Raw genomic sequence first — 115,142 nt, forward strand, 5'->3', positions numbered from 1 at the left:
GAAACACAAACAAATACACAGACTTCCAGATTACAGAAAGTTACATACCTGGTGATTTTTCTAAAACATTCTGGTAAAGGTTTATTGCTTGTTGATTGCTTCTATTTCCTGAACATGAGATCTGACACTAGCCAAAAAAATGTAAAAAGGGGGTGTACAAACAAACAGTTCTACATATGGACAGGTACTGCATAATATTAGAAGTTTGGTTATTTTAGGCATTATCAGAAACATAACAAAATTACTAATGGTTACTTTACCATGAAGCATGTGGGATATCTCCACTTTTTAGGAAGAGAGAGGGCCAAATCCATCATTAGGTGTCACATTGTAACAGCTGGATCAACATCATCACTTTGTAATACAATTACCCACAAAAAGCAAACTTTTATTCATTATTCATATGTATATATAGAGTGAATATTTCTTCTGTCCTCCAAGGACTGTATTTAGGGGATACAAACCTCTGCTTTTCATCAGGCCTCACTCCTTTTCTATGACTTTTTTTTTGTAAAAGCTTCAGGGATGCCAACTTATCATGACAGCAATTTCATTATTAGTAGTTTTATGTAACAATACGTAAATACAGGCTGGTGTGTAGGCAGGGAAAATAGTTACTGGATCTTGACAGAAATGATTAAATAACATCAGTTTGTACCATTGTTGTAACTTGACTGCACTTGTCGCCTTGAAGAAAGATTCACCGATGCTCACATGATGAAGATCTTCTCCCCCCCGCCCCCCCCAAAAAAGACCCAATTTCATTATTATCTGATAAAATTAGAAGTAGCTAAAATAATATATATAGATAAACATTTTAATATTTATCAAAAGCCTCTTATTTTCTCTCTACTGAGCTCTGCAATACCTCTATGGTAGATAGAGTAGCTCAGTTTTTTCCAAGACAATTCCCATTTACATTTATAATTACACCAAAGACAGATTACCCCACTAGAACAGCCATCTCAATCTCCAAGGAATTATGAATATGCATCAAATTAGATTCTTTACTGATTTTTTCATGTGAATCACTAAATATCTGAAATGGCAGGGCTAAAATTATTTCCTTTAGGAATAAACAACTAGAAGGAACATGGAGGAAATCAAGTACAAAAAATAAGAAGATGGCCAAAAAAACAGTGTAATCTTGGAAAATATTAATAGCAGTTCCATTTATATGAAGTGACTTGTGCTTATTAGACATTAAAGCTTGTAATATGTTCCATATCATTAGCTGCCAGTAAAAGCATAGATGGAATTCATATCTAATTCAGTGCTATTTTCTGCCATTTAGTGGACCTGAGAAGCAAGCATTCCCAAATGTAAATAGGAGTTTTTCCAAGCCCATATTTTATGGGCTTTAAAACTTAAGTTTACTGCTCATAGAAAACTATACCCGAGCAATTTCCTTTGTTTTGTGACCTGATATTTACATTTGAGTTATGCTACTGTCTTCTGGTGATTTACTTTATTACACATAGATTAGAAATATTTCTCAATTTTATGCATTTTATTGTGTGGATAAATAAGCACAAAACTGGCTAACATGACTGTATTTCATTTTCGTACTCATGTTCCTTTCTGGATCATATTCCATTCAAATGCAAGAAATATGATATAAGAATTCACCTATGATGATTCTTTGGTGTCCAAAAATCAATAAATATTTTCTTGTTTACATTTTTATGGACACGACACTAACAACAATTTCACTCACTTTGTGTACAGATATTATGAATAAGATGTTGACTAAGATTTTTAAAAAGACTTTCTTTGCTGGCTGTTGTATATGTTAACGCATTTTTCTAGATCCCAGTAGTTTGTACATAGTTCTTCTGACCCACATAGTGCTCATCAGACTGGATGTTAATCAGTGCTGCCACCTGCTTCTGAGAAGAAGTTGAACCTGGCTGCTCCAGAGACACATTTCAGTGTTCTCTGAAGCAATTCAAAAGCATGCAGAAATGAAAAAGGGTGTAAGAGAGATTCATGAAACTGAAATATTAATTGCAACAATTTCTGGCAATTTTTCAGAGCAGTTCCTTTTGCGTCTATTTTCTGGGCATCCACCTGAGGAGGGGGCACCTGCCTTCACATCACCTTTTCTTGCTCCAAAACAGAGAACTCAATTCAAGTCTCCAACCACCAGATTTATGTACAAACACCAGACTACTGGTATAATAAGATCAATCTCTTTCAGTCATTCCCCACTGAAGCTGTTCCATTTTGCATAAATATTAACCAGAGTAGGGATGCAAACGTGACTTGTGCTCCATGGGGAGAGCATGGCCATTGAACTATAGTGTCTCTGTATTTTTTTTCTTCCCAGTATATTTCTCGTGTTATGAAGTTATGGTACAAATACTCCTTAAAGTCATGAAGGTCAAGAAGGTGACTGAGATCGGCCAGTACGGATTTACCAAGGGCAAATTGCACCTGACCAACCCAATGCCTACCAGAGTGAGATGACTGGCTGGGTCGGAGGATAGCAGTGGATGTTGTTTGTACATCTTGACCATAGCTAAATTGTTGATGTCAGAACTGGATGACTAGATAATAAAGTGGATGGGTGGATTGTCAGGTCCCACTTGTGATGATACTGGTGGCATGCTTCAGGTCACTACAGTTCAATATTCTTATTCATGACCTAAGTGATGGATTAGAGTGCACTCACACTATATTTGCAGGTATTACCCAACTAGGGGGAGTGGTTGATATGCTGGAGGACAAGATTACTCTTCAGAGAGACCTGGACAGGCTGGAAATGGGCTGGTAGAAACTTCACAAAATTCAGCAAAGACAAATGCAAAGTCCTGCCTCAGGAATGGAATAACCATGTGCAACTGTGCAGGCTGGGGGGCACCTTGTACGAAAGGGTCTTGGAGTACCAGTGAACAACAAATTGCACAGTGAACCCTTGCATCAAATAAAGACTAACACATTGGGCTGAATTAGCAAGAGTGTAACCAGCAGGTCAAGGGAAGTAATTTCCTCCTCTATTTGGCAGCTGTTAGACTGCATTCCTGGAGCAGCATGTCCAGTTTTGTTTTCCCCAGTAAAAGAGAGGCACTCACATACCAGAACAAGCCCTGTAAAGGACCACCAGACGAGGGAACCTAGGGTTAATCAGCTCGCCTGGTAGTATAAAGCCACACTGTATCAGGAGAATACTTCTTCAGGCTTAATTGGGAGTTACTTACACACTTAAACACAGGCTTACACAGCCATTTTAAATGCCCCAGAACATCTGACACATCCTCCCTGGGCTGGCATAGGGCCAACGGGAGACCTATTCACCCCTGAAGCTTTGAGGCTTAATCCAAACGCTATCCAAGTTATTTCAATTTGCTCATAACTGCATTACTGCTTGACTGCTACCAACACAGTTAGCCTGCCAGGCTCCTCCATCACCCGGTACAGTGTAAAGGCTGAGGCTGGAACATTTCCAAGACCTCTGTTTGTATGGGACACACCTTTGCCTACCAGTCCGAGCAGTTTTGATAGCACCGGCATGCTGGTACAGTAACTGAGCAAATATATAAATTGCTTAGTCTTTGCAAGTCTCAGTAACATGACAAAAAAAAGTCTGTCAAACATGTGTTATTCTGTACTGCTACACTGAACTGAGCTTCACTCTAGAGTGAAGAAGCTTTGGAAATACCCAAACTTTCTTTAACAGTGAACATCAATGTGTTATTTGTACTGAATACAGTTTCTTTCTTGTGAATACAAGATGCAGCTGGAAAGACACCAGCACAACAAGATCAACAAAACTGGATACAACTGAACAATTATCACTGCCTGGTGATTTTATATGTAGAAATATCCTTATATATGCTTCTCCAAGATTGCAAAATTCAATTTTTTGCAAGTCCTGTCCTTTTATCGAGGTGATAATCATTCAGAGTTTTTACGTGTGTTGTACATACGAAAACTCTGCCTTAACATTGTCATTCACCTTTAGAATTTCTGATAAGTTCTACAGAAAACAGCTCTGAAAGAAGACCAAGATCTTTATTCATACTACACAATACTTCTGTCATATTGAACAATAACTTGTACAATGTGCAGGGAAAATAATTGTAAAGGCTACACCCTTGAAGTGCCTGTTTTCTCCACTGATTCAAAAAAGGAACCTATGACTAACTCAGCTGCAGCTTTGTATACCTATATCGACATATCTAAGCGTGGTTTAGAATGGTCAGCACACATTTCACCAATCAACATTCATTTACATAGGGAACTTTAGAAAAGACCAATCCTGAAAGCAAGTTGTAATTGCTAAACACACAAAGAGCTTTGAAGAATAAGCACTCAATGTTTACAATACTCGGCAGAATCTGTCAGTTACCTCTCACATTGTTTTAGTTCCATTGCCCTGAAAGACAAATTACATTTCTTTTAAAATTCAATTTCTGCAAAAGCGAAGACCTCATATGGATTTCATTGTGTGAAAATGCCATAACTGCATTATTTCAAGTAGCTCAAACCTTTGTAAAAGTCAGAATATATTTCTAATGACTTGCCAATTGTCATGTTTTTAATTTCACATTACCAATTAGCTGTTTCAAATCATGTACTGACTTTATTATAAAAGGATACTCCTCTGTCAACAAAGTATTTTGGAGAACAACTACAATTATACTCTTGGCCGTTTACTGAAGATAATACTATCTTATTTTTAGCATCTAGTAAACAATTAACAAAATAAAATTTAAAGAGTAAGATTTCAAAACATATTTACTAAGAAACTTGACAGCAATTTCCATCTAATAGTTACAGAACAGCCAGTTCTGACTACATCAAAGTGCAGAATGGTAAACTTTGTGTAATGTCATGGATGTGACCAGACAGTCCTCCTCATATATTTTTGGAAAATCTTTTAAATGCAGACTATTTCCTGTTTAACACAATCTATAAATGAAGAGTAATCAGGGAAAGAAATACAGGAAGACGAGGCTTGAAACTCTCCTCAAACTCATTGTATGTTTTCCTCAGTAGGTAAGGATTTGCCTTTTAGTGGAGTTATCTGTAAGATGTGTTCAGAAAGCCTTTTATTCCAGTCTGCTTGCCTCTGGCATGTTACATCAAAGTAACTCCAAAGTTGTAACAAACTGTAAGTAGACTTGATGAAAGTTTTACCACCTGACCACTATGTTATTTTCCCACTGCAGAAAAAACAAACCAAACAAAACCAAAACATAAATATTTTTCCTCATCAGAAAGAGGATGTGGTTTAGATTTATGTAGAAGTATCCACTCAAAATTCAATGAATTTTCTCAGGTTTTATATTAAACACAAAAATGTAAATAATAATAATCTTAAGTACATTTGTTTATGTATTTTTTTTGTATTATGCTAGAAGTCTGATTATTTCATTTTACTTTCTAAATAATGAGAACTTCTGTCTTGTTATGGATGAGATACCATTTATACACTACTTCTCTAGCTGCCGGGGATATTTTCAGCATTCTGTCTAGCGCTTCAACATTTTTACACATCAGCTATAAGAATATTGCTATGCAATATAATTAATTTGTCCCTTCTCCTTCATTTTTTGTTTCTTTTGTTTTCCAGCTCTAAACCAGCCACACAATCTAAAAAAAAAAAAAAAAAAAAAAAAAAAAAAAAAAAAAAAGGTTTAAATGTGTTTTAGTGTTACTGAAATCAAAATTGTTCAGCATTTGCCAGACTGGAAAATAAATTAGTAAACTCTCCTCCTCTAGAAGTCACATTTTTGAAAAATGAACTATTTTTTTGCAGAAAGACAAACTGAAAAATAATATACAATTCTGATATAGAATGTAAATCTCCCATCACCTTAGATGGGACTTGTGCTCCGTCCTAACTGCTGCTGAGCACTGGGTCACTCCCATGGGAGCTGTAAGTGTTCTGTGTCTTCAGGATCTTTGTATTCCTAAAATTTATTACCTCTAGTAGAAGAAATAGCTACTAGTTAGTGTTTTCTTTTGGGTCTGGAATACTCTTGTGTTGATGTTCTAAAAACACCTATGCAACTAGTCAACATAAATCTTTGTTGTAGCACAGAATCTACTTCAAGATATATGCATGATAATAGAACTTGATTTCTTGTTATAAGAATATCATAACATGATCACTACAAATTCTCCTATGTAATGCTGCTGTTCAATAACGTATTGAAGTCTCCAAGCTCTGTATAAGTTGACAAATTGAACATGAAAACACGGCTTAAGTGTTAAATAAACATGAACTAAATTATCTTTCTGAATAAATACAAACATGTTGCAAAAGAGTGGTTCAAGGCAGATTCATTTTTTCGGTAATTTCAGTGACAGCAGTATAATTCTGGTACCTAGCAAATGGGACAAAATTGTACTTAAAATATACCTGCTTTTATCAAATCACCCCTAGATTTCTTCCCTTCTCCAACTCTTAATTTAATATGGATCACTGGATAAAATATTGGACTAATATACTGTCAAACTTCTGAGAAGTAATATGTAAAACACGTGGAAAAACAAACACAAAAGAAAACAAGCAAACACAAAAAAACTTTACCTATGTTTTTACACCTTTTGTGTGCATAAATGAGTGCCAAGAGACAAGAGAATGAAATATCGGAACGGTTCTGTCATTTCCCAGCTGTGAGTTAGCATTTTGTATTTCACCTGCGGAGATGTTGCAGATGGATGGTTGATTCAAACATAATTAGCAATCACTTTAAAAGTGATTTGTATAAATGAACCCTGAGCCACAGTCTAACTAGTAACTCATTTCACTTACAAGCTCTACCACAATAAGCTGTTCTCAGTGCATGTGTGTTTCTCTAATAGCTTTGTAAAGTACATGGAATAGAAAGGGATAAGAAGCACTGACTTACGAACAACTGAGTTAGGTCAAACCAAAGCCACATCTAGCCTGCTCCCAGCCTGCAACAGCAACTCTAAAGCACGTGGTGAACAAACACTATGCCTGGGACAAGTACAAATGATACTTCCCTCAAATGCTTTCCCAGCCTTCAGATGGTTTCAGCTCAGAAAATATCCTTTGCTGTAGTGGTTTCTGTGTACTTATTGGCCCTCCCTTTATTTTTCTATGGTGAATTTGCCAAGTGCTTACTTGGGTCCAAATAAACTCTTGGCATTATGGCCTCCTGGGTTAGGAAGCTGAAGAACTCAGTTAGGTGTTACATGAAAAATCACATCCTTTTGCTTGCTTTGAACCTGTGCCCTCACTGTTTCAACAGTTCCCTTGTTATTAAACTGAAAGAGAGCAAACACTCATCTCCTGACTATGCTCTCTGTACTGCAAATTGTACTTTGTAGTACATCCTTTCTTCAATTGTTTCTCATCCGAATGAAGAAGCCCTGGTTTACCTATCATAATAATACCTATGAGCAACTAGTGATACCTTTAATCATTCTTAAAGCCCATTTTCAATCTTTCCCATTTCTACATTTTTTTTTAAGTGCGAAGACAAGATGCAGGAAAACTATGACTTCATATGGTAATTCAACAATGTCCTCTTTATTATTCTCTATTGTTTTCTATATAGTTCTCAGTGGATTTGCTTTTTTGTTATTTCTGATTTCTGAAATGACACTTCATAAACTCAAGGTCTCAATTCAGGCTGTTTTGAACAGCTCAGAGGCCACCATTTCATACACCAAATTGGTCAGGATTTTTCACCACATGGATGATTTTATGTTTATCTACACTTAATTATACCTGGGATTTTATTTCCTACATAGTCGATATTGCCTATAGTTTAAGATCTTTCTGTAATTCTAGAATTGTTCCTTATTTTTACTGTTCTCAATAATTCCATGATATCAGTATAATTTGTCATTTCCTGCTATTCCCTTTTTCCAAACTTTGGAGAATATGAAGGAAAGTAGGGTCTAGTTCTTGCAGTACCTCGTGGATGATCTTTCCAAGCAGTGATCATTTACTTCTATCTTCTGTTTAGATACTTTATGGTATGGTTGCTTAGTTTCCTTAAAAGCCCTTGATAAGGCATTTATAGGGGACTTTTGGAAATCTAAACAGCCAGATCATTCCTTCCTGTATGTTTGTTAACCCCTTTGGGAAATCCAGTAGATTTGCCAGACAATACATTCCTTTATGAAAGGCATGTTGACCCTTCCCAAGAATGTAACACTCAAGTACCCACTAGACTTGTTTTTTATTATGGTTGGTTAGTAGGTGTGCTACAGACTCTGGCATCCATTTTTGGCATGTTTGAAGAAAGATTTATTACTATTATTTATAGAAATACATTTATGTGGTAACTCCACAGTGTTTCATTGTCCCATCTATTATAAAAAATATTTTGAAGAAAATTTAAGCAAAGATATAGTTGTGTAATAAGGTTCCCAAATATGTGTAGCAGGAAACACAGAAAAATGTTTAAGACAAATTTATTATTTCTAAATATTTGCATGCACTTCTACCACACACTCAGTAAATATAATGCACAGATCTGCAATCCCACGTTGGAAATTACACAGGGAAAAGTGACTTAAAAAAGGCTCCTAAGAATATCCTGGTCAGGATGAGCCAGTATGTATGGCTTTTGAGTGTAAATATCTATTGAAGTGACAGGGAATTTAAGAGCTTCACTTGGAAGAAAAGGCAAAGGATAGAGGAAACAGCTTTTTTATTACTCTGCCTTTATGCGTCGCACTGGAACCACAGGAATTATGTGGATGGATCATTTGGAAAAATGACATCTCAGAGGTTCAAGTAGTAAGTACCAATTAGTTTAACTAAAATGGATGTTTTTATACCAAAATGAAAGTACCCATGGATGAAATATAGCTGGCACTTTAACTGTATTAATATAGTATTGCTTCAAATCACTACTATTACTCTGAAAACTTTCAGAACTCTTCTATTATTGAAGATTAAGACTAAAAGGCAGAATCAGAAGAATTCATCCTTAGTAAAGCAGAGTGGAACAGATGAAATTTCAAGGGGAACGTAAATATCACCACTTCTTAATAATTACCTAAACACAAGGCTCCACAGGCCTTGAAAATCAGCAACACTGGATCATTGATTTGCTTCTTCAGTTCCAAGTCTGCAAATTGGCTCAGCTAGTGGAAATACATTTCTTGAGCATAATAGATAATATATGCCTACAGTTAGAAAAGGCACAGAAACACTTTCTCTTTTGAAATATGCTAAGTGTGTTGGTAAAATACATTATCAGTGTAGTGAAAGAAGAAGGGATAATGGTTTTAAACTGGAAGGGGGGAGATTTATATTTAGTTAGATATAAAGAGGAAATTCGTTACTCAGAGGGTAGTGAAGTCCTGTCACAGGCTTCCCAGTGAAGCTGTGGATGTCCCATCCATGGAAATGTTCAAGGCCAGGCTGGATGGGGCTTTGGGCAGCCTGGGCTGGTGGGAGGGATCCCTGCCCATGGCAGGGGGTTAGAATTAGATGATTTTTAAGGTCCTTTCCAACCCAAACCATCTTGTTATTCTATGAAAAATAATAATGTCATTATGGACCGTAACATTTCTTCTCAGAAAGAGCAGTCAGGCATTGGGACGGGTTGCCCAGGGAGGTGGTGGTGTCACCATCCCTGGGGGTGTTCAAGGAGAGGTTGGATGTGGTGCTTGGGGACATGGCTTAGCGGTGACATTGGTGGTAGGGGGATGGTTGGACCAGGTGATCTTGGAGGGCTTTTCCAACCTTAATGACTCTGTGATTGTGTGAAGAGGAGTATAATTTTTAAAAGGCGGTCAAAATGAGAAGAACAGACAACTATTCGTTTATTTCCCTGAGCTTTACGAGTGTACGTAAAGAAAAAATAAAATAAATAAATAATAATAAAAAAAATCCATCCCTGCCTTCCCTCCTTCCCTCAGGGGGCGCCTCCCTCAGCGGCGGGGAGCCCCAGCCCAGCCCCGTCATGGCGCTGCCCGCCCCCAACAAAATGGCGGCCGGGCGGGAAGCGGCGGCGCTGGCGCAGCGCGGGGCGGCCCCGCCTCACACCGCCCGCCCGCCCGCCTCTCCCCGCCGCCCGCTCGCCGAGGCCTCCGCGGGGCCGGGAGATGCTCCCCGCCGACAACTCTTGAGCCGCCGCCCGTCCTGGTGGGCATGGGGCTGGGCTCGAGCTCCGAGGTCCCCGACGGCGGCGCCGAGGGCTTCCACGTCCACGGGGTGAGGAGGAGGCGGCGGCGGCCGCCGAGGGGATAAGGGGGGATGGCCGGGAGGGAGCGACGTGTCGGCGGCTGCCACGGCGGCAGGGGAGGAGCGGCGGCTGCCGGCAGGTCCTGGGGTCCCCCAGCCCGGCGGCTTCCACCGGAGACCCCCAAAACTTCTTGTCAGGCTCCGGGGCTCCTTCACCGGCACCGTTCCCTCACTCCCTGCCGGGTTCCCTGCACCCGGGGCCGCTCCTCGCAGGCCGCCCGTGTGGCGGCTCGTTTGCCGTAGCCTCTCCCTATGCCGTGTTGTTAAAAGCTGTTCAATAAGCCAAAATAAGCCGTGCTTGCATTTAGCTGCTGGTTTTCTTCCCGAAACGTGCTGCTTCCCGCTCCATCACTAGTTTGTGCTTCCCGGCGTTGTAAAGATGTGTTTGGGGCACAGGTATGCTCGCTTCGTCTGCTTTTGTCAGCCTCCTTCACTGACTTAATTCTGTCAGAAAAGACTATCGGTCATAAAATGTTCCCCCTTTTCTATTAAGTCCACAATAACTGCTTAGTTGTCTGTTGACTGAGTGATGATTGTTGGATTTTGTGACCTATGATGTGCAGGAGGCAGTCTGTCGTGTCCCCCCCCCCCCCTTTTTTTTTTCCCTTCAGGCATTTCATGCAAATTTTGCCAGGGTGTCATTTAGTTTTGAAATCTACTGCAGGCTTTTTTTGCAACTTTCATCTCCATACAATAATCTGTATGGCTCTCAGACATCTGGATAGGTGTTGTGAGCTCTGTAATAACTTTCACCTTCTTCTTCTGTACATTTTAATCCCTGGTATATGATAGTTTATATGTAAGTCTTATATGTAAGTCTGATAGTATATATGTAAGTCTTCTTGCATGTTATTGGAGTGTAGACAGATCTTTTTTTTTTTTTTTTTTTTTAACCTAGCTTTTTAACGTAGCTTGGTTCAGTGTAATGTGGCAGTTTGCTACTGATGCGCTTTATGGTTGTGGTGAAAGTTGATGCTTCCTTCACCCGTGGTGGTTAACGTCGTTTGTCTTGACTGTTTGACAATAAAGCATGAATTTTCACTTTTAAAGTTTCTGCTGAACTATGCTAATATATGTATTAATCCACATAGACAGCCATGAGAGTAGTCCCAATACAGATTCAGCTTTATCTATTGAATAGTGAAAAGGTTTCCGATATAGCATGAGACCAATTACAAAATGTAGCAGTTGTGCCTTTGTACGTGAAACTTCTGAACTTCTTGGTTTAGATGATGTGTGGGTTGTAACTTAGCCACTGAAAGCATGGGATGGCTTTCAGGACTCAAGTATGTTGCAGGTTACAGGCTGTATTGTGGCATTCGCGAACAGTAAAGCAGTGTTAGGATGTTTGCAGTGGTTCCCTTAGCATTAAGTTGCTTTGCTGCTATGTTTCTAAGAGGATATACTCTGCATATATCAAGTTGTTAGCCATGCATTTGTAGCATGCTCTTCTAAATGTTCCTATTCTAATGTACAGTAAGTTGTGGGAAGTTGTGTTTATGTAAAAAGCCGTACTTTAACTGGGGACTCTCCAAGAGCTCAGGTAATTAGTAGCATAGAAGAAAATCCCCAAGCAGCACTTGGAAAACTAAGCCCTTCTCCAGAGTCTTCACTACTAGTTACTCCATGCTTTGCACTCTGTATTGCAATGCTTGTTTCTTATGTGGTGTTCAAAACCTATATTTGGCAGCTTAATTCGGCCACCTGTTGTTCTTAGTTCTGTAAAAAATAAATTCACAATCATGGACTGCTTCCCAAGGTCTGTCACTTGGTATCTCTTTTCTGGTTCTGTCAAAAGTAAATATTGAATCAAGTGTAAAGATTAACACTGTGTCACTTATTGTAACCACAGAGCCATGTATAGTAATAAAAAAAACCTGTATGCTTTGCAGGTTCAGGAAAACTCCCCAGCTCAACAAGGAGGACTGGAACCTTTCTTTGATTTCATCATTGCAATAGGACACACTAGGCTTGTAAGTATTTTCTCTCTTTTTTTTTTTTTTTTTTCTTTTTCTTTCCTGTATAAAGCATGGCTATTGTAATGATGAAAGGTAGAAGCCAAAGCTGTCAGAATAGAGAAAGCATGTTGTATTGGACATGGATACGGTATTAAAAAGGCAAAGTAAAACGTGGTAGTGTTTTAAGTCTTTTCTCTGCTTGGATACGAATTTGATGAAAGAGCCTTTAGTCACCTTAACTTCTTAACAGATTAACACTATCTTTATGATATTACTCATTCATGCGTATTTTCTGCCACAAGGTGATTATTGAACTAGTGAGTCAATGGTAAGAGCTGAACATTTGTTTAAGCAAACCTGTTTCAAGATTTGATAAAAGATGAAAAAGAATCATTAACGGGAAGAAAACCGCCACGTGGCCAGTTAGCTCATACTTTAAGGCTGGTAATGCAGTTCTCTATGGTGCGTTGCCAAAGAAGAGTTGAGTAAACTTGAATGTATGGTTTTGGTTAATAAGGCTCACAGCTCTGGCTTTGTGCTTCATCCTGGCTACATGGAAGCTGAATTCATTGTGTATTTGTGCAGCTATTTTTCTGGACATGCTCAGTATAATGGCAGATTTTGATGGAAGATCAGTCAATCTGATGACATTACAGAAATAATTGTAGTTTGCTAAGATGCTCCCAAAGAGTCTGTCCTTCCACAGCCAATTTGCAGTGATTTTTTTGAAGGGTTATGGAGTAAAGACTGGGATCAGGCACGAAGTGTTGTTGCTTATTGTTTTGATTGCATCGTTAAGATTTAATATTCCTATGTTACTCAGCAGCAGTTAGGAAGAAAAGGAAAGTAAGTGATGAAACTGAATAGTTGTAATTACTTTCATAGAGGAACATGAGCTGACAGTACTGACATCTTTCTATTATTAGAAAATTGAACTGCTGGTTCTGATCTTAAAATGTAGAGTCTAATGACTGTTTTGGTTCTTAGTATTCAAATTCTGCCACAAGTGTGATGTCTGTGTTACGGGTGCAGTTAGAAATGTTAAGCATGTATCTCTCTCTGTGCTCTACAGAATAAAGAAAACAATATGTTGAAGGATCTGCTGAAGGCAAATGTTGAAAAAGCAGTGAAGCTGGAGGTGTATAATATCAAAACAATGAAAATAAGAGAGGTGGAGGTGGTCCCCAGTAACATGTGGGGAGGACAAGGTCTTCTTGGAGCCAGCGTGAGATTCTGCAGTTTCCAGGGAGCCAATGAACACGTGTGGCATGTTTTGGTGAGACACAGTTCTTTGTCCAACAAGTTATCTAACAAGCTAAGAACAGAATGTAAATTGCCATTTGAAAACTTCCTGCAAGATACCAATATAGTGTTGTTGTTGGGACTGTTTTGCATGAAGCACAAACATTGAAAAGGTTTCTTACTATTCAAACCTGAAACTTTTTAATAAGGTTTTTCATTTTCTGTCACATGAAATGTGCCACTTAGTATTTGAAAAAAGTGGTAGTTCATGCTCTGAGATGTTCTAGGAATGTTTTCATAAGGATTTATAGACAAAGCATAAGAATTTCACCTGCATCTTCATGCTGACTACAGTGAACTCAGTTGGTGGCTTGTTAGTTACTGCTCATGCAACTTTGTTTTGAAGTTATTTAAGAGTAGTTTGAGTACAGAAGTGCAATGCTGAAATCACAAGAAGTGAACACGGTCTTGAAAGCTCATCTGAGCCATTTGAACAGGGACACATTGGTAACTGTTAGTACTGCTATGAAGAAAATTAACTACATTCCAATCAGACCACACTGACAGTATGATGGGGAGAGGGTTACTTTGTGTCTTACACTGAAGAATCAGTGGCAAAAGCAAAAAAGGATTTTGGTTCAGTTGGTGCTTCTGTTGGCTCAATTTCATCAAAGTAATATTCATATATAGAAAGTACCAAAAAAACCCCACCAGACTTCAAATTAAGAGGGACAGATGGAAGTGTAGAACAGCTTAGGTAAGACTGACCATTTTGTTATGTTTCTGTTTGTTTAAAAAAAAAAAAGCATGTCAACATCTTTATAGTATTGAATTTTGAATTGGTAGTTTCTTGGTCTTTTTTTATTCAGCTTATCCTACAAGACCTGTATGTAAACTGTTCAAGATTTATTTTTTTATTTTTTTTGTCCCATAAACAAAATGCTCTTTCCTTTTGTTGTTCTTGGAGTTAGCTTTCCATTTTGATCTCTGGGTAACTTATTCTGCTGTGAGCACAGATGACGTGTCATTCTTTCACAGGATGTTGAACCTGCATCTCCTGCAGCTGTAGCTGGATTGCAGCCATACACTGACTACATTGTTGGATCTGATCAGATTCTACAGGAGGTAGGGTGCATGTTCCTTCAAGCAGTGATTGTTTTCATGCCTGCCATGTTTATGTTTTAGGGTTTCTCTTCTATCTGTAACTGCTTACACATCAAATGTATGGGGGAGAGTATTAGGGGATTTTGTGAGGCCGATGTTTAGGAGATGCTTAAAGGCTGAGGTACCTTTTTTTTTTTTACTATTTAAAAAAAACCTCACTATTACAAAATGATGCCCCTAAAGATCAAACAACATTAGTGAATTTTAGTCTGTCTTTGGGTTTTTACTATCTCATGTTGAATTAAATGCCTGAAATGCTAATTTGCATCCAGTTCCTCATCTTACACATTTGGGTTTAATAACTACTATTATTTTCTTCGTAGTCAGAGGACTTCTTCTCACTGATTGAATCCCATGAGGGAAAGCCGCTGAAGCTGATGGTTTATAACACTGAAGCAGACTCCATTCGAGAGGTAGTTGTGACTCCCAATGGAGCTTGGGGTGGAGAAGGAAGGTACTGATCTCCAGACTGTCACTGGCTGATGACAGGTTACACACTCGCTTTAATTGAGCTCCTGTTAAAAATATCGATTACAGCTTGTTGTTTTCAACTTAAGCCTTATTTCCTTATATTTGCCACAGAAAAATGTTCATTCTTCCATTTAAAAAAAAAAAAAAAAGAGAACTAATAATTAGGCGTGTTCTGGATCTAACCCTGTTTGAGTTGACACTGATGGCAAAACCTGTGTTCACTTCCCTGATAGCGGATTCACTAACTGCATTCTTGCAGTCAAGCATTCAGTAAATCAAGAACAAAATCCAAATCAGGTCAGATTACATATTTTGTAAAGATATAGAAAATAGGTAATCAAAAGCTGAGCTACATATCTGTTAAATACCAGTTGCAGACCTTGTGTACTGTAAGTAACTGAAATTATTTTTGCAGGTAGGTATTTCTTGCTATAGTTTAAGGACTCAAACTCTTTTTGCTTTAGAGTCAGAACTCAAAACACTTCCTAGCTTTGTTAAGAACACCTTTTCTTAAATCTTGTTTTGCTTTCCTTGCACAGTTTAGGATGTGGTATTGGTTATGGCTATTTGCACAGAATTCCAACGCAGTCTTTATCAAAGAAAAAGCCAGAAAGCAAACCACCTTCACCCTTACCAGAAACTGCAACTCCTACACCATCTACTAATGGTTACACAGAGGTATGTAAGAAATAAGATTGTGTCTATGGCATGTCCTCTGGGATTTCAAAAACTTCAGCTTGTTTTAATATTCATAACACAGTATATTTGAGTACAGCACACAGTTTTGCTTTAATGAAATGGACTTAGGTGAAGGGAAAGTAATGCCAAGTAGATGACAGGAAGGGTAGCGTGAAAGAGAAATTAAATTCCCTTTGCCAAGCTTTACTGTTTATTTCCTCAAAATTCCCTCTGGTTTTCCCTCCGTATTCTTTATTGTAGTTGGGTATTTGGATGCAATTACAGATATTCCAATTAGTTTTTCATCAGCATTGGCTGAAATACGTTTTTGACAGATACTTGCTGTTTTGATGACATGCATACAACACCTGTGTCAATCAGTGAGAACCACAGTAGAATCCCTTCTCACTCGGAAATAAAATGCACCTTCAAGAATTAAGCATCAACTGCTCTTCTAAGAACACACTGTCTTGGAAAGGGTACATTGGAACCAGTCCTAAACAGCAGTGTGATGACTGGGTTCAGGATCAAGTTATCTGAATTGATGTACTTGGAGACAGAGGCAGAACACTGTCATAGGAAAGTTGATTTCAGGTGAAACATGCAGCATAAAAAGATGCTTTTCCTTTTTATTATGTCATTCCAGACTCCGTTGTTGGCACCTACTTCTCAAAGTGATGCCTCTGAAATAGTTATGAACTTGGACCATTCCACAGGGCAAGAAATGAGTGGGTATTTGCCAGAAAGCTCACTTTCTTCTCCCCCCCCTCTCCAGAGAGTTATGGATCCCGGTATGTTTTCTTGTGTGCTTTTTCCAGCATGCCTTGCCCCTTACCCGAGTCCCCTGAAATTCTTTAGATGGCATTTAAGTAAGGTCTTAAAGAAGTTTGAGACTTAAATGCAGAAGTACGAGCATCGATGTTTTCCGTAAAGTTTTTTTGACTTCATGGGGTTTCAGAGTTGTGTAATTTTGATACTGTGAGCTTTACCAAGGTTAAGATTCTGTAAAAGTTGTTCCACTGACTTGATAGGTTAAATTCATTAGTGTTTATCTAATAAATAATACAGAGTTAAACAATTTCAATCTGCACGTAACGTATCTTTTTGAATCTGGAATTGTGCGTTAATCTAAAACGGTACTGGAACACTTCCTTTTTTCAGGATTTCTAGACATGTCTGGTATTTCACTTCCTGAACTCCCTGACTTAACAAAAGTGTCCAATGTGTCTTCATCTGCCTCCTTCAGCATGCCAACAGTAGACACGTTAGTAGGCACTGAAAAGTTTATGTCAAACAGTGAACCTTCTGCTTATTTTGGTAAGTGTGTTCAAGACTTCCAGGCCTCTGACCTAATCTCTAGAATGGCAGCTACTCATGCCTGATCAACTGTATTATGATCTTGGGAATTAAGCTGTTTTTAAGAAAAATGAGAAAAGAGATTTGGCTAAAATGAGATGATTATAGCAGCAGAAATCAGATACAGAAGTGGGCAAAAAGTAACAGGCTTTTTTTTTTTTTTTTATGAAGTTGTAGAACATCTCTCATTAATTTTAAAACGGTGATGATCCAAATTAACCTGATCTTAAAAGTTGGTATTTCTAAATTCTGTGTAAATAAGTCTTTGTACCACAGGCTTGTATTCACAATTCTAAAAGCAGAAAAACAGGCAGTCTTAATAATGACTTCTCCATCTAAAACAAAACAATTTCATATTAGGGATGCTCTTCCATGCATAAGCATGCAGTAGGCCAGATGGCTAAGTATCTCTGGATTTTTGCAGAACTGAGTAAAAACAGGTCATGTGTTTGGCAGCTGTGAATCTGTGTCATGTTCCTGTAAGAGGTATCTCACTCAAGGTAATGCTCTAGATATGTGGTAACCAGAGGCATTGTTTTTTGTTAGCTGGACAGGTTTTGGTGTTCATTTATTTTTAACTATTTTTTTCATTTTCCAGAGAACGCCACAACTCCAAACCCTGAAGATTTGATGATGTATTCTGAAGCCTCAGCCAAGCAGCCTGAGTTGGACCACCTACTGCCTACAGCTTCCTCTTTGCCTTCTTTTACTCTTCCTAATGAAATTTCTTCAAAAACACTAGGAACTGATTCCAGTAACCAAGAAACAGTACTCTTAAACAGTTTTGAGAGCTCATTATCCACTACTCTGACGAAACCTGATGATGAAGAAACATGTGAACAGAAAGAGGAGGAAGCTGCACAAGGTCATGAGTGAAATGGATGCTTCTTTTGTTTACATATGGCCATATGCTGTAATCCTACAGCTTGGAGTATTTTTCTGATCTTGAAAGAATTACAGCTGTTCTATTTTGTTAGCGTAGACAATAGCATAAAAAACAGAAAATCATATTCAGACATACGTATTCTATTGTCTTCTCTAATCATTGTTTAATAGATGATCTGTGTTCAAACTCCTTTGAAATGCTGTCCAAAATCAAATGAAAGGCAAAACTAGTGCAAAAACCATTTGGAGACCAGAGTCTTCAGTAGAGCTGAATACGTCTTGGTTTTTGTAGTGACAAAGGAATAGCTTTTCTTCTGCTTTTCTATTTATCTAGTTACTATTTTCATACAAATCATTAAGACACTGGAATAGAACATGGTGCAGCAACACTAAGCTTTTTTTGTAGCTTTATTTTGTTTAAACTTGCTTTTGAGTAGCTTCTGAATGTGTGTTACATAGTGAACAGCAAATATGAAATGAACAATGAAAAATATGGTGTTTTTATACGCTGCAAGGCCATGACTTGTCATGGAATTTGAAATCCGGAGTGAAGGTATTCCTAATCAGTAGTTAGTGCACCTAATGTGATGAGAATCCTCAGTAAATTAAGGGAATCGGGTACATTAGGTATAATCTGTGAGCTAATGTATATGTAGTTGGCAGGCCAGTGTCAAATTCCCTTCTTCCCCTTCTCGTGTGTTCCTACACTGCACTCTATAGAGTTCAGGATGCAACATGTCTGACTCATCTGAGATCTAGTAACCATGCAGGATGGGGAGTTGCAGTCAAAAGGGGTTACCTGCAACAGCTCAGCTTCAACAAAACGGTGTAGATGAAGTAGCAACACAAGAGGGGTCTCAGATGAGTATAACACTTAACAAAATTTGTCCTTTATATTCTGTAATCTTTGTGTTAGTCTTAAATACTGTTTTCCCATAAAATAGGTCAGGATGGTCAAAACAGCCTCTTCTTCCTGCTTAAAAGAAAAATACCTAGGCCCTAGGTACAGATAGTAGAATTAAAGGACTTGAAACTTAGTCTGCGTGGTCTGTGAAAGAAGTTTGTTATTTACGTACTGCTAAAATGAAATTTATTTTCTTCCCCTAGTTGACTGATAGAAGAGCAAACAGGTGAACACTAAACATAATTTAGTGGTACGTTTCTGAGACAGCTAGGACATCTATTGAGTTTTTGTTATTGTTTGTTTAGGGCTGGTTCTAGCAGTACGCCTTTATCAACCCTGTTTTTAAGTTTGTAGCAGTACACTTAAGTGATGCTGTACCATAAGCAGCCTGCCGAAGTTTCAGAGCAGGAAATGTCAAAATTAATTTCAAATGTCACAGGAATAAACAGCTTAATGCTTCAGCAGTCTTTGTCTAGCCTGCTTTATGGTTAATTAGATGTGGGGAGGTGGTTTCTGTTTTTGAAGACTTGATTCCTTTTTCATAACATTTAAAGGATAATTGTTTAATATGCCAGTTTGGAAAATCCTGAAGAGTGTTAACCTCCAGCAGTAGTGTGTTAGATGCTTGTAATAGAGAGCACTTAAATGACAGAGCTAAACTAGGTGAACAGTAACCTCCAACCCAATTCCTTCTCCCTTGACAAACTCTGGACAGTACCTGCTCAGTGCTTTGTATCTCCTTGTTGAAATAAAGAGAAATGAAGTATTCTTTTACTTGTGGGTGCAGAAATGAAAGAGCTCAATAATTTAATATAACCTTAAAAAAAAAAAGGAGAAACTCCAGCAAGGCTGGTGCCAAATCTTGTGCTACAGGGGACAGCATCCAATTGTCCTGGAGCCCTAGGCCTGCTGCCTTTCCTTCCTGCTGCAAGCACAGCCACCAGGACAGCCACCCCACCTGACACAGACAATGTGCCACTTGTACATTCACTGCTCCTGATTTTAGGAAGGGAGTATCAGGGGAAGTCCAGTACCATGTTCCACTGCTATAAGAAAAGTACCTCACAAAGCCTGTGAAGAGAGGCCACTTGCAAAAAAAAAAAAAAGTATTTAATCTCCATCTGGAACAAGTAGAATGGAAGACAGAGCTAGTGTTAACATGGCTTGGTCTACTTTTATGTTGCGTATTTAAAAAAAAAGAAAACCTACAATCAATCAGGTGCTGTCCCAAACAGCTACTGCTCCCATTATATATGGCAGCTGTATATTTGGGGGCATCTATTACACCTGACAGTGGTAGTTCTTTTCAGAGACAGAAGGATTAGCTCAGCAGAGCCACGTGGAAGGCAAAACGGAAAAAAGGGGGGTTATTAGCTTAATGTACCTTGTATGAATTTTAGAGCTTGGCTGCAGCACAGCTGGGGCTTGGTATTGCCCCAGACAACAGGATAAGCCTCCAGACCTGATTTGCTCCCTAAATAGTCAAGCCTGAAGCCATGAGTCTGGCAGATGCTAAATCCAAAGAGGCCACCAGGAGCTCAAGTGTTAGAGCAGGATTAGGTAAAGCTCTTGTTTTCATCTCCACTGAGCCCCGCCTCTCACAACCTGAGTGAGCCAGAGCACCTGGATGTGGTTAAGCGGCTGATGGGTGCTTCAAGAAGCTACAGGATCCTCCTTCCACCCAGATACAGCTACTCAAAGGTGTGAGTGATCTCACCAAGCCTTGCTCCAAGTGTGGCTGACTTCAAAGGGCAGTACCAAACCCCTCCCTTCTGAAGTAAATTGATGCATAGGAACTTCAGGCAACATAACCCTGTACTGGAATGATCCTCGCACTCAGAACTCACCATCTGAAAATAAACATCCTAGAGATAAACCTGCAAATTTTCTTAACAACAAAATGGATACACAATTAATTCCAGCTAAATTTGAGAATTAAGGTATTCAGTGACCCGAAGGTGAACAGCTACTGAAAAGGATTGTGGAAATACCAAAACTCTGACAGCAATGACTTAGTTCTCCCCTTAAAACTTTCACAGGAGGTTTGTCCATCTACTCAATCTACATGACTCTTCTGCTAGGATACGTTTAGAAGCATCTGACTCAAGATGCCACACTTGACTGAATTCCTCTGAGTTGACCTGAGTGGAGATCCCAGCACTCCTGTACACACTGATGTACTTGAATTAGGCACTTGCAGTGCTGAGGGGTTCAGAATTTAACTTGGTGTAGCACCAAGGATTACAGTACTAACTGATTAATCACAGTACTCACTGATTAAGGGGGTAAGCAGCTGTTCAGCACCCACTGTGCTCCTGCAGCACTGCTCAATTTCTTCAACAGAACTGGAAAGCATCTGAGGGAACTTCTCAGAGAGCCTTTAATTCAGAATTCTTTCCAAGCCCTTACTATTCCACATCTCTCCTCATTCCTGAGCAAATGTTTTTAACCTCCATTGCCTTCGGCTGTTCTTACATGAGAGCAGGTACAAGTTACTCATTGCACTTAATTGACTGTGGTAATCTGTTATTTCCTGGGCATTGCATAGACATCTACACATTCTTCCTCTTTGCTTTCACCTTAAGGAAGCACTCATTTGCACTGGTTCTGCTGTAAGGGCAATTACCCTGGGTCACCCCTCTCTGTTTGACTATAAACAATTGAAACAACAAATCCTAAATCACTTTTGCACCATTTCTGGCCATGAGGTAGGAACTACATCATCATTTCTGGTCTTAATTTTGAGCACTACTTTTTCAGTGTTTCTAAAGTTATCACTAAATCCTTCAAGTAGTTCTCTTCCTAAAATGATATTCATGCTTCAGCTGCAACTACTGGATCACGTTCTCCTGTTTTCAGTAGTACTCCACAAAAAATGCCACCTGCCACAGTAAATTTCAATGTTCTTCCTCAGGACAGATTATGTTGCTAAATAATCTATAAAATCCCTTCCAGTATGAGCTTGGAAATTATAGAAACTTCTATAAATCAATGGCCTTTTCTATGATTCTGACAAACTGAATCTCTCTCTGTTCATAATGCACCAACAGACTGCAACTCTCAAGATTACTCCTGAATAGCTATGCAGAGCCTCTCACGTTCTTCTCTTCAGAACTCATACAGGCAGAGTTCAGAAAATGAGATGAAAATTAAAAGGGAGTAGCAAAAAAAAAAATCCTTAGTTGACACCGTCCAAGATGGGTGCTAGCAGGTTCTGGGAACACATCTGGTCACTGAATTACTGCTTCCTCTGAGAGCAGCCCAGTTGAGAGTGCCCAGAGCAAACACTTTGAGTATAGTGTACTGTCATTTGCAGCATCGAGCAAACCAATTGTGATTTCCCATTTGTCTCTTACAGCACTAACCTTCCTACATCCAGAAAACTCGGTGTCAAGAGCTACTTGTAGCAGGGCAATCTTTTCTGTTTGGTACACTGGTGTTAGCACACCCTATTTTTGTAGTACAAAAGGAAGCACTGCCCATGCAAACTGCGTTACTTGCGCATTCTGCACCTCAACAGGATCTCAAAGCCTGAATACGAAGGGTTGCATGCCTGCTAAATTCTTACATCCACCCACATTACAAGATCATCTTTAAGGGATTTCATTAAGGCACTGCAATTACTTCAGCCATTCCATTACTTGAAACTTAAAAGTACTTTGAAGTCCTCTGTAGTACAAGGGTTAAGTAGCAATGGTACAAGCTCTAAATTTCTGTAAGTGATCCAATATACAAAACAACTTTAGACTGTTTTAACTAAAGCCTTTTATTCTATACAACTGTGAAAACATCATTTGTCCTTCTGGCATTGCAGACTCCTCTGTCAATCTTTCATGAACTGCAGTTTTGGGATGGTTAGGGGGAAAAAAGTTACAACCTTGGCTGATTTCAAACAGAATTATTGGGAGCAGTTACAATGTATACAACGGGACAGCAAGACAACAAGAAAAAAAGTCTTGAAAGGAAGCACAGACCTTTGCTATTAATAAATACAAGTCAGGACAATTCATCAATAAAAGTTACAGTTCTGTTTAACCATTGAATTCACAACCACCGCTAAAAATGTGCAGATAGCACAACTGCGTTGGACTGAGCATACATAGAACTAGGCCTTAAAAACTGAAACTGACTCTTTCAAAAGATGGATAAAAGACAGGCTAGCTTAGTTCTGAACCACATCTTTTGTTTAAGCAAGGATCTTGTTTAGCTAAGGTTAAGAGTGCAGAAGGTAATGATTTGATTATTTTTCAAATAAAATACAATGCAAAATATTTTTTTTTGTTTAACCAATATAATCCCAGTAATATAATCTATTGGGACTTTCTTTAGGCCTCAACCTAAATCTTGATAGCAAGACACAGGAAAGGCAAGAGCTTATGTCTCCTGAAGAAACTCAAATATTATAACTGCCCTTGGAAGGCACTTGTGCTTCTGCTTCAGAAAGTCATTTTTATATAATTTCTTTATGAGGATTTGTAATTTCTCCTGGCTACAAATGGTTTTCTGGGACAGTTCCATATTTTCCCACCAAAAGCTGAAATGCCTTCCCCTCCCTCCCCCCAATAAGTTAAACTCTATAAAAGACTACTATGAGTCTACGACAGCCACAGATTTTCAGAAATAGCAGTGAAAAAAAGAGATTTGCATACATCTACAACAAAAGAAGAACTGCATATAAAACTTTTGAAAAAAAAAAAAAGAATAAGTATTTTTATATCACAAGTATGAAATCTGCTGTGAATTTTCTGAAGTTTGACATCAAAACACATGGAGTTATTTTCAGAATGGTCTGAAGTTTTAACAAAATGTCACATAGTTTTGGAGCAAAGTTACCAAAAGTTAGACTACTGTGTCCTTAAAACACACATTGCAGGAACTAGTTATATATATATATATTTAAAAAAAAATCTCTTTAGGTTGCTGCAAAGCATGTTCACTATTATGATGCACAGCATCATTGGACTGACCCTGCTACAATATTTATCTAGTGTTCTTATTCTGCATGTCAATAACTCTCTAAAGCAACGCTTGAACCACAGTATTAACACAAGTCTAATGTTAACCCTTCAATTACAATTAAATGGCCCAATTCTTTCAAGTATGCAATACCTATTTTCTGTTCCTTTTCTTTTCCAAATGCCTTTAAGTGATAGAAATGTTTTAGTAACCTGTGAGAGATCACTGTAGGTACTTTATGAACGGAATGTATTAAAATACCTGGTGTGCAGTTCTGAGTTACATTGCGAACACAGCTACTAATATGGCCAAAACGGTTTCATACCAAGCATGAGCAGATGAGAATATAATGTTCTGGAAAAAAAAAAAAAAAAAAAAAAAAAAAGAGCAAAAAGGAGAAAGCCAAAGTCTGCACTGGATTATCATCCATTCTCTGTACACCTCACACAATACGAACCACTCAGGGACTTCCCATTTCACTGGCTGAGACTAGGACAGACTTTAGTTTAAATCATATAGACTTTTTTCCTCTATATTACAGATCTATTAGTCACTTCAATTAAATGTATACTTTCCGTCCATACTGAGTCATTAGAAGTCTCATCTACCTTAGGGGTTCAGTGGGCTTCTATAGTACTACTCTTGGAACCAGCACAGTATGGTCAAGTAAATGAGCAACCATTTGTGTCCACCACTCCCCTCACGTTGATTTCTGGCGATAATGAAGCGTCAGGTCACCGCCACTCTTCCAAATGAAGTGCTTTACAGTTCGAAGGTCCATATTCGGATCCAAAACCTGAATAGAAAGAATTCATCTTTTATTCCACAATTTGTGTTTTAATCCACAATCTGCTACATTGTCAGAAATTCAAGGATAAAACACTCTGGCTGGGCAAAACACTCCTATGGGTGAATGGCATCAAAGATAAACCATGCAAAGGCTCCGATTTTTCAACTACTGAGTAAACCTTTTGCATTATAGAAAGGTTCTACCAACATAACAATTTCATTAACAACCACCTCTTCAATATTTAACCTACTAACAAGCAGCTGACAGTAGAGTCACAGAGCCCAGAGTCACTATTCAGCCTTCCTACACCACTGAAAAAGTAAACCCATCTCAGAAACAGCAAAGTTTGGTTTCACTTTCTGCAACTGCAGCTTTGTGGCATTTTTTCCCCCCAGTTATTATTACACTTACTAAGCAATCAGTGATTCTGGACAAATTTTAAACACTGTTAGAAATGTATAATTAGGAAAATTACAGAAGTGGTATAAATGTCCTAAAAATGATCACTTATTTATTTAACCTGACTTGTACTGCAGAGAGGTACAATGGAGGATAGTCCTTCATGACTATCATGACTATTCTGACTGCAAAAAAGTCTAGAAGAGAGAAGTCCAAATAGGAGGACTCATTTGTTCAGTATGAAGTTTGAAGTGTTATTCAAATAAATATTATATATATACACACACACACACCACAGAGAACTGTAGTATGAGACTTAAGAACCCTATGGAATAGTGTTAAGTACAATTGTTCAGTACGAGTAAGTAATCTTATAAAGTCTGCTTTTATTCACGGGCTAAAATGCTTGGGTAACTTACCTGGTCCTGGCACAGAAGTTCAATTTTCTCCTCTGCTAGCACAGCAATGTCCTCCTCTTTTTCTTGTTCTCCTGCTTTTTCATTATTGGAAGAGCTAGTTGTCTGAGACTCATTATCCAAGTTTATGATTTTCTCATAGACGTGTTCCATCACTTTTCTCACCTGAAGCATATCACTTGCTGACAGTCGGTCTCTATGTAAATTAAACAAAAGTTGGTAGAATAAACTTGAGTAAACTATTTATTATTTGCACAATACCCTACCCGTAGCAAACTATGCAAGTACACAAGATAATTTAATGTTACACCTACTACAATATGAAGAGTTTATCAGGATCATCCAAAATACCATGACGTAACAGCTGAAGATTCCAAAGATTTGCCCAGAGGGACTCAGAAAAGCCGTAAGATATTCAAAAGACTGAATTAAAACCAAACTTTAGATGAAGAGCACTGTACACAATCTTCATTCTTTCAATAGAGAAGGGATTAAGAGGATGACAAAAAGGATATGGAACAATAAAAGAGGTAAAATAGACTATGCTGTTCTCCTTACTACACAGCAAAAGGGAATTTCAAAGCAAAAAGCAGCACTTTTTCCGCAAAGCACTCAAAGCCTATGGAACTGCTCTTTCACAAATTGTCTCTGATATATAGAAATCAGCAAGACTTAAAGAGAACCTGAATATTTATGAAAAATACCCAGAATTATTGCAAACAAACAGTAGGCGTACTGTCCACAACACTGACTTCATATTTGAGGATCTGCACTGATTTCTAACCTACACAATCCCCAGTTGCAGCTAATATGATGGACAGACTTCCTCACATCCCCTGTCAGGTGTTGTATCTCCTTTTAAAAATCTATTATTCATCACTCTTACAAAGAGGACACATAACTAAGTATAAAACTGTGGTTCTGGACATTGTAACAGTCAATATGTTCCTCTGCTTTCTGATGAAATACCACAAACACCACAAAAGACATCAAGTTAAATTACAGTGTTTGGTTTTTGGAGACTTCTTAGCATAAACTTAAGTAACTGTTAATTGAAACCGAACAACCCTTATTTTCTTACAAATATTCTGATACAACTAAATGCTTTAGAGCATTGGTGATTAAGTGACTGGAAACATTTTTCTGCAAGTTCATCAACCATAGTAAGATTCTATACAGCAAACTTTTTTTTGAGCTTCCAATTTTTTATTTTTCCACTTTTGAGAGTCAAATACGCATTATTACTTACTTTTTTAGAGTTTTTGCCCCTGAAGATGAATGAGGCTGGAGGTAGAATGGAATCTTATTGAATTTGGGCATATTTTTCTAGAAGAAAGCAATATGAGAAGTGTTAAATTTAGGATGAACTATTATTGGCTCCTATTTCTACCAGCTGGTATGTAAAGTACATTCAGATCTTAATTATCAAAACCCAAGAGAGTCTTAAACATAACCACCACAGACAACTTCCAAATTACTCATGCTCCTGAGATGCTCCAGTTTAGATGATGTACGTACTATATCTAGCTTTTGAATATGAATTATTGTTCATTTCAAATGAAATTAGATAGTATGAAAAGATTGTAGCAATGTGAAAACTACTTTCTGTTCCTGAGCTCCACACTTGAAAAGGATACCAACTATGCACAGTGCTGTGAGTTCCTTTTCTAAGATTTCTGTCAAAAGGACACAAACAAAAAATCTTAGCTGGATATATCAAAAAATAACATGTATCAGACGATCTTGAATATAGTCCTTGCGACCACTTATTTTAAAATGCAGTATGTAAAGAACAGAGAAAAAAAATAAGATAAAATATCACTTCAGATTGAGTTCTGATAAAAATTTAATAGTTGACCTTAAAGCAAACAAACAAAATCAACAACAACAAAATCAAGACCTATATATGGGATACTTACATCCACAGTGATGTCAATTACCCATTGTGGCACGGTTTCATTAAGAAGCATAGACTCAGTTTCACCACCTGAATCCCGACATAATAACCTAGGACACAGAAAAGAAAGCTTTATGAATGAAAGAGTTAAGCATTAGGAAAAGAGTAACTGTAATGTGCATTAAAAAAAATGTCTCAAAGCCATAACACCATGTAACTTACAACTACCATACAACTTCTAACATTGTAAAACCCACCCCACACCTTGTTGATGTCCACCAACATATGTTGGTAGAACAATGCAAGAAGTATCATTAACAGCTGCCTATTTTGCATGTCTTGAACATCCAGTACAGAATGGATACAAGTATTATATTCTGACAACATTTCTGCTTGCACAAAGGAAATGTCTGGCCACTTTATTTACACTTTTGAGTCTCTATACCTGAACAAAGTGCGTCCTCCAGCCTCACCAAAAATAACTGGTGTATGTGGTGGCACTTGAAAATATCCATTTCCTTTCTGGACTCTGTTCTCCTGCTCACCATTCACTGCTGGAAAAAAAAAAAAAAGTCAACAGTAAGACTGCACTAGGCATCAAAACTGGGTATGCATAGACCAGAAAATGTCTTCTCCACCTACAGTTAATGAATTTAATAAATGAAACAAAAATCACAAGCTTCATAAAAGCAAGAAAGTCCCCATTTCCAATACGCAGCAAGTATATCTAAACAAACTCTAGAGAGTGATGAGATTTTCCCCTACGCTGACAGTACAGAATGCAAAGATGTTAGCTTTGCCTTTATACCTGGATTTGCCAAATGTCAAAATAGTGTAGTAGTAAAGCTCAAACACATACTTCCTTGAAGTTCCTGTATTCTAAATTCAGTTTTTAGCTAGTTCTAGCAGTATGGTCTTCAAACATTGAAGAACCTGATTTCACATCCATACAAGATTCAAAAAAAAAAAAAAAAAAAAAAAAAAAGCATTATTTATTCATTTTCTGAAGAGCAGAGTTTTTTTGTCATTCAGGTGTCTCGAAACACAAGATAGAAGTATTTAGATTTATTCCTTCCACTTGAAAAAAAAAAATCAACTCGATTGCATTTCAGCATGTAATTACTACATTTGAACATTATGTTGAATTCAAGCAACATAGAAATTAAATGGCTTAGGCTCATGAGAGGAATAAATACTCAGCATTCTTACAAGCAACATGTAGTGAAAGACAAAAAATCATCAAGCAAAGAACTCAAAAAAAATCCTATTACATATTAGGATGGGTGAATATAATAAACGACAGTAGGTAACTCTTGGCATAATCTTTGTTACAAAATGGCAAGATATTGCTGATCTTACAGTTTTCTTAATTGCATTATCTGCAGAAAGTAATTTCTTAATTGCCAAAGAAAAGACTTCTAGTCATCTCTGACCTGGGTTGAACGTATTTCAAAATAATTCGCAAACGTAGGACTTACACAGCCCCTCTCATTCTGCTAAACTCAGTCACTATCTTGCATTTTACTTGCCTGATTAGACTTCACATTATTACCTAAAAGACCACTCCTTTTTTTTTTTTTATAGACTTACCCCATGACTGTAATATTCATTGAATGATTTTTTTTTCCAAAAACTATTTCTTTTATTTTATATTGCTCATAATGCCTAAAAGCAAATTGGAGATATAAGAGTACTGACTAATGAATAACTGAATTATTGCTCTTTGCTCTCATTATCTAGATTGCTTCTTTTCCTTTTCCAAGTTGAGCCTTACTTTTGTCACTAATTGTTCTTCATCAAGGCATCATGTTTCTGTAACTTCAGAACCTTTCTTTTTTTTTTTCCTTTCTTAAGATTAGAATTCTTAATATTTTTGCTGACACTTAGACGAGAATAAACTACTCATGATGTTTTGTTGAAAAATAACTTTAAAAGCAGTAAACAGCATTAAATGCTATAATTCATATAGACATAACTGTAAGATAGCAAATCAAGTTGTATCTGTTAAAGAAACATACAAAAATATATGAGTAAATCCTGAAAAAGGAAAGCATTAAAAATTCTAACCATGATTTATTTCATTTTCTTCTTCATCCATTGGGTTGATGTGTGTTCTAGGCCAATACTCCAGAAGTGCTTGTAGTAGAAGCCCTCCAAGGTTTACTGTCAAGACAGTTAGGAAAAACTTCAGTTATGTAAGATGTTATGACACCAGTGTTTTTCACATTTCATAGAATCCTACAATAATTAAGGTTGGAAGAGACATCCAAGATCATCTGGTCCAACCATCCCCCTACCACCAATGTCACCACTGAGCCATGTCCCCAAGCACCATGTCCAATCTCTCCTTGAACACTCCCAGGGATGGTGACTCCACCACCTCCCTGGGCAACCCATCCCAATGCCTGACTGCTCCTTCTGAGCAGAAATGTCTCCTCATTTTCAACCTGAACCTCCCCTGGCACAACTTGAGGCCATTCCCTCTAGTCCTATCACTAGTTACCTGTGAGAAGAGACCAACCCCATTTGATCCACAGACAAGAACCTTCCCAAAAGTTTGAGTAGTTCTATTCCCCCCCAAAAAAACTATTTATAGGCACAGATATCTACTTCTCATGAACTCAAAACTGGATGCTACAATCCTTCAGAAAAAGAAGATTTTTCAAAATGACTAAAGTTTCTGAAATGCTACTGCTGGAACACTCACATGCTATAGCATTCTCTAGTTTCGTTAATAGCTCTAAGTTGCGAAATATTACTTTTTCCCTTTGCTTCCTGGAGGCCTAAAACCAAGTTAAGGAGAAAAAACTGAACAACTGGAACATTTCAGAAAAAAATAACATAACGTTTTTTTTAATTGGAGAATTCTCTGCAAAATTTAGTCTAAAGAAAACATACCTAAAACCCAACCAACAAGTGATCTGACACTGGAATATTTTGTAAGATAAATACTGGAATTCATTTTGTCTTTTTTGTTTCAGTAAAACACTAATAGTAGTAAAAACGTACATTTTGGATCAGAACCATCTGGACTGCTAAATCCAGCATCCTTTGCTGAAACCCAGGCTGCAAAGCAGTCACTTTCATCCAAAGTAATTGTCAGCATCTGTTGGAAGACCACCATCAGCAAGAAGAACACAGTAACTGTTTTGTATAAAACAAGTATACAAATTTACTGAAGGAACAGCTGGGAATACAAAGCTAAAACTTAATTTATAACTCATATTGGAGCATTTAAACTGGTAATAACACAACAAAAAAAAGGTTATAGAGGACTGTTAAGGACTAAGGTGAAATTTGCTGACTTGCTTCAAAATAAGTCAAACCCATCAGATAAACGATTACTGTTCTTCATACACTGAACAAACAGCATACAAAATTATATTAATTATAACATCAGAGCAATAGATTTGGAGCTACAGCTCACCCCAGTTTTCAAGTCTACCGAGAACCAGTTTGGCACATAAACCATTTTAAATCTCTTCTTAATTTCTTCTTCAAAATCTACTTTTCCAAGGTCTTCAACTTTACATGCCTGTACACCAAAAGAAATCCAAGTTCTGTGTTATTGAGCTATATAAACCTTTAAAAACTTTTACTTAACTTTTATATACACTCAAAATGACTATGACAATTACCATTTCTCCTAAGTAATGTAGCGTACGAATACACAAGTTAAAGTGTCAAATTTTTTACATAAATTGAAAAATAGTTCATGTGGTATGTGATTTTTTTCCTGAGGTAATGGCATCAAGCCAGTAGAGAAGGATAAAAAAGGAAAAGTTGCAGGAAGACTGAAGGATGTAGTGAGACGTAAGATAAACTCCCACTTTCCTTCCAGTTTCCTCAATGTCTCAGATTTAGAGTGCAGTGAATACGAAACGTAAGACAACATCTTGACTTCCAGAGTAACCCCATCTCTACGTGAGCATGTATGCAGATATGTCTAAGAGATGCTTCTGAGCACCCTACCAACAAAAGCAGAAAATAACAGAATGATTAACATTAGAATCTGACTTTGGCCCTAATGCTGTTCTCAAATATATACCAACTGAAAATGAAAATTAAGAAACGGTATTCACTTTTCCACAAGTCTTCTAGAACATTTTTAGCACAAATCTATATTCACCAACCTCATTCCCTTCTTTTTCACTTCATTCAGTAAGCAACTCAGTAAGACAGCTGAGTGTGCTTTATTACTAAATCTTGTTTGGAGCACACAGGGTTTTACAAGAGAAGAAACTGCTGACCATCTCACTGATCTGAGGCTCCAGTGCTCTTTGCTCTGCTTTTCCTCTCCCCTGACCAATCGTTGGGTATAATATGATAAAGACAACTAGGGACAGACATCACATCTCTCTCATCCCACAGAAGCAAGTGGCATTAGGAAGGAGTCATGTTTCCTCCTGCTCGCTTTCTGTCCAGTCCTACACTCCTGCCTGCTATCTAGCCAACTAACAGGAGAAGTGGTAAATTGAAGCTCCCAGAATAATCCACAGATTACTAATCAGCACAGTCTCTTGGGATCTGTGGATTCATAGTAGATTTAGGACCTGAAGAACAGGTTTCCCTTTTGCAGACTAAGCTTTCTTATACTATTACATACAGCATTGGGCAGACATGTCCAAGGCCCTCTTTTAACACTCTTCAAAAGAAAATCCAACCAAAACAAACATTACTGAATTAGGTGCCTATGTTCAGGACAGAATTCAAGGGTCTGAATTTGAAGTGAATGAAGATGTTACTACCCAACCTCATACAAAGCAAAGATGCTCCTAAAGTGCAGAAAAGCTCAGAAATGGTGCCTCCCATTAAAAAAAAAAAAAAAAAGGCAACCTTTGCATTATGTCTGTGGATACGAAGATATGAAAATGATTTATTTTCTACCACAGCAATCTCCCACACTAAAAAAAAAATCTTTTTTTTTTTTTTCAGAAACCTCAAATATTTATTCATACAACAGCAGACGTTTAATCCAGAATTATCTACTTACCTTCAAGACATCCCAGTATGCCACATTATTGTTTGTGTCTTTGGTTAATATGTGTCTCTTGTCATTAAGAATGTGGCACTGAATAATACTAGCACCCCCTATCAAACAAACAAGAATTAAGGTCACTACAGTAATTGTTTCTTTATCTAATTTTACATTAAACTGTATAACACAACACGACTGTTCCTCGGTTTCACTATTTTATATAAGCAGCACCAATGTGTAAACGCTATTTTAATCATAACCAACACTACATAAATGTTAACCACATTGTCTATTTCTCGTGGTTTTGGCTGGGGTAAGTTAATTTCCTTCACACAGGCTCATATGATGCTGTGTTTTGGATTTTTGATGAAAATAGTGGTGATAACCCACTGAAGTTTTTAGTTATCGAAGAGCAGTTGCAGAACACTGAAGAGAGAATTGTTGCAGAGCAGTCCTTACATAGAGCTGAGGTCTTTTCAGAAATTATGTACCTAAAAACTCGTGCCAGTCTTAAAGATCTATCATTTCTGCTAACAATACCGGATTTTATAAGCATTCTAGAAAACGGCTGTTTACCTTTTATAACTTGATCAGGCTGTGTGCATAGCGGTGGTATAGGATTGGTACAGTCATTATCATAGTCTCCAGATGCCCTAAAATTATGAATTCCCTTCAATGTCTAAAGAAAGAAATAAAATAATGACACATTCATAATAATCTAAAACTCTGCTCTTATCTGTGACTAACAACTGCCAGTTCATGCTGCTATTTAGATGTTAATCATCTACTGCAGGATAAGATACTTTATTCATAAAAGCAGCATAAACAGATAGCAAAAAAAGTAATTCAAAGCTTGATGTCTTTTGGTCAACTTGAGTATTAACATTTTGTTTTATTATTTTTAAAGAAAACTTACAGATCATAGCAAGTCACAGTCCAATTGCAAGCAACAGACCAATAGATCACAAACCAAGAATGCAAATTCCACACTACTTAATTGAATTCATAGTGTAAAATATATCACTTACCCATTTATTCACAGAAGATTTAGTTGTTGCAACCCAAAGTGCTGGAGGAGGATCAGCTGATCTATCAAGTTCCATCTAAATAATGAAACCATAGATGCTTTCAGCCATACTTAACTTAATTTTGCTCTGGGGACACACACAGCTTATATACTGGCTTTCCTTGTGAATATATTCTATTGGCTTAGAATATATCTACACATATACCCATGGTTTCTGCTTCAATCACACACTTTTTACCCCTACATGTTCCAATGTCATGTCATCTAGAGTTACAGACAATAAAATGTTTCCAATCAGCACTCTCTTCAAAAGCAGTCTTCTCAGAAGACTCAAACTTGTGCATGTAGTTTTCTCCAGTTAAGATAAAAATCTTTCAATGCTCAAAATAATCCCATGATCAATCTTCCTACTGGTTCCCACAATTATGCACAATATTCTAATAGAGTCTTGTCCATATAGCGTACTTCAAAGAAACATCCATTTTTATCTAAAGCCTTGACAATGCTGCCTTTGTTTCTTAAAACTGCGCTAAAGCCTAGTAAAAACAACTTCTCATGTTTGAATTATATTCAATGTCAGGAATATCTGAATTTATATATTTTAGGTTGCAGCTAGACATTTCTTCAGATAATTCAGTTTCATATGTAATTTAGGAGACAAAGCCAATATACTAGAGATGCGATATACTAAACACTTGTTACTCAGGTAAGAATGTGCAACACACATTGTTTTAACAATACATACCTGAAGACACTGTTTCATTAGACAACATGCAATATATAATTCTGTGTTTCTAATTTCTAAATTAATTGTTCACGCTAGTGTTTTAAAGCCGTTCTAGTAGAGGAAATTTCAAGTTGTTACTCAAATGCGTATTAAATGTTTGAAATATATGCTGAAGTTAATCCACGAGACTTCAAACTGTTGCAAAAAAATTCTACCACATGCATCAAGACACAGCTAAAGATTTTATTTCGTTTGATGATAATCAACATTTGATGATTTAACTTTTTTTTTTTTAAATCACAACTTCCGATCAAAATATTCTCTTTATAAGAACTTGCTTGCTTTGTAACGGAAAGAACACTAGCAACATTTAAAAATCTGCAGGCTTTTCATATAATCCAAAATTCCAAGACTTCCGATTCTAGCCAACAATTAGAAATGGTTACACATTCTGGACTGGTCAGCCTTAAGAAAACTCAGGGAGGATCTCAATGTGTATAAATACCTCAAGAAAGAGCACAAAGAGACCAGAGTCAGGCTCTCCTCAGTGGTACCCAGTGCCATGACAAGCAGCAATGGGCAAAAAAACAAAAAACAAGAGATTCGCTCTGAACAAAAGGATTTATTCATTTATTATTTTACTGCGAGGGTGACCAATTACTGGAACAGGTTGCCCAGGGAGGTTGTGGAATCTCCCTCTTTGGAGATTGCAAAAGCTGTCTGGAATTGGTCCTGGGCAACTGGCGGTCCTGCTTGAGCTGGGGGGTTGGACAAGATGATTTCCCAGAGGTACCTTCTAAGCTCAACCAGTCTGTTATTCTGTGAAGCAAAATCAGTTACCTTAAGAACTGGTGCCTTTTCTTCACAGATAAGTACACGAATATCAGGATTTCGTAAATCTGTACAATAAATCTTCCTGTCTCTTCCTCCTGAATAAACATGAGTGAAGGCTTCATTGACCTGCAGAGCCCAAACACCTTCATCATGGACTCGATATGTGGCTATACATCTCTGCTGGCCAAGGGACCACAGACGGATAGTCCCATCGGAACTGCCTGAAAGACACTGAGCAACAATTATTGTACTTAAATCAAGCAAGTATTTCGGTATTTTTTTTCTCTTCCATAAAGATCTTTTATAATTCTAACTTTTTTTTTTTTTCTTCCAGCAAGACAATGCTAAATGAAGACTGGCAGTTAGCAACTCTAGTCACAATTTCCAGACATTTTGTATCAACCACCACCCCATACCTAGATGGACCTCATCCACTGACAACCCTTAATCACTCAATATCTTTCAAATTCTTGTTAGGCTATCTCCTGTAGCCTACAATATAAATCAGCTACTGAAAAGGCTAATGACATATCTGTGTTCTGTGAGATGCCTTTGCCTCAAACAAAAGCACATACCTGGGTGCCATCTCTGTTCAACAACAAAGCTTTTACGTTGTCCGTGTGCCCTTTGAGTTTCATTAGTTTAGCACAAGTTCTTGGATCCCACACCCTTAGAACCTACATAGACACAGGATAACTGCATTAACATTCTTTCCACCAATGCATTTCCTCTACAGAAAATTAAGTCTTCCTGAACAAAGTGACCCTTATTCTCAACATGCACACATCCATCACCAAAAGCACATTTCATTAGAACAGGTTATACATGACTAGATCTTGTGCACCTCTTATAATCAGATGGGATTTTCTTCCCTCGATCGTAATTGCATTTGTTCTGGCTTTTTCTGTCATCTTCTTGAGACATTAAGGAATGGAAATGACTGGAAGCAAGATAGCATGATGTGGGGAAAGCAGAAAAAGATTCTGAGAATCCTCTCAGATGCCTGACTGGCATTTTCATTTCCGTATTGACTTGGAAATAAAATTCTCTCAAGATCAGATTAGGAAAAAAAATATTAGGGAGAACTTTAGGGTATTTTACCTTTCATTAAAACAAAAAGCATGGTCTCTCTCTTGGAAACGTTTAACTTCATTATCCCATTTCATTTCCCAACACTGCAGGGCCTTACATGTTGCTGTACCGTTTCCTTCTTACATGTGGCACATGCTTCAGTTTGTATAATCATCTGAGTATAATTATCTAATACGCCCCCAAAATCAGAGCTGTTATGGTGAAATTTAATGATCCTTGATATAGAGAGGTCTAGAGTTAGATGATGTATTAAAGCTATGCAGATAACTTATATATTTTTATACTGAGGTGGGTATTTGTATCCTACACTTCAACTTTTGCTTAAAAAAACAAACAAACAAAAAAGTGTCTACTTTCACTATTTAATACATTAAAGCTCCTACAGATGTGAAACTGAAAATGAATAAAATTGTCTCTTTTCTTTACATTAAAACATGAACTGATGCAGAACATGCCTTAATAGATTTTTGCTTACCTTTTCAGTGGACCCTGATACAATAACTGTTCCCATCTGATTCATTGCAAGGCTGTAGATAGAGTCTTTGTTCCCACTCAGGGAAGAAGCTATTTCAAAATAAAAAGTTAACATTTTCAATTTTAATGCTGTCATTTAAAAACATTCAGTCAAAAATGCTACCTGTTTCAGACCCAAAAGCAATTTGGCCTACGAAAATACTGCCACCATACCCCATATATGGGGATCCTTCAAAAAAAGGGAAGACTGTAGACAGCATAATCCTACAAAAGCACCACTATGATTATCAATCTAGCACTATATAAAAACAGAGTAACCCCTTGGATTTACGGCAACTACAATCCTGCTGTCTTTTTGGCACAACAATTCAGTGCAGGGTGCTATTGCTGTTTCCAACTACTTCATTAGAGAATGGTACTTCTAAGTGATCACATGACAACTTAGTGTTTGGATTAATGTGCAGAAATTTTTCCAAGCCAAGCAGCAGTAAAATTCTACATTATAAATTAAAGACTGTTCTCTGAGTTCAGTGGAGATGCATTAGTAAACTTTCACTGCAGTATTGAAACATGTTACTCAGGCATGGATACTACCTTTTTATTTGAGAAAACCAAATGGAAACTCTTTAGCATCACAACTACCTGTAAAGGACTGTGGTGATCATCAGAGCTCAGGAATTCTGTACCATCTAGCATAGTCTAGTTTTGGATTAAAGCACCAATCCCTCAACTGAGAAAAGCACAGTCACAGCAGATGAAAATCTATTCAGGGAGCAGCAAGAGGCATTTCAGCAAGCTTCAAAGATTCAAAACCATACCATTGGTATGCCAAAAAAACTAAGACAGCACCAAACTATACCATCAGCAAAAACGTGAAATTTTATATAGTGATTTACACTATCCATGACCTGTATCATAAATATTTTGTCAGGGAAAGAATTGTGCAGCTTTACTTCAGAGTCCTCTTAACCATTAGCTGTAGCTATCTAAATTTGAGCTGTCAAATGAAATCGAATACACGTGGCCAAAATTGGTAATAGTCTTCAATTGTTCCCAGATAATAGCTGAACGTAAAAAGCAGTACTAAAAACGTTTGAAGGTTAGCACACTGTCCAACAACCATACAATTTATACAAGGCTTTAAATCTACCTCTACAGAGTTATCACAGGCAGGAGAACATCAGGAACAAAAGAAAGAATCTAAACGCTCAAAAACAATCTCTGTGGGACAAAGAGCAAAGCTTACTCCTTGCTGTTCTGGAAAGGACTAACTCTCAAGAGCAAAATTTCTCCACCTAATTTAAACTGTCATTCTCCTGATTTGAGACACTCTTTAAAATTAAGTTTCCTTTTTATGTTGGCTTGTGTACATTGCTTCCCTGTAATCAGACAGAAAATTAAACCACAAATAAAATCTTCACTTAGACTCTGTGGAAATCACTTGTGTTTGAAAGGACTGAGGAAAACCAGCTTGTCTAGGACATATACTGTGTTCTTCCCAACAGAAGCACTCTTAGTTGGCAGCACTGTACTTACAAAGAAAAACCACCCCCTGCCTCCTTCTCTTCCCTCTCCCTAATGAAGCACTACTGCTCTAGCTCCAGAAATGCCAATTTATTCCTGCTATCTCAGAAGTACTGTCTCCACTTCGTTTTCATCTTGTGCTCAAAACAGTACTCCCTGTCTCCCAATTATGATTCACTTGGATCATTTGGGCTCTGTATCACCATAGCAACGTTTAAGACACCTATTTTTTCTCCACAACTAAGTTTTCCCATGAACAAGCAAATAAATTCTTTCTTCCTATACTCCCTGTCCAACCAGAAAATAGTACGTTTTAAAGTTATCAGCAAAGTTCGGTGATAAAACACTTTCAGTAATAGCAGACTTCTGGGGAATAATACATATATCTGTTTGGTTATGTGCAGTCATGTGTCATCCTACTACTACTTAGCAGTCCAAAACACCTCACTAGAAGCCCTCTCTCTCCTGAAGGCTACACAAACATGTCAGCATAAGTTTATACCTGAATTAAAGTCCTGTAGACAGGAAAAAAAAAAAAGCAAAACTGACAGTTCTGCCCACCATCTTTCATTTTCAAAGCTAACAAACCCTGAAATATAGCCTACCTTTCAGAATCAGATAAAACCATAATTCGAAAGAAAACCACACCAAAGCAATGAGATGCCTGCTTTTTATTTACATGACCACATACTTTTCCTGAGAATTCTTCATTTGCCTGTTGTGCCAATTCCAAATTTTAGCTTTGCAGACTTTTTTTTTTTTTTCCTTTGAGTTATTCCTAACCTATGAATGACTAGGCAAATGGTCTTGTTTAGGAAATTTAAGTGAGGTAGTGTGGCAAGATAAGGTCTTTGCCAATGCATTCAGCTGAAACTTGACTACTGTTTAAACATGTATCAAACATTAAACATAAAACAAGAGAGATCACTCACTTGGAACTGCATTTTTCCAAACTTCCTACAGACAACAAAGCACATCATTGTCAAACTAGATGCCTTACCACAAAACTCAAGTTCTGTAAGAGCCAATGCAAAGCAGGATGCTGACGACCCAGATTTGTGTTACTCATTCAAGCAACTTACTATATCTGAACTTGAAGACTGGTGTTATGCTTCCCAGAAGAGAAACTTAACCAGCTCTATGCTAACTATTCCAAAGAAGTGATATTGAAACTGCTGTCTGGGGAAAAAAAATCTCATATTTTACTGCCATGTCTTTACTGGGACAGAGAAGAAGGACCAGAGCATTCTTAAAAGATAATGATGAAATTAAGGATTAACCCTGATGGAAAATCTACCAACATTTTCCCCTTGCCTTCTAATATTTAACTAGTGATTAGATCTCACTACTACACTATCCCTGCACGCAACCAGTGCTTCAACACCACCCACAACTGCAGGAATTTATATCTAAATGTATCTAGTAACTTTATTCTTCAGACAGATGCATTTGATAAATTTATCAAGTTCTGCTTTAGGGTATGTGCTGCATTTGTTGCAGCACCTAAATAAATACACAAAATACATCACAGAAATTTTCCCTCAAGCTATTTCTTGGTATGTTTTCTGTATATCATATTTTGTTTTACTCAAGGAGCAAAAAGCTTGTCAGGCTAAAGCTCTATTAAATTTCAATGAACAGCAGCTCGTTACATTTCAGGAGAAAATGTTCAAAGAGACCTGTCCTCTATTCCGAATACCATGACTGGTGGCTGCTCTAGATTTTCAGCTATTACATAATGCAACAAATGGGCTGAGTACGTATTAAAAAAAAAACACTAAAGATTCTTGCCTTTTTTTTGGTACGCACAGAAACTGGTATATATAGTCTTAAAATGATCACACAGATTATGCTACTCAAAGTACATTGCATTTGCCTCCCCTCCCTAGGTACCTACTTGTGACAGTGTTATTTGAGGCAGTCAGTGCTGTTAGAGTATTTACATCCCAGAGGAATATCTGTCTGTCCAGCCCAGCAGATGCTACCAGTTCTTTATCTTTTGCATATGCTAAGGCTTTCACATAATCCTACAACAAAGTATAACAACATGAGTCAACAATGTTATCCATTTGAAGTCTACATCATAATATTTAAAAGACTGTCAGTAAAATAGAGTAGTTGCAGATAATGTTTTTCACCTTATGCGTCCTTAGTGTTGACATGCAAAATCCCTTATGTGCATTCCACACTTTAACAGTAGTATCTGAAGAAGCAGATATCACTAGATTGGAAAAAATAAAAAGAGTAAACTTCAAAGGCTTATTACATTAGAAAATGCCTGCACTATTCTTTAATTTTCTTTTCAAATGATTAAATGAAAATTGAAATATATATATGTGATTTATTTAAACATGTGCTTATATTATTTTTAGTACACTTACAACACATCACAGAAATTTTACATGCTAAGACAAGACGTAAAACCACAGAAGCAGTGGATAATAAAGTTTTATACATAATTTCTGAGTATTTAGTTTTTAAATATTTTAATACTCACATGTTTTACCATTGCAGCACAGTACAATATCATTTACCCAATCTGTGTGATGTTCCATAGATGCTATATATGGGTCTTGCTGGAAATTTAAAAAAAAAGTTTGTAAGATCTCTTCATGAATGGAAAAGCTGACACAACTATCAGATCCTGTTGTGACATTTTCAACCTTCAAATGGATTGAAAGTTCCCTGATTGAAGTTGCTTGAAGTTACTGTTCCAGGTTTTGTTTTGTTTTTCAATGCAAGATATCAAAGTGGTTTTCAGTGGAATTCCTAAACATTTTAAACTCTCAGTCCTACCTCATATATCATTTCACCTTAAAGTGTCTGGTTTTGTATCTTGTATGTACAGGAAAACTTACAACCAAAACAGCAGGGCCTGCCAAGCTAATTATTTCTGCATTTACGGGATCAGACTTGTTCTGCTGTAAAAAGTAACAGAACAACCAAAACACAATACAAGATCTCTCAGGATCTCTCCAAGTCATGAACTTTCTGAAGCTTTACTTCCTGCGTCTTTCAGATGGAAGCTCTGATTTCAGGTTTGTAACACTCACCTTTTGTTCAGTTGGACCCATATGAGGGGACCAACCAACTGGAGAGCAGCTTGGCAGAAAAAAAAAATAAACAGTGGGTCCTTGTGGACACCTCTCTGAACATGAAAGTGTGACCTTCTGCAAAGAAAGCTAATGGTATCTTTGGCTGCATTAGGCAAAGCACTGCCAGCAGATGGAGGGCAGTAATCCTTCCCCTCTGCTCAGCACTGGTGAGGCCATACCAAGAGAACTGGGTCCAGTTTGGGGCTCCCCAGTGCAAGAGAAACACAGATGTAGCCAAGAGAGTCCAGCAAAAGACTACCAAGATGAGTAAGGGACTGGAACATCTCACCTTTGAGGAAAGGCTGAGAGAGCCAGGACTGTTTAGCATAAAATTTTAATAAATTTACTTTAGTTAGAAGATCAAATGCAATGGTGAAAGAAAGCGGAACCAATAGGATCTGATCAATGGTTCCTCTTCTACTTGCAAGTAAAGATAATAGTAAAGGGGAGGTGATGACTGAAGGTCATCTCAAAATAAAAGAATATACCAAACAATCCATTGAAAAGTTCACTCAAAATTAACATGATATGCATAGTCCTAGTGATTGTTCTTCTGTCATCTTTATCACTGAAAATGACAGCATTCTGTATTTATCTCAGCTCTAACTAATTCTTTGGCCCACGTATTGGTTTGTAACATCCCACATATTTTGTTACAATATGAATAATATCAAAAGGACTGACAGCTGTTAATTAAACAATATTGTTAATAAACAGTAACAGGTGTATACATGTAGGCAGCTTACTAGCACAATAAGTCAAAAAAAAGGGGAGATTTAAGACTGACAAATTCTTTTGGCTTACCTTGTGCTGATTGACACTCCATATCCTTATAATAGAGTCTCGGCCTGCTGTGAAGAGTCTATTTAATGCTGGATCCAGCTGAAGTGCATTTACCCCATTTCGGTTATATTTCTCCACCTCATCTCTAATCACATAGGAGACCTAAAAGACATTCACACAAATCTGATTATGGTATTAGGATATTGACTTGGCCACAAAATGCTACCATCTAATTTCATTCTTGTAAGGTTCTCAGGTAGAAAATATGAAGAGCTTTAAAAGCATTTAATGAGACTGTCAGTTCAAGAGTTACCATCACTCTTGGTCATTTTTTCCCCCCACGGAAAATGGGGAAGAATCATAAAGAATACGTTAGCAGTCCTAGATACGGAGTCCAAAGGACTGTTTAAGCATTTTAACTCAAGCTTATACTACAAGAATCCTTAGTTCAGTTCCCTGCTCTGCATGGATACGCTGGGTGATCCCAGACAACACAATGAGTTCATGTCTCATTTTCTAAGCTGGTTTCATAGCTTCCAAAGCTGGGATGATTGTGTTTTCCAGACTCACAGGGGAGAGGATACAACCACTGAGGATTACATAGCACTGAAAAAAATGCAGGTACAAATCCTATGTATCCCAGATATCGCTATTAGTAGTGTGATACTTTAAGGACAGTATTCTGACCTTTTTTTTTTAAAAACAAAACAAAACAAAACAAAACAAAAAAAAAACTACCTCCTTTCTAACCTAGTAAGAAGCATAAATATTTACTGTTCATTTACTGTTCTTTCCATCAGAGAAATTATTCTTTCAGTTTCATTCTTTCTGCACTTCACAGCATGGAGTGCATAGGTCATTTCTTTGTTTTGTTTAGAAACATCAAATGGCAATCTGAGGAGATAAACTGCAAGGGCTACAGCTCTCTCCACTATTACTGTGAAGTAAATGCAATTACGAGGCATTGTAGACTCTTCAGAGCTCTCCCATTCACATCACGCTGCCTCTTTTCTCAGCACTTACACAGGATTTGCGTAGTACTAGGAGGAAAGCCCTCACACTTGGAGAAAAGGAGGGGAAACCGACATCTATGCTTCTTCCCAGATTCTATACAACAGTCACATCAGTGTAAAATTTTAAGGTTACCAGAATCCAACCTGCCAGCAACAGGAATCATTTGGATACATAACTATCAGTGTTTTGAAAACACTTTGAAGGAGTAGTCTTCAACCAGAGTGGTTATTAGCTCTAGAAGTCCAATAACTGCATTATAGCAGTACAAAGAAAATGTTTTCCAAATCGTTCTCAATTATGCAAAATATAACTAAGAAATTGAACAAAATTTTCAGTGATCCACATCACTGAAGAAACATTGTACACCATCTCAGACTCTATACCACAAGGACTGACAGGTCAATTAGGTGAATACATCCTCAGCTGAGTTCTGTTACTCCGTGCAGCACAGGGAGAAACCTGCTGTTTCTGACAACCACGCATCCAGTCCTATTTTCTCTGTGTTAGAAGCAGCTGCCAACAGCTCTGTTGATCAACTGGAGAATCAGAATTAGGGCCTCATGAGTCCTTGTGCTGCAATACTCTCCATCACTATTCCACCAGTCCATTTACTACACTTAATCTGTTTTGTCCCAATACTCTTAAAAGCGCTTCTGGCTCAGTGCTTGGTAGCCACTCACAGTCCTTGCAGAGTCACAGCTCTTCCTCTCAGTTTCAGATTGCATCCTGACTTCCAACACCCTCAGATTCTCCTGCCCATTCCAGACTCATCCACAATGTTCTTGCCATCCATACTTAAGTCTCCACCTACACTGCTTAGGGAGAGGACAGTAAAGCACACCTAATAGAGTCATGGTAAAACACATCAAATACTTGAAGTGGTTCTTACTGATGGATCTTAGGAAGAACTTCTTTACCAAAAGGGTTGTTAGACATTGGAACAGGCTGCCCAGGGAAGTGGTGGAGTCACCATCCCTGGAAGTCTTTAAAAGACGTTTAGATGTAGAGCTTAGGGATATGGTTTAGTGGGGACTGTTAGTGTTAGGTCAGAGGTTGGACTCGATGATCTTGAGGTCTCTTCCAACCTAGAAATTCTGTGATTCTGTATAAAGCAAGATGTTTATGCTACTCCTCACCTGGCCTTAATAACATGACAGCTATGTTGTTAAAAGTCTGCTTGAATAAAAGAATGTTAGGAACAAAGTCAAGGTCTAACTCCATACAAAACTCAAACCAAAGAGATGGTTATCAAATTCACGCTACTTTCAAACTATTTGGATAAATGCAATGAAAACATTCAGTTAAAAACACTAAGCACAAGCAGATAAACACAACTTAGTGACAGCTAGAAAGAATACAGAACCTAAAGATCAGTAGATCAGATTTGTTGTTCACTACTAGTGTGAAAATCTTTTTGAAATGCACTGACGGAGTGAAGAGCAGCAGAGGTTCTTCAGCTGTTGCTCCTCCAAACAGCTAGCAGGACAGCTTTTTTTGACAGATCCCATTTTTGGATTTGTTCCTCTTCTGTCAATTATCCCCGGGATTTGTTATATTTTCAGGTATGAATCAAGATTTCTCTCTTTATTCCATTCATAAAGAAGACTGTCAAACCAGATTGGTCACCTGTATTGGGTTTACACAGCACGGGTTTGGTTGCTGCAGGCTCAGTTCAGGAAGGACAGCATCCCGTGGGAGGGACCCCGCATGGAGCAGGGGCAGAGAGGGGCCATGAGGGAGCGGTGGGGACAAAGCCTCAGGGACTGACTGCAGCCCCCAGTCCCTGTGCTGCTCATGGGGAAGAAGGAAAAGAGGGTGGTTTTAGTTTGCCTTCAGTTTCTCACTGCTCTAGTCTGTTAGCAATAGGCGATAAATTACATTAATCTCCCTACTTTGCGTCTGTTTTGCCCATCATGGTAATTGGTAGATGCTCTCCCTGTCCTTATCCCAACCCTTGCGCTCTTTCCATTGTGTTTTCTCCCCCTTTTCCTTTGAGGAGAGAAAATGAGAGCAGCTGTGGTGGACTTGGCTGCACAGCAGAGTTAAACCACCACATCACCCAAACTTTTTAAGGAGCTTTTTGCTCATAATAATGTTACTTTCTTGATCTTCACTAACAGTGAAGAACGGTCATATGGATTAGATGTAGTAAAATAATTTTCACTTTCATCAGTAACGGAGTTTGTGTAACTATTAAACTTCCATCCAAATGACCTTGAAACTGGCTGTTGGGTTAATTGGGTGTTTTCTTCCTGATGTTTTGGCCATGATGAGAAGACTGACTATGGTTTTTAGCCACCAGCTGTAATGAAACACTCAACAGAATTTATTTAGTCTTTTTAATCACTTCCACATGCCAACAAAACACACAGTATACACACTGCTCAACAAAAAATAACCTCACAGGACATTTGCATGCCTGAAGCATCCAGACCTGTATTCAAACAGTTAATTAGATAATAACAAAATATATAATAGAAATAAGGCTTCCATAAAAACCGCTGAAAGGGTGCTGAAATGCTTCTCAAAACAGGGAAAATAAAATGGATCAATAAAAATGACAACATGATTTAAAACACCCAACAGTTGTTTAAGACTGGTGGACAGCAGGCAAGTTAACTAAGATGAACAGAGGAAGATTGCTGGTAATCCACACAGTTCTCCTTATAACCTAATTTTTGAGAAGGTCTGCTTTTTTTTTTTTTTAATTGGACTGCCATTAAATATAGAAATAGAACAACTATTAGTAAATACAGTAAATACAATAAATATGAAGTAAATATTCAAGTATATATTTCTGTGCACGTGCACATAAATGCAACAGGTTTCTGCTACGGTAAACTTCACCCCAACCCACACAATACACATCTTTTTCCGCCCCCGATGAAGTCCTGTATTGTGTCTGTAGAGTTGTGAAGGTCACCAGGAAGTTACGACCAACATCACCTGGGAGAGGCTTCAAACAGAGCCGACCGCGAGCACATTATTGCCTGGTTCACTGCGCTGATTCACAAAGGAGGCTTCAAACCACAAAGATAATGATTATGATACAGATTTAGTTGTGTTAACTGCCATGATGTTCCAGAAGGGGCAAGATGGGATACGAAATACTGTACCACTGACCAAGGCTTCTTGCATTTGTACTGCCATAGTATTTATAAGCTGCCATCATGAATAACAAGCTTTCACTGCAGTAGACACTGAAAAAAACATTACAAGGTGATGGACCTTCGTTGTAAACAATTTATGGGATCCAGTAGCCTAAACGGATCAGGACTAGGCATTTTAACAACTAAGAGCTCCAGAGATAAAACTAGTGTCCACAGATACGTTTCAGGACACAAGGCCACGTGAAGTTCTTACAGGACCTGTGATGGATCTCCTTCATGCGTGAGTATCAACTAATTTGAAATCTTACTACCCTAGTTAAATTACATGTTTTATAACATATTTTCTTAATGGGTGGGTAAAATGTGCTTTTAAACATACCAGTACTCCATCATGGTGGAATAAGAAGCAAACAGGCAACGTCTGATAGCATGTGTTCCCCACGTGTAAGTAGAGGGAAAATCTCAGACACAGATGCTAACGTAGACAATTAAAAAAAATGGTATTTTTCTAAATCCCTGGAAGGATTCCACAACTACCATCAACTGCATTAGAAAGTGAGAGAAGAAGTAGTCACCCACCAAGAAAAATATATATTTCTTTAGCATCTTGGTAGAGCAGATGATATTCCTTAAAATAAGTTTTTAAAACTAAGAACATATTGATATTTGAATTTTCAGAGGTTCCAGCCCCTAGAATAGAAGTCACGTATTAAGAAGTTCATCTTATCCTTCTGCAATGATTCAACCTACTGGGTATACTTTTGCTTAAGAACTAGATATAACATATACACGTATATAATCTAATAAATCACAGCATACAAAATCTATGGTGCTTTTAGTAAATTCTACCAGTCCAAAGAAAAATAAGTAGCTGAAATATTTAGAAATACTTCTTTTTTTTTTTCCTTTCACTACTTTCCACTGGCTGCCATGTAGTATAAGCACATAGATATGACAAAATCAGTGCAAAAATCTTCTCTGTGCAGGACTTAGTGATAAAATACTTAAAAGTGAGTCAATTTCATAACCAAGATACTGATCCGAGTCACTCACATCTAAATTCAACTGTTGTGTCATGGGGTTTTGAGCACATGGGCAAATTCATCCTGCCCAGGCAGCAGGATTGGGAGAGCAGTCACAAAGCAGCCCCTCAAGGGCAGCTGCTTTAAGCCACCTGCTGAGAAGTGGCTTCATCTTGAATTAATTCACAGCAACACACCTGAAAGCCACAGCACACCGCCAACTGCTTCTCACAGAGCGTTGGCTGCTGCTCCCACACCCCTGCGCCCTCATTCCCTCCTGAACTAAGGTGACCTTACCACTGCAACCCTCATACACGCATAACCAAGCTCAAGCAGCACAAACAGCCTTCCACAGCCCATTTCCAATGCCCGACTTACATTTAAATAATTACACTTCTTACCTTTATTTATGCATGGAATTTATTTTGAGGCCTGCAACACTTAGTCTGATTGAGCCCTTCTAAACATAAAATTACACACAGAAGCGTCCTAAACTGATGTTTTGGATGGTTCTGCTGACCAGCAGAACAGGTGCATCAAAGATAATAGTTCAGATTTCCATAAACTTCAACCAGTTCTCATGTCACGTAAAGAATCAGGTTCCTCCATGCCCAAGAGGTGTTTTTCTAAAAAGCATCTTCCCCTAGCCTCGTTGATTTGGAAGAAATCGCTCTCCCCCTGTCTCGCTTGATGTAGCAGCACCCTAAACACTCAGCCATTGGGAAGCAAAATAAATTGTTAATGGTTTTAACTTTTCATCAGGAGCCAATGGATACATGAGCCACTTAGAAATCCATTACGTGGCCAAAATTCTCTATCTAACCGAGTAAGTGAAATAATATGAGTGCAATAAAATACCTAGCTTTGACTCAAGGCTTTAGTTACATTATATGCATATGTAAAGTTATTCTCTGCTGATTTAGACTTAATATGTGCTGTCTGAAGCCCAGATCAGCAGAGCAGTACGTGAAGTAAAAATCATCAAGTAACACAATGACAGCAGAAAAGGGGACATCATGGATCAGCACAGAAACACCTTTAAATACACATTTTTGAGCTAAACACTGTTTGGAAGAGTGTAGCAGTCAACATAGAAACAACATACTCTTTGATACATGCTGCTCTCAGGGAAATAATGTTTCAGAAAGAAGTAGGGATACATCAAATACATAACTAGTTATAATAAACCCCCCACCTTAGGAGGTTCATCTGGAAGAACTTGTATATGGCACAGACAAGATCAATAAAAGGGATATTATATTTTGGATTCTTTGTATTTTAAACAATGCCAGCAAGCTTTTTTTAAAAAAAAAATTTGGAAGGGCAAGGGAATTTTTTATATGTTTTTTATATATCGTCTGCTTTTCTTAACCACAAAAACCACTAAAAGCTAGAAAAGGTAACGCTTTTCCTCCTTGAGACAAAACAGGAATGATGCCTTCGACCACTGAACTGACCTCTGGAAGGATGCTATTTCAGGCTTAATCAGTATTTTCTTTTGATAGATAGAATGGATCGGAAGAGTTGAAACTTGCACTTGCCGTTAGAGGCAGGCAGCTTTACATATCAATAAAACCGTAAACCCTTCCCATATTGAGAAGCGTAAAACTATCTAAAGTGTTGGTAGCATGCCAGACAACAAAAAAATGAAGTTAAGGACCGTAATAAACACACTTTCACGGTTTTTACTGTTAAAAAATGCTTACGGGGGAGCTGACAAGGGGCAGCTGAGCGCCTCCCTCACTTGCCTCTCCCACCCCAAAGCAGCCACCCCAAACCCCGGCACCGAGCCTCCCCTTTCCCCTCAGCATTTCGGACAGCCACCAGGAGCCTCGTTTGCGGGGCAGAGCCCCCAAAGAGCCCCTTTCCCCTCTCCCCACGGCGCTCAGCCGTCTCTACACCCCCGGGGGGGCCCACCCGGGCCCACCCGGGCCCACCCCGGCCGCCCCGTCCCGCCGCGGGCCCCACCTGCACTTTCCGCCGCCCCGCCGTGTTCTGCCGGTGATGCGCCGCCATCTTGCATGTTGACACTCTGACGTCACTTCCGAGGAGGGCGAGCCGGACCGGAAGCCGCTTTCCTTCCCCCCCCCTCCTCTCCTCTCCTCTCCCCGAGCCCGCGCGCTGAGGCGAGGAGGGGCGGGGCTTGCGGCGGAGGCGTTGCTAAGGAGACCGGAGGGGGCGGGGTCAGGGGGGAGGGGGCGGGGCAAAATCTCCCGCTTCGTCCCTGCCCTCCTTGCGCCATTTTGTGCCTGCAGTGGGCGATGTCCCGCCCTTCCTAAAATCACACAGTCACACAGTCCTACAATCATATAATCACAGAATTATAATCATTAAGGTTGGAAAAGCCCTCCAGGATCATCTGGTCCAACCACCCCCTTCCACCAATGTCACCACTAAGCCATGTCCCCAAGCACCACGTCCAACCTCTCCTTGAACACCCCCAGGCACGGTGATTCCACCACCTCCCTGGGCAACCTGTGCCAATGCCTGACTGCGCTTTCTGAGCAGAAATGTCTCCTCATTTCCAACCTGAACCTTCCCTGGCGCAACTTGAGGCCATTCCCTTAGTCCTATCCCTGGTTATCTCCCCACCCCTTCCTTTCAGGCAGTTGCAGAGAGCAATGAGGTCTCCCCTGAGCCTTCTCTTCTCCAGACCAAACACTCCCAGTTCCCTTAGAAGCTCCTCACAGGACTTGTGTTCCTGGCCCTTCATCAGCTTCATAGCCTTTCTATGGACACACTCCAGGGCCTCAGTGTCCTTCTTGTACTGAGGGGCCCAAAACCAAACACAGCACTTGAGGTGCAGCCTTAGCAGAGCAGAGTACAAGGGGACAATCACCTCCCTGCTCCTGTGGGTTGCACCATTCCTGCTACCAGCCAGGATGCCCTTGGTCTTCTTGTCCACCTGTGCACACTGCTGGCTCATGTTGAGGCGACCATCAATCAGCACCCCCAGATCCTTTTCCTCTGCACAGCTTTCCAGCAACTCTACACCAAGCCTGTAGCACTGCATGGGGCTGTTGCAGCCAAAGTGCAGGACCCGGCACTTAGCCATGTGGGACCTCATCCTACTGGCCTCTGCACATTGACCCAACATGTTCAGATCCCTGTACAGGGTCTTCCTACACTCTGGCAGATCAACACTTCCACCAGCTTGGTGTCATCTGCAAACTTACTGCGGGTATACTCAATTCCCTCATCCAAGTCTTCAAAATATTAAAGAAGATGGGCTCCAACATTAATCCCTGGGGAACACCACTGGTGACTGGTCACCAGCTGGATTTCACTCCGTTCACCACTACTCTCTGGGCTTGGCCGTCCAGCTAGTTTTTAACCCAGCAAAGAGTGTACCTGTCCAAGCCATGGCTGCCAACTTCTCCAGGAGAATACTGCAGGAGACTATGTCAAAGAGTCTCCAAGGACCGTGTCAAGGACTGTTTCCTTGACCATAGGGCCACCTCCTCACCTGCGTTGCTGCTCCCTGCTTATTTTATTTATTTATTTATTTATTTAATTTCCATGCAGTGTGGTAGCCTAAGAGCCATGTTTTTATCCCTGGGAAAGCCCCAGAGGCCATGGCTGCGGGTTGAGTTCTTTTTCCCAGTCTGGAGGTCTCTGCTTGGGGCTGAGGTGCTCACCCAAGGCTGGTGCCATGTCCCAGCCCTGAGGGGCTCCAGCTCCAGCTCACCGGCAGCACTTCTGAGGTGCTGGAGGCTTTTCGCACACCCTTCATGGTTCTCAGATCCAAAGCCAAGGTCCAAAGTAAGAGTCTGTGGTGGGGGACAAGTGTTTAGCCCCCGTTTAAGTCTTTCCCAATGATGGGAAAGACTCGTCTGTCTTCCCTAGAGAGACGTGGAAGATCATATTGTTTTTTCTAAGGTGAAAATAGTTCCTGAAGTTGTGAGATTATGGCTGTATGAAGTTCTACACTGACTTTGAGAGATACGCCTCCCAGTTTTAAAGCATCTCTTTGGCACTTAAACCATTAGTGCATCAAGTGTTGGGTTGCAGCAGTAACTATATTCTGGTTAAAGATCTGTACAGAATTGTGTATAGGGCTGTGTTCTTGGAAGGCATTTTTTTACACTGATTGCTTCATTATGGTAGAACTGTAAACAGTAAAGGAACTGGTGAATTGGATGGAGGATTGGTAATAGGTAATGACAAAAATTTACCATGAAAAAAGATGGGTAAAGGGGTAAGTGGAAAATATATATTTTCATATATTCACGTTCATTTATTGTTGATTATAGCCATAACCAGAAAATTCAATGGCCATTCACTGATGGTAATATAAACTTGCTTATCTTGATATAGATCACATTTTCTAGCATTGCTGAGTGCACTGTGTCACCATCACAACTGCAAGTGGAGGCTAAGGTTCTGAAATGAGATCTGCCTTGACCAAAGCCCTTCCTTAACTGCAGTATTTCTACTATTTTGTGCTATTACAGCAGTGCAAAGTATATGATTCAAAGCATTTAAGACAAATATGGAAAAGTTTTATTGTTGAACACAATTTTCTCTTAGATAAAATTAAGGCTTTATTTTATTACTTATTTATTTTGAAACAAGAATTTAGTTGTGTACTAGCTTCAGACTAACGGTAATTATCAGAGCATTTCAGATGCTGATATGCATCGCCTATGTAATCTTAATGGACTGTGGACTAAACAAAGAAGTTTTCAGCTTAAATAAATTCTGAGCCAAGTGCCTTACTACCTTTCAGTATGCATTAGTCCATTATGAGGTTTGAGATTCTTTTCACAGAACAATAATTTTCACACATACTTCAATTTCTCTCTTTACGTTTCTCTTAAAGATATTTACGTTTGTTTATGATTTTTCTGTTACTCTGAAAAAATAAATGGAATAATTTAATTCATAAACCCTACTAATCATAATCGCAAGTAGATTATTCACTTGCTAGAGTTAATCTTCATATTATGTCTTCAAGGGCAATCTTCTTGCTTTGTATATTTACTTTAAAATTAGATTTGTTTATAGACTGAGGACCTTTGCTATTTACATTGTTGTGCAGTTTTAAAATTGCTTTTCCTCTCTGTGTGACTATTTGTGGATAGTCCCTGCTATTAGTATATATACTACAGTGTTTCAAAAACCTTTCATGTCAAGAATTACTCAAAGGAGAAAAAAAAAAGCACAGTGATCACTGTATCAGAATCATCGAAGTTGGAAGTGACCTCTGGAGACTGTATAGTCCAACAAAGGTCATATTTGCTGAGGGCTGCTAAAACAAAAGAATTATTATAGTGATAAGTGATAAGTTTCAGGCTTCTGTATATATGTTTAGCAAGTCTGAATTGTTACAGAGTCCTAAAGACAATATTACACTAAAATGTGGTAGGTAATTTTATTTTTATTTATTTATTTATTTATTTATTTATTTATTGCAGTAAATCTTTGAGCCTTCCATGATTTTTGTGTCATTTTAGAAAAGTGATGAGATCATCTCATTTATAACGTTAGCTCTGGGTTTTGGCAGAGGAGCAACATGATGGATATGTGAGTCCAGGGATTGTTTTTCAATTTCCCTTAAAATCTTTGGCTAAACTGTGAATTTCTGAAAACACTAGTGCAAGCAAACAGAAGTTGGGCCAAAAAAGGACGTGTAAGAGAACAGAGCAGGGTTCACAGGTAAAGCCAGGACATGGAGATGAGGAGAAAACTAAATGGATGTTTATTGGATAAGTAACCACTGTAAAAAAATAAAAATATAAAGATATTTCCTCAATAATAATAGGGTGAAGAATGCTATAGCATTTGCCAGCTGTTTCTCTCTGTTGTTCCAGCCCCTCTTTGTGAGGTTTGGCTGCTACAGCATTAAAGAAAAAAAAATCTGAAAAGAATTTAGAAATAAGCTGTAAGAATGATTTGGAGCCTGAGAAGCAGGAATTAGAGTGAAAAATTCATATGGTTTTTGCCTATAGAAGAGAAGATTAAATGAAACATTATAGCAGTTTTCAAATAATTAAGAAGAAATATGGAATAAATTTGTTTACATGTCCATGATGAAGACAAGAAGTAATGGACTGAAATTGCAGTTCAGAAAAAAATATATGAAGCACAAAAAAAAACAAGTTTGTTGGCAGTGAGCATAGTGAAGCACTAGAGTATGTTGCATATGGAGGTTTTGGAATCAGCATCTGTTGTAACAAGAAAGTAGCGAAATATCTCCAGGAATTACATCAGGATAATTGATGCTGGTTTGGGCTAACGCATGAGCAACGTGGCTTTAGGATATCACTTCCAACTCTGTTTTTAAATATAAAAGTAGAGAATGTTTTTCATAAGCAAAAAGCTCTTTAATCTAGGAAATGCTGTAATAGGCTATGTAGCTTGGAGAAGAGCTACATAAATTCAAGCTATGAAGAAGACATGCTTTTTAAGGCCAGCTAATCGCTGAAGAAATCCCCCAAAGGACGTGAGAGATTCTACGTAGCTTGAAGCCAAAAATATTGCAGCCAATACATAATTTATGGGCATGACTCAGTGGTAACTGTTTGAGATTGCTGTATTTTTTCTGTATTTTACAGGGTGCGAAAGTTGGTGATTTTAAGTCCTATTTAATTTTATTGTGCAACTGATTTTTCCTGGGATATCATGTTCTACAAGTCTATTTTTTTGAAGTAACATAATCTTTAAGACTCCTTCATTTCCAAAATCTGCTGTAAAAGTCACAAAAATGTATTCACAGAACAATGTACAGTAGTTACAGTCTTTGCTGTGTTTCTCTGGTGTGTCTGTAACTGCAAGTCCTGATGCTGGTTTAAAGTTGCAGAGTTCATCTGAAATAAATTTACGATTTTAGATGAAAGTCTAAAGACACACAATTTTCTTGTATTATGTTTCTTGCATGGTTCATAATGAGGGAATGTTTGTAGAAATTCAATGAAAAATACTTCAAATCAGTTTACGATCCTTCTGTTTTTGACTGCTGGATGAGAAGAGCCAGTTTCCTCATGGCACAGAGGGACAAGAGTTGGTGGAGTCACTCAGGCAGGTGATTGAGCACGTATCACAGCGGGGCCACTGAGCAAAGGCTCTGTGGATACAACAGCAAAACAGTGACCACACATATATTTTTAATGATTGGCATTTAATGTAAGTAGAAGATATGGTGCCAGTATGATGGCAACTGGAAGCAAAGACATAAAATAAATTCTCAAGCCATTTTGATAAATGAGATGCCCAAGCTAGCTGGAGAGGAGGGACAGACAGAACTGAAGTCCAGTTAGTTCGTTTTCAGATTGTAAAGCTGCTTGGTATTGTTGCATTCTTGACAAAAAGTTGAAATTTAGACTTTAATCTTATAGGGAGCTATGGTAAGAAGTATGTTTAAAACCAAATGCTCAGTCTTTGGTAGAGCTCTTCCATTTGTCGTTTCATAACTATGTTTGCAGGCATGCAATATAAGGTGAGACTTCAAGAGTAAGCTGTGTAAGCAAGAGTGCATCAGAAATACTGGAAATCTTTCAGAAATGGTATTAGCAATGTTTGCGTGCTTATATGCAAACAATGTTTGCATGTTACTTTTGAGAAATACAAAATGCTTCAAAAATACCTAACTGTTTTTCAGAATACTGAGAAGAAACATGGAGTGGCTTGAACTTTAGGCACTGAGCTAATTTTCAGACTTACTCAGTGTACATTAGGTCATTAGGCAGAAAGCTACTTTGTGTAACAACGCATTTAATGTGTACTTACCCTAAAAGCTATTTCCTGTTATTCTGTAAAACCAATTAGCTATTTACCAAATACCAAATTGCATATCCGTGTGATTTCTTATTTCATTGTGCACAATGAAGAAAGGAAGATGGGAATCAGATGAATTATTACCTTGAGAAATTCATCACATCCTTTACACTATTATTTCTTTTTTTTCTAATAGGGATTGGAGCACACCTTCAGTGTATCTCAGACATGACCGTTGACCTGAGCCCCTGAATTTTTCTCACTGACAAACTCTGGCCTTTACCTAATCTGTATAATATAAATCTATATTCTGTATAATATATAAATATTATATATTATGCTGTATATAAATATATATAATGTAACATAATAAATGTATATAAATATATTATTCTGTATATAAATAATACATATTATATATTCTGTATTATATATAAATCTATATTCTGTATAATATAAATCTACGTATTCTGTATAATACAAATCTGTATATGCATGTTTTTTGTTTGTCTGCTTTTGCTTTATTCTACATATAACATTTATTTATTATGCATTCCAGGTATAGCAAAGAAGGTGTATTTCTTTTTGTCTGCTGTTCCATATCGCTCGGTTCAGGGGTTATGGTATTTTATGCAGGGCATTCCTGGCATCTCTTGCTCATTTCGGTCTTGAAATTAATCCTGAAGCTTCTGTCCAGCAGCTGAATTAATTTGGTCCGCAATGGATGCATTTGAGTTTGCATTGTAATAGGGGTGTGTGCATTATTTAGAGAGAGCTCTTAATGTGATATGTTGGCTGTTTTGTAGTATTCCCCAATTGCGGGCATGCCTCTCTCTATCTGCAGATTTTAGATACACACAGGAGGGAGGATCATAAGTTCTCTGGAGTTGGAGCTTTAGTAGACAGAAATCCCTGCAAATAATAATTTTATTGCAAGTATATCTGATGCAAAAATGTCTGCTTGCATTTACCAAGGAGTGTGAAATTTTATTGCTGAGTAGTGGGCTGCCACCATTACACAGCTTCTAAGAAATATCATTTATGAGCTAGAAGCATCAGGGTTAATAACTTACACTACTCCAAGTGTTATAAAGAAGTATTATACTATGAAAATCTATCACCAATTCTCAAACTGTGTTTGTAAGTAGGGCTAGGTAAGAATTACCTAGGATTAGAAAATGAAGGCCTACTCTAATTAATGCTAATGATATTGAGTATTTGAGAAGGCCACAAGTGTTCACCAGTTGTTTGGGTGCTTAATTGTCCTTTTTGTCAAATTACATGTGCTTGTATTGGTCTGCATTGGACTAGTTTCAGCTTTCAGCTTTTATGTGTTGGATTGAAGAGTTATTTACTAGTCAGCTGAGTTTAAGTTAGGAGCTTACATAACACAGTATCATCCCTATAAATGAGGAAAATAACAGAAACCAAGTGTTAAACGCTTCTCTAAGATAGAGGCAAGCATTGCGGCTCTGTGATTCCACTGAATATAGGAGACAACTTTTTCTAGGATTACACCACAGAGTATTTCTCAGAAGAAAGAAATGAGCAGATGAGAATGCTGGATAGAACTGGAGGTTAAGAGGGTCATGCAATGTGCATGAATCGTCAAATGCCTTGAGATTTTTAATAAGTGTATTTATCTGAATAGTAATTTAAAGCAGCATCTCACATTTAGAGTTGTGGCACAGTCACAAGATACATTTAACTATCCAAAAATCTGTTTTTATTTTTTTTTTCAGCACTTGACATCTATGTGCTCACAGTAATTAGACTAATGGTGATGTACTAATGCCACCAAGAAAAAAATATTTTTTCTTGTTCTCTAGCTATAAAAAAAAAAAAAAATAGAAAAAAAGAAAAAGCAAAGTACGCTTTGCAGTTAATGGAAGAGACAGATCTATGGCAAGAACAAGGAGACTAAGTCAACAGTTAGTTGGTTCTATAATGAACATTATCTTTTTGTTAAACGAGCTTTTTTCTCTTTTTTCTTTCTGAGATTTTGATGATTAATGAAAGAATCTGAGAAGAAAACAGGTATTACAGGGTGCAAAAAAAAAAAAAAGGGAGAGGTGCAACTCTTTGCCCTCCTTTGAGATCTGTCTTTAGTCCCTGTGCCCCATTTTTCAGAGGGTCAGGTTGATGAAGAGGATGCAGCTGAATTATGTTCAGGTAAGGATGGGTTTTGTATTTAGCGATGCTGGAGGATGGAGTTTTATAAATTGTGGCTGATTTTGACCAGAGCAGTTATAGAGCCATTACAGAATGACCTTTTACTGATATTTAAAATTCTGCTCTCTTAATTGAATTTGAGAACATGCTATTGCTTTCAGGAAAAATAACTTACACTTGAACTTAAAATGCCTTGTTGTTGCTTGCATCACCGAACACTTAGCATCTTTATTTCTTTAAAACCATCTTTAGTTGTTTCCTTTGCTGATGGTATCTATCAGGCAAAGTGTTTGATCACAATTGTTTTTCTGTTCGCACGCATTAGGGCTGCCTGGCTTTTAAGGACAGCATAGTTTTTTCAGTGCAATTCTTCCAGCAAAACCCATGACAGCTCTTTATCATTTGTCACAAAGATTTAGGATCAATCCAATAAACAGTAAAATAGTCGTTGGACAGTAATTGGTGCTGTTGATGTAAGAAAAATAATTGTACTTAGCAATAAGGCTTGTCAGTAATTTGTACCTGTTGCTACCAATACCTGTTGCTAGCAGATTTTTTACATGAACTTTAATTTCAGGATATTCAGGATATGAGGAAAAACATGGTGGTTTTATTTTGCTCAAACAAAGCATGTATGTTTTTATAGAAGTTATGGGATAATGTAATATTGAATGTATTTCGAGCTCAGGTTTTGTATATATAAGATACATATATAGCTATTTGAGTTTGAGATTTTGTCTCAGCAAGGGAATAATAATAAATAGAATTTAAAGAATGAAACCCAGTAATTTGTAAATGCAATTTCTACCAAAAGTTTTAATGAAGTACAAAATTTGGCCCAATATGTAATATATGCTGGAAGTTTCAGCTGGTTAAAAGATCAGCTTCAGGAGGAAATAGGAAGCAAACAGCTTTTGTTTTCATATGTTTTTACATATATTTTTCCCATTGAACATGAGCAATCTGTGCTTTTAGTAAGTGCAGCTGTGATTTCAAAATAAATAATCGAGTAATATTTAGGTTATTATTCTTCAAACGAATCACCCTCTCACTTTTTTCCCTTTTTTACAATATTCCCAGTGAGATCACAAAATTTCATTTATTGCTCCCAGAACAGCCAAGCTCCTCCTTCCAGCCCTCCCCCAAGCATCCCAATACAAAAGAAAAACTTTCTGGATGGGAGCTGGGTAGGTAGGCAGGATATTCTTTAGAATAGAATGGTGACAGTGAGAGAATGAAAACTTTCTATCTCGTAGAAGAAACAAGCTAAATGAAATTAGCTTAAGAAACCAGTGTGAAGGCTTTTTATTTCAATGGGGATGCTGTAAGTGTTTTGTTTTTGCTAAATATTTGTATACTATGAGAAATACCAATTGCAATTTTTTTAATTTTAATTTACATGTATTGGGTTAAAATATTCAGGGGGTTCTCTGTGGATATATATACATATGTGCGCCTATGCTTTTAGGTCTTAGATGTGGTTTTATTTTAGATACAGGTAGAATGTACATAAGAAAGTGTGCCTTTGATGTAGAACTGTTATATTGCTGAAAATACGCAACTATTCCTTTAGCTTACATGTAGCAGTATAACATTTAACTGAATGTTAATATAATTCTTATTAATTTCAGACTGCTTTTTGTACTCCTGGTTTGGTAGGCTGGCTGATGCACAGTAGCCCTCAAATTGGCTTTCATATTTTCTAATCTTAGCTTTAATTATCTTCAAATAGTGCAATTTATTTTCCTGCAGAAATTTGGAATGTTTATCTCAAGAAAATGCTGGTGAGTCATTTTTTCAAGACATTAAAGTAATTCACCATCTAGCCTGTTGCACCTGTTTCTGATTTTGGAAGTGATAGTGTGAACAGATTTTGTTATATTGATAGTGTGAATAGCTTGTGTTTCAAAAACAAAGAAAGATAGCTATCAACACAAAAAACACAAAGTTTGGTAGGGGGGAAGCAGGTTGAGGAGAGTGGGGAGCAAAGTGCTCGGTGGAGGAAATAACCGTGTATTTTAGAAACAGCAGTAATGTAATAAAGTTTGTTCTATTTCCCAGACTGTTTTTAGAAAGGAATAAAATAAATCTGTTAAATGTGTTGATAATTATTGGTAGTTACATAAACAAAACAAAACAACAAACAAACAAACAAACAACAACAAAAAACAACAGTAATCTGAGAGCAGATGTGTTTTTTTTCTGTATTGGATCTGAGTAGGTGATGGTAGTAGCTTTTTGCAGGGTGTTGTACCGTACAGAAAAGAGAGAAATCTTAGCCTATTCCCTAGTGTTGCTGCATTTTTTCTTTTTCCTTGCAGTTTCTTGTTTCAAAAACATTTGAGCTGCACATAAAAGTGCTTTGATTCCTTTTAAATTATGTTTGTTTGTTTGTTTGTTTTGTTTGCTTGTTTTTAATATTAGTGGTTATTCATAATAATGAGTATTCATTATGGTATATACGTCCAGTGCATCCACATATCCACATGTAAGGTAAATGGTGAATTTGAAGGTGTTTATAACATTGAGAATTTTCAGATCAGTGTTTCCTGTGGGTGGTGAACTGGTTAAAAACAAAGTTTGAAATCTGAAATAACTAATGCAGATCACTGATTTTGCTGACATCCAGTTTTGTTCCTGTAGATTATATGGAAAGGTGACTCCAAAGTGTTTGAGGTGTCTGTTTAACAGCAGGGAAAGTTTGGGCAGCTATGGACTGTTTCAGCATAAGATCGCATTTAAGGGTCTAAATAGACTGTCTGTCCATGATCTAGGAGTTTAAAATCCCATTACAGACAGTGGAGATATATCGTCACTAGAGTTTTTGGTCATTCTAAAGTAGTTATCTCCCTTTGTTCATTTGAATATCTCTGCAGCCTGGATTTACTGTGCTTACTACTAGATATCCACCGACTGTAGTGACAGTTAAGATGCCTCTTTCACATGCAGGACCTCAGTGAAGGTGTCTTTATCTACAGACTCCATCCATCCACAGCATCTTGGTGTTTCTGAATACGTGTTAATTTGCAATTCTATGTTGTCAAGGTACTAAAAAGGCTACTGATTTTATTGATACAGCTGGAAGGCTAATTTTGCTATGTGATCCAGAGCTATATATGATGTATGTGGTGCCAGTGTCATTAAGTACTCTTTCATAAACTACTTGGAAGTATTAGGTTCTGGATATTTTGTTATAATGATTGTCTGAACAGATATAAGATTTATTTAAACTTGATTTTGCACATCACGACTTGAAATGAGTTTTGAAAAATACAGAGCTTTTAACAAGCTAAAATGCAGAGCTAAAACAAGCTTTCTGGAAATGCTGTTGGTGAGTACTGATAAGGGAATGGGACTCTGATGAGAGCACAGATTTTAATCGTTGTGGTCTTATGATGGTGGTTCTCATAGTAAATATTGCTATATGTTATATTATTGTTTTATTCGTTTATTTTAAGGTACTTTTTGACCCATGTTAAACATACAGTTATCGGATTTTGTGCAAACAAAATCCTACCACAGGGAATCATTTTTATTCTTTGTGTGAATATGTCTGTGTGAAAGAGTCTATTAAATGCATATTAAAAAAATAAAAAATTAAGCAGATAATTGCAGTTTATTCTTTATTTTTTTCAACTCCAGATGCTTACAGAAAATGTTCAATTGGTGGCTATAAATGAGGGAGCAGATAGAAATAACTCAAGGGTCAGGATTAAATATTATATATGCTAGAATTAAGTGAAACCCCCCAAAAAGACATTTTTCTATTTATGTTCCTGTTTGTTTTCCTATCAAATTCCAAGAACACCTTCCCATCAAAAACACCATTTACAGATTTTGATGGTGTTTTACTGAGCAGTTTTGTTAAATACCCCTCTTATGAACCTTTGAATATCTTATTGGTCAATTTTTTGAATGCTACCACCTATAAACATACATTTAGGAAGTTGAAAGAAATTCTGAAATTCACATAAATAGAAGAAAATTAAGGAGCTGCATTTAAAGCTTGAATTTATATTTTGTTGTTCGTTTTAAAAGTCTAATACTGTTAGTTATTATCTGTAGTAATTAGCCATTATACCAGTGAGCAATTTTTAATTAGTGTCTGCGAAACATTGTATTAATGGACTCATTTTTTGGCAGTACTTTGCTGTTCTAGATAATGTTGTCCTGAAAGGATAGTTTTTGTCTTAAGAAACTTTACAGATAATTGTACTATAATAGTGCCCATGTGTCCACTTTTTATTTTAATGACAAGTTCATCTCTTTGCAGTATACTTTTCATTGGTATATCTAGAATTCCTTGTGGGTTCTTTTTGGACATAAAAAGATTCTGTGTCATTTTCACAGTACCCTAAGTCAGCCTTAACCCAGTTAGCCCAACCTAAAACCACAACCAGCTTATTTACACTCAATTCCGTTCCTTTTCTCAATATGAGAAAAATAAGGACTTTCCAAAGTCCTTTTTAATTACAAAAATTGTGAATTTGGTGCCATATTTTTATATTCCGGATTCTGTAGAGAATAGTCCTTTAGCAGTGAAAGCAAATTTATACCTGTTACTGGTGGACCAATCTCTTTAGGACCAGATATATCAGAACGTGTTGTACGATTTGCAATTGTTAATTTAATTTAAATGGGAATTTCACACATACAAATTAATAGATTTGCATTCTGGCCTTCAGCAGCATGTTCTGGCAAGTGTGTGGTTAGGATTTCCCCATGGTAACTTGTATGTACACACCGCAGTCTGATCTCCAAGGTTCTAGAAGAAATCCCATCTACTGGTGCTGTGTCATTGCCTCTAGGCACAAGTGTTTTCTAGCTTCTACCTCAGATCTGTCTGCTAAGGAGATTTTTCTGCCCAATGCAGACTGAAATCAATTCTGAGGGTAACATTTGATTTATCTCAGTATCTTGACTTAAAAATTCTCAGTGTCTTGACTTAAAAATTCAGCTAGATCAGCATCATCTCTTGAAGTAGCTGAGTTAATAACTGAATTCAGGAAATTTCCAGTAGTTACTCTCTCTTTTCGAATTTGTAGCCGTCTGAGTCACAAAGATTTTTTTTCAGTCACAGGTGTTCGTAACTTCCTTTTTCCCAACCTAAGCCACAACGTACAAATGCTTGGTAGGCGATGAAGGGGCCGAATGTGTTGTTCCATGTGAGCACAATGACAGCACTTGTCTATCTCTTCTGAAGAAATCCTCTCACGTTGTACATGAATATTTTTCCAATTACAACTTCCAGTTACTGCTGCTGAAGGCGATGTACCTTTTTTTTTGCTCTTCATCACCACTTTTGACAGGTTCAGCCTTCATTTTTTTTGCAAATTCAGCTTCTGAATCCTTGGTAGTAAAACCATGTTCGTATTAACTGAAAACATTTCCTTCACTTCCTTTATTACAGTCAGTGCAGTTATCTAAAAACCCAGTCCCTCTGTTGTCCTTAAAATCTCTTTGAAAATAAAATTAATCTTCTTAGTATTATTAAAAATTGAAGAAGAGAGCATGTTGAGTTTTCACTTTATCTGTTGATCTTTTGATTGGAAATGGCTCTATGTGGTTTTGCAAAATAATGGTTGTTTGATTATACCCTTTCAATTTGTTACCATGGTACATTTTGATTTCTGAATTTTGGTCCCTGGTCAGATCTGAACTTCTTTGTAAAGTCCCAGAGGAGGAGGAAAAATCCAAAACCAAAAAAAAATTATTGCACAATCTGTCAATCACTGGTATATTCTTTTTAAAGAAAATATAAGGTCCCTTCCAATTAGACTATTTTGTGAACCGAGAGAGCAGGAGGGGTGGCAGATATGGAAGTGCTGTTAGCAAAGCCCAGTAACTAAGGTGCAAGGCTGCTAATACCTTAAGTTGTTACAAAGAGAAATTCAGTGATTGTCAGAGTTCTGATAGAGCTGGGATTTTGTCACTTCCCAGGTGAAAAGGGGAAGGAAAAAAGCATCAGTTCTGCAACCTGAATTATACAGGATGTCTTCAGAATCAACTGCTAGTCTTTGCGGGTTTTGTTTTACATCACCTTTCTTCTAAATGAATGTTTCTAGTTGCTTTTGCTCTATTTTCACATAGGGTTTCACAGAACGAAGAACTAATTTATCTAATTAGTATTAATTTCAGTTATGTATTATTTCTATTAATTTCTAATTATCAATAACTTTCTCTTTTAAGCTATTTCTAGCATGGGAAACAAATATATAGAAGGAAAGATGGATCCCTTGTTTTGGCCACCAGAACCCAACTGCTTCCAGCGTTTCACTCCTGAGTCCTTGGCAGCAATTGAGAACAGAATTGCTGAGAAAAAAAAGAAGAAAGCCGAAGCTAAGAAGGAGAGTAGTGACCAAGAAGTTGAAGAAGATAAACCTACTCCTCAGCTTGATCTGAAAACCTACAAAAAACTGCCATCTTTCTATGGGGATGTTCCTGCAGAGCTTGTTGGGGAACCCCTGGAAGATTTGGATCCATACTATAGTGATCACAAGGTTAAAACCTTCAAAAGCATTTCTTGGTTTAATTTGGTCTGCTAATCTCTTACAAGATAGTAAAGGCTGTGTTCAGAAGTTGCCCTTTGTTCTGTAGACAGAACATTACTAGCATTTATTGGGGTAGAAGTGTTGAGTTATGCTCCATATAACCTAATTACAAGGTATTTTAAGGCCCAGTCAGCAATCAGAATTAATTATGAAAATAGAATACATATAGGATAGATAGGATACATACTTTTTGATCAAAAATAGTTTCTGAAATAACCGATATTTTGTTAGAGCAGTTTCTATGAAGTCTGAGGAGCTGGACTTACTGTAGTATAATCAGTAGCTGTTAAATGGTAGGTCACCATGGTCTTACTGCAAATGCTTTTGTTTAATTACAAATATACTAATTAGAAGAGACAGATCTGAAATATTTCCAGTAGTCTATGTAACAAAAAGAAAAAAAAAATCAGACTACATTAATTTTCTATTTTGTAACATCCTATCAGCTTTGTTTATTGTACCATATTTATATTGCATATATTCCATGCCATTGCAAAGTATTTTCTCTTTTTTGCCTGTAGGAATATGTAAATTACTTCCTGTAGTATTTCCTTCTAAATTAAATGTCTATTGTGTGATTGCTTATTATTGAGAGGGACTTGACCTGAAGAGCAGAACATTGCATTCTTTAATATATACCAATAAGTTTCTGGAATGTAATCATTTAATCAGAGAACGTGCAGAAGGCTTTGTAATTATTAGTGAAAAGATTCTTCCGGAGACTTTTTTTCTCAAAGTAATCAGAGTGACATTCTTGATGAAGAAAAGAGAAACTAAAGCTGATTCAGCTGAAGGCATTTACATAATGTTAGTTTGCTGTGGTTTCGATTTAAGGGATTTCATTTTAACTTCATCTGGCAATAGTACTGAGCCACGATGGGCCTTAGGGTAGTTTACAGGGAATTACAAAGTTATTTGATAACTTAAGGATATTTCAAAATTAAAATTCCTGGCATTGTTTTGTTACACAAAACAATGTGTGCTTTGTGAATGATCTCTTGTAGCCTATAAAACTGTCTAAGGGTAAGGTACTTCTGAGCAAGATTAACAACAATATTGCAGTCCAGAATGGTATCCTTTAATTACTTTGACCAAATGAATATCAGCAGTCACTCTTCTAATTAATTTTCATTCTTACTTCTTTATCACAGTAAATACAAACTTTCATATAGTTGCTCTTTCTTCAACATGTAGTATCATCATGTCACAGCTCCAAGTAAGAAGGCAAGAAATTTTTACTCATAACTGCAGTTAGATATAGTGCAGATTTAAAAACCAAAACATTATTTTTTTGGAGGAAATTTGTGTTTCTTTAAAATATTTCATATACAATTATTATTATTTTTTAATAGACTTTCATGGTGATAAATAAAAAGAGGAATATTTTCCGGTTTACTGCCACGCCTGCCTTGTGTATACTTAGTCCTTTCAATCCAGTCAGAAAAGCAGCAATTCACATTCTGATCCATTCATATCCTTTCATTGATTTCTGTAATTTTAATTTTAGAATATGCTGTGCCATTTTCTGTGATTCTTTTCCTCTCTATATATTAATCTAATTGTAGGCTCATGTGGTTTTGATACTGAGAGTTTTGAACCTTGTATTACAACAGCAAAGCTGTTTACATGAGGTTGCTACAAGTAAAATTGTTTAAAAAGCTCATGTTTAACAGTCAGATCTACAAATATTGTTATGAAACAACATTTAGAGGCTACTGTATGATATTTTAGCCCTTTTCTAGAACTTTTTCTAAATCTGTGCTGTGGTGACAAGCTTCAAATTTTAATTAAAAAACAAAACAAAATAGAGACTGTCGAGTTATTAAAGCATGAAGAGTGGGAATTACAGCAATGCTTTGCTGAAAGTATCTGGTGTTACCCTAAGAAAGGTATTTCACACTTAAGTTTATAGACAGCTCTGAGCACCCATTTTTCATGTATTTGCAAAAAGATAAGCGTAGTTTGAAGAAAGTAAAAATATGAAGGATTGCAAGTACAAAACTGTAGGCTTTCTGCTTTTTCTGCCAAACATCTGATTTCATTTAGGTTTATTCATTTGTAGAAATAGATCCTTTTACAGTGACCTTTGGCTGATTTTGAATGTATATTAGTGCTATTAGAAATAGCTAAATTGGCTGTTCGGTTCCAAGTTAATCCTAAATTTTGTTTAAAAACAGAAAACAAAACCAACATTTTTTTAGACGATGACTGAACTTTCATGAAAGGACATCTTTTCTTATGTATGTTTTAATTGTCTGCCACATAGAATGACAAAACTTTCTGAACTTGTGGTAGGCTGTAACTGTCCCATCATAAAAAATGTATACATGGGCCCCCAGCTTCAAAGAACACTAGTTATTGATAATTAACATTTTTCATCTTCTTTTATTTTTTTTTTTCCCTAGGATTTATTAAAAACCATGGTTAATATGGGGTTGTGACCCCTTTCTCTTTATTTCATGTTCCTGCTGCAAAAGAATGGAGGTTTCTAAAATTTCAGGTAATACTAGACAGCAGAGGATTCTCAGATTTCCTTCTTTAAATGTACTTCATTTATTTATGATCCTCATGTCTTCTGACAGCTCTGTCTGACCTCTTATGTCCAATTGGAATTTCAGTCTAATGTCCTATCTTCCAAAACTGTCCCCACGTGCTGTTATTTTTACATGATGAGGTTTACCCAGCTGAGCAGAAATTTAATCATCAGCTTCTTTGGAAAAAAGCAAGAAAAGTCGTGCATATTCAAAACCAAAGTAGTTATTTGAATAAGTTAATGGGTTTTGTTTGTAAATTGGCAACTTTTTTGAACTTCATTGTTTTATAATACAGCAGTTTTTCCTTGACTTATTATTCACAATATTTGTTGGCTTTATTACATGTACTGTGATACTCAATTGTGCTTCCATGGCAGTAAATAGCCTTCCACCACAGCTCAACTGGACTGAGTAAGTTACCTCAATTGCCTTTTCTTCACTCTAAGGAAACTAACCTGCTGGACTGAAGGAGATTGAACAATGTGGTGATCTAATTCTGGGGTTTGAAAATCCTCTGAGAGACTTCTGAGGAAGATTTGGGATTTTTGTAATAGCAGCCAGTCCTTGTGGAGCCTGTTTTCTCAGAGGAATACACAAGGAATATGCCCTTTACTCTGTGTTGGGTAATTTTGCCATTTGGTATAATATAGAATGTCGGCCCATTTTACCTTTAAAGGATTAAGCTGTTTGGAGAGGTTGTGTAGCATGATTCTAACATCTAAAATTTGGTAGGGACCTTCAAAGATCATGATTCAAGGTGAGGCCACACCAATGGTAAATATAGCAGGAGAATCACCTCATCCTAGGGTAATAACCTGAGTGTCTGCTATGCCCAGCTCATGCAAAAAGTATAGAGGAATAAATATTAATTCCATTCTCTCTTGCTATTTTCTGGGGACACCCCCAGTTCAGTTTTTCACATTAGGAACCTTTTTGTACCATCTCATTACCTTTTGTAACTGTGCTCTGTATCCAGTTTAACTTAAGTTGAGGTTCTGGAATTAAAATTTGTTAAAATCTGCTTGTGGCATCAGAGGTTCCATAATTTTAATCTCTCTCTCTCTTTTTTTTTTTTTTTTCTAAGCAAAGTGATACTGTTAGCTTAGTTTTACAGTTTTACGTAGAGTTTCAGTTTTAGAGTACTTGCTAGAATAACTGTGTTATTCTAGCAAGTACTCTAAAGTTTAGAGTTTCAGTTTTAGAGTACTTGCTAGAATAACTGTGTAATATATGCAATCTTATCAAGCTATGCTGAAAAAAAGCTTTAATCTTACTGTTCTGTCAAAATGCTGAGACTTTGATATTTTCTAGTCTGCTTTAGACCATAAACATGGGCTTTCATAATTCTTCATAAGGAAGTTTTTTCATCAGAAATAATATGGTATACTTACATATACACTTATGGTTATAGATTTACATTAAAATCTTACTGAAAGTCAGAAATGCATGTTCTTATACCTACAATGTGTTTCTAAGAGTAATCTATCCTGCCCTATCAGATTTCACATTTTCGACCTTCATTTCCATCCTGTGCCTAAACATGGAAAAGTTACAATGTGCCTAAATGTCTCTTAATCTCTTTCGTGTTTTTATTTCTATAGCTTTAATATATTCTTTCCTTCTCAGACATCTTTTTACAGGTATATATACTGGTGAAATATTGATAAAATTAGTAGCAAGAGGATTTGTTTGGAATGAATTTACTTTTCTTCGAGATCCGTGGAACTGTTTGGATTTTGTTGTTATCATTGTGACGTAAGTAAAACTCTGTTGTTCTCTTACACTCAAGGGACAAACATGCAAATACATGTAATATGATACTTGATGGTCTGAAGTTCTTTACAGTAGTTGACATTCTACCCACTGAAGAGTTCCTGTGTTTGAATCACTCTTTGCATACCTGCTGTCTGAAGACAGAAAAATTGTCTTAGACTTTAAAGAGAGAAAAACTGTCTTAGACTTTAAAGCAAGACCTAAATACAAAGCTCATCTGTTTGAGTTAGCATTCATTTGCTCATTTACTACATGTATTTTCACAATTAATAGACCTGTTTTATTGTTCTCAGTGCAGTACTTTTTTTTTTTTTTTTTAAACGAAGTGTCCCCACAGACAGCCAAAACCAAGCATGCTTCCTTGCTTCCTTATGTTGTCTTATTTGCTGTGGTCTGGGTGAGATGAAGTTTTTCTGAGAAGGATTCAAAGTGCATCACAAGATGTTGAAAGACATAGTGATAAACAGCAGATGAAATATAAAGAATGTAAAATGATGCTCAAGCAAAAGCAGACCTAACTTTACATATACAGTTAGGAGCTCTGAAATAGATTTCACATGTTGGAAAAAAAAAAAAAAAAGAAAATGGTGAAAACACCACTCCAGTGTGCAATAATGGTCAGTGAATGAAATAGTAAAAGAGGGCATCATGGGTAAGAAATAATAGAGCAGAACACAGAGTTATTTCACTGTAGAAGTCTGTTTTTTTTTTTCTTTCTTTCTTTCCAAGGCCATATGTAGTCTTGCTTCTGACATCTCAAAAGATGACAATTAAAATACATCACACAGAAGAGTGGCAAAGATGGCTACATCTTGTGCTCAATCTAATGAGAGACTACCTAGAGTAGGGCTCTCATGAAAAACAAACAAACAAACAAACAAACAAACAAAAAAAAGCACGCTCTTTGAAGAAGTCTCTAGTATAGAGTCAAAAAGAGAATAAATTTGTTATTTTTTTTCTCCTAAAATGAGAGCTAAAGACAGCAACTAAAGTTCTCAAATAACAGAATGAAAAAGAAGGGTTGAGTTTTTCACACTATGTGTAGGCACATTTTCTTTCAGAGGAGGTTGTGGATGCAGAAAGCTTATTTGCATTCTGGACAGAATTATTTGGTTTCTGGACAGAATCCAGAATGAGAAGATGCTAAGTGTTATATTTAAAACAGAGACACTATGTCTTCTACAGGAAGTCCCTGAGCTATACATTTTCTGGAAGAATGAAATCTGTTAAGCATTGAATGATTGCCTTGATGCTAAACTCTTCTCTAAGCCTTTGTTATGGGCCATTCTTGAAGGGGTAATTGGCCAGATGGATCATTGGCCAACGTGGTCACATTCAAGTTCATATCAAAACCAGGTAGCTAAGTGGACAAAAAAATAAGAAGAAAGAAAGTCAGAATTTGTATCTCAAATACAGAATGTTAATCTTGAAAGCAAAATAGTCTTACAGCAGTGAGCAGATTCACTCAAAACCAAGTCTCAAGAGTTTTTAAAGCTTTCTCTGACATTTAGCATCTCTGAGTGTTTTTCAGTTGTCATGTTCTAATTTGTTAAAGAGGAATGTAGGTTGGAATGGAAATTATGTGGTCCAACTCCTTGCTAAAAGCAGAGCTAATTTAAATTGGGTTGTTCAGGATCTTGTCCAATAAAGTACTGAGTTTCTCTAAGGATGGAGATTCAGTAAGTTCCCCAGGCAACCCATTCCAACCACATTGTGATTTATTTTTTTCTCCCAAATACCTATGTGGAATCATGTAGCAACTTAAGTCTGCTGCCTCTCGTTGTTTCATGGTAAGCTTCCAATGATAGTGCAACTCCATCTTCTCTAACCCCTTGTATTGGGCAGCTAGTAACAACAGTAACATTGTAAGGCTCGTCACCCCATTAGCCTTTTCTTCTATGGACTCAAACCCAACCCAGGCTAAGATTCTAACCATCTAATTGTTTTACTGGCCATCCCCAGAGACCTGGCTGCATGTGTTCCAGTATGTCAAATGTCTGTCTTGCCCTGGAGAGCCCAAGGCTGGTCACAGGACTCCAGATTCAATCAGATTCAATCTCAGAAGTGATGACTACTCTCAGGGATCTGGGAGGCCTGACAGTAGACTTCACAAATAAAGATCTAAGCAGTGTTGAGCAGCCTCAACTTTTGCATGTCCTTAGTCACTGCCTTCTTGAACATCAGTGTAAGTGATGAACATAAGTGAAGTGCAGTGTTCCTGTGCTTTGAAGAAAATAACCTTGACGATCAACCTGCTGTTCTGGGGGCTACTTTTCCCTTTGAGGTGGTTTCCCGTGGGATTCTGCCAAGCAGATCTCTGAATGCACTGGAATCTGTTGTCCTGAAGTCCAGGGTTTTTATCCTTCTATTCATTTTGCTTATTTTTCCTGGGGTCTTTAAACTGCAGCATCTAATGGGCTCTGTAGCAAAGGCTGCTGTCAACTGCCATATCCCTCACTGGTTTTCCCTCGTGAGTAACAAGTTACATACTCAGATGACATCACACACCTATGTATCTATGTGAGCAAAGTGTTCTTATAGGTAACCTACAAATCAGTAAGGATTTTATATGAACTAAATTTACACATCAGTAACAATCAAATAGTCCGATAGCTGTATGAACAACTACATTTTGCAGTCTTTGCTACCCATGTTCCTAATTCATTTGTGTTCAAACAGGTATAAGCACTTCCCAATAAGTTACCTGCTTCTGGTTTTGGGGTCCTATCATATTACAAATAAAAATATTTTGAAATTAACAGTGAAGTGATTAATTTATGTACTTGATTTAATCTTACAGCTTAGGTAAAGCTGTAGTGGTCTGAAGTTGTGCTTTGAGTGGCAAGTTACCTAGATGACCTCCAGAGGTCCTCTCCAGCCAGTGTTTGTCAGATTTTATTACTGAGACTTCTTATTTTAAGGAATTCTGTTACATGTTATGGCCTTATTATAAGAAGAGTCACAATTGTCCAGTGTCACATGAAGGATGTCTTACAAAATGTAGGGTAACTAGTTAGTGTTGTATATACAACTCTTAAAGTCCTCATTTTATGAAATTTTCAAACTGTTGTTAACATATTGTAAACGTAATTTTGTTCAAATCCTTTTCTATAAACTATATATTGTGTAGTTTTAAGAGATAGTTGTAGTATATACTTTCATGTATTTTTCTGAATCAGGTCAGCCTTGATGTGAGATGATGTCATATTATTGAATGACAATCAATAATATCAATCAGTTATATTTTTTTTAGTAGACATTTTGATGGATAAACACTTCAAAAGTGCTTCAAAAGCATCCAAATCCACAAGAAGAAAAACTTGCTCTGTTTCTTTCAAGCAGCATTTTTCAAAAGGCTCATTACTTTATAACAATCCCTAGCAGTGGACTTAGATTCCTAACTTCAGACATCTACTTTGGGATATATTGGACCTTTTTCTGTTCTGTATTATATTCATTACTCTATCGTCTATATGCATATTCTGTGAAAAGCTGGATCTTTGTCATTCCATTATATAGTGGTTTAATTTTATAGGTATGTTAGTATCTGTAAAACATCAGGAAATGTTTCAGCTCTTCGAACTTTCAGAGTACTGAGGACTTTGAAAGCTATTTCAGTAATACCAGGTAAGGAACAAAATATATTATTATTTGTCTCTTTGTTTCAGCAGAGAATTACCATTTTACTACTTCCTCTCCTGTTCTTGTGCTGTCTGTCACTTTTTGTGGCAGTTAAAAGCATGCCAAGGTGTTGTGACCATTTTGCAGTGTGTAGTAACTTTCAGCAGCATCTCAACAGAATTTTATTTACCATCTTTTGTCAAAATGATTTTGACCTTCGCAAATTTTTGTATTTTCTGCTCTTTTTTTTTTTTTTCCTCTCTGTAATTTTCCACCATCACTACTGTTCACCGTTTTTTACCTCAGTACCTTTGTATTTTTGCTTCTGTCTTTTCTGAGCAGTGCACTCCATCCAATAAGTTTTCTTAACATAATAATTGCTATACCACCATCTTTCTGGTTTCACATTAACTTCACAAGCTTACGTTTCTATGGTTTATTTCAGAGAATGCTGGCCTCACAATATTTCAGAGCTGCATTTCTTTGTTTACTGGCCACAGCTGCAATTTGGATTAAGGATAATTCTTTTATCAATATTATTTTGTATATGTTATCCATATATATATATATATATATATTATTTTTTTTTCTTTTAAGCTGTGCCACTAATTTAGATGTGAATGTATGGATTTCAGAATCTACAACTCATTTGAAAATCTAAAAATGACTGTATAACCCATTGTCATGATATATAATAGCTGTGCCATTTCTATATAACTACAAGCATTTTTGGATCTCACTCTCTGCCTATGTCATATTTCAAATTTCATTATTCTGCCTGAATATGTATCTTCAATTTATATTTTGTCCCTTTTACCTTCCCAGTGTTGTAAATGTTATGTTTTTAAACTGGTGACATTTACAAGATACTGTTTTCTAAAAAGAATACCCTGAGGTCAGCAGAAGTTACCCTTTATTGTAATGTGTATTCAACAAAATGTGTATCATTATTTAATGTTAACCAATCACAAAAATCTCTCCGTACTCATTAAAACTCAGAAGAGTTTGTTAGATGCCATCTTAATCTAGAATGCTCAATTTAGCAAAATTAGTGTTAGAAGGAAGTAAAAGCCAAATAAATTTTGATTAGGAAACTTAAATAAAAAATGTATTGCTCATTATATGCTTTATTTTACCTCATTTAGTACTGTGAAGATACAAAATGATTTACACTGACTTGTTTTTAACATACTTGCAACTCTTGTGTGTTGTCATAAAAGAACATTACTGCATTCCTCTTCTCATGTTGCGTATTTTTAAATCTTATTTTTCTAGGTCTAAAAGTCATCGTAAATTCACTTATTGAATCTGTTAAGAAACTTACTGATGTGCTGATCTTGACTGTTTTTTGCTTGAGTATATTTGCTCTAATAGGCCTCCAGCTTTTTATGGGCAATTTAAGATACAAATGTATCCTCAATTCTACTAAACCTGAAACATACAATGACAGTTTATGTAAGGATGCCAAGATATATTTACCAAATGAAACTGGTAAATTTTTATCATTACCTCCTTTTACTTAATCTGTATATCTTCCTATGTATGACTCGTTTTTCACATACGTCTTAAAATATGGTTGCATGTGTCTCGCAAGAAGGCATGTTCTTGCATTTGCACAAGTAGCGATACGAAATCTCTGGAACAACTGAATCAGAGGTTGGTGAATCTGGAATTTGGGGAAAGATTCCAGGAAAGCAGTCTGTGTGATATAAGGGACTGAGTTTTCTGCAAGCATTTCCTTCTTTACCAATGCATATTGCATGGGAACCCTAATTTTAGGGGAACAGCACTCAGAATTTATTTTTTTTTTTGGGGGGGGGTGTGGGGATGACACACATGAACTGTGTTTTTCAGGGATTTTGCTTACTTCTTTCAGACATTCCTATTTTTACCAGAAAGCAATAAAAATCTTACATTATAAGTTGTGCTGTCAATGAATTTTCAAAAAAGGAAAAAAAAAAAAGCCATACTTATGAACAGATCTCTTGAGAAACAACTCCATTATGCCCTTTGTTGTGAAAGACCAGTGTTAAAAAGTGCAGTAACATATGGCTTAATATCTGTGTGCTGTAGGAAATGAGTATGTGAACACTCACTTTAATTTGGAGAAGTTTAAAGCAACAACTTCAGATTGTATGATTCCTTTGTTTATTTATTTATTTTAATAGATATCTGTGCCAGAATGAATAAGTCTTCTGAAATACTGCTCTGTGGTTTCAGTTCAGATCCTAAGTAAGTGAACAAAACAGTTTTAGTATTTCCCTATTTTTTCCCCCCAGATAGACTTCGGTTTTATTTTTGGCATGAAGAAATGCTTTTGATTTTTCAGAAGGGTGGAATGTTTTTATTTTTTATAGTTCAATAAAAAACGTATTTCAATGAAGAGAAGAAATGAAATAATGAAAATAAAGAAAAAAATAAAATACTAGGATATAGGCAATTATGTACATGCTTTATTGCTAATAATCGATAATACAATGGTAATGTAGAATGACCTAAAAGAGGAAGGAAACAGATCAGTAAAGAATATGAGGTATTAATAAACTCTCCTCATCTTGGTGAATTATTTAAAAGTAAGCAAATTCTAATTTTTTACCCCCTCTGCATATTTCTTTGCATCCTGGGTAGATAGTTTCTATCCAGTAAGACTATACCATGAATCTTCGACTAGACAAATGACTTTCCAGGATAGTCTCATATAAATCAGTCCTTCTGGCAGAGTTGTGTTGGGGAATAATTAAACTGGATGTTGAGATGAATTGAGAAAATCCATATATAGTGTTGTGCATTGGGTGCTTTCAGAAACAATCAAATACTGCAAACATGAGTATTGTCTAAAGTTTTTTTGTTGTTGTTGTTTGTTTGTTTGTTTGTTTTCGGTTAGGGGAGAGTGCCCCCAAAACTATACATGCTTGAAGATTGGGAAGAATCCTGACTTTGGCTACACTAGTTTTGATCATTTTGGCTGGGCCTTCCTTTCTTTATTCCGTCTGATGACACAAGATTCCTGGGAGCGTCTCTACAGACAAGTAGGTACTTTTTTTTACCTGCTAGGTTGACTTTAGGCATGAAGTTTAGAGCTTTATATCCCCTAGAAAATCTTCACCTGTTTTTTTTTTTTTTTTTGTTTGTTTGTTTGTTTGTTTGTTTTCCACATTAGTGATACAAAATTTGTTTTGAAACCGATGGAAACAGTAAGGAAGGAGATTCAATTAGCTAAGTTCTCACAACTTCTGCAAATTGGATGGCAGCAATCTTTCCATGAGCGCTCATAGCTTGGTTGGAGAGCACACTCGAGTCATTGATTAGTAGCTAAATATATTAATTATGTAACTATCAAATGATTGGGGTATAGAATAGGTCCAGCTAGTGAGCTCACTGCTGTTGCAAGAGCAATGAGGACTTACGGGCTCTGTTTCTCGTTTCTCTCTTTTTAAATACTGACTCCTCACCAAACCTTTTGGCTCAGAACAAACGTGCTTAAATTTCAGAGCATATTTTGATAACTACGATTTAAAAAATGAAGCCTTTCATATTTTATTATTTTATTTTGTAACTTTTTGATTATTATTGTGTATATATATATACACACACATAAATAATACAGAAATTGAAGAGATCTCTCTGGATCTCCTACATCTATGCAGTGTCTGTGCTAAAAGGGAATTATCTTCTGCCTTGTTCTGTAGCTTTCATACGGTTCACTTGAACATTTCTCCAGCAACTGATTTTTTAGCTGATTTATTAACTGATTTTTTAAATGAATGCATCTGCAGATGATGCCAAATTAGGTAGAAGTCTTGGTCTGCTTGAGGGTCAGAAGGCTCTGCAGAAGGACCTGGATAGGCCAAATTGATGGGCCACATCCAAGCACATGATATTCACCAAGGCTGAATGCTGGGTGCTGCACTTGGGTTATAACAACCTCATGAAGCTTGGGGAAGAGTGGCTGGAAAGTTGGACAGGAGAAAGGAGTTAGGGCTGCTGGTCACCAGCCGGCTAAGCATGAAACAGCGGTATGCCCAGGTGGCCAAGAAAGCCAATGGCATCCTGGCCTACACCAGAAATAGTGTGGCCAGCAGGACTAAGGAAGGGATTGTCCCATTGTATGCAGCACAGGTGAGACTGCACCTTGAATAGTGTGTTCACTTTTGGGCCCTTATAAGAAGGACATTGATTTGTTTAAGCATGTCCAGAGAAGAGCAACAAATCTGGTGAAGGGACTGGGAAATGAGACGTGAGGAGCAGCTGAAGTAACTGGGGTTGTTCAGTCTGGAGAAGAGGAGGCCAAGGGGAGACTCATAATTCTTTACAGCTACATGGAAGGAGGTTGCAGTGAGGAGGGTGTTGGTCTATTTCCTCAGGTGACAAGTAATAGGATGCAAGACAATGGCCTCAGGTTGTGCCAGGGGTGGTTTAGATTGGACATTAGGAAGAATTTCTTCAAGGAAACGGTGCTTAGGCACTGGAACAGGCTGCCTGGGGAGGTGGTGGAGTTGTCATCTCTGGAATTATTTAAGAAACCTGTGGATATGGCACTTAGGGGCCTGGTTTGGGGTTTGGTGGCAGACTTGTAGTGTTAGGTGGGTGGTTGGACTTGATGATCTTGAAGCTCTTTTCTGAAATGATTCTATGATTATGTTTTCTTTCTGCCATTTCAAGGTCATGTTATTTTGTTTTCTGATGCTTCAGAGCTTCATTTTGAGCCATCTCTTCCACTGCTGTTTAAAAAAAAAAGAATATGCAGCCTAATTACTGCTTCTTATTCACTAAATACACATCTTTCATTATTGTTTAGATAATCCTAGCTTTCCTCCTCTTTAATAAGTTTCAGTAATTTATTCTGTAGTTAGCTATATATCTCTTTACAGATGAAGTAGCTTCTCATAAGTTAAACTCTGATTATCATTTGATTGATTTTCTTAGAGGTATTTCATTTAATTTTAAGATTTTTTTTTTCATTCTCAGTTGTACATGGTTTCATTATGAATGCTTAATGGTCTGTTACATGAAGAGAAAAATATTATATGATCACAGATAAGTTTTTAAGAGCGGAAATTTATTTACTTGTAGGCCAGATGAACTCCCAGCTAGATGTATTTCTAGACCTTCTGTATAACCTAGACCAGAGGTAGTGCAGTTGTTTAAAGAAAACAGCTCAGTATCTTGACCTCTTGCATTGTATTGGAAGATAAATTGTTAGCTTGTAATTCTGTTGTAAATGTTAGTTTGTTAAGAATCTGTTATGACCTTTCTTTTTTTCCTCACAGACTATCCGTACATCTGGGAAGAGCTACATTTTATTTTTTATGGCAGTCATCTTTTTATGCTCATTTTATCTCTTCAATCTGATCTTGGCTGTAGTAACTATGGCATATGAAGAGCAAAATAAAGCTACTCTTGCTGAAACAGAGGCAAAGGAAAAATTACTTCAGGATGCTCGTCAAATTCTAGAGAAAGAACAGGTTTGCAAATTATTTTACATAGTATATAATATGTAGTTCCTTTTGTATTCTTCTGTTTGTGGGTTAGGGGAGAAAGGTTCTTAATTATGCATGATTCACACAATATGTTATAATATTTCATTTATTTCTTTCTGCCTCATTATAAATATGTATAAACAATTCTTCAATACGAGCAAAGAGTATGAGTTCAGGTTACATCATATTAAGTTTTATTTTTTTGCAGACCTGACACTGCATAATCAATGAGCTTTCAAGGAAGATATGTAGCTTTTGTAGTATTTTATCTTACCTACATCATAGGTACCTGCACCCTGTGGTTTGCTCTGTTCTTGTATAGTACCACTATGGCTGTGTACAAGAAATCCTTTCTTATATCCTCTGGATATAAGAAACTTTTTGCTATTATTGCATAGTTTGACAAAAGATATATGAGTAAAGAGATATGCATCCATTGGAAAAGCTGACATTTCTTTACTTCTCTAAGATTGAAGTTAGAATACTGATGATTTTCAGGGTTGTTCAAAAATAGATCTTTCTGAGAGCTGCTGTTCTCAGCTGTTCTCATGCCTCTTTTTGAATGATCGCACACAGAAGGTTTACTGATTGACAGGAGCAGGAACAGTCTTTGGACAGGCTAATGCTGTTAGTTCCACATTAATGTAAAAGGACATCCAGGACTGTGTCAGTTTGTTGGCTTTTGGTTTCAAGAGTTAATACACACTTCAGATTTCTACAGCGTTCCTTCTTATTCTTGTTACAGTATTGCACGCTGGACCACAGGAAACCAAGGATCACTTTTTTTTTAATTTTTTCTTTCCTTTTTTTTTTTTTAATAAAAAAACTAATTAATTAATGTATTTATTCACTTATTTATTGTTTTTTTATTCTTAAGAAGTGAAGTTCAGCTGAGGCAACATATAGTTTGTAAATAAGATATCATTTATCCTCTAACCTTTTATGAAAGATACTATTAATTTACTGCTAACAACTAAAAAAAGTCACAGTTGTAAGAAGACTTGCATATATTTCCTACCGACTGTCCAATTTCATCAAGATGAAATGTATCACCAGTGTACCAAATTCCTCCTACATAGCTGTGGACACACCTGTGATGTTTCTCTGGCTGAAATGCTGGGTTTTATTCAGGCTTTTCCTCCTTCTCTTTCTTTCAAGAGGAATAGTAATAAAGAAAGATTTAGTATTTTAGGATTTAGTTGGAGCCCTGTGTCCTCTATTGTCATTGTGTTCAAGGTTGAAAGTGAGAAAAGGGGGAATAAACAGTACACCTGAAAATTTTCTGTAGTAGCTGATAAATAACTTTTATCTTTCAGTCTTGTGAGTAGTATTTTGTATTACTACCACTTTATGATAGTTTAATATTTGAAAGGTAAAAATTGCTAATTCAAAACATTTAGATAGCACAATAATTAAGCTGTATATGGTCCTAGTCCATTCATTGGCATTTGCCCTGTATTAATAGACAGACTTTTTGCTGTTTCTTTTACAGATGTTGGCTGCTGGAGAAAATGATAAGGCCTTGCATGTCAGATCTGAAAACCCAGTTGCTGACTTAGAAAGTTCAAAAGAAAAAGAGATGAAAGGAGAAAAGCCCATTTTAAGAAAAACCTTAATTTTAGGTGATCATGGTGAAGAGGAATACATATTTTATTCACAGCCTAATCATTGCCAAAAGAAACTTGTAAGTATTTGAAATACAAGATAAATTCATTAGACTTGGATGTGATATGACAATTTGATGAGCAGAAAAGCTTTCTTTACTTGCATTTTTTCCCCTCTCCCTTCTTGCATAAAATGGATTGAACTTGTTTTGTGGACCAATCTGAAAGTTAGATTTGGGGACCAAAGGGAGAAATCAAATGTGGACTTGAAAGGAAAGTTAGAAGTGGCTGTCGGCATAATTAAGACACACTATAGCCTGCTGCACTTACAACTGTGGTAAGATATGTCAGCATCTCTGTTGTGCTGCATAAAGAAACATAGAAAACCCTGTAATTTTCAGAACTTCCCTAATAACCAAACCTTTCTTTTTTGTACACATGTAATTCTCTGACCAAAATATTTCGCATTGGATTTAGTTCAGTATGACTACTGCTGATGTTAGGGGCATGATTCAGTTGTCTAAATATAAGCATCTAGTGCCATTTTATATGTTCTTGAACAGGCTGTACATCCTATACAACTTTGGTGTCAGTGGCCTATCTTCCAGTACTGTTGTATTGGGTTTACGTGGCAAGGCTTTTGTAGCAGGGGGGACTGCAGGGGTGGACTCAGAGAGTTAGTCAAATATAATCTGCAACATTCAGAGGTAATGACAACTACTAGATTATCACATCTAGGAATTACGGCAACTACAAGATCTGCTAAAGCTGACAACTCTTCAATATGCTCTGTACTTCAATCACAAGAAGAGGCTGAAGATGCCAAGCCAAAGAGGAAAAAGCTGATCAGAGAGAAAGGACACCATCAGTTCCATAAGAACTTAAAGAACTGTCTTTCTAGAGCTTATTTCGATATAAAATCCTAGTTTGCCAGAGGACTTCTCATCACTAGTTATTTCATTCAGTTTGAGAGATGAGCAACAGTAAATAGTTCAGTGTTGATGGATGCTCTTAACTTTTCTAAAAACATGAACGCTGAAAGCTTGTGAACAAATGTGAACTCCAGAAAGAGGACTTTGGGAAGTTCAGGCAAGCAGGCACACAAATTTTTACAAGTTTATCTCTTTAGAGTGACCAAATATCACAGAAAGAAATAAAAGGACAAAATTGCCCTGGTAACTGGAATGTGATTAGGATAATCTAATTGGGTCTTTTAGATTCTGAAAAAATGCAGATAGAAAAAATGAACACTTTATCACTATATTACAAATTCATTTTATATGTCTATTCTATAACTATCAGCTAAGTTTTGCTTAGCTTTGAAGTCATTAATATATCAAAGAGACAAAAAGAAATTAATTAATAGTAAACCCCGAGGGCCAAGGGTGTTAGTTTCATTCCGTGAATAATGATTTTATAAAATATGTTCATAAAAATCTTATTATGATGAAAGTCTGAAGTAATGATATGACATATCAGTAGTTACATACCCTCCCCTCCCAAATAGAAATGAAATTATTTTTTGTGCTGAAATAGAATACTAAAGTACTGTACATTATGATGTGGTCAGTCAGTAACTTCCTGCCAGCTGGTGGCTAAAATTATATTCTCCCTAATACTTGAATCTTCCTCCTTTCTATTTTTCTCTACCTAGAAGAGTCTCACCTACTCTTTGTAGCCTCTTTTAAAACTCAGTGTTTTACAACTACCTATTTATTTAGGCTTTAAAAATATGCATGTATTGGGATATATCGGGGAGAGGGGGGAAGGATGCACAGTTATTGTATCAGAAACTAAATCTTTGGTTGTAATTTAGCGTATCCCATAAGACATATGGCTGTTTCTCAGTGCATATCAGGAACAGTGAGGTTAGTATTCTGTTACTTTAATGAAAACAAAAGTAGTCCCATTTCTAGTTTTAAGCAGTTTGATATTAGTATTCTTGATAGGCTTAAGAGGTCTGGGCAAACCAATTATTTTGACTCACTAATTAGCTATTATTAATATAAATTCTTATTTCTTAATAATAGTTCAATTTTTTTTTAATTATTTATTTTATCGAACACTGGAAAGTGTTTTTTCCTTGCTCTCTTGATAATCATTTTTTTACCTTCTAGAATGAGAATATACATTCTATAATGGCATAATTATTTTTGTTAAATATTTTCAGAAGGAAACAACTTCTTGAAGAATGTTAGTGTTTTTAATGAAATGTCCTGTCTCCATGTGATTTTTTTTTGTTGTTTTGTCTCAAATTCTGTCAGCAAGGTAAGGCCTTATTACAATGTATATTTAAAACATTTTAACTGCATATTTATCTTACACTGTACATATTTTTTTTTATATTAACAAACATTTATTCATATTCCCCGGCTATATTATCTTCTGTTGTATTTCTAACCAAAGAGGCAGATCCTGCTGTCCTATGAATTGTCAGTGGACTCCATTAATGATCCTCTTCGAAGACAGAGGTTAATGAGTGCAGCCACTGTTATTACAGATAATTTGGGTAAGTCATTCATTCTTCAGAGTTTTTTTCTACAGTGCTTGAGTAACTTGACCTAAGAGATCAAAATGTCACAAACAATCTACATTGTGTAGAAGTCACTAGGGGAAATCATGCTGTAGTCAAAAGTGAATTTCAATAAAATAAATATTCTCATACCTCACATAACTCTAACTGTAACTCAAAATTACCAAAGGTCATTCTCATCTGATCAATAAAGTCACTGGGGTCTGTGGATGAGGGGAGAGAAATTATGTCATTTATCTTGACTTTAGCAAGGCTTTCTGTAGTATTTTGTGTCTCTGTTGGGATGTTAAGGTCTTCATGAGTGGGCAGCCAGCTGATCAATGAACTGGTTGGATTATTGGGCTTTGAGAATCTGGTGGCTGTGTTGCATTATACCTTGGGTCAGGTAACAAAGGGAGCACCGCAGGGTTGTATCCCAGGATCCTTTTTGTCATCAGTGATCAATGACAATAGAGTATTTACTCTTAAAATTTGTGAGTGACACCAAACTGAGAGAGATCAGTTTGGGGTAAGGGGATCACTGGGGGTAAGAGCTGGACAGACTGGAGGAATGGGCCAGCAGGAACCTTATAAAAATTCAACCAGAGCAAACTTTTGCATAAATGCAAGAACCTCTTGAACAATATAGGCTGGGAGCTGGCTAACTGGAAAGAAATTTTGTGGAAAAGGTACTTGGGGTCCTTTTGGGAAGTGAGCTGAGCATGAGCTCAGCAGTCATGGCTGATAGCATCCTGGACAGATAGCATCTTAAAAAGAGCATAGCCAGCCAGAAGACTGAGAAAAGTAATTATTACCCTTAATTAAGCATTTGTTAGACAACATACTATGCCCAGTTTTGGTCCCCTCCCATACAAGAAATACATTGACGAGCTAGCCTGCGTTCAGCAGAATGCCACCAAGACAGCCAGGAGCTGGAATACTTGCCCTGCTCTGGGCTAGTTCATCCTGGAGGTGAGAAAGTTTTGAGGGTTTTGAATATCACTCTTCCCCTATATGGGACAATGTTTCCAGGAAGATAGAGGTGGGCTTTTCACAGTGGTGCACAGTAGGATGACAAGACACAACAGACATCACGCTTCATTGGGTTAGAAACTGGCTGGATAGCTGGGCCCAAAGAGTCGTGGTAAATGGAGTTAAATCCAGTTGGAGGCTGATCACTAGTGGCGTTCCCCAGGGCTCAGTGCTGGGGCTGGTCCTCTTCAATATCTTCATCGATGATCTGGACGAGGGCATTGAGTGCACCCTCAGTAAGTTTGCAGATGACACCAAGTTAGGTGCGTGTGTCGATCTGCTCGAGGGTAGGAAGGCTCTGCAGGAGGATCTGGATAGGCTGCACCGATGGGCTGAGGTCAACTGCATGAAGTTCAACAAGGCCAAGTGCCGGGTCCTCCACCTGGGGCGCAATAACCCCAAGCAGAGCTACAGGCTGGGAGATGAGTGGTTGGAAAGCTGCCAGGCAGAGAAGGACCTGGGAGTGATGGTTGATAGTCGGCTGTATATGAGCCAGCAGTGTGCTTAGGTGGCCAAGAAGGCCAACAGCATCCTGGCTTGCATAAGAAGCAGTGTGGCCAGCAGGGCTAGGGAAGTGATCATCCCCCTGTACTTGGCTCTGGTGAGGCCGCAACTTGAGTACTGTGTTCAGTTTTGGGCCCCTCGCTACAAGAAGGACATCGAGGTGCTCGAGCAACTCCAGAGAAGGGCGATGAATCTGGTGAGGGGCCTGGAGAACAAGTCCTACAAGGAGCGGCTGAGGGAGTTGGGATTGTTCAGCCTGGAGAAAAGGAGGCTTAGGGGCGACCTTATTGCTCTCTACAGGTACCTTAAAGGAGGCTGTAGTGAGGTGGGGGTTGGTTTGTTCTCCCACGTGCCTGGTGACAAGATGAGGGGGAATGGGCTTAAGTTGTGCCAGGGGAGTTTTAGGTTGGATGTTAGGAAGAACTTCATTAACGAAAGGGTTGTTAGACATTGGAACAGGCTGCCCAGGGAAGTGGTGGAGTCACCATCCCTGGAGGTCTTTGAAAGACATTTAGATGTAGAGCTTAGGGATATGGTTTAGTGGAGGACTGTTAGTGTTAGGTCAGAGGTTGGACTCGATGATCTTGAGGTCTCTTCCAACCTAGAAATTCTGTGATTCTGTGACATACTTTGAAAGAAAAGAGCTTCAAGCTATTTGTAAGGACAAGCTTTCACCATGAAGACAGTCAGACTTTGACCTCATAGATGAGCAGGGGGTTGGACTAAGATATGGGAGAAAACTTTCTTCATTTTATTCTGGATTTTTTTTCAATGCGTACTGCATCTGTGACTGTGCAGGTACAACTGACAGAAAAGTTAGTCTGGGTAATAAACATATGAAGAGATGGGTAATATCACCTGTTTCTGTAATTACAAGATTTGTTGATGATGATCTTTAAATGGCCTGTGACTAGTTTGTGTAGAATGAATGAAATATTTTTTTTTCTATCATGCTCACGAGTTTGATATTTTTTTCTCAATCTTTTCTATGATTGTTTGTCTTTTTCTTCATACAGTGAAATTCCAATTAGTATTACTAATGTCACTTTCCTTTTTTTTTTTTTTTTTTTTTTTTTTTTTTCATTCAGAATTGCAGGAGTCAAAGCTGAAATTCCCTTTAATTTGTAAACGTTTTGCTCAAAAGTATCTAATATGGAATTGTAGCCCATTCTGGAGATTAGTCAAAGAGAAGGTGAAATTTGTAATTTTGGATCCATTCGTTGATCTCATAATCATGATTTGCATTGTAGTGAATACCTGTTTCATGGCTCTTGAGCACCCCGACATGACACCCACTTTCAAAGACATGATTTATACAAGTGACAAGGTAAGTTAATACTACTGTAGAGTGAATATGGAGGTATTGTCCCAGACTGACTGGGTCAGCCTCGTAAGATGTATTTTTTCTGTGACTTTATAGTGAATTTCTTCTTCCTCTTCCCAGGTCTTCACCCTGATTTTTGCAGCAGAAATGGTCTTGAAAATCATCGCTCTAGATCCTTACTACTACTTTCAGCAAAAATGGAATATTTTTGATAGTGTAGTTGTTATGGTTGGCTTAATAAGTTTTAGTGCAAATCTGTCATTTTTCAGGCTGGTAATCATTTCTTTATTCTCTTTTTAAAAATGCCCATGTTGTATAGATTTATAAAATCATTACAGTGATACCCTCAAATTATTTTACTGGTGAATCTGTTAAATCTCTTTGTAAGTGAATAGTAAGCCAACATGAATGTTAGATTAGAATTAATATTAAATGAACATTAAAAAAAAACATTTAATATGTTTATTATAGTGTGTACATTGGATATAACAAATTCTATGGCACAGTGTTCCCCCTTAGAGATTTGACTTTGTGGGAAGTTCATCAGTGTTCTGTTTGGTCTGTACAATGGCACTGATCAAATACATTTCAGATCTTCAATCAGGAAAATGTATTATCCATTTTCATGAGCTTTAAAGATAGCAATGGTTCCTTACCTACATAACTTTTCCTTTTGGGTTGAGAATTGTAAAATAGCTGGCTTTCCTTAAGGCTTTCCACCTTCTTGGGTAAAAGGACTCTCTCTCAGATATAATGCCACTTTTTCCTATACCCTTGCAGTGTATTCAGAATTACATATACTAAATTTACTAATTATTTTTAATATTCTTCCTAGCTTTTCAGAGACATCACACCTGAAAAGTCAGTTGAATTCTGTTTCTTCTTTTGTATTGTGACTGAGTTTAACAGCTCAGAATTCTAATTTGACTTAAAAAGTCCTTTTTAATCATGAGGGTACATAGTATATATCCCATCCATTTTTCCAAGTCTGTGCTGTGAAACATAGAAAAACTTCTTTCCACTGTGATTTGATTATACGTGCTTGATGTAGTCCAAAATGCAGTCATTTCATAAACCTCGTCCAAGTTAGCTATCTGATTATTACTTCTGGTAGCTGTAGTACTGTGAGTAATACAAATGAACTTACACATGCTGTTATTTAACATAGCATTAACAATTTGAAAGCTTGCCTGAGCAGTTCTCCATCCTCAGCAGTATTAACCGTTTGAACTTAAGCACAGTACTTTTGGATTAGAACAGATAAAAACCTTTATTTGGGGGACAAATTATGATGGTCTTATTGGATATGGTCTTTACTGAAGCAAAGACAGCATGATAAATGCAGGATATCTTGTGTGTGTGTGTGTGTGGTGTGTTATCTGTGTAGTGTTCTGCTACTCATTCTTCTCTTCTGTTTTACTTGCAGCTCAGGATCTTCAAACTGGCAAAGATTTGGCCAGCCTTAAATACTCTTATGAAAATAATTCTAAACTCAGTTGGCGCTCTGGGTAACCTCACTCTGGTTTTGATTATTACCGTATTTATTTTTGCTGTAGTAGGAAAGCAGGTTTTGGGAAAATGTTATGAGACTAACTTCACAAAAATAAGTGTAAGCAGAAATTTACGCTGGCATATGAAGGATTTTTGTCATTCATTCCTGGTCATATTCCGAATATTATGTGGAGAATGGATTGAAACCATGTGGGAATGTATGGAAGTGGCTGGAGAACATCTGTGTCTTCTCATTTTCCTGCTAGTCCTGGTGATAGGAAACTTAGTGGTGAGTTTCAAGCTATTTTTCAGTTTTTACTGAATGAATTCAGTTACATTGACATCTTTTTTTTTTCCCTGAGACAATCATAATTCAAAGAGTATTCACATTATTCTATTTTCTGGATGTTAGTTAACATTTTATTTTTTTGTGTGTGTGTATCTTTCTCACAAAAGAGGTAGCCAATAATTAAAATACACAAAATAATTAATTCTACCAAAGTATGGAATTGCAGCACGTTCAATAATTTGGTGATAATTTGCTTTCTTCATCTGTTGTGTCACTGGGATCAACTAATCAAATTGCTTTTAATGCTTACCAATTTATCCTTACAGTATAAAAAGCCTACAGTACCCAGGTTTTCTACTCTGAGTGATTTATACTCATTCTAACATATGTTGTGAGCTAGTTTATTCTTCCTGCCTGCCTATCTTGCACAAATACTTTTCTCTCAACTTTTCACAATCTTCTGTCTTTAAGAAGCGTTGTTGGATTTTGTTTATAATAGCTGCAAATATATCAAACACATTAAGTACAGGATTTGTTAGACAATGCAATAAAATTTCATAAAAGACTGGGGTAAGTCCTCAGGAAACTGCCTAGTCTGTTTCTATACTCCAGTAAAGGATGAGTGATGCCTTAGTCCTGTTTTTAAAAGTCTCACTGATGAAATCTTTTTGTTTTTCTTACCCCAGAATGTTTTTCTGCAAAGCACAGCCTTGTTCAACAACTTAACATTGTTTGAAAATGTTACATTTACTTTTGCCTGTAGTAATCACATTTTTTCCCCTTATCTTTCTTCCCAAGAATCTCAAACTTTCTGGAAAATCCAGCATTTTAGTATACTCCCCCTCAGCCCCAAGTAGATGCTTTGGTAAAATACTCTATTACCATGAGCAGTCAGTTAATAATTGGAGGAACAAATCTTCTTATACTTGGTTTATCGGTCTATACCAGATCTCTTTTGATTACATTACTATTAAAATTTATTTTTGCCAACTGTTTTTCAATCAGTCTACTTCCTTGTACATTATGGATATCAGAACATATGAAAATATATTGTATATACTCCACACACACACTTCCTTCCTTTTTCTCCTGTCTTTCCTTCCAGAAGAAGCCATAACATATACAATTAATTTCCTATTATAATAGTAAATAATAGCGGTGGTAGATGAAAGAGAGAGTGAGATTTTTAATCTAAGGAAGGTTTGCTGAAATGCTATTTTTCTCTGTTAGAAGCAGCAGTGTCTTCAACTTACTTTATATACTTTAAGGTGCTCAACCTATTTATTGCCTTGCTGCTGAGTTCGTTCAGTACCGACTCCTCAACGGGACAAGAGGAAGCTGAAAAACAGTCTAAATGTCAGATTGCCATTGCACGGATTCACAAGGGCCTGAAGTCTGTGAAACAGAGAATTTTGGATAAATGTGGCAAAATAAAGAAAGGAAACCTCAGAACAGCCAAAAAGAATTATTTGGTGAAAACTTCTACCAAAGACCTAGAAGAAAATAGCTATGCCATGACAGATGTCACAAAGGATATACACAACAGTTTTTTTGACATTGGGTATTACAATACTGAAGAGAGTTCTTCAGTAACAAGGAAGTATGAGGAATTTTCAACTTATCGTAGTACCTGTGTTCCCATTGCAGCAGCAGAGACTTATACCGATGAAGGTGGTGATAGTCAGAGTGTGTACACAGAAATGGAATACAGAAAACGGGTAAGAAATGCTAATGTTTGACATTTTATTGTAACTTTCACCTGCAAATTCAGTCTTGAAGATTACTATGCTGTAACTAGATTACTTTGTTAATAATTGCATTTTATGAACGTCCGTTGTGGTATGGCTGTGAAGCTGACATGCTTTAAATCTATGAGAACAGGTATTTGGGCTCAAAATGCAGTTACCTAACGTTATGCCAAGGCCAAAATGTCAAAAACAGATGCTGGTTTTGGTTGGATTATTGTATGGTCAGTGTCTAGCTGGAATAGTGGAATGCATTTCCTAGGCTTTTGGTTGCAAGAGGAAGTATTGTCAGTGGATATCTGTGGACAAATTCTCAAAGAAGCAGAAATTGCTGATCACCTTAGAATCATCAGTGGCCATTTGAAATATGTTTTGAGTTGGATTATGTATTATGTTATGAGATATCTATTGCCTGGATTTTGTTTTGGCAAAAGGACTGAGATCTGATAGGAATCACTTAGCAATTCTGCATGGAACTGGAGACTGGCTGAGGCTGAGCTGGTTCATCAGAACTTAGTATGTTGGCTGCAGGAATCCACCAGTGGGATAAATGTATGCCTTGAGAAATGATACATGTCCACAGGATAACCACAGCACCAAAGTGTTTGGAATTGAGGAAGAAAGTCTTATTTTATGTGCCCTTAAAGAATATCGTTTAATTCTCTATAATAAGACAGACATGATAAGCTTTGTGGATGCTTTAGATTCTGTTAAAAAATTTAACTTTCAGAATAACTCTCATGAAGAAAAAGGTAGAACATCAATTGTTTTGCATTATTTCACTCAGGGAGACAGATTAAAACGTAGAGAGCAGTGCCAGAGTTCAAGCAGCTTCAGCCAGATTTCTGGGACTTCAGAAACTCTAAGTCGCTTTTCAGAAACGCACCAAAAGAAAGGACAAAATGAGGTATTCATAACTTTTGTCACCTTGCGGAATGTGCTAGAGATGAAAGTTCTCACAGTGGTTCTCTTATTCAGAGATGACAGGACAAGTAGTTTCCAAACAGTAACAAGTATAATTCATGCAGAAGATGGTGCATCTCTCTAGAGGTAATACTAGTTTAAAACATGGGGGTTTGTGTCTCATGAACAGCTGTGGCTACCGGTGTAACTTACTGTATTATTTTCTACAAAACAGTGGAACAGAAAAAACAAGGAACACATTTTCTTTAAACTCATCTGATATGTACTGTTCAGTTTTATGGATAATTGTTTGCTGTCATTCTTGGATGCAAAAATTTATTCTCTAGAAATGGTTCTCCAAAAAAAGCATAGCTCTGGTGCAAAAACTTTAGCTTATTCAAATGCAGTGCAGTTCCACATAAAAAAAGGTCATGGCGTGCTTCCAGAAAATTAAATGGAAGTTCAGTAACATTGGATCACTTCTGTATATATACATATATATATATATATATTCTTTATTTGGATCAGAAGGGAGTTTCATTTATTTAGAATATGGTGACTTTATTAAGGAAAAACAAATAAATTCTCTTCTGTGCCTTTCTTCTGTGCAGAGATTTGATGTTGGTAGCTATTCTGAAGCCAGCACTGTGGATCCAGTTGCTCTTACGGATATTTTTTCCCAGCCTCACAAATCACACCTGCCTAAGCCCTGTTTTGCAGAAAGTAAGAATATTTTATTTATCACAGTGACACCAAATGAACAAAGGTATCTGTTTGGAAATTTCCAAATTGACAGATACTGTTTGCCTGAGACACTTATTTGTACACATAAAAACTCAAATAAATGTACCTGATGCCAGCACACAACTGAGGCAGGACTGGGATGCCTGAACACAGGCATTTAGTACCATGTGAAATGTCTGAGAGTACCCACAGCAACTGCATGGGGATGGCAGAAATGACACAGGAACTGTAGGATATCCCAAATGGCCTAAAACAAATCTAAATACCTGTATGTTGATGGCAAAATGCCATCTTTGGAGTGTGATCCAGTCTTATATTGAGACACCAGACTGTAGGTATTTGTATGTAAGGGCATTTAAACACCTCCAAAGGGGTAGCTGGAGGTCACCCAGGATATTCATCTAGGGACCTGGTATCTGAAGTGGCACGTCAACTGGGTTTGTCTGAGCTCCCAGTACAGTGGGAGAATATTCCAGTACAGCTACTGTACTGGAAGATTGTACTGAAGATTGTACAGCTCATCCCAGGGTGGACACCTACATCTGATTGCCTGGACTGCTCCAGAGACTGCATTGACTCTGATGTTTCAATCCTGTTGACTTTAGAGATGAATGAAGAAGGGTGTTTTTGGAGCAAAATAGTGAACAATATAGTTGTAACACCTCTGTAATGCAATCAAGTGAAATAATCAGTAAAAATAATAATTTACTAAACCACTAGTGAGATAATATCTTTTTTTCAAATCAAAAAGAATAAATGCAAAGAATAAAATAAGCATTTTTTTTTTTTTATGTAGAATTGATAACATTTTAGATGAAACCCTTGCAGAGGGGCTTGTCTGCACAAAAGCTTCTCTACTTTTTCCATGTATGAGATGTTCTATTAAAAGAGATTACTGTTCTCTACAAATTCTGTCTTTTCTTTGGCTTTAGAACTTTTCAGCAACAATAAACATTCATTGTCCTACACTTTCTGTGGCTCCATATTTTCCATGAAACCAATATACTGTTCTTTTTCTTTTCAGGTTGTGTCGAATGTTCTCCATGTTGTGCAGTGGATATCACTAAGTTTCCAGGCAGCACTTGGTGGAAATTTAGAAAAACCTGCTACAAAATTGTCAAACATAGCTGGTTTGAAAATTTTATCATTTTTATGATAATATTGAGCAGTGCGGCACTGGTAAATTTAATTTAAATTCTCAAACTTTGAATGAATGATTGTCAGTAAAGGAAAGAAATCCTATTATTTTATTTCATTTATTTCTTCTTCTATTCTAGATGAGAGTATAATAAATGTATGGTTTTGTAGTTACAAGGTTCTCCTGCATTTGTCTAAGATACTTAAATGTATAGAATCATATTCTTTCTCACAGTTCTTTATGGAACTACTTCTGTGCTTAACCGGGAGGCTAGACCAGGCGCTGAAATTACTTATGAAAGCTTAAAAAATGGTTTACCTCCAAAGTTGTAAAGCAGACTAACTGCTCAATAAAACATTGGGTTCAAAATCACCCAGACATTAAGATGATCAGAATTTAAAAGTGAAGATGGCAGTAAACTGATAAGCTGGCCTAATGTTTAATTGCTAATCTGATTATGTCTGTGCCTAATGAAGAATAAGGTAATTTTTATTTGATTTGAAAACATATTCACTAAGTTTACTGAAAGCCGTCTACTGAAGTGAGAAAGGAAAGTGAGTTATTATTTAATGTACTGCAGGACCTAAGTTGAATACAAAAACATTTGGTATCGAGATGCAAAATAACAAAACAATAATTATTTATTTTAATCAAAGACTTCTTGGGGTGTTGAGAACTTTAATGTTCCTAAATCCTGATGTCTTCTTGCAAAAGGGGACTTGCCCACTTTCTGCTAATTTATAAAGTTGTTTCTTGATAAGAAATTTCCTTAACTAGCTAGAATAAAGAGATATCATACCTTCAGGCATGTCTGGGGTTTGGAAGTAAATTAAGTAAGATGGTGGTCATGGAAAAAATGCATAGAAAAGTGGTAAGTGCTGAGAGCAAGGAAAAAGTTAGCAATGAGAAGTTTTAAAGAGCATCACTTTTAATGAGCAGGTAGTTTGACTAATGGATGGAGATGAAGGTAGCTGAGGTGAAAGAGTGAAACTAATGACGTTAATTATCAAACTTGCTCAGAAAAAAAAAGTAGAAAATAGTAAACAGGATAAAGTACATCAACGCTGAGAGTTCTCAATTACCTACAGTCAAGTTACCAGTCCTGTGGACACAGTGACAGTTGCTCTGTAGATTTTTCTCCTAGTCATAGTAAAATTGAATGACCACTGTAGGAAGAAGCCACACTGGATACTCATCAGATGCCATTTTAAAGAAGGGTAAAACATAAATAAGGCAAAGTATGTGATTTTCAACCCACTTGAAAATGAGAGTGTAGTTATTTTACAATTTCGGTTTTTACTTCTAAGTATAAAACTAAGTAGGTTTTGCCAATATTTTAACATAAAATGCTTATAATAAACCAAACTGTATGTTCTTGTGCAATATAAAAATAATTTACCATGAAACTACTGAACAGTTTTAAACTGAAAATTTCTGAAATTCCAGGCATTTGAAGATATTAACCTCGAAAAGAGAAGAACAATTAAAATGATTCTAGAGTATGCTGATAAAATATTTACTTATATCTTTTTTATGGAGATGCTTTTGAAATGGATAGCTTATGGTTTGTACAGCTATTTCACAAATAGCTGGTGTTTGCTCGACTTCATAATTGTATGTGTAAGTATTGTACTCGTCTTATAATTTGAATTTTGATACTTTGTCTTAAAAACTACATGTGAAATTGGAGTATGATTAAACACATGTAAAATACAGATTCCAAAACTGAAAAGAACTGCAATCAAAAGTGACTGTAGGACAAATTTAAATGGAAATTGTACGTAATAATTAGAAGTTTCTTAAAACAAAACAAAAAATCCCACATTTATCAAGTTACTGTTGTTGAGGACCATATTGGTACACACCTTTTCAGCGTATAGCAAGAGTGTAATTAGCAATCAGAAATGAAATTAAAGGAAGTTAATTAGATATGATAGAAAAATGTGAAGGTACTGGCAGCTCCAGCATTTAGAAACATACTTATTCTGAATCCCAACAAATTTAAATAATGCATTCTTGCCATATAAGAACAAAGTATTTTTTTTTGTCAACAATACAACTGGAAGATACCGAAATTAAATAGTTTAAAATAAGGAATTCTAAATAATTGACTTCCAAGGACATCAAAGTAGCTGTTTGATAAGCTCTCTGAATATTTAGCATTGAAAGTTGTGAATACTAAGAAATTTCATCAGAAGAATCAATACTATGACTATTTAAAAAAGAATATAAAGCAATTACTCTAGCAATTAAAGATCTGCAATTTTCATTACAATGCTGACCAAAACAGGGGAAAACGTGAAAATGTCAGATGGCTAGACAATCGGATAAAAAAAACATTAATAGGAAGGAAGAGACAAATTATGAACTGGGGGGGGGGGGAGGGGACGGACACACGACCCTAATTGTTGAAAGAATTTTTCAGTTCATTTTCTGTCTTATGAAGATCTAAAATCAAGACTGGATGTCTTTTTAAAAATATTTTTTTCTAAAATACTATCTTAAGTTATAGTCAAAATGGGGAATTACTGGATACGCTTCTGAGAATAATTGTAAAGAAAATTAGAATAATTTATCTAAATAATTCTTTCTAGCCTTCTTAGTGTCTGACATAGTTACCAATAGTTACCAATTTCGTTGTTGTATTGGAATTTTGAAGTATTATATGAACTGATTTTGGAAAAAAATAATTAATTGGAATGAAAGAATGACATTATTTGAAAAATGTCAGAAAAGAATGAGGTAAAATTCCATCATAATAGCTTTAAGTGTATATTTTTTGCATTTGATTTATTGGTCAAAGATGCTATGACAGTAAGTCTGCAATTGTCTACTGACACAAATAAAATAACTTTTTAATTTTATGCCAGTCAATAATCTCAATTTCAATTCAATTAACACAGCTTTCATTTGTTTCCTGGGGACTAAAATCTGTTTCCCAAGACAAATTACTTTGTTCCCATGGGAGTGCCCTGAAATCTCTCAGGACGCTGAGAGCGCTGAGGCCTCTTCGAGCTTTGTCAAGATTTGAAGGGATAAAGGTAAGGATCTTGGGAGCGGTGTGTATGTTTTGTAATAGCTGCTTTGGAAAAAATAAGAACTTGACTGGTCATGACCCTGAGCAACTTGTTCTAGGTTGGAGCAGTTGATCTGTGTTTCTGTTGTATTATGTATTTCTAGTGAATATTATACAAGGCCATGATAAAAGGCTTGGAACTTTCTCATAATGATAGCAATGAAACACTTCTACAGTGGTTATTGCATGAGGTTCATTTTGATCTGGAGGGCAAGCTGGTATTCTCTTACAAAACTCCTCCAAGATAAACAAAGATTATTTATCATGTTGTAGTATATGCAGATTGTTCTCCTATACTTGCTTTTTAGAGTCCATAGCTACCACACACTTGTCTTTTTTTTATATATTTGATTTACTCAAGGATAATTCTGGCTGACATCTGTTTTAATTCCTCAGAATGACAAGATAGAAACCACAGAATTACATACTAAGACAAGATTGATGTTGGGCTGAAGGCTGGCTTTAATTGTCATCTGCTAGTTTTTATATGGGTGAGAATCTGCAATAGATAGGGGAGAAAAAATAATTGTTTTTGTTGTTGTTGTTGTTTGTTTGTTTGAGAATATGTTCTATTGAATGTGAAAAAGTCATTCTTTTCATCCATTTTATTTATTTAAGGTTGTTGTGAATGCACTCTTGGGAGCTATCCCCTCAATCCTGAACGTTTTACTCGTCTGTGTTGTCTTCTGGCTCCTGTTTAACATTGTAGGAGTAAAACTACTCGGAAAAAAGTTTTGGAAATGCACACTGAAGACAGGAAATATCAGTGAAATTAAAAACAAAACTGATTGTGAAAACAGTAATGGAACATGGGTGAATAATGCTGTAAACTTTGACCATGTTGGAATGGGATACTTGGCTCTTCTCGAAGTGGTAAGTTCTCTAAGAGCATGCTCAGTTTCAATTTCTTCAAGGAAAGAGCAGCCCAACCACAGAATGCTACTGCACTTCTGTTTATCTCACTGAAATTGGGGATTTTTTTTTAGCTTAAATAAATATTTTTCATACACATTTCAACACTGTAGTGTGTGCATCTTTGTGTTAAAATCAAGCACACTGTTTCATGGCTTTTTGATTTCATTTTAATTTTGATAAGCACACTAAGCCTGAAACAGTCTGATACTGAGTTTAAATTAGTCTCATTTTCTTTAGATTAGAAATTACCCATGTTGGGTAAGAGAGAAGGAGCATGGTGGTGCTGTTTATATTGTCTGTTACTATGTAAGTCATGAAGAGTATGGATGCTAATTTACTGATCTTCCCAGTACCACAACAAAGGAGACAGAAGCACTTTTTAAAATGGTTATCCTCATGTCCTGTATAGATTAAGTTCTTTGCCCTACATCCTCCACAGCCTTCTAGAATTCTGCAGAATGCATAAATTAATTATGCAACTGTTTTTAGGCGACTTTTAAAGGTTGGATGGACATTATGTATGCAGCAGTGGATTCACGTGAGGTACGTCACTAAAATGAAATTAACTTATTTTTCCTTCCCTTCTTTACCTTTTTATACATACAATTCACTTTTTTCAGTTTTGTTTGCATTATCAAGTCAGAAATGCATGCAGATGAATGCTTCAAGCTATGTAATGAAAAAATAATCCTGAGAATACCAAATGCCTGAAACTTAGATGAAAGAAAATTGGTCAAAATAATGATACCACACAAAAGCCTGCCTACTTTATCAAGAATGCAAGGGCAAGATGTTGCAAGTTTTATACAAGTCTTTTTCTGGAAATAGAATTGAGAAGGCCTTGGAAGCATTAGTCCTCTGAAGCAAATTTTCTTTCTTTTAAATGTATACAGTAGCATTAAAACAGCATGCATGTTTAGCAGGTATTCCTAGAGGTTTCTTCCCTTTGTTTGATACTCTTACTATTTCTTCCCCATTTCTGTGTGCTGTTTCTCACTCTCACTAGTACAATATGATTTAACTTTTTACGTGTTTAATTTAATTGCCTTTTCCTTATTCATGCAAACACTAACTGTGAAGTAGCTGCTAATTAAAAGTAAGATCATTCCTTGTAGGGCTGTTCATAGTGAGCTGGTATTTTAAAAGTGCTTCTTGTCTGGGATAGCATTCAGGAAGATGACAATTCACTGACTTGTTTTAGCCTGAGTTGTTTTTCTCATCTAGGCATTCAGAGTATTCCTTCTGATTGGAACTAATCATCTATTATTTAAGAGTAAGAATTTTTGCTAGAGCAAGGTTTATGCATCTTCATTTGTAATTATCTTTACATACAGCCAAAAGACAGAACAAGACAATTGTTCTACTTGTACATGTAAATAAGGTTTTAAATATGCATAAATAATCTATTGATCTTTACAATAAAAATGTTGGTTGTTATAAATTTTGGAAATGACAAAGCTGTTACTATCCAGTTTTTAGTAATAATGTTTTCCTGTTTGGATTTTTTTTTTTTAACAGATAGATGAGCAGCCAAGCTTTGAAGCATTCTTACCCATGTACTTTTTTTTTGTGATTTTTATTATTTTTGGATCTTTCTTCATGTTGAACCTTTTCATTGGAGTGGTTATCAGCAATTTTAATAAACAAAGGAAAAAGATAAGTACTGTATGAACTAATTTAGGGTCTCTTCTAATCCTGATTTGATTAACTGTATGTTTGTTTGACATCTAGATATCTAACATTTTCAGATAACTATTTGACTGGAGAAATTTAAAATAAAATTTAGTTTCAGGTTTTCAAAATAGGATTCTTGTTGCTAGCTCATGCTTAAGCATTGTTTGGCGCTTTTCTTTCATTTAGTAATTTACCTGTAAATCCTGTTTACATGATAGGTCCTTCTGTTCTAAGTGGAAGGATGGGGAGAAGGGAGTAGATAGTTTTAGAGAAGTCAAAAAAAGTGTTATATAGACTTTGCTACAGCAGACTGGAATTCTTTTCTTCTTCTTTGAGGATTAATTTTGGAGAACAGAATAACTCTTTTTGCTGAGAGGAAACACCTAACAAATTTGGTAAGGATAGTCAAAACCCATGACTGCTAACAGGAGAAATAGCCAGTGCTTTCCTGGTAAAGAAACTTGAAAAGGTCTTCTTAATCAGAACTTCTTCTAAAGTAGCTACATTTTAAAAATCTGGTCTTCAATAAAGTCCTCTGCAGATTAATTTACTGAGTTTTTAAAAAAATCTGTGGTGAGATCCATGCCATGGCCCTAGAAAGAAGACAGCTAACCCTTTGTTAAAGCCCATGAAACACTGATTGCTTGCTCTACTCATAGTTCTTAGATTACCTATTATTTTTATTCATTAAGAAATTGAAGTAAAAATCTCGGAATGGAAAACACAGCCAGAGAAAAGAAACAGTCAGCCTTCCCAGGTACACTTCAGCTTCTTTGTGCCAGAAGATAATACAAAGCATCTGGAGCCTTATTTATTATCGATAAATATGTCAACTGAGTCCTCTTCAATTGAAGTTTAATCAGTCCCTGATTCATTTAGGGACTGAATATGCCCAGAATATTAAGGGCCTCTAGTCAATTAATCCACTTGGAAGTCTTAAAACCACTAAGCATTTTGCTCATTAAAAATATACCACAAAATGGTGTACCACAAAATGGTATACTGACGGGAAGTTTACAAGTTCAAGGTGCACGTTTGGAAAACAGAATCTCCATAGGATCAATTTAGTTATTTCCATAGGCTGACTTACACACAAAGTGTGAAAGAAGTACTGCCTTAGGTAGATATATTAAGAAAATAAATAAATAAGGTGCACAAGAAATTTTTCTGCTCTCTGCACCAGAATCACTTAAGGTGATTCTCCACTTCTACTCTGATCTCATGAAACCCCCCTCGAATGCTGTGTTCAGCTCGGGCCAGAGCACAGGAGAGAATCCAGAGGAGGCCACAAGGATGCTCAGAGGCTGGAGCACCTCTGCTGTGGAGCCAGGCTGAGGGAGTTGGGGTTGTTCAGCCTGGAAAGGAGAAGGCTCCAGGGAGACCTCACAGCGGCCTGCCAGGGCTTAAAGGGAGCTGGGGAGGGACTCTTGGGCAGGGGTGTAGGGATAGGACAAGGGGGAATGGCTTCAAAATAAAAGACGGTAGATTTAGATTAGATATTAGGAGGAAATTCTTCCCAGTGAGGGTGGTGAGACCCTGTCCCAGGCTGCCCAGAGGAGCTGTGGCTGCCCCATCCCTGGCAGTGCCCAAGGCCAGGCTGGATGGGGCTGGGGGCAGCCTGGGCTGGTGAGAGGGGGCCCTGCCCATGGCAGGGGGTGGCACTTGGTGGGCTTTGAGGGCCCTGCCAACCCAGTCCATCCTATGGTTTCATGGTTCTATGAATTTAAATTGAATTTTCAGAGATTTTGCTGGAGTGATCGGAAGTGCACATGGCCTACAAAAAATTGTTACAGGTTTGTTTTATAAAAAGATAATCATTCAATGATTTTATGATGGCTTCTCCTGGATACTTGGTTCAACATGATTGGTAGGTACAGATGGCATAGATGGTACTAGGAAAAGTACCAGAAATTCATAACAAAGAAAATCCCATAGAACTTGGTCCCAGAGTAGTTACTCATAATCCTCCATTGACTTTCTAGCCCAGCCATATGCTTTTTTCCTACCTTTCCCAAAAATATAAATGAAAAGTATTTTAATTATTGATGAGTCTTAGGTCATTGTTAAAATATGAAATAGATTTATAAAAACAACAGAAAGTTTCTTACAGTTGAGGAATCTGAGTCAGGAATACTGAGTGGACTAGATTTTCACAATCAAACCTCGATCATTTTTTTTCAGTACATCTTTTCAAAGAAGATGGGGAATACTGAAGAAACTTTTTTTTTTTTTTTCTGTGTAGTCTTAAATTCCATTTAGAACAGCTGTAATTCACTTTTTTATGTAGATAAACTTGCTGGTATTTATTTAGTTGACTGTTTAAATGTCTACTGAACAACAGTAATTTTTCCCTTTACTTAGGTGGAAAAGATCTATTTTTAACTGAGGAACAGAAAAAGTACTATAATGCCCTAAAAAAACTTGGATCCAAGAAACCTCAAAAACCCATCCCAAGACCACTGGTGAGGCCACCCTAAATGGAATGTGGTATCAAATATAGATGGTGACCATATTTAATCGAAGCAACCAGGCATCTGGAAATAAATTTATGAGTTAGAGATGATCATTATCCTCATTCCATATAGATATTCCATAATCTTCCTTACAGATAAAACTTTTTAATCTTCCTTACAGATTAAACTTTTATAAAAAATTTCCCCAACTAGATGGGATTATTGCAGGAGAATAAGTAAGGAGTAGTACATGCTACTCATTATTTACTTTTAAATCATCTTACTCTTTAGTTCCTCAAGTTTTTTACTTTAATTCCAGTCCTGAGTTCATATGTTAACTATTCATTGTTTTTCTTGCTTATGAGTTTTTAATTTGAATTGCTTACAGTAAAATGTCTGCTTCAATAAGTATTTCTATAAAAAGAGCAATCACAAAGTACTCTGACTGTTTTCCTGCTAATTATTTTTTTCTAAAGAAATGTAGTTGCATGATACCTGAAAATACTTGGCCAAGTACTGAGTGTTTTCCTTGAAAGGCTAAAGAAAACTCCTAAAAATGCTTCTGGTACCTTATTATTAAACTTATATTCTCTTAAATTCCCCTTCTAAGCAAAAATCATTTGATTGTTGACTGGGTCTTAGAAGTAGCATTAATCAATTCTCTCTCTCCACAGAATGTGTTCCAAGGATGTCTCTTTGATATAGTATCACACAAAGCATTTGACATTAGTGTCGTGACTCTCATCTGTCTAAATATGGTTGTCATGATGGCAGAAAATGACAACGAAGCTGTCAGGAACGTTCTTAAAAATATCAACTATTTTTTTGTGGCAGTATTTACTGGGGAATGTGTCATAAAAATACTAGCCTTGCGACATTATTTCTTCACCAGTGGCTGGAACATATTTGATTTAGTTGTTGTGATCCTCTCACTAGCTAGTAAGTATCATCTGCTAATAATTTGTCTTACCAGTACTAAACAAAATTTCAGTATGAAGTTACCACTTACATATATCTGACAAAAAATTCCAGATCCAGTGTACTTTTTCAAACCATGTTCTTCTAAAGAAGAACATGTTACTTCTAAAATTGTATATGTTGTTTTCCATTATGTTTTTCCAGATATATATTAAAAGATAAATTGATAGTTTCCTTTCATCTTTCTTTTCCTTTCCTTTCTCTATCCTTCCTCTCACTCTTCCTTCCTTTAAAAAGTACGAGTTTTATTAAGCAATTTACAGAATAGCAAATTAATGCAGTGATATCTTTTCTAAGTTATTATATGTAAGTAGTGCTCTTCATAATTTTGATTTGCAAGTAACCACATTAACTGTCATTTCACAGTAAAAGTAAATCCAGGTTAAAAATACATTTGGATGCAAAATGGAAACTTCTATCTCCTTTTCCAGGACTTTATTTTAAGAAGCCAGGTTGCAAGGGCTGATAAAGAAAGATCAGGAGAGTTGCTCAGCACCATTATAAGTCTAGGGGACTGTTTGTGACTGTGGAAAATCTCATTAGAATTTGCTTAGTTTTTGTTGATGTTGTTTGTTTTTTTAAATAAGATCATGTGTTTGTCACTTTTTCAGAAGAGTCAAATATTAAGTTTCTTGTGGAGTTTATTTGGTCTGTTTGGTCTGCCAGAATTAGGTTTTATCATAGAATAAAGAAGAGGACAGGAAAGAGTTCTTTGCTTTTCCCTAATCACAATACCCCTTTGCTATCCCATGAAATCCAGAAGAATGCAGATTCTTAGGTCTTCTATTTGTAATCATACATTACCTCTGTGTTACTGAAGGTGATAGTAGGGTCACAGAATGAGGTGTGATGGAAGACTAATAGTGAAGACAATTTTCCTTTATTTTCTTTTTGATCTTCTCTGATCTCATTCAAATACAAAGCATTAATGAAAGTCTTAATGTTTAGCATGTGGCCTGGGCCAACAGCTAGGAGATGAGCCCCAGGACAGGAGCTGAATGGATTAAAAAGGATTTTTTAAAAGTACTTCAGCAATGCGTAACTTCATGCACTGAATTACAGAAATCTGGAAGGATGCAGTTTCCATACTATACATAAGCTCAGTACCTTTGTAAAGATATGTAAAGATATTACAATTTGTTTTGCTTTTCCTAAGCTCTTTCATAAGCAATTGCAGTATTAATGATAATGTTTCTATGGAAAGTGATATAATATGATCAGTGATAATGTTGATTGCTTTCAACACCTGAAGCACAGAATATAACAAAATGAACATAAGTATGGAATTTCATTGATGTGTCTTGACAACATTTTGGTTTCTTTTTCTTTTCAAAGCTATTGGACTTGCTGAAGGCTTTTCAAGCTTCTTCTCTCCCACGCTTCTGAGAATTTTTCGTTTGGCACGAATTGGACGAATACTGAGACTAATTCGAAAAGCTAGAGGAATTCGAACTCTTCTTTTTGCGTTATTGATGTCTCTTCCTGCTCTGTTCAACATTGGTCTTTTGCTTTTCCTGGTTATGTTCATTTATGCTATTGTGGGCATGACAAACTTTGCCTGTCTTGGCTGGGAAGATGGGATTGATAACCTTTTCAACTTTCAAACTTTTGAAAGTAGCATACTCTGTCTCTTCCAAGTTATAACATCAGCTGGCTGGGATGGACTTTTGAGTCCTCTGATAAAAGAACCTGCATCATGTGCTCCCAACTTAAATATGACAGATAAAGACAGCAATAGTTGCAGAAATAAGGTCGTTGGTATCACATTTTTTGTAAGCTATGTCATTATATCGTTTCTCATTGTTGTAAACATGTACATAGCTGTCATTTTAGAGAACTTCAGTGTTGCCACTGAAGAAAGTGCAGATCCGCTTTGTGAGGATGACTTTGATATGTTTTATGAAACCTGGGCAAAATTCGATCCTCAGGCAACACAGTTTATTGAATATTCTGCTCTTTCAGACTTTGCAGATGCACTGGCAGAACCTTTACGCGTTCCAAAGCCAAATACAATTCAGCTCATATCAATGGACCTCCCTATAGTGAGTGGAGATAAGATCCACTGCTTGGATATCTTGCTTGCTTTCACTAAAAGGGTCTTAGGAGAATCTGGGGATTTGGATAGTCTGGAATTACAGATGGAAGAAAAATTTATGGCTGCCAATCCATCAAAAGTTTCCTACAAGCCAATTACTACAACACTTAAAAGAAAACAAGAGGAGGTGTCAGCTCTTGTTATTCAAAGGGCCTTCAGGAGGCATTTGGTGCAGCGATCTTTGAAACGCAAATCTTTCTTACACCGTCATAAACATCGTAACAGTGGTGTCTTTGAAGAAGAGACACATGAGAAGGAAGGTCTTATTCCATCAAGGCTTAATGGAAATTATGGTAGGAAGATAGACAAATCACAAACTACATCTTCCGTATCTCTCCCTTTATTTTATGATGGTATTGCTGGAACAGATAGTGATAATGTGGACACATAGTTTAGCCCAGGCTGCAGCATTTTTACTAAACCAATGAGAATTATTTTGAAATGGAGAAAATCTTCAAATTCTAGTAATTGGATGAAGAAAATATCCTTAATTTACAATAGTTATAGTATCCTTTAGGTATTCTGATTGTTCAGTTTTGCAAATGCTCCTTCAAATAAGTAGAATTTGCACAACTATGTCATAAATATTAGAAGAAAATCAAACCGTGGATTTTTTTTTTCCCTCAGCTACTGGAATTGGTGTGTTAATTTTTATTTCTGTAATTTTTGTATTACTTCATATTTCTGTTACGATGGGAGAAATCTCACAAGATCAGTTGTAATTTTAACATGATTAATAGGCACACAAGGCTGTAGAACAATGTCTCTTCAGAGATAAAGTCTGGTATAAAAAATTGGTTATTGTGGGAAAATGAAATAATTACTACATTTTCTGTGAAGGAGCTCACTTAGGATATTTAAATAAAGGATACTTTAAAAGCCACTAATTTTTAGGTTGCCTGAGACCATCTTTCTCCTAATTCCTTTGGGAGTATTCATTTACACTTATGAATTTTTAGTTATCTTTACATGTGCACCTAAACAGATTTAGGAAATCATCCTCAGGTAACTATGCTTGAAAGTTATATGTAACTTGTTCCTTGTATTCCATTGTCATTGATAAAGATGTTGAAGAGCTTGGTCCCAAGACTGACCCCTGAGGGACACCACTTGTGACTGGCGTCCACCCAGATATAGAACCATTGACCAAAACCCTTTGGTTGTGACCAGCCAACCAATTCTTTATCTATTCTAACAGTCCATCCTTCAGATCCATACCTCTCCAATTTAGAGAGAAGAATGTGGTGAGAGACCACATCAAAGACTTTGAAAAGCCTATTCATAAAATCCCGAAGTTAGGTAAACTTTACTTAATGAGATCCTTCAAATGGAATGATTATAAGCACTGCATGTCAGACCCTACTTAGTAGACAGACCTTTTTAAGGAAGCTCTGGGGAAAACCATTTTCTCCTTCATGAAATGATGAAAAGTAGGGATAAAAAATTAGCTCTGATGGCTCTGATGATTCTATTGCTCAGAACACCCAAAGGGCTGCCCTGAGGGAAATCATTTTTTGGAACTTCTCCATTTCGTGAAAGGTCAAATATGTATCACGCAAGACTGATGATACCTGCCTTCTTGTACATGTATCTTATACAATAACAGTAAAATGTTAGAAGCCCATTTATGACATCTTCTTGTACTTAAGAGAGAGCTTTAAAGCATGTTAAGCAATTCATGTGTTTTGTAGTGACTCTTCAGCAATAATAAATTCTAATCACTATGGAAATTAAATAATCTCAGTATAACAGGCTGGAGAAATGAGCTAACAGGAACATTGTGCAGTTCAACAAAAGCAAATGATGAGACCTGTACCTGGAGAGGAGGAATCTCGTGCACTAGTAGATGGCTGGAAGTGATGTTTGCAGAAAAGGTATTAGGAATCATAGTAGACATTGTCCCTAGGGGTGTTCAAGGAAAGGTTGGACATGGCACTTAGGGACATGGTTTAGTGGGTGACATTGGTGGTAGGGGGATGGTTGGAGTGGATGATCTTGAAGGTCTTTTCCAACCTTAATTTTTCTATGATTCTATAATTCAGTGTGGGAGAACTGTGATAATAATGGTTGCAAAAATCAAAGGATTTTGTGCAAGATGTATTGTTTCAACCAAATCTTAAGAATTACTGTACACAAAATTTCATCATTATACTTCATCCAAACATCATGGAAAGTATTACTTAGTAATCTGCAAAAAACATCACAGAATTCTTAAAAGACAATCTTTTTTTAAAGTCAGCAAAAACATTTATTACATTGGCTCTGAAAAAAACAAAACAAAACAAAACAAAACACAACACACTTATGTATGAGCATATATTAATAATTACTTTTTTTTTTTTTTGTTTTCAGTTCAGTTTGATATGTGAACTGATCTAGTTGTCTCAGAACTAGTAATGAAGTAGAACTACTTTAGGTTATTTAATAAAAAGTTCATATGCATATGCAATTATGTAATTCTGTCTGTTTTGTAAGAGGTATCTTACCCTTCAGTTTTAGTTTATTACAACACACAATCTGTTTTAATGGGTAGAACTGCAGTAATATAACTTTCCAAAAATAGCTACATATTAGGACAAGATAACTGCAAATGCTTTACTTGTTATAGGGAATCAGAAGAGATTTAGGAGTCTTAGGACAGCTATAGCAGGAACAATAAGGTAATTACTCAATTTTTGCTGTCATTTCCTGTACTAAACACTATTAAAATATGACAGATAGTCAAATCTAAGCTATTTGTAGGACAGATAAAGGCATGTCAAATCTAAGAGTTAGTGGGTTTAGATACAGGTATGGTTTGAACTACCTTTATGACTTTCAGAAGAGTTCACATTCAGAAAAAAAATTGTCAGAGACGACTCATGAATTTGTACTCAGCATCAAGAGCACTGGGCAGTATGATGCAGAGGGACTTGGTCGGTGTGCTTGGAGCCAGCTCCTGTCCAGCACAGATTGCTTTTGTGAAGGCGGTGCAGGCGGTGCATAGTGATGCTTTTGAGGCAAAACTATTCTGTTTGGTGTGAGCTGCAATGAGCTGTCAGCTTTTGTTCAACGAGTTACCATTAGATGGCAGCATTTACTACACTTTAGAATATGGCCAGTCAAGTGAAACAGATGACACTTCATCATGGAAGCATTAAATTAATTGTAAGTAACTTGGATAATTTTTTTTTTTATTTTATTTTATTTTATTTTATTTTATTTTATTTTATTTTATTTTATTTTATTTTATTTTATTTTATTTTATTTTATTTTATTTTATTTTATTTTATTTATTTATTTTTTTCCCCTGGGCTCTGAAGTCAGCCACGATTTTTGGTAGGGGCTTGTTCGCTGACTGTGTTCTGTTTTTTGCATGACTGACAGATCTTGATCATTGTCATCTACTGCATCCTGAACGTATCTGTCCTCCTGCACCAGTGGATCCTCCAGGGGTTAGTTTTATTTGTTATCTGTTACTTTGAACAGAAGGAAAATTCCTTCCTGATTCTCAAGCTAGCAATACAATATCTGAAGTTTTTCTTTAGACAGGCATGTACTCCCTCAGTTTATCTCCAGTTTGACAAATTGAAACACAACTTTCCATTGCTCTGCTACCAAGAACTAGTCATAAATTATTAGAAATCAAATTCCACGTCTAGTACAAATTAATGTAGCTGAAGTACTTTCAGAGGGTTTGTCAACCTAAGAGACATATTGGAGTAAGTCCAGTGGAGGGCCACCAAGACGGTGAAGTATGTGGCTTTTGAAGAAAAGCTGAAAGATTGGTTTGTTTAGTCTTAAGAAGAGGTGAAATGATAGGTCTTAGTTCTGACTTCAGCTACCCAATGGGTATTTATAGAGAAGTAAGAGTCTTTCAGGGGTACACAGTCAAGAGGCACAAGTTACAACAAAGAAAGATCTGGTTAGACGTTGGAAAAAAAAATCCACATTGTGGGTGGATAACCATTGGAACAGATCACTTTGTGGTAAAACCACCACAAAGTGTTGTAGGATTTTCCTTGGAGAAAATCAGAAATTGACCAGAGAGGTCTCTGAGCAACCTGATCTAACTTCAAAGTTTTATCTATCTTTCCAGATGCATCTTCCTTTGGTTGATTGAATGAATTGCTCTATGACTCCATGACAGTAGACACATGCTTTTCAAACTAATGTTACAGACACAAGACTTATCCTCCTGATTCAACAACCATTTATATCGTTTATATCATACAGGGATCTGAGTCAATAAGAATCAGTGTGGTTTGGGGTATGCAGTTCTAGATTCTCTTTATGGTAGGGTGACAAATTAAAGACAGCAAGGAGATTAACAGGAGATTTCTTGTTCTTCCCCCTCTGGGATCCAAAATAATAAGAGTTTTCTGAAACTCCTACAACAGATTTCTTTCTGAGAGTTTCTTCAGTAATCCCATCTATTGAGCGGTTTCAGAGGTGAACGTGGTGGCAAAAGTTTAGGCTCTTTGCTCTGCCAATTCCAAAGAAAATATGTGAAGCCATCAACTTAGTAAGTGGTTTTATTGATCTGCAGGGACTTTTGAAAGAACAATAGAGATGTTTTGGCAACCCCTCAGGAAAATATAGCTGTTTGGGCAAATCTGTTGCAGTTGTCTGCTTTGTGGTTCCATGGAGCTAAGGCAAGGTGTGCCAAGCTGATTTTGATAATAGTCATTACTTTAATGCAGAACTACAAGTGTTTTGGGCAAATTGAGGGCAATGCAGTTTCCTCTTCTCTTCAGGATCCAGGGGGATTGGCGTTAAGTAGGAGAATTCAAAGGTTAGAAGATTCATAGAGAATAAGTTAGACTAACCACAACAGGTGCCCTACTCTCCTGTCCAAACATTGTGTAGAATTTGTCCCCAGAGATCTATTAAAGTACTCACAAGAAAAATCAGCTTTTATCCTAGCTTTCTTTTGGTCACATCTTTCTTGAAATTAAGAGAGTAAACCAGAGATAGAATTTTAGTAGTGGCCCTACTATACTACCAGTCTTAGCATTCTCTGAAGAGTTTATGAGTAAAAAATTCATACCACTATGCTATTTATTTTATTTTATTTTATTTTATTTTATTTTATTTTATTTTATTTTATTTTATTTTATTTTATTTTATTTTATTTTATTTTATTTTATTTTATTTTATTTTATTTTATTTTATTTTATTTTATTTTATTTTTTAATGTGGCTATGGCTGGAAGAATCAGTTACTGTAATAACACAGACATACTTAGGCAAATATAATAGAAAGTCATCCCTTTATTCTTCATTTGATATCTCTCTTGTTGTTGCTGCTACTGAAGCTTGCAACTGTTGGAACCAAGGATCTGTGTAGGAGGACAGATTCCTCAATGTCTGTACACAAAAACTGCCCCAAGCACTTCCAGCTGCTGCTTTCCCCCACTTCTGGACAACATCTAGAGAAAATTTCTCCCTCTTTTCAATGGAACATCAGTAAATTTCAGTCCAAATAGCAGCATCAGGACCCCACTACAGCATCTTCATAAAATGGCATTCTGTTCCTCCTTATATGTTTGTAGGGCCCATTGCTCATTTCTCAGGCTCAATGACATCCCGTTCAATATAAAACTTGTGCCTATGTCCATTACGTCCATCTTACTGATCACATTCTCAGCTTCCTTTTATAAATTGTTTTGTCTATGTAACTAAAAGACTATGGTTGTGAGAACAAAATATAATGGGTAAAAGTTAAGGTCTCCTACTGTCGCCTAAGTAGTGGCTTCATCCCTTAACAGCCAATCATCCAGGTGGCAAGCACCCAAAAAAAAGTATAGGAAAAAGAGAACATTATTGTACAAACACGGGTAAAAACAGTGGAATCTGCACTTTCTTATACACCTGGGAACCCACCAACAAGCTACAAAGACATTGGGAAAGCTAGGTTTTGTTAATTCTGCTGCACACGTTGGTACTTATTTGAGAACACTCTTTCTATAAGTATGTTTGCACTCTTTGTTTTGATCAGTTTACAGCCTGGAGTTTCAGCCTGAGACTGGCTTGTGTTTAAATGCTTAAACTGATGTTCTTCTTCAGCTGTAATCATCTCAAATTATTATTATTATTTTTTAATGAAAACTCTGTTATTTTTTTTTCTTTATGTCATATTGTTTCATCATGTTCATGGTGACACAGATGTATATACTTGGCTTCCAAGAAAGAATCTTGTTGATTCTTAAGTTGATATCACCCACTCCATTTTCTACATTTACTCCATATTCAGTTCAGGGCAAAGGTATTTTCTTCCCGTGTGACTAACTAAGAAATCCCTATAATGGAAGAAGGCTCAAAGGAGATGGGTAAAGGCAATGGGCCCACAAAGACTGGGGAATAATGTAGTGTGTCATTGATCACAGCTGTTGCAAAGAAAGCTGACTTTATCTCAACACAAAGGTATATGTGTCTCAGCCCAACATGGTATAAAAATGTAAGAACTAGCAAAAGAATTTGAAGGAAAGTGATGGTCTTGAGCTGATTTCAGCACATTTATTCCTTCCCTGTGCCTAGCATCATCACAGTGATAATATTATAGAGTGATAATGGGCATCACCTTGGTACTGTGATTGAACTGTGTGTTACAATTGCAATATTTTTCTACATGTAACTTACATTTGAAATGTCATTTCATTATATTTTGTATCACTCTGCTAAGTCAAAAATCGTGTATAGCATCAAATATCTTCAAATAAATAAATTTGGTATTAAACACCATGCCCTACACACATGGAATAATCTGAAAGGATTCTGGCACCCTGGCATGGCTGTTTTTCTTTCTACAATTATCCAAAGTCAAGAATATAAACAAGCAAACATCTAGAACACGGCTTTTCTGTTTGTTAAAGATAGGTCAATTATGAAAGAAAAAAAATATATTTTAGAACCTATTTGCTCACCTTAATGGTTACAGAGACAATTACAACAAACATCTTCATTTAAGGTTATAAATTTTGTATGTTTGTCTATGTATACAGAATCAGGTATTTTAATTGCAGTGCAAATAAATTAACTTCATAATGTTTTATAGCATGTCATGAATAATATATAAGAAGTAAAGTGAGATCTAACTCTGCATTTCCTGGTTTTGTGATGGTGATTAGTAGATTTGAATACTACATCTAGATGTAGTAAAGAACAGAACAATGGGCTTGACTGGCACAAACTGTCATTTCCAAGTGTCTCATCACTGGCTCACTCACGTCTCAAGAAAGAACACTGTCCAGTGCGTCACTTCGTACTGGGAAATGCCACAGGTCAAATCCAGCTTTGTGGTCACTGCTTAAACAGTGCCCACATTTCATAGACTTAAGCAGAGAGGTACTATAAATGTCTGTGGACTCACAAGCCATTTCCTCACAAGACATGTTGGTTTTCTGAAGCTGATTCAGTAAACCTGCTCCTCTACGTGGAAGTGTTCCTTCCTCTTTCCTAGAAGTGCCCAAGGCCAGGCTAGATGGGGCTGGGGGCAGCCTGGCTGGTGGGAGGGGGCCCTGCCCATGGCAGAGGGTTGGGACTGCATGGACTTTGAGATCCCTGCCAACCCAAACCGTTCCGTGATTCTGTGCTTCTACATAATCAAATGTCACTCCATCTTTCTTGTAAGGCATTTCTCTTATTCCAGCTTTCTATGGTGTTGAAGAACAAAGATATGTACTGGCTTTATAATGCTGCTGGCCTTGTGCCATTACTAATACTATAAAATGCAAAGTTGAATTGTTGAATTCCCTAGTCCTTTACTACAGTAAAAAAAAGTCTTTGACTGGGCTCAAACTCTCAGAAGAGAAATGGATTCCCAGAAATCTTAGAAGATCTGCCCTTCCCAAACACTTAGCATTTGAATGATACATGGTATTTGTACCCCAAATAATAAATACTCTCCTACTGCTGCCCACTGTTCCAAGCACACTGCTTGAACATTCCTGTAAAGCCGTTAGTTTGAAGATTTGGGGATGAAATCAACCCCAGCTAGTAATGCTATCCTTTTTGTTTTGCTGGATTTTTATGCCAAAGAGGCATAGGGGCCAAACAGCTCACAAACGAGTGCTTTCCTTGTAAACAAAGCAGTGGTTGCTGTCTTTTTTTGTATGTGTGAACAATGTCAGATTTTTCTTCCTTAAAAAGTAATCCTTACCCAATGGACCAGTTCTAGTATTATGACTTGATGATTCTGTTTGCAAAGGAAAAGATCCCCTGTGTCAAAAGTCAACTCCTCGTATCAAAAAAAAAAAAAAAGAAAAAAAAAAAAGAAAAAAAAGAGAGAAACAGTCCAGTTTCAGTAACTGAATGAGATGCTGTATAACACTTGTAGATAAATACAAGCCCTTCTGTCCTTTTCACCTTCTTTAGATGTTTTGCAAGCAACTGCGTGATAAAAATTTTATCATTAAAATATGAGAATTAAATCACCATCCAAAAATCTTGTCTGGTATCTATAAAATGTTTGTATTATTGTAAGTAAATAAGCAGAAAAGTGCCTATAAAATAGCAAAAAACTGTGGTTACAAGACATTTCATTTACCTCAGGAAAAAAAATGCATTTACATGTGCAAATATGCTTGTGAATTGTTAACGTTACAGCAAGCACCAATTCTAGTAAACAGATTGCCTGAATTTTCCCTTTAAGAGGATAATGAAGCTCACATGTCACCAGAAATATTAGGATGACTAACAGGTGAGACATTAATGTTATTTCAGATTATTACTACCTCTGGCCTTTATGCGATTTTGACACAAAAGCAGCTGTGGCTGACAAAGAGCAGGTGCTTAGAACATAACACATTTCTATAGCAGGAAGGGTCCTTTTGACCTTCCACTCGAATGTTCCTGTTTCCACAAACTCAAACATCTTGTTTTAGCTTTAAAAGATGAGGGTGAGATGAACGTTGAAACAAACCTAGATATTTTCTATTCTGTTTGCTGAATTTGATAGACCTTTAAAGCATGTTTTCTGAAAGGCAATTTCAGTCATTTCTCTTAGCAGAGCCCAATTATGCATTGGCTGCAGCTCACTGTATCTATCAAAGTGTCACAGATGCTTTCATGTAGGCAATATATTGCTTTGTCAGACCCAAGAGAGGGGAAAAAGGAGGCACCCCGGAGTCTTTTCCTTAAGTAGGTGTTGAGCAAATTAGCCCCATTACAATTCAGCATGCATTAGTCCATTAAAGGGCTGGAGGAAGATTCCTTTGTGTAAATGACCAAATGGTCTCACTGTATATTAGTATTAGTCATTTCCTGTTATTCTTTGAAGAAAGTTCTTGATACGTGATATTTAAGAGATCTTAATTTCCAATGAGTGTAACTTTAAAAAATAATTTAATGAAATAAAGCATTTACGTATATTTTAAAAGGTAATTAATTATTTTTTAATATCATAAAATGAAATTACTTTTTGGCTCAAAGAACACAAGAATTTCTCAATTTGTAAATGCCCATGTAGTTATCCTATGATTAACGTGGTTCCTTGGGTACAAAGCTGCTCTTCCTTCCCCAGATCGTTTCCACTGCTGTTCCCAGATCTAATGGTGATCAAAGAACAGGTCTATGGGCCCTCAGCCAGAGGTCTCAGACCTCTCACTTGGAATGAGCATGCTCAAGTAAAACCAGCAGGCCTGGCCTCCAAAGGAAAGGCTGGGCTTTGAGAATAAAGATTTAGCCCTTGGAGCAGCAGATTCAGCAGTCAGGGAGAGGAAGAGACCTGTTTCATGGATGGCTGACATAACAAGTGAAAAGAGGGTTCAGAGGAGGGCCACAAGGATACTCAGAGGCTGGAGCAGCTCTGCTGTGGAGCCAGGCTGAGGGAGTTGGGGTTGTTCAGCCTGGAGAGGAGAAGGCTCCAGGGAGACCTCCCAGCGGCCTGCCAGGGCCTAAAGGGGGCTGCAGGAGAGCTGGGGAGGGACTCTTCGTCAGCGGGTATAGTGGTAGGACAAGGGGGAATGGTAGTTTTAGATTAGATATTAGGAAGAAATCCTTCGCTCAGAGGTTGGTGAGACCCTGTCCAAGGCTGCCCAGAGGAGCTGTGGCTGCCCCATCCCTGGCAGTGCCCAAGGCCAGGCTGGATGGGGCTGGGGGCAGCCTGGGCTGGTGGGAGGGGGCCCTGCCCATGGCAGGGGGTGGCACTTGGTGGGCTTTGAGGGCCCTGCCAACCCAAACCACTCTGTGATTCTGCATTTTCATACCTTGGACTGTCCCCTCAGCTGAACTACTGCTTTGGCTGTACAGCCATATAGTACAGGAAGCTGGGAAACAAATCTAAATATGAAAATAACCCAACCACAAAATGAAAAGGACAGCTTTTAGCTCCTGTAAGTGCACACTTCTGGTCTGGTGTTCAACCATACCCTTTGGAGCTAAGAGCAATGGTGTACAGCAGAAGATAAATAGACATGCTGCCAAAATAAATGCTAAAGCTGAAGTTATACACAAAGCTTCATTGTGTGACATAATCTCACATCTTCTTGTAGGTTAATAACTTATATTTGGTATGATTGGTAGAGCTATGCAAATACCTGACTCAAGTGGCAGCAACAGTGAAGAGAGACAGATTTTTTTTTTCTCCTTAGTGTTTAACTGGAAAATAACAAGCCCGCTCAGAAAAATCCCTCCATTAAATTAGATCTCTTCAGCAGTCTATAGACACAAAGTTAGGAAGCTTTGCAGTAGTGAATTGATGCATTGGCTACAAAGTTTGCCTCTCCTCATGCTTTCCTGTTCCATTAGAAGTATAAAGTCAAATGAAAATGTACAAAAATTGGGTAAAAAGGAAAAAAAAACGTATGATCAGTTCTTTTCTACCACTGACTATGAGAGCTCAACAAGGTCATCGTCTGGCAAAAAAAAAAAAAAAAAAAAAAAAAAGCAAAATAGGAGGCAGAGATACTGAAGAAAGACCTCACAGAAACATGGTGATAGATGCAGAATTAAGTTACCAAGATTATAAATGAAAAAGTTTAAATTCCAGCAGAAAACTTTGAAGACAGTAGGCAGCAGAAAGCTCCTCTGTGGATTTGGAAAGAATGAACGTAGCTGAAAGTGCAGAGCTGGCATAAGGAGCTGCTGGGGATTTCTCAGTTTAGATCTTCTGTTACAACTATTTTGCACAGCTGCGAAGGGTCACAGAAGAGGACCTCATTTTCCAAACAGTGTTTGATAGTCATTTTTTTCATCTATTCCAATCTGATGAATAATACAGTCTCTAAATCACCATACTCTGCCAAACAGACGCTTTAGTCAATCATCTTATTATGTATTAATTAGCTTATCCACTTGTTCTCAGTGTTCATGGCTTTAAAATTGTCTGCTCCTGAAGGCTGTAGATAATTCTTACCAGACTGGACCTACATTTCACAGCATAATATCTTGACCTCAGTTGCTTCTGATTTACACCCGATATATATATATATATATTTTTTTTTGGTGTGTTTTGCTTTACCATAAAAAATAGAAATATAAGAAGTTTCTTAAAGAGTAAATATCCAGTGTCTGATACATCTAGGAAAATCTAGATATACTTAATGCTGCTTGATGAAATAGTATTAGGAATATTCATTTTCTAACTTGATTTACTTCACTACCGTAATTCTCTTAGTACTATTTTGATAGACCACTGAGGAGAGAGAAAAGAGCAATCCACAGTTTTCCATTTCAGTAGATGATAAACAAATTTTCCTGATTGAAATGTGCATTGGACCATTTAGAAAGCTGAAGATTACTGTATGTAACAGAATGATTTTAATATATACTTACAAAGAAAGCAATTTCCTGTTACTCTGTAATACCAATTATCCATTCAAAAGAGTCTGAATTTTACATCACCATGATATTTTTTTTTTTTTAATTTCATTCTCTGATAAAAGGAAATGAGATTCCTTTATACTAGGTCTTTATTTTGACAAAGATGCCAATTAACTACTTTATACCATTTAGACTTCACTATTATGTGGATCAGAAAATGGCTTCAGCTATTCTTTTAAAATAAAGCAGCAATGTAATATATTATAAAAGCTATTCTAATCTTTGTGCAGTAAAAAGCCATCATAAATCACTAAAAGCTCTCTGCAGCATCATTTCCTTGGTTTCAGACTGGGCTACGAATCCCACAGATGTTAATACTCAGCCAATAAAGAACAATTTATGAGGGTTTCCCCTCTTGACCAGAAGCCCTCAGTCTCCATTGGACATGTTATAAAAAAATGCTGAAAAGGTTTTAGTTGTGTGAAGTCACAGGAACATTGCACAGATGAACATAGCTGGTTCTGATAAGCAATACTGATAAGCATTTATGCAGTTTGGACACTACTTTCCATACCATAATTATATTGAGAGAATGAAATCAACAACACTTTCCCCCAGATGGGTATTTTATAACACAAATCTCATCATGGTGGTTTCTTTATAGGAGAAGAAAGCAGAAGATAGGTGATTTGGTCCTTAATTTATCTGTAAAACCATAGCAGTTAAACAATTCTAAAATAGCTGAAATGATTGTACTAAAATAGTGAATCCACGGAAGTTGCAAAATTGATTTTTTTTTTCTTACTTGGAATTAGAAATCACAATACTTGCAATCTAAGAACAGTTATTTATTATTTTAGTTATAGGTATGCAGTTCAAAGTAGGTAAGTTTTCTCTTGATTAATGGCTGTATAATTCCACATTGAATATCTGAAATCTGTCCAAAACAATTAACATACAATATTGCTAGGAACAGTGAAGAAAAGTATAACATGGACATTTTCTTGTCCCAGTTGAAGGATTTGGTCTATTTTGCTTATTAATAATTGTAGTTATTAACACATTCTACTTGGGTTTCATCTCCTTTCTCCCACATTGTGTTTTTGAAACAGGTCTGATGGATGCATCTTTATCAAATGATGAACTATTATCAGTAACAAAATGAAAACTGATGCCATGTCCTTAAAAGAAGATGATAATGAAATGTGAAAAGAAATTAGTTAACATTTCCAAATCACATCTCACTTCTCAGAAAAAAAAAAACCACAGAAATTAATCCTTGCTAAACCTGGTGATGTTGTGAAATTCCAGAAACATATGCAAAAATGTTTACAGTTGTGCAAGTCATCTGCTTTCTCCCAATTAAAGCTGCCATTGTATTTATTATTGTGTCCCTGTTACTATAGCAATGAAAGCTGTGTAAAAATTGGATAGATAGTGACTGATTGCTGCACCTGATATATAATTTTTCACAATCTACCTTCCATTCATTATTTCCTAAATTGCTATAAAATAGCATAATTTATCATAACAGATAAGTATGTACACACATGCCAATTACAGGATCATCAGGAAACATACAGAAAGAAGTTGGTTGTTACATCAAGGAAAATGAAGAAATGAAATTATTTTGTACTATTTCTAAGTAACCTTTCCTTACTCCAAAGTTGTTGCATGGGGGGTAAAATGGAAGAGAAATTTCAATCTCACTTTAAATTGACTGTTCAGCTTTATTGTAGATTAAATTACTGTATGTTTAATGATGGTTATACAAAGGAAACGAGCTTCACCCGTCTTCACAACTACCTAAGCCAAGACTCAAACATCTCATACTTCATAAAATTAATGTCAGATGATTATAAAGCTATAAAAGATCAATGCCAAACAAATACATTGAAGGGAACAAGAGAGAATATGAACTGAATTTCATGAAGTCTGAGATTCATCTGACTGATCTGAACATGCTCTCTTACTTTGAAGTGTGACAGTGGTGACAATTGTGTAGCCAGATGGGTTAATAAATTTTTCACCTGTGTCAATCTGCCATGAGAATTCCTATCTTTATTTGTGGAGAGTCTTCCTGATCATTACATAA

General features: G+C 36.8%; 3 protein-coding genes across 7 annotated transcripts; 2 read left to right on the forward strand and 1 right to left on the reverse strand.

The window, feature by feature from the left end:
• Positions 1–9,959: 9,959 nt before the first annotated feature.
• Positions 9,960–19,308, forward strand: GORASP1 (golgi reassembly stacking protein 1). The gene is made up of 9 exons (XM_084507807.1): positions 9,960–10,156; positions 12,079–12,159; positions 13,217–13,420; positions 14,425–14,511; positions 14,874–15,004; positions 15,561–15,699; positions 16,346–16,490; positions 16,861–17,016; positions 17,654–19,308. Exons 1-9 carry the CDS (start codon positions 10,094–10,096, stop codon positions 17,929–17,931), a joined length of 1,284 nt encoding a protein of 427 aa, XP_084363933.1. The 5' UTR covers positions 9,960–10,093; the 3' UTR covers positions 17,932–19,308.
• A 3,277-nt stretch (positions 19,309–22,585) lies between these two features.
• On the reverse strand, positions 22,586–49,069 carry WDR48 (WD repeat domain 48). 2 transcript variants are annotated; one of them, XM_084507805.1, is made up of 19 exons: positions 48,951–49,069; positions 41,858–41,998; positions 40,456–40,534; positions 40,097–40,179; positions 39,856–39,985; positions 36,436–36,524; positions 35,444–35,545; positions 34,875–35,099; positions 33,309–33,383; positions 32,857–32,959; positions 32,296–32,393; positions 30,730–30,837; positions 30,312–30,408; positions 29,370–29,465; positions 27,748–27,856; positions 27,325–27,412; positions 26,655–26,731; positions 25,409–25,601; positions 22,586–24,596 (listed from the first exon to the last, which is right to left on the reverse strand). In XM_084507805.1, the coding sequence occupies exons 1-19, from the start codon at positions 48,996–48,998 to the stop codon at positions 24,501–24,503; spliced, it is 2,037 nt and encodes a 678-aa protein (XP_084363931.1). In that variant the 5' UTR covers positions 48,999–49,069; the 3' UTR covers positions 22,586–24,500. The 2 variants fall into 2 exon arrangements, with proteins under 2 accessions (XP_084363931.1, XP_084363932.1); XM_084507806.1 differs by lacking the exon at positions 39,856–39,985 and having other exon boundaries at positions 48,951–49,008.
• Positions 49,070–56,567: 7,498 nt separating this feature from the next.
• On the forward strand, positions 56,568–102,646 carry LOC311432691 (sodium channel protein type 5 subunit alpha-like). Of its 4 annotated transcripts, none has more exons than XM_084511140.1 (27): positions 56,568–58,194; positions 63,060–63,370; positions 64,774–64,891; positions 66,276–66,366; positions 67,582–67,710; positions 71,264–71,355; positions 72,625–72,840; positions 73,518–73,581; positions 74,234–74,378; positions 76,620–76,814; positions 78,322–78,513; positions 80,840–80,942; positions 83,570–83,808; positions 83,926–84,078; positions 85,232–85,585; positions 86,854–87,303; positions 88,118–88,237; positions 88,845–88,956; positions 90,002–90,156; positions 91,562–91,735; positions 93,019–93,156; positions 93,810–94,064; positions 94,596–94,649; positions 95,625–95,766; positions 98,142–98,242; positions 98,908–99,172; positions 100,547–102,646. In XM_084511140.1, the coding sequence occupies exons 2-27, from the start codon at positions 63,071–63,073 to the stop codon at positions 101,695–101,697; spliced, it is 5,508 nt and encodes a 1,835-aa protein (XP_084367266.1). In that variant the 5' UTR covers positions 56,568–58,194; positions 63,060–63,070; the 3' UTR covers positions 101,698–102,646. The 4 variants fall into 4 exon arrangements, with proteins under 4 accessions (XP_084367266.1, XP_084367268.1, XP_084367267.1 ...); XM_084511142.1 differs by having other exon boundaries at positions 83,732–83,808; XM_084511141.1 differs by having other exon boundaries at positions 56,568–56,870.
• Positions 102,647–115,142: the final 12,496 nt, after the last annotated feature.

This window comes from Aythya ferina, assembly GCF_964211825.1.
Source record: "Aythya ferina genome assembly, chromosome: 2".
NCBI classification, from domain to species: domain Eukaryota; kingdom Metazoa; phylum Chordata; class Aves; order Anseriformes; family Anatidae; genus Aythya; species Aythya ferina.

Bases quoted from the DNA above. Each gene is read 5' to 3' on its own strand.
- WDR48 (XM_084507805.1), bottom strand. From the start codon at position 48,998: ATGGCGGCGCATCACCGGCAGAACACGGCGGGGCGGCGGAAAGTGCAG. The intron at 39,986-40,096 runs GTGAAAAACATT...ACTTTGTTGTAG, and splicing joins CAACACTAAGGACGCATAAG to GATTATGTGAAAGCCTTAGC. The intron at 27,857-29,369 runs GTTAGAATTTTT...TTTTTTTTCCAG, and splicing joins AGAAAATGAAATAAATCATG to CAGTGAATGGTGAGCAGGAG.
- GORASP1 (XM_084507807.1), top strand. From the start codon at position 10,094: ATGGGGCTGGGCTCGAGCTCCGAGGTCCCCGACGGCGGCGCCGAGGGC. The intron at 10,157-12,078 runs GTGAGGAGGAGG...TATGCTTTGCAG, and splicing joins AGGGCTTCCACGTCCACGGG to GTTCAGGAAAACTCCCCAGC. The intron at 13,421-14,424 runs GTGAGACACAGT...ATTCTTTCACAG, and splicing joins AACACGTGTGGCATGTTTTG to GATGTTGAACCTGCATCTCC.
- LOC311432691 (XM_084511140.1), top strand. From the start codon at position 63,071: ATGGGAAACAAATATATAGAAGGAAAGATGGATCCCTTGTTTTGGCCA. The intron at 88,957-90,001 runs GTAAGAATATTT...TTTTCTTTTCAG, and splicing joins TAAGCCCTGTTTTGCAGAAA to GTTGTGTCGAATGTTCTCCA. The intron at 95,767-98,141 runs GTACTGTATGAA...CCCTTTACTTAG, and splicing joins TAAACAAAGGAAAAAGATAA to GTGGAAAAGATCTATTTTTA.